Source organism: Boleophthalmus pectinirostris, unplaced genomic scaffold (genome assembly GCF_026225935.1).
Source record: "Boleophthalmus pectinirostris isolate CB_2022bp ecotype Guang Dong unplaced genomic scaffold, ASM2622593v1 HiC_scaffold_2, whole genome shotgun sequence".
Classification (NCBI taxonomy): domain Eukaryota; kingdom Metazoa; phylum Chordata; class Actinopteri; order Gobiiformes; family Gobiidae; genus Boleophthalmus; species Boleophthalmus pectinirostris.
Window position 1 is genome coordinate 23,263,241 of NW_026571152.1, and position 144,179 is coordinate 23,407,419.

The 144,179-nt window shown below is 38.0% G+C and overlaps 4 protein-coding genes and 1 long non-coding RNA gene across 10 annotated transcripts in view; 4 read left to right on the top strand and 1 right to left on the bottom strand.

The window, feature by feature from the left end:
- Positions 1–15,533: 15,533 nt before the first annotated feature.
- On the top strand, positions 15,534–17,111 carry LOC110169703 (T-cell surface antigen CD2-like). The gene has a single exon (XM_020935281.2). It carries the CDS (start codon positions 15,633–15,635, stop codon positions 16,707–16,709), a length of 1,077 nt encoding a protein of 358 aa, XP_020790940.2. The 5' UTR covers positions 15,534–15,632; the 3' UTR covers positions 16,710–17,111.
- Positions 17,112–29,305: 12,194 nt separating this feature from the next.
- Positions 29,306–107,192, bottom strand: LOC110169455 (A disintegrin and metalloproteinase with thrombospondin motifs 20). The gene is made up of 39 exons (XM_020934995.2): positions 106,766–107,192; positions 106,313–106,677; positions 101,259–101,427; positions 91,263–91,498; positions 88,583–88,666; positions 87,613–87,737; positions 87,496–87,536; positions 87,119–87,224; positions 83,666–83,812; positions 79,101–79,242; positions 78,743–78,847; positions 69,354–69,499; positions 69,099–69,280; positions 68,326–68,462; positions 67,537–67,654; positions 64,194–64,289; positions 62,514–62,680; positions 62,264–62,393; positions 61,164–61,290; positions 60,358–60,568; positions 59,631–59,795; positions 58,807–58,977; positions 57,544–57,663; positions 57,018–57,125; positions 55,119–55,283; positions 54,447–54,713; positions 53,396–53,557; positions 53,141–53,317; positions 41,520–41,687; positions 38,862–39,035; positions 37,950–38,120; positions 37,005–37,211; positions 36,221–36,350; positions 34,761–34,855; positions 34,583–34,677; positions 33,605–33,738; positions 31,457–31,548; positions 31,171–31,275; positions 29,306–30,686 (listed from the first exon to the last, which is right to left on the bottom strand). The coding sequence occupies exons 1-39, from the start codon at positions 106,854–106,856 to the stop codon at positions 30,597–30,599; spliced, it is 5,721 nt and encodes a 1,906-aa protein (XP_020790654.2). The 5' UTR covers positions 106,857–107,192; the 3' UTR covers positions 29,306–30,596.
- On the top strand, positions 43,693–50,570 carry LOC110169299 (uncharacterized). Of its 4 annotated transcripts, XR_002319047.2 has the most exons (5): positions 43,693–43,961; positions 44,730–44,775; positions 45,911–46,074; positions 46,422–46,463; positions 48,341–50,567. It is a non-coding gene; the product is annotated as an uncharacterized LOC110169299 (long non-coding RNA). The 4 variants fall into 4 exon arrangements; XR_002319046.2 differs by having other exon boundaries at positions 45,911–46,463; positions 48,341–50,570; XR_002319048.2 differs by lacking the exon at positions 46,422–46,463.
- Positions 107,193–113,818: 6,626 nt separating the features above from the next.
- On the top strand, positions 113,819–116,029 carry LOC110169456 (sialic acid-binding Ig-like lectin 14). 3 transcript variants are annotated; one of them, XM_055155626.1, is made up of 8 exons: positions 113,833–113,847; positions 113,978–114,055; positions 114,146–114,258; positions 114,347–114,430; positions 114,534–114,821; positions 115,328–115,612; positions 115,731–115,815; positions 115,911–116,029. In XM_055155626.1, exons 3-8 carry the CDS (start codon positions 114,228–114,230, stop codon positions 116,017–116,019), a joined length of 882 nt encoding a protein of 293 aa, XP_055011601.1. In that variant the 5' UTR covers positions 113,833–113,847; positions 113,978–114,055; positions 114,146–114,227; the 3' UTR covers positions 116,020–116,029. The 3 variants fall into 3 exon arrangements, with proteins under 3 accessions (XP_055011600.1, XP_055011601.1, XP_055011602.1); XM_055155627.1 differs by having other exon boundaries at positions 114,146–114,185; positions 114,257–114,430; XM_055155625.1 differs by having other exon boundaries at positions 113,819–113,847; positions 114,146–114,430.
- Positions 116,030–134,063: 18,034 nt separating this feature from the next.
- Positions 134,064–144,179, top strand: part of LOC110169598 (unconventional myosin-Va-like) — a 13,774-nt gene continuing 3,658 nt past the window's right edge. Inside the window, 33 exon segments of the mRNA XM_020935153.2 lie at positions 134,064–134,243; positions 134,567–134,677; positions 135,448–135,619; positions 136,222–136,252; positions 136,254–136,364; positions 136,445–136,601; positions 136,673–136,816; positions 137,188–137,269; positions 137,356–137,463; positions 137,537–137,643; positions 137,711–137,976; positions 138,354–138,435; positions 138,506–138,646; positions 138,763–138,888; positions 139,457–139,540; positions 139,707–139,814; positions 139,898–139,995; positions 140,074–140,160; positions 140,224–140,332; positions 140,404–140,615; positions 140,687–140,843; positions 140,992–141,231; positions 141,354–141,602; positions 141,677–141,770; positions 141,844–141,983; positions 142,059–142,172; positions 142,249–142,365; positions 142,444–142,500; positions 142,596–142,823; positions 143,443–143,510; positions 143,584–143,658; positions 143,735–143,933; positions 144,107–144,179. The exon segment at positions 144,107–144,179 is cut by the window's right edge and continues 21 nt beyond it. Coding sequence (XP_020790812.2) covers positions 134,217–134,243; positions 134,567–134,677; positions 135,448–135,619; positions 136,222–136,252; positions 136,254–136,364; positions 136,445–136,601; positions 136,673–136,816; positions 137,188–137,269; positions 137,356–137,463; positions 137,537–137,643; positions 137,711–137,976; positions 138,354–138,435; positions 138,506–138,646; positions 138,763–138,888; positions 139,457–139,540; positions 139,707–139,814; positions 139,898–139,995; positions 140,074–140,160; positions 140,224–140,332; positions 140,404–140,615; positions 140,687–140,843; positions 140,992–141,231; positions 141,354–141,602; positions 141,677–141,770; positions 141,844–141,983; positions 142,059–142,172; positions 142,249–142,365; positions 142,444–142,500; positions 142,596–142,823; positions 143,443–143,510; positions 143,584–143,658; positions 143,735–143,933; positions 144,107–144,179 — 4,174 coding nt within the window. The 5' untranslated portion in view covers positions 134,064–134,216.

Sequence of the window (144,179 nt, forward strand, 5' to 3'; positions counted from 1 at the left end):
GACAGGCAGCTCCTGCAGAGAAGCACTGGCCTACTGCCCTCTCTCTTTCTCCGAGGGTTAAAAATCTTAATCCTCGTATATTCTCTGAGGCATAAGGATTATCCAGGCAAAGTTAATGCATCCTTCAGGTTAGGGTCTGGAGACTGCTGTTTGCAAACACCTCACAGCCCTGTCCCCATTAGCTACGGCAAGTACAAAGGATCACAGCGGATACCTTTTAATTCTAAGCCTATTATGCAAAGAATAGCTTGTTCTTGTCCTTCTGCTCATGCATTTCTGTCACCACTTAACCTCTGGCTTTGGTCGCAAATGAGAGCGAGTTTGCATTCATTTGAGAAATTGTGGTTCACTTTATGTAAACAAGGACATAAATAATGAGATTTTGTGGCTGACATTGCAAAATAAGGGTTGATTGATCGTGGTGTATTTATATTAAGTTAGCTGGGGCTGTTGCTAATCCCCTGCAAAAGTCACATTCAGGCAGGGACATATTGTTAGGACAGATGAACAATAAATCACAAAAAATATAAGACAGTTTATAAACCAGTTTGTTGTTTACAGTTCAGACAAAGAAAGGTATCTCTGAACTCAGTGCAGTAATGGGGTAAAGATACAAATTAGGACACATTTAATAGTGGAAATAAAAGTAAGGAGGAGCTGTCATTAGGCTACGTCCACATAACAACGCTACTAGATTTCTTTTTTTTTTTCTTTTCTTTTTTTGAAAAAAAAAAACAACTCGCGTCCACACACGTGTCGGATCAATAAATATTCACGTCCAGACAACAATGGAGCACTGAGTGAAAATGATACATATGCCACACCTATATGTGGTGCTGTTAACAATGGTAATGATATTTAATAATGTATATCCCATCACAGTTATTTTAAACTTAATTTAGCCTAGTTTAGATGTATCCCAGAAATATAGCTGTTTTGTTTTGCAAAAGTTAAACATAAGTTTTCGTTTTTAGCCATAAGATTTGGATGAGAATTATTAGAACAACTTGGTCTCAAAATCCAATGGTTTAATTACCCGTGCGTAATCTTTGTTACTGTGTAACTTAATATGCGTGCGTAATCTGAGTGGTGTGCATTGTTAGCATTAGCGGTAGCAGGGTGTCTCAGTTGCTGGGCGACGGGAGCGGCTCCGTAAGGGACACCTGTCCCATTTTGGCAACGGTCTTGTGGTCCGCGGAGGCTAGTTCGGGGGCTGCAGCCATGTTAAACTTATCTATCTTCATGGAGACAAGCCAAGTTGCAGGTCACACCTGAGATATGAACATTAATAACAGACAAACTGGGAGCCATTTTCCCAAAGGTCACTCCCACTAGCTTTAGGAGCAGATCTGATTGCCAGCGTTTCACCCCAAGCTAAATCAATAGTGGAGACAAGTTTTACAAGTACAAAGTTTCTTTTCCATGCAAGCTAGACAAACTTAATGCCATAGTGTGGAACATTTCAGGCAAAGCAATAAACTCTTCACAGTGAATGACAAGCATATGATAAACCTTTCAGAAAAGATTACCTAGTACATCTTTGAATTTAAATGTCCTTTTCCCTCTAGGTGGTACTTTGCTGTCATCCCCATGTCTGGCGTATTTGCCTATGTGACCGACATCACACACAAGCGAAGCACAGCATACGGGCTGGTGAGTCAGACTTTTCAAATGTCATGATTTGTGAAATATCTAGGTTTGTGATTAATGTTTTATTAATCTGCTCAGGGTTAGCAGTTCATATGCAGAATAAGACTTAGTTTAGGATTTAGTTGTTTGTGGAGGAAATGATTGTTTTATTTAACTTAAAGAGGCCATCACTGCATACTGACTGTTGCTGTGTAGTTTAGGTGCACAGACGTTGTCCTGAGGGAAACACTTGTCGATCCAAAACTCCTCCCTGTCCTGCTAAAAATGTGTTTCTAAATGTGACTAATAATGTTTTAACTTATTATCACGATGTTAAATATTAGCTTAATGCTGGTCAGGAAGGGCTACAGTGTATGTGACTGATGTGCCAGGCTAAATAGTGTAAAACAAGGGTCTCAAACTCAATTGGAGCAGGGGCCAAAGTTATAAAATCAGCATTGGTTGAGGGCCGCATATTATATAACGTATTATATATGACCACTAAACTATAATGCAGCCTCACATAGAATACACTTGAATGCAATGTAGTCTGATACATTTTATAAGGGCCGCATGATATGAGAAAACTATATCATAGCAATACCGGTACTTACATTTTTTGACTTAATAAGTTAAGCAAAATTAAAACTTATACCAAGACCAAACTGGGTTAAAGGAGTACACAATAAGGAAATTGTCAATAAAATCTGCCATTTTTGCATCTACTTTCTAAACTCTCATTTCTTTTCATGTGGAGAACTTTGTATTGTATTTTTATTTTTGTCATTATTGATTATTTGCAATATCAATATGTTTAAGATATATGGTTGAGCCCTACTTCTCTCTCTCTCTCATTATATTTGATTCCAACAGGCAATAAATCAAAGTTTAGAGCTTTCTTTTATCATGTATTATATTATTTTTTGCACATTCACTTAACACATTTTGGCATAAAAAACATGCCACTGCAGTATGCCATGTAGCTGGCTTGTGAATTAAACAATGGGGAAAAAAAAAATCAATAAACATTCATAAGTACAAAAAAAAAGGCCAAAGCACACATTTAATAAAAAAAAAAAAATATATATATATATATATATATATATATATATATATATATATATATATATATATATATATATATATATATAAATGCTTGGAGGTACTTAGCGCTGTTGACGCCTGGGCCCCCTGCTCTGCTCCTCCACTACAGCCGCTTTTGGGCGGCTGAATCGCTGTGACCTTTTGACCTCCTCTCGTGCTGTGGAGGGTTCAGAAGACAGCTCCTGCACCTTCCTGGACAGTTTCTTAACATCTTTACAAGTTGTTTGATTGGACTCATGCACCACTGAGCTGGAATCATGCACCATTGAGCTTGGCCCATTGACTTGAATGGATGGCCATTTTTGGAAACCCTGGTTATGACTGGGTCGCAATGTCATTGTTTTCCAAAAGCTGCAGTTTGCTTGTCCACACGACAATGCAACGCCGGTGTTCTCAGATTTCTCCACTCTGGAACCCATTCTCAAAACCACAGTTTTTGCCCAACCAAAACGCCGGCTCCGTGTGGACGAAAGTCCAAAACAAATACAAACTTCACCGTTTCGACCAAAAAACACTGTCGTGAGGACAGGCCCTAAATAGTGTTGAATGAGCACTGCATTTCAAAAACAAAGTTAAGTTAGAACTGGTAAAAACAAAAACAACAACAAAAACAGTAGTGCTGTAACCTGCTTGTCTCCACCCCACTGAGATACATGTAGATAGGTTTAATCTATATACTGTGGAACATTACAGACAACACAATAATATTTCCATGGAGACAAGCAAGTGTGCTGGGAGAGCACTATGAACAGTTACTGGATGTTGTTCATACATTATGAATCTAGATGATGATTAATACAGAAAATGTTACCAAAATGCATGGTACTGTTCAAGTATTGGTACCCTCCAAAATGTTTAAGGGTACACAATTCCTTTTACATATAACAGGTATCGATAATAGACTGAGCAGAACACTGAGAAATGCCAAAGCTAAGAAAAATAAAAAACTCAGGAGCATTTTTCCACTGTACAATTGCTTTCACTTTCCAGAGCACGATAATTCACTCAATGTTTATTGGTTCAAGCAAGTGGATACGGGTATGTTGTGTAAGTGGAAGCAGGTGTCCAGTGGGTGTAAGTATTTGTCTACTGTATGTCTCTGTCTACGTGCCCTATGTCCATGTACCATAAACACTTCAATGTATACTTGGTTTATTCATTCTTTCAGCTGGTGCCTGTCGCTTCTATACATTGTGTTTACAGTAATGTCCGCTGGTTTATGGTTCGAAGACATGTGGACACTTGAGGGGAGGAGTGTGGCGACAGGCAGAGAAACTGTTGCATATTTGAGCCGTGCCTTGGCGCCTGTGTTCACACCATGGCTGTCAATCACACAAGTCTGCCACTGAAGCAGCATGGGACTCAGAGCTCTGGGCTGTATGTCCTGACCTTCATTTTCATTTCTGTAAAGTAAACTTAAATGCCAAGTCACTCACCTCCCAAAAACAGTATAAATATTTAAAGTGCATTTGTAGGTGTTGAAAATCTTGTATATTTTCCAAAATGTTTGTATTTAAACATTTTAACTAGGACTGGGCAATACGACAAAAATAAATAAACAACCATTTCTGTTTTTCAGTTCAATTTTAGCAAATAAAAATTGCTTTCAATATTCATTTTCCAAACATAAAAAGACCCAGATATCACTGACAATTAGAAATGACTGAATCTCGACCTTGAGTAATTTAATAAAAACTTGTCAAATTGGGGACTAAAACTCAAGAACTAGATCTCCAGTACTAAACTTGAACTAAATCAGCACTAGAAATGCACCAAACCAAGTCTACATCAGGACTAAACCGAGACCAAACAAAAATTGCCCATTAGCTAAATTGAGTGACCGCAACAGTCCCAGCGGCACACTATTTAGAATCCAGAGTAACCATTGCATTTTTTATTATTGTTTTCAGTGCTCCCAGTGGCCCCAGATCTGACCATGACCTGTTCATAGATCCAGGCTAAAGAATGAACAGTACAATTTTCAACAAAAAACTCAATCTCAATCTTATGACCACTGAAACAAAACCCACAAAATAACCAGACTGTCCTCATCACCAGCCATGTTTGTTCCCTATAGGATTCAATTCTTGCTAACAACTTTGATCATGATGACAGTGAACTCCTGCTGCCCACCAGGCCTTGAAAAGAAGCCAAGGAAACAATTATCTTCTACTACTTCTACCACATTCTAGAGGACAACCCCCAAGCCTTCAACTCTGACCAACCAGGACGCCCGATAACATCAAATCAGGATACACTCCCCCCAAGCTCGGGTTCAGTCATGCCAACTCACTGCTGCCCTGCCAGACTCCTCAGAGATCCAGCAGTCCCCTACACTCACAGAGAGGAGTGGCCCAACCGGAAGAGACCAGGGTGGCCCAAATGGAGCCTCAGGGTGGTTAGGTCCAAGGAGAGCAGAGTTAAATGTGATGCTATCTTCATGCAGCTTATTAAGGCTTTAGTTTTCAGCTCAAGGGAACGTCAATTCAAAGTGGTATTTTTTACAGTTGCATTAAGTGTGAGATTGATGACCACCCAGAATCTCTTACAAGTTTGTTTTTTTGTTGTTGTTTTTTTTGTTTTTTTACTAATGTGCATAGTCATAGTCAGATTTATTTGGTTGCTCAATGACTGAAAAGTTTTGATTTTGCTACTTGTCAAATTACAATCTCTTAAAGGTCCTGTATTACACAAAAATGGATTCTTGTGAGCTCAAAGTCATATTATAATGCAATTACCTCATCAAATCTCTGTTCCATCATCTCAAGTTAACCTACCTTTAACTTTTAGGTCAGTAGAGATTGGAAATTCCAGGGTTGAAATTATCCAAATGACTCTAGTGAAAGTGTATGGAGTTTAAAAACAAAGTGGAGCATTTCTTGTATTACCAAAGTAGGACAAAGTGTTTTCTGTATAAGAGAAGAGCCTAAATATGCAGAGTTTGTTATGTTATGAGTTAAACATGTGTGAATGAAACAAAACACAGCTCCAGGTATGTTTTTGATGAGCACAACATGGACCCTTTAAAGCTGGAATACCTGATTTTCAAACCTTGAAAGTAGAAAGTACATCTGATCCTTGGTCTCACAAACCCTTTGGCACATCAGTAGTATTCACATGCATGTTTTTTGGTCACTATCTTCTTAGCTTTAGAACAGCTCTTTCAGATGGAGAAGTGTCATATAGTGACTCACAAGGCTCTTTCTTAGATCTATAAAATGTTTTATGAAGACAGTAGGTGTGTGTTTTAGTGTATTACAGTACAGTTTATAAAAAAAAGACTTAAAACAGGAATATTTCGTAAGTCGTTAGGGTATGTCAAGCCATGTCTTATGTGAATTGACAAATAAATGTTCCCAGATTAAGTAGTAAATCATCAGAGGTAAAAATCTAATTCATATATCCAAATATTTATACATCTAAACAGATCTAAAATACCTTTGAATCAACATTTGTACGTGAACAAATTATCAGTTGCAATCATTCGTTAGGTTGCACAACAGGTTAATTGATTTGGCATTTCATTATTGGTAAAATGACCTACACCACCACGACTTGGCTGTCTCCTCTAAATTGCAGGGGGAAATCAAGAGAGAGTGACCTTTGACCCAACTGGTCCCCACGTCCTCCTGACCCCAGCGCTGAGGTAAACCGGGGTCACTCACAAATTTGTGTAAGGTTAGCGGGGGGTCATTGTGGCCAGGCCCTGTTTCCACCTCCGCTTCTCCTCTGATAACATTTGGCTTGTGTTAGCGCTAAGAGGGTCAGAGCACTGTCACACTAGCTTCAAGTCTTAATTCAACGCATAAGGACAGTGCAAATTGTTGAGAATAATGTTTCAATTATTCTAGAGGTAAAAAGTTGGGGTTACAAGTGCGACCAGATGTGCCCTCAGATTTCACTTGCTAATCACTGGGCTTACAGTGCAGTTTGATAAATATGCTGGTGTAAGAAACGCAACTGCTGACAAGTCTAAATGAAACGTCAACTCAGCAGCATCTGTCACTGAAAAGACCTTGATGACAAACTGCAGAATTTCTATTGGGACCTTATTTTCAAATTACTGCATGTTTTAATTTAGCTGTTAAGTGATTATGCGGTGTGGATATTAAAGGGCCCATATTACGCTACACCTGCAGTTATGTTTTGTTTCATGGACACATGTTTAATACACAAACCTGGCATATTTAGGCTGAATTCTTCTCTCAAACAATAATTTGGATGATTTCAGCCCAAAAATTGCCTATTTCTACTGAACAAAAGGTAAAAGACAACTTGAAAATTACCACTTTATGACATGGCTTTGGAGATGTAGACAGACTAATAACAAAGGGTAACTCAAACACTTGTGAATGAAACAAAATATAAGGTATGTTTTTGATGAGGTAAAAGCATAATAGCCTGACTTAAAGCCCACAAGAGTCTACTCTGATGGTAATATAGGTCCTTAGAGCGTTCATCAGCTGAAGGAAAAAGGTTTGGTGTTACAATATATCATATCCAGTGTACATGAGCTGTTGAGAAGACAGGGTAAATGGGAAGGGTAGAGCACTTTTAATACAAAGAAAATAATGAAAAATATATGCTTGCTATCGGTTACTCTTGGTTACTAAGTATTCGCCAAACATATATTAAACTTACCAAACACTGCCTCACAAACCTTAATTGGATTTCAGTACATTGTGAGTTGATATCTTGCACTGTCTAAGGAAAAACAGATATATTTCAGATAGCTCGGGGCTGATGTTCTAACCAAGGGCCATATTTTGCTAAGATTTTTCACACTGCTGACCCCAACAGCACGGAGCTATCCCTGGATTATTGGTGAACTCTGTGTTACCTATCCATGTGGGCTAAACTTGGCAGCCATGGTCAGCACTGATACAGGTCCTATGACAAACATGGTTCTACTTTATTTCATTATTATTATTGTAGATTAGGGCAGGATTTCACTCATTTTCTGTAATTTATTAGCTTTGCCTATAAATGGCAGCTAGAGTTTCCATCACAGTGTTCTCATGAGATGGCTAGAAGCACTTCCACTTCCACATGTTCAGAAAATTCAATATCCAATGTGAAATCTACAACCACATAATAGACTAATATATACAGTAAATTATGGCACTACTATAGATATGTTGATATTCAAGAGACATATTACGCCATTTTCTGATCTATGTTATAATGTTGTTTCCTCATCACAAACATACCTGGAGTTGTGTTTTGTTTCACTCAGACAAACCCTGGATTAGGGCTGGACGGTAATACGGTATTACGGTATCCCGCGTATCAAAAAGTAGCAACAGTATCAGTTTCATTACCGTCATTAAAAAAAATCTGCAACACATAAGAACCTAACACAATATTATAATCTATTGATACCTACATTTGTTTGGTCAGCACAAATGAATGTGTGGTTGTATTTTCAATTTAATGCTATCACAATTTAGAAGATGACGTTCGATTAGTTTTGTTCCGATGTCAAGACAAGATGGCAAGTTAGGCCGCAAGCGAGTTGGTAACCCCCCCCCCAAAAAAAAAAAAAATTGAAAAAAATGCTAGTACTTCTGCAATTTGGCAGCTTTTTGGCTTCAGGTGCACATTTGTTTACATTTTACAGAAAACAAAACTTAAAACCACATGGCTCATTTGCATAAACTATAAAGCGCTGATAAAAACTGCTCGTTCCTTATGCGGTGTTCGGTCAGCTTCTGTCAGACTAAAGGACATGACTCAGTGGATTATATGTGTTCTTTCTGCGACAGAGGATGTGAGGCTGAGGGTGAGTCTGTTCTGTGCTTCTATCGCGTTGGAGTGGTGCGGCTTCGTAGTTTACTAAAGTCGTACTAAAACATTTTGGTAATAAGGTAATACTGTATACCCCGGTAAAATCCCGAGAAGGTTTAACGGTATCAAAATTTGTATACCGCCCAAACCTACCCTGGATATTTAAGCTTCTCTCAAACTGAAAACACTCCGTTCCATTTTGTGATATTGTGTGGAAATACAGGAAGTGCTTCTCTGTGTTTTTAAACTCCATACACATTCAGTTAAATCATTTGAATAATTTCAGTCCTATAATTGCCAATCTCAACTGAACTAAAGCTGGCTGTTAACTTGAAAACTCCTGCTTCATGATGTCACAAGGTGAAATAGAGCATTTTGAGCTTTGGAGATGTAGACAAACTAATAACAAAGGGTTACTCAAATATGTCTGAGTGAAACAAAACACAACTCCAGGCATATTTTTGAGAAGGTAATAACATTATAACATGGCTTAAAGCTCACATGAGTTAATGTTGCATAATATAGGACTGTTAAACAAAGACTGTGAATCAGCCATGAAAAAACAAACAAACAAACACACAAGCACACAAAATAAGCTATCAAAAAATGCACTAAAATAATAATTGTTTAATTATATAGTGAAAATGGTATCTTCAAAAGGTACAGTATTTTTAAAGTTTTGAAGTTGAGCTTTGTGTTCTCCTTTCCTTGGTCTGTGCTTTGGACACTGTACAAAGAGAAAGTGAATATCATTAGATCAGAAGTGGTTCCAGCTACAGTGGCATGTTCAGGCTGCACAGAGACCTCACTCTTATCACAGACAACTCTGCATTCCTCTGTGGGCCCAGTGGAGCCACACGTTTAGCTCTCTATCTCTGAAGTTTACATCTGCACCCCCAATCTTGCTCATTTCTTTGTACAAAGCCTTTGAGCTCTGTTAAGATTGACATATGTTATTTGCCAGGCTGCCCAAACTCTTTTCTTAGTCCTGTTCTATCCTCTGATACTTTCTGACTTAAACTGAATTTGCAGGAGACTGACAACATTATCATCAGAGAAACGAATCAGCCTCAACCAGTGAAAAATAAACATGGCAGGGTGCACAAATTTTGGAGTAGAGCATGGAAAAGACTTTAAAAGTATTAAACAAAAGCTTTATAAGAACTGAAAACAGTGCTAAAAGAAAGAGCAAAGAATGAATGAAAGCTAATTACTGATTTGAATTTTTACTGCACTAGCACTATTTTAGGATAATAAAATTTCACTTCCTAAAATTCTGCAACAAAGACAAAATATGCTTTTTTTTTGTTTATTTTAAAGGTGAAAAAGTTTTTGTTTTTTGTAGCTTTGATTATTTCTGCTGCGTTCTCCCCATCAAATTAAACCAGTATAAACATGCCAACATTTGATTATCACAAGTAGATTAAAGCATAACTATGTTTGTTAAGACTGATCCCTATCTTTCTCTAGAAAGATAAACATCTGTGGTTACCTAATAAACTACATTGTATTAGATAAGAGATACCATGTGGAGTCTGATGTCTTATTTCTAACTTTTGATCACAATCTAGTTAGGCTTTTGAAGACGGTGATGAATGACAAATAACTTTAAAAATATGTTTTTGCACTCTCAGCCAACTGCACTGTTCTACTGGACCATATAGACTACTGTTTCCTGGGTATTTTTTCAGTCTTTATGCCACAGAAGTATTTGAGGAATGTCTGGCAGAGTTGAACCCATGTCCTGATTCTATGAGTCAGGAGCAGCAGCCTCACAGAGCAGCCTTCTTCAGCTTAATTCAATCCTCTTTGTTTCCCTGTGCCCTCGGTCCTGGTCTGATACACAACCAGTGCCTATCCAGGACGAGAGGGCACACTCAGCCAGGGGTCACTCTCCGTACAGCTACCACTTATGTCCACCTATGATCAAGTTCAAGGAATTGTTATAGTTTAAAATACAGCAGATTTAGCTTAGAGCAAGTTTTATTTAGTTACGGGGTAGTTAATGTAATTAAACAGTGTAATAGCTCTACTCACAGTAAAATATTATACAACTGTTTTCTTGTACCATAGTCCAATTACCCATGAATTTATTTAAATTGTATCCTAAAATAACAATGCATCAAACTTTAATCTAGATGAACCTTAATCTAAAAATAATTAAATAAGATACACTATGTAATTTTCTGTTGGAGGGACCACAGTTGGCTTGTGTTCATGGAGATATCTTTGCTTGGCCTTGAAAGTTCCACAGTATGGCATTAAACTTGTCCACATCCATGGAGAAAAGCAGATGATGCTTCCACGCAAAGTTACAGGTTAGATCTAGGGAGAACCAACCCCGCTCACTGAAAAAACACATGGTTTTCAGTATATTTTTGAACACAAACACACCCATCATTGTATAAATGCAAGATACATAAGGCTGATGCTGTACTTTGCAACATTCTGGACTATCTATCAAAAAAGTTACACAGTGCGCCTTTATCAAAGTGTTTACTTGGTTAAAGGTGCACTGTGTAACTTTCTCAGTTAAGCTTGGAATAATGTTTTCCACCTAATTACTATAATCATTGTCTGTATCTGCAAAGACTAAACAATCAAACCAAAACTACAGTCTCTAAAATCTCATGTATTTTCCACCTCACCTCTTCTTGTGTGTTGTCAAATTGCCTGAATAACTTGTTCTTTGCACTCAAACTGCTACCTCTCACCTCAGCTGTTATGTGCGGTGTCATGTGAGCTTCCTGTCTACTACATCTGCTCTTCTCAAGCCTTTATGAGACTACAGTGAGTGAATATCTCAGTGATGCATTGTCTAAACTTGAACTCCGGTGAGGGGAGGGGAAGTGGGGTGTGGGGTCATGGGGGTCGTTGGATGCAGACCCTCCCTATGTGCGCTTCAAAAGATCTACAGCATCAGTGGTCCGGCCCGAGGAGGCAGAGCAGCTGGGATGAAGCAAAACAAAGATGATATAAGGACAATGGTCAACAATGATAAACCACAGCCTGTACTACAGAGGCACTACAAATCTGTAATCAAGTATAAATAATACTGGAAAGAAATAGGGCTGCAAGATATGAGAAAAACATGATGATACCAAAATGTTAGATTAAAAAAAGTCTGGTTGTTTTCATTTTAACTGGCTTATAAGAAAGAAATTATGCTATATTCAATAACTGTAACTTAAAATCATTAATAATTTTCTTTTTACATTTACCTGTACTGTACATTTTTATCAGAAGGAGAAATTATTGTTGAGATATAGTTATCTTCTTGAAATAACCATGCCAATATTGCAGGATTTTTGTGATATATTGCACCACTGTAGAATGACTTAAGATTTTAAAAGTAAGTTTTTGTTATTTCAATAACTTAAGTTACTTACAACAAATGCTTTAAATGCATTCCTTTCAGAGTTTGCATGTGGAACCGGCAGGATTTTACACTAGTTAGATTTACTGTTATAGCTATGAGGCAGAGTGTAAAATTTAATACGCAAAAGTACATATTTTTTTACACATGCAAAAATAACTATGGGAAATGTTTCTCTATTCAGCCCTCTCTCCTGTATAGGTAGCTTCACAAAAACACTGAAAATTTATGGAGTTCTGTAATACAAACGGAAATATAAACGCTGATCTCTTGAACCCTGTCACAAGAAAAGATCTGGCTTTTGTCTCGGCAGCCATTTTGGGGAAGTCGTGGGAGCGAATTTCAAGGACTGCAATCTGTAAAAGAAGTCAAATGTTTCTGCCTAAGGAGACGAGGTGAAGCAGTGTGGAGCTGTACAGGAAATGTCCAACTTACAAAGTATGTATTAGAATATATGGCCCTGTGACTTATGGGGTTTTACTTTGCTTACATTTACTGCCTAAACAATATGATATTGTAACGTTTTGCTTATTTAAGAAAGGTAAAAAAAAAAAAAAAAATGCAAAAGTCTGCAAAAAGAAAATTACTATGTCACAAAGACATAAGGACTCAGATACTCCAAACCAAATTATGAAATGCCTGTGATTCTACATTCCACAGAAATAAGCTATTTAAGTCACTATTGAAACATTAATATACTATAAACAGACAGAAACATATTTTTTTCTTGACTATTCACAAGTTGGAGTTGGGCATATTTAAGAGTTTTAGATGTCAATTTTCCAGTTTCAAATTACATAATTACAAAAATCTAGATTGTTTGTGTATAATGACTCTCAAATTTATGAAGAGTGCGGTCATACTTTTTTTATTATTTTATTGTGTCCGGTTATGTATTTTAGCGTGTGAGTGTGAGTGTGTGTGTGTGTGTGTCTGTGTGTGCATGTTTGTGTGTATGTGAGTGTGTGTTTGGTTGTTTGACTATGTGGGGTTGGGGGTGCGGGGGTTGGGTTGGTGGGTGGGTGGTTGGGTGGTTGGAAATGCGGGACTGTTTTTAATCACTGTAAAGCACTTTGTGTTGCATTTTGTATGAAAAGTGCTTTATAAATAAAGTTTGATTTGATTTGATTTGATACTTAATGTTCTGGAGCCCTCTGCAATCTGAATGCAGGAATATATAAGTGTATATTTTATGAAATCTGAAGTTTGGAGCAGCAACATTGATAGAAAATGATGAAGGACAAGTTGATTCTGTTCAAATTCCCAGATAGAACTGGCAGGTCTAGTTTCCAAGTGTGTCTCAGAGTCTGTACTGTCTTTTTGGCCTGTGTGTGTAAATCTGGCTTCATAGTGTGTTTGTGTCATAAACAATGTGAACAAGCCTCTGAAGTGAAACTCAGTCATACCAAAACAAAGAAGTTGACTCAGTCATTATATATATTCAAATCTTATCTTTAAGTACAATGTGCTTTAAAATAAAATCACATTTAATTACAGACATCTAAGCCTTAGTTAATCCCCTCAGAGTCTTCTTTTGGTGAAGTGCATTACTGCCAAAAATCAGTAAGTGGCCCCACCACACCCCCTGATGTGACCCATGGCCAGTTAGCCACGGTCCAGTCTGCTTATGGTGGGAGGCCTCTCTGTTCCACCTCCATCTGTGTCCTTGAATTAAACATTAGATCAGCAGACGGACGCCCAGCCTGTTCTCCTAAAAAGATGAACAACTGAAGCCAATTAACCCCAATGTATGCAAGGCTGTTCTTTCCGAGCCTATTAAGAGTGGATCAAACTGTTCAATTAGACTTGGCATCAGGCAGAAACAAAGCTATTAGCATAAACTCCTGATTACAAATGTGCACTTTTGCCCTCAATAGTGATTTAGTGGTGTGAGATGGAGTAAGCTGTTTAGAGAACTGAAATGCTGCATAAGCCTCAGACACATGTCGCAATATGTCACTATTTAGTCATATACTTCTTTCCTGTTAACTGAAAACCCAACTGCTTCAAGATTAAGTTTCGGTTGTCATGATCCGGACATCACCAAATCAAATTTTGAAGCACAGTATTGTTACAGAAATATACTGCGATAAACAATAATACTGAAACTACTTTAGGTCACTGATACAATAATGATAATGCAAGATAATTCTTGAAAACAATTTTTAAATAGTCAGTATCATAAAGGTCAGAGCTGCAACAAATACATGAGTATTTGAATACAGAATGAAGCAATAATTAGCCACAGAAATTACTTATTGAAATCTCTACAGCTCAGATCTTAGTATTACAACAAAAGTACCTCAAATCTCCAGACTGTTGCAAAGAAACTGTACACACTGATACTGACGACTGTTCTAGTTTCCATATAGTGAACGATAAATCGATATAGTAATTATCGTGACAGACCTAATATAGAATTCAAATAAATAAATAAATATGTATATGCCACCAGGCCAAGTTACAGATCAGATCAGTAGCGGAAAGATGCTCACAGTATGCATGTTTTCAAGGTATTTATTTTTATTTTTAGTTTTAGTTTTAGGTTTTAGGTATTTATTAGCAATTAAAACACCTACACGGTGGACCTTTAAACATCATATTCACATATTCACAGTTTTTCTGACTTTATAATGTATATGTCATAACATATTTTTATATCTGGATTGGTATTGGATTTAAAATGAAGGCTAAAATCTGCACTGTTGTTGGCGTTTGCTTTCTGTTACAAATACTGCAGAGACCAAACCATAAAAGTAACTTCTTTGACATTCAACATCTGTAATATTAAACAGATTTAAATAACATTCCTGCGCTTCACTTTGTTCCTCCGCATGCATAACTGTTACAACAGCACTCACAGACACCCAGGGCTATTCTTGAAAACTATACACCAAGTGCAACCAGCAATTCATAGCACAGATGTTAATGCTTCTCTGAATAGTGCACATTTTACATTAATGTCTTACCTCTAGGCTTGAAATCTATGCAATGCTGGTAAATGGAGCAGATGTGTATTTTGTGGAGTTATGGGAAGTTTGTGATTCACAGCTAATCGTAAAGTAGAAAGTAAGGTTGTTTTAGTGTAGTGTAATTATGGGTACTGCAAAGGGCAATGCATTGAACAGAATGACGAGGACTAGGATTGCTTAAGTTTCATCATCTGCAATAAAAGACTTTGAAGTGTGGTTTCAATTTAAATCTGACTAATCCAAAAACATGCGAATGCTGCTGGGTGGTACTTCAACTCAACTTGTTACTGCAATTTTAGGTAAGAGAAAATTGTTGTCTATGGTTATTTGGGTGCTGGGTATCAGAAGCATTGGAGCATTTTTTTAAAACAAATTTTTCATAGCATTGTGCTTACTTAAATTAATTAAGTGTAAGGGAAAGGTTGTTAAGACTATCTTTGATGTAATACCCTAAAACATATTTTCTCCTTTTTGGTTTCAGTTTTATGTTAGCTTTCTGTATTCTGTAACAATTATTATATTTTTACACCATAAATTATAAAGCATTTTCATAAATCAACATGTCTCTGCAGATATTAGCATTGGACTGTTCATCAGGATTGTGTTAAAATGTTTCCCCATTTTAGCCTAATTTCACGTTTAAATAATTATTAACTGTTTTTGTGACAACATCATGTGAGTCTATATTCATAATGCTATTTTGCAAATCTTTATAGGCAGTGAGAAGTGAAACAGCGCTGTTGATCAATTGTATTTCCTTCCCTATGAATACCCACTTCCCCCAAAGCTTAGATTTCTTACTTAGACTACAAACAGTGAACTATGCAACAACAGCTTTTGTGACAGAACTTACCATGGCTCATTTTATCATCTTGGTTATTTTGCCTGCTTTTTTGGAAATCTCCACCGCAAGAAGAGATACCTGTGATCTACTTGCTGCCGTTGGAATACGCCTGACTATTTGTCCATTTGTCTATGAGAAGCTTACCAACACTGAAAAGCTGGTATGGATGCACAATCACACTGTTATTTACCAAAGGGACAAAGGGAAAGTGTCTGTAGGCAGACCAGAAGACATCACCTCCAGCGGATCTCTGGTGTTGACCAACCCAAAGCTCACAAGTGCAGGAGTCTACCAAGCTCAAGTCTACAACATGACTGGTGCTCTGATGAAATCATGGAGTAGTTTTCTATGTGTGATGGAAAAAGTACCCAAGCCTAAACTAACTTACAGCTGTGACAAGAAATCTGCTATGTTCAATTGTGACACAGTCAAAAGTCAAGATTTGCGCTATGCCTGGACAATGGATGGCAAGATCTTAATGGGAGAGACAAAATCGATGCTTACGATACCTTTGAGCAAACTTAAATCAAAGAACAGTTTTACTTGTAGTGTGTCCAACCAGGTCAGTAATGAGATAAGTGACAATGTGATTCCTATCTGTCCACCTTCATCACAGAATCTGCTGTGTTTTCCACATAAAACTGTCATAGCAGTGCTTGCAGGAGCAGCAGGTATTGTCATTGTTTTGATAATCGTTATCATTGCATTGTGTTGCAATCAGCGACGCAACAAAACGCCCAAACGCAGGGAGAAAGAGGAGCCCAGAATGCTGTCTTTAACCAGAAGAGAGGTAGAAGCGGATTATGAAACGATGCATGTGCCACAAAGTTCTCAACAACCAAGTCCAAATCCTTCTCCAAGAGCAGAGCACAGTGAACCCAAACATGAAGCTGAAGCTGGATGTGATTCTCTGCAGCCAGCTGCCCCAAAGCAGGGATATGACCCCTCACCTGTGCCTAAACCAAGGACCAAAAGACCCAAAACACCAGACATCTGAGCAATACATGGAAACTGGGTCAGCTCTATGTTCTCCGGGAAACATAAGTACTTTTTGATGATGGGCGTACCTATGTAGTGTATGTTTCAAATAGGTTATGGTTAGTGTTAGTTGTAAAAAGGTAGTGTGGCTGTGCAAACATAGCATTTTAGTAGCAAACAAAAAAATATATCCACTGTGATTTGGAAATATGATTTGACATGTTTGACACAGTTTGCCTTTTGTTATATATATGTGAATGTCGTTTAAGTTTAAGATGCAAATGTAATTTTATTTTCTAAAGAAAACTTTTTTGTGAAATGAGACCAATTTACAATCTAGCCTTAAAATTACTCTCTGTTCTAAAATATTTAGTAACAAAAGTTTGTTGCCTATCTTGAGTTGAGTGCCTTATATTTGTTCTATTAAAAAGATTTAACTGTAAAAATGGAACCTGTGATGTGAGTCTAAATGTGCAGTGTTTTTATCTTGTTGAAATATTTTCATGAAAATTATAAACAGCACCATATGGATGTCACATTCCAAGCCGGGATACATGTCAGCATTCCTATGTTAAAATGTGCACGCTTGCAAGAACTTTAAATGGGGAGAATGAATGGAGGACTAGATTAGCCAAGACAAATATCCATTATCTGTGATGGTGACTGGTAATCCACACATGAAAGTGTTTGCAGTTCAGACTAATACTGTGTGACAGTCACATAATGGGGTCCCCCTGAATGCCGTCGACTAAAACTTACAAACCAATGTCATCTTTTGTGTGCACTGCTCTTGTACACGACTCAGATCTGCTCTGGCCGATTTAAAGAGGAGCTGCTCTCAGCTGCAGCTGGGACAATGCTATTCTTGTCCTCTCTCCAAACGCAGGGTCTTGGCTGGCAACGCGCCACGTCACATCCTCAGAGCCTCACACACGCCTAGGATTTGAAGTGCACTGTACAACAGCACATACACACTTTAGGAAACACAGAAACATCGCCTGACTGCCCTGGAAGTGGAGAGGAAATAGTTGAGAAATCTGTTTAATAAGTGCCCTTTGGAGCCTTTAATAATGCAGGCTTTTGATGTTAAACAACGGACAATTACTTATGGAAACCACAGTTTTTCAGCTTATGTCGGACACGCAATACCAAATACAAGGAAATATAAATTACTTGTTCATCTGATTTGTTTAAACCGCAGACATGTTAATGGCTTGTTAAAGCTTTTATTCTTTCTAAGCCAAAAGAGCTGGTGGACTTTGGCGCCACTGAGAGAAATAATTTAAGTGTATTTTTTGTGTGTGTGGATAAATAAAAGGTCTTGGAAAAGCTTTTATCAAAGACACAGTGAATTCCAATTAAAAGTGATGCTTCCCCAGCTGACATATGGCAAAAGCGAAAATAAATAGTCAATGTATTAAGTTAAAATATGCATAGCATAGCATAAGGACTAGAACTTTAAGGAGTCAAAGTTAAAATGTAGAATGCTGCTTACTTACTAATGGACATTTCATATTCAGAGCAAGGTGCTAAATCCTAATCATGGAAACAAATATTTTCCAATACAAAATGTCTTAATACTAAAATAGAGACTATGCTTTTTGAAGTATATCATACCAAATAATTAAGTGTCAGCAAAAGTGCTGCCTCCCATTATAATATCCTGGCCCATCAGCTGAAGGATCTCAGTTCTTATCTCATTCTGGCTCACTGACAAACAGGGATGAGTCTAAACAAACATTCTTGCTGAATCAGCTGTAGACACAAAGAGCAGATAAACTTCGGTCAACAAACCCAAAACCCTGCAGAGGGCCTATCATTTGACTACACACTCACCTGTATAATGATACTTCTTGAGTGTGCCAAATTCCCCATGCATGCCCTTACACCTGTTATAAATCAGATGGGTGAATTCCACTTCACGCTGTAATAACCATCTTGTGTGCACCACTTCAAACATGCCTGTAATATTTGTGTGTATGACTGACTGCCAACACAAAATTACATCCTGGTTTATGATTTTACACAATGCAGGCTTTGGCTTTCAAATGCAGGGAAAATAATAATAATAAGTCCTTTTGAAGAAGGGCCAGAGGAGATAATGGGTAATGTTTGAAGCTTTTGTTTGGACCTATTTCTGTTTATGAGCTTTTATGTCAGTTTTCAGGGAGAAGTGCGACTGAGATTAGTTTTGCTTTGACTTTCGGCAGGCTCTATCTGACCAAGTATTAAAGCTACAGTAGGTAAATTTTCTGTTCAAGAGCACCTGTTACTACTATGGAGACAAGGAACAGGCCAAGTCTCCTTACCCACCTCTTGTATAAGGTCAAGATATATTTGGTATTACTATATTTCCATATTTTATTTTTATTTGTATAATTATGTCTTATGCCAGTCTCTTGCTATTTTTGCTACTTAATTTGAATTCATTACTACCATTTATATTTTTGCTCTTTGTTATTTTAATATATTGTGATGCTTGAGCTACTGTGTGCAAATAGTTTCCCGTGTGGCTCAATAAAGTTAGTCGAAGTCTAAATTACATGTCAGATCTGTAGATAGATGAATCTACTCACAGTTAGAATGGATGCTTTTGTATGTATTATTGAGCAATTAAAACATTTGTAGTTGAATAAATGCAAAATACCATACTGTGGAACATTCCAAGCAACGCAATAACATCTCTGTGGAGACAAGCAGTTAGCGGTTAACTATTTGGACAGGATATGTAAGTGTAAAAGCAAGTGAAGAGTGGGGAGAGACAAACTACAGCAAACTACCTAAACTGAGAATCAAACTTATGTGTTGTGTGATTTTTTTCATCTGTTCTAGTTATCTTTTTTTATTCTCCATGTGGGCCCCTTACAAAGTCCTTTATCACTAAAATAGATTTAAAAGTGTAACAAAGTTATTACAGTAATGACAGTGTGTTTGATTGACTTTAACTGGGACAGTTTAAATACAATTACATAACAGGGATGAGTATTATAAGTTGGCTTCAAGTGTATTTTTAGCTTTGTGTGCCGTCAGAAGAGTTTAAAAATATAACAGCCAAATCAATGATAAAAAAGGAAAAAGGACACCGTTACAAAAATAGATATCAGAAGTTGTAGCATGTGAGGTATAAAGAATAACCCGTGGTAAAAGACGTAATAAATGTATCTGATGTAATGTATTTGCATATGTGAAACATGTTTAATTAGATCTAGGATTGTGCAATTAATGAATTAAGGTCCAATTGTTTCAAATCATCAAAGAAATGCTTTTTGGAGAGCTTTTTAATAGAGAGGTCTACAGCCAAACACCAGTCAGCAAAAGCATGCTGTTTGGACCAGAGTTCAGACTTTGGGGAACTCTGATGTATACTTTCTGTATAAACTGTATTGTTTATGTTCATGAAATTTAGATTGAAAGCCATATTTACTTTAATTATATATGCTATCTCAACCTGTGATATGAAAATAAAATACATTTACTTGATTTACTCAGTGATGACAATATAAAACAAAACAGAAAAGAAATGATTGCCAAAAGTGCACTTGTGATACTGTGGCTTTCTAATTGGGATCTGTGTCTGTCAAGTTTTCAGGGCTGATTTATCAAAGTCATGCATGCTCCTTATGTCGACTGGCGCACAATCTGGTCACAGTGGTCCTGCTGAGATCACCATATGGAGTGCTAAAAATGAAACACAAAATCCATGGTGTCAATCTTGATCCTCCTGTTGGGCACTTTATACCTGATGCCCCATTCAAAAACATGTTCTTGCTTCAATGAGAACAATGGGGCAATAAAATAACTGCATAAATTATTGGTTGTTTTGGAACATCCACTTGTAAAACATGGAAACGAATTCTTTCAGTCAGAAGCAATACAGATGGATTTTCCTAAAGACACTTGATATAGAGAGCAAACAATACACATAAATGAATACATTTCAAAGTTTATCACTCTAATACAATAATTTACTCCGTAGCTACATAAGTAGTTAAACAAAATTTTCAACATACTTGATACTCACGATGGATTCCACTGTCACAATGATAATCCTCTTTTTAGAAAGTAGGATGCAACTTTCAACACAAAATAATTGCACTTTTTAAAATATAACTACAAGGTTATATACTCATTCTAATACAGATCAAGGCCATTTAAAATTATTCATGAAAAGTCAGATTTCTACTATAGATACCTGCCCGTATGCTTTTAGTGTCATTTAGTGATATCTTTATTTATTTATTTTTTGACAATTTGACCCTTATTAAGCCATTTGTCAACTTTGAAACACGGTATATCTTGTGTTTTAAATCTGGACAGAAGCAAGATCAGTTATATTCTTACAAGAATCTTACAAAATCTAATCTTTCTAAAATTTTCACAAACTGTATTAGCTCAAAAGATGCACCCTGTCATGTTTTCTTTCTTTCTACCTCATCCATCTCTCCCTATTTACTTCTCCCCCTCTCTCCCTGTGCTGAATAAGACCTAATAAAGAACATTGTTGGAGTATAATAAATCTCTCCACTACAGCAGCCTGTCCAGTCAGTGCATTCTTCCAGGAGATAGCATCAGTGTAATGTCTCATTGGTACAAGCTGTTATTAGCCCTGAGAAAAGGCTGCGATTCAGAGTGACGGATGAGACTTAACCCTGTCACATAGAGCCTGTGGACCAGAGCATAATGAGACACCCATCACCTCTGCATGTTCCATCAGCACTGTCCACCACCATCTGATTTATACTCTGCCACTGACTGCGTTCTGCTGTCTTGCAATGATGATGCAATGAGATTGATACGTTACAGTACAGGGTCCATGAAGCACCCTTAAGGCCAGATAAAGTACCATTTAATGAACAAGTCAAATTGAGTAACGTAAAAGTTACAAGAATACACCAATCCAATACTGGTATTAGATATTGCCACAGATAATGGAACAAATATCGGTTCAGCCAATATCCTGGTTGAACAATGTAATCAATGTAATTAGATTATGTACTTGTCATAGTCGGTCCAGAAAATCTCATAATGTTTGAATTTGTATTTACACAAAGTTGTTCTGTTGTTACTTATAGCGATAAATAAATCATTTAGATCAGTTCTGTCTTATTTTATTTTTGTTGAAAGGAATTTTCAGTCTGCACTAGCTCATATTGGGTGTCAGCACATATTTAAAGCTATAATACAAGTCAGTATTAGTGCTAAAAAAGCTCAAATCGGTGTAAAGGTGCACTATTTTGCTTTCCTAGAAGCAGGTATGCCACCTGCTTGCCGCCATGAAGATTTTACAGCTTTGTCAAGAATGTTCCACAGTATGGCATTAAACTTAAGTTTTTCTGAGAAGACCAACAGGTGGTGTCACCAGGCAAAATTACAGTTCAAATCTGTGGAAAAACAAGCCTGCTCATAGTTAGAGTGCATTTTCATTGTGTTTTTAAGCAATAGAAACACAAATACTAAACTGATACTAAGGCAGAACTCTTAGATTGGGGATTTATTTTTAACAATATGATTCTCTGCAAAGTTTATATTTTAAACGTGTCCAGAAAAATTCACAAAAGACTAAAATATGAACTGGCAAACTAATACAAGAAGCACACTTGAGAATAATTCTAAACTACAAGGTTAACAATTTTTATGCAAAGTAAGACAGGGAATTCTCTTGATTGAGAAGCAAATGATGGTACTTCGAAAACTGCAACCTTAGCGATTTGCTAATTGCATTCATTCAAACTGCGATTTATCTCACAGCCCTAAGTGATACATAATGATACATAATGCCATACTGTGCAACATTACAGGCAAAGAACGGAGCGGGGGTCACCTCTCCTCATATCTGAATTTAACTTGGCTTGGCTGCAGCACCTAATTATCTCCATGGACACAGGAAAGTTTAATGCCATACTGTGGAACATTCCTAGCTAACCCAACCTTAACTGTGTGTAGAGCTATCATCATTGCCATTTATAACTGAAGTTTACTTAAAATGACCATGCCACACTGCCCCAGTTTGAATTCTTAAGAAACAATGTGGCGTGGAAATAAACATGACATCATTGTTAAAACTCCTCATGACCGGTCCATCAGCTTTTCCACTGTGCAGAGTCAGCCTGTCACCCCATCTCCTCACACACGCTCTTATTGGGCCCTGTGTTGTCTGCACTATCACAGCACTCCCCTGAAACTGCTTTAATACAGCTGGTGTAAAACAGTGGAGAACAAAGGCCGCTTTCTGTAGAGAGCTTTAAAATCCCCTGTGACGTGGGCTACAGTGTGTAAAACATCTCCTACAAGCTCATATGATTGGAGTGCTAAGCTGTTAAAAATAATTAGCTTTTACCCCCCTCTCACCTGATGCTGCGTGGACTGAAGTCAGCCCATATGCCCTGGCCCAAAGCGGTCTGGCGTTTTTGATATGTGGCATGGTGCAACATTTTCCAAGCCACTTAACTGTCCCCATTTAACTATTTTCCACAACAAAAACGCAGGTCCTATAATCGGCAGCATTTGTTTAATAGCTAGCGGCGAGTTTTAATGGCTGCTTGCTCTATTTGCAATGATAATTATAATCGGTTATTTCGGCGCTGAAATAATGACTTCAAAATATGCAGTAGATTCATATAAGGGGAATTATATCTGATAAAGACAGGTTAAGTGAACATATCCAGACTGAGAATTATGATGCCTGCAAGCCTAACAAAGGTCTAACAAGGTCTAACAGTGTTTCTCAAACTTTTCACACTATGTACCATTTAAGATATAATTTGGCTTCCTGAGTACCCTCAAATTGAAACACTGACTTTATCAGGCCAATATTAGGGCTAAACGTGGTCTAATGTCTGATAAGGCAGTTGTGATGATTAACCCAAAACAGGACAAACAAGAATAGAGTTCTTCTTTCTTTAAATAAAACAAATACTCAAACTGTAAAAGACCCTTCGTACCACCATTGGTACACATACTATAGCGACAAAGCTAAATTGATAGAGCATGGCATTTGCTCCTAAATAAGATCTTCTAGTATGAGCCCGGTGCCCAGGTCTGAAAATGCAGTAGTTTATTTGGTATTGTATTAATAATTATTAGCCTTTTAGCCTAATTAGACTTAAACTTTACTGATCCATAAGGGAAATTATTTGAACACAGTAGCTCACACATCACAATACATTATAATAACAAAGAACAACAATATAAATGGTAATAATAATTTCAAGTAGCAAAAATAGCAAGAGACTTGTGTCAAAATAAGGCATAATTCTATGAATATGTATATACAAGTTAAAATAAAATACAGAGATATAGTAATACAAAGATATCACATTGTAATTTTTCAAGGCTTTCTTCAGTTTTCTTGTTAGTTTTGTTTCAGATCAAACAATAAGCCTAGACTGAACAAAGCTCTTGAATACTAGTAGATACTGTTTTGGCACATTGCACTGCTGTAAACCCACAGGGGCCTCACTTCTGCCCTCTTCCACTTGCATCGCGCCTGTCTCTAACAAGCCTCACATTTGCAGCTGTTAATGTGAACGCTCCACATTTGAAACACAATAGCAGAAAAATGACCTAATTCAGTCGGAGCCAGTAAAAGTCAAAACTGAGATTACTTCCTTCAAAGTGCTGGCAGAGTGGTTGACAGTGAAGCGTGTAATGTCCCACAGTTGCCAAAAGTGCAGGGTCCGGCTGGCTATTGGAGATATGGGTGTAATGGTGTGAGGTTGGCTTGGATTTACAGCCAAATACGTTCCGACAAAAGATGAAACTGATACCTTTTGGAGCCAGAACTTTGTATAGCTTTGAATGTAATGCAGTTACGTGTGAAATATTTAGGACTTTAAGGACTTAACTTTTTACGGCAACAATGTCCTTTTGAACGGACAGCTGAAGGACAAGCAGTGTAGTGTGTGACCTAAAGCAAAACAATAATATAGGATGACTGATGTAATTGACCACAATCACCACAAGTCAAAACTAAAAATTTACTTCTGTAACAAATAGAAAGACGAGATTAGAGCTTTGGAACAGTAAAGCTCAGAAACATCTATAAGTGACCGTTACTTATAAAATTCTACTTAGTTTAGTTTATTTGGTGCCGTAAATAGTATACATACCAATAATAATGCATAACAATGCATGATAATGCAATCATTCATCCAGTCAATCAATAAGTAAAACTAGTTCCATTCAGTATCAGTAACCACATCATCCATACACTATTTCCATCACTACACTTCATGTTGCTGCATTCATTCAAGGAAATCAAGGCCTATCAATACAGATTACACTACACTATCAGCTATTCTGCTCACACATTTTCAACATTGTCAATGTGTGTAATAATATATTTTATAAAGCTGATTTTGTTTTATAACATTGCCTACTTAGGAGATCAAATAGATCGAAATAGTGCACTATCATATCAGACTGTCAAAACTGGTTAGTTGCATACTCCACCACCATACTTTTGTTCAGTAGGAATGGGCAATCCATTTTTGTACTAGTCTAGCACAAACAAGTTCACTCATAAGCAAGTTTACTGGTTAACAGTTGCAACCAAGAGAAAAAGAGACAACATGTATTGTCACAGCAATGAGTCATGTATGTGATTAACTATATAGTTTCATGCTAATTGTATTACCATGCCATAATGAACCAGTCAGTGTGGTAAAAACTTGGGCCTTGGATTTATGATGATTTATTGTCATCTAGTGGTCACTAAGGAGAATGCAGTCAAAAGACTGAGAATATATCAAAAAAAGCTCAGCAGTTTTGTCATTTCCACAAAATGATCATGAAAATACAGACAATGTTCTGGATAAGACTATAATATATATTAGAATATTTTCATTAGGAGAGGGAAGAGAAAAGGTGTGATAAGTTTGGCTCATAATGGCTTTTACTAACAAGGCCACCAGGCTGAAGTAGAGAAACACGAGAAAATAACCAGGCACCAGCAACACTAAACCCCACCCCTGCATTCACCATGCTCTTGAAATTTCAAAACTATGTGTTGCATGTATCTATGTAGCTATTATTTATTTACCATTTTACATGAGTTCCAGATTCATCCAGAGCATTTTATTTATTTATTTTTTTAATAATTTTTTGGGTGGGGGGCGCCTTGACCAATAAATATATATGATAAATATATGTATTATACGTATATAGGCTATGTGGGGACTGTTCTCCAATCAGGGGTAGAGAGAGACTGAAAGGGGGACAGAAACCCTTACGACTTAAAAATTGTGGCCAAACCTTCTTGTCAGATCTTAGAAGTTAAGCAGGGCTGGGCCTGGTTAGTACTTGAATGGGAGACCGCTGGGAAAATCAGGTGCTACAGTGGAGTGTCAGAGGCAAAAACTGTCCTCAAGATGTGAGTAAAATCTCTGAAGTCGTCCAGGTAGAGTCCATTGCAAAAGGAGAAATTGAATTTGTCAATTCGACAAAAGTTTATTTTGGTTGAAATAAAATACATAATAAAATGAAAATAAAATAAAATCACCCACATTGCCTAGTATGAACGTGGTGTGTGTTAGTGTGTGTGTGTGTGTGTGTGTGCTGGTGGGGGTTGGAGGGGCCAATGGTGTAGATATGCAGCCTTGCTTCAGTCAGTCTGCCCCAGGGCAGCTGTGGCTACAGTAGTAGAATACCACCACCAGGTATGGAGTAAATTAATAATGCATCAAATTCTAAACCGACTCTGAGCGTCTGGAAAAGCACTATATAAAACAATTTCATTATTATTATTAAAAATTAGATGCAACTGAATTATATTAATCACATAAGAAAGTTATTTTACTTTCTTAAAATAATACACTGCATTTTAAAATAGACTATGGGCCTAATCAATATTTCTGACATTGAAAAATAATTCTATGAATTATAAATTACATATTAGTCCTAACGATTTCCAACTTTAAACAAGTTTTTAGCTTTTGATCTTGTTGGTTATGACATAAAAGTATATTACACATATAATACAAAGAAGAGATAAAAATAAAGTAAGCAGTAAGGGTAGTATGTAGACTATTAGTGTAACAGCCTACCTGTCTTCAAATCCAAAATCCAAAAATCACTTCTCCCCTCTATATCGCCATCTTCTGGATGGAGCTGGAAATGCAGAACATGTGCATTAAATTGATTAGCTTAGCATAAAAATAGGCAATGAGGAATCTAACAATGCAGGCTTGATTCTCTAAGATTAAACATCTGCATAGTGAAAGAAAAACTCACACTGTAAGTTTACGCGTTTACATTCAGGTTAGCAAAATTTTCTCAATCTTTCTCAAATCGCACCTTCTGTTTCAATTTACTTCATAATTTGAGGAAGCAGTACGATGTACTTTATTATTTTTTTAATTGCACCAGGACATAGATCTTACCAGTGAAGTGTTGTTTGTAATCTTCTATCCTGTTGAAAATCCTTACTGTACTTCAGCCCAGTCCAGACGCCTCCACTTAGATGTAATTTCAGTTTTGAGGCTCTAGAGGCCAGTGTTTGTTCACATGATGAGGGGAGACTTTCTGTTTGGTTATATTTTATGTATTTCATTATGATAATCATCAGAAAGGGGGAATGATATTGAAGGATAAGCATCAGACCACGCCCAATAGACTCCAACGTTTAAACTACCTAGTAATCATATTTTTTCAATACAATGCAGTTCAATATCAATGACACATACTGCAAAAATAACTAGTGAAAATAAATAGTGGTAATTGAGTCAGTTGAGTCAAATGACTGCTGTTTAGTCCAGTGAGTATTGTTGTGTCCTTTGGCAAGACACAATCACAATGGCTCTCTCAATTAGAATGGCATTTGGAGCACTGTCCCCTGTCCCAACAGATTTATCCAAAGCCAAAGATTTGTTCCAGTTTAATACAAGAAATGTCACGAATTTTCCTATTTTTGACCAATTTTAAACCTGCTAGCAGTAAAGGTGGCAATATATTGTGATTTGTTTAGCTAAAATACAGAAAACCTTGCTTGAAAATTACCATAAGGCAAAAAAAATTTACTGACTCTGGTCACTATAATTAATAGAAAGGAAAATCTTAACTTTCTTTTGCTTTTTCATGCCTCTTTCCAGCTTTTTCAGATTTGACAAGAAGTGAATAGCCCATGATGCATTGTCTGAAGTGTTTTCAGATGATGATTGCTGGAGTGCCTGGGTTTACTCAGAGCAGACTCTCTTCATGGTAAACATCCATCACCAGTGTCTTTTATGAGTCTCCTCCTCTGCAGGTTTGTGCTTTTCTCTTATTACTCTTGTGTGCTTTTGCTGAATTGTCTGCACTTTTTGGCATTGCTCTGTGTCTGTGTCCTGGAAAACTGTTCACTGGGCCAGTGGTTGTCATGCTTTGAGTCTCACAGCAAAACTTACATTAGATTTTACAAACTCAGGCATGCTTTTGGCCACCAATCAAACCAGCTCTTTACGCACCAAAATATCTGTTTTCACTTAACATAAAACGCAGTGAACCCCGCAGACGTGACTTGAACACATATGCTGTTTTATTTTGACTGTACCTGTGTGCTCTAATTACTTATAATGCTTGGAGAATGGTACTTTCCAATACTATGAGAAACCTTTTGGCCGCTTACATCATTCTTTTGATTTGACATAGTGCTTTGATGACTCATGGGGCAGTTGACAGCTGTTTCCAGACCTCTGAGATACGGTGAGAAATAGATTTAAGGTATTTGCTCTGTTTATGTGTCTTTTAAGTGGAACTGAGCTCCAGAGACGCATGTTGTGGAAATGCAACCTGCCCCAGCTAAGTGAATCCACATGGTCTAGGGTTTGGAAAGAACCAGCACCCAGCCTGCTCTGACCTTTCACCTTTTTATTATCCAATTGGCCTCGCTGTATGTGCGGGAAAACTCTGCATTAGTGATAACAGACTGCTGGAATAAACATGAGCCATTCTTAAGAAAGATGAATCACAAACAGACATTCATGTTTTACTCAAATCATAAGAAGTCTCAGATTTCACTGCATTGGGTTTGTATTTCAATATAAAAACAGCAGCTGGCTGTATTAGCTACTGCATAATATATAAGACAAGAAGAACTCAAGACAATGTACTTCAAATTTGCTTTGTACAGTAGTAAGTATTGGAATTCATCGTAGTGTTTTTATTCTGAATTTGCACATCAGTTTTGCAACATTATACGATAAAGAATAAGACACTTGTTTGTATTATTTATTATCCTTAAAGCGTTAGTACAGTAACATGAAATACAGTAAGGGTGATTAGTGTAATAGCACCAGATTTCATTCATACCTTTCCACAGGATACATATACCATTTATAAAGACATCTTTGGAAAAAGCATGGCAAACAAACACTAAAAACTGCCATTCATTTTAGCACTCTTTACATTTCAAGTATCAATATTAAAAAATACACATATATGTATCATAAGTTATAATCCTTAACTGTTATCTGAAACAAAACAGGATTACATTTTCTACAAAAAAAAAAAAAAAAATGGCACATAGTGCATCAAGTATTACATTTCTGATACAGATATCATAGCACATTGGCCAACTCAGGATAGCCAAAATATTTCTAGCTGCTCATTGACTTTCATTGACACTCAGCCAATCACAGATCAACAACAAGCTGCATTGTCTCATAAGTAAAAGTTCAATTAAAAAATCTGCATCTAACTTTGGTTAAAGCTTTATATTTACAAACAGTATATTAGGACATACAGGCAACAAGCAGCTATCTTACGAAACTGCTAAGCTTTTTTTTAGTTTTTGTTATTTTTAACAGAAACATGCTACATTAAAGATAACACTAAGTGAAACCCTGTCCATTAGAAGCAAGCAGCTTCCAAAATCCAGTGTTTTAAATAGAGGTAATTCCAGTTATTTGTAACCACCAGTTAATTGCAGTAGTACCATGAGGCGGATAAAAACAGGTCTCTTTGCAGTAGTCTTGGTAGTAATCTATATACACAATGACAACATGGTCCAACATAAATATATTAGAATTGGTATTATTATCAGGTGCATATGAGAGGTAGGGTTTGTAGGAACCTATGATAGGCCCAGTGGGGTGACAGTAAAGCCACACCTGATACTGTGGGACGGTAACAAGTAGAAGAAGATCTAACTGAATACAAGCTTAGATTTCCTAGTGTAGTGTGCAATGTACAGTGTAGCCACATCAAAACTCCACCCACTAAGAGTCATACAGGCACACACTCTCAGCCCCAGGCCTGAATAAATGCTATGGGTCTTAGTCGTACATAAAAAAAGCCCCCTAAGTAAAAACAGACTAGAGTGATGTTAAACCACAAAGGCCTTGTGGGCATTTTGCAGTTGTTTAACTAATGCACCCTTTAACCTTTGACATAGGACTGGTTAGAGGGATATCAGTAGCTACACGTAAAGCCATCCTCTGCAGAGTAACTCAATAGCAGAAGTAACAGAACAGTCAACATTTTGGCCTTGTTACTTTGACCATTTTAAACACTTAGTTGCCACAAATTTGCACTATGACATTTAATTTTTTTCATCCAGTGTACATTACTCTTCAAGTCCCCAGCCTGGATTATTGGAGAGAGTTATGGAGGGGTTAGGTAACAGTGACAGTTACAACGGAAAAGTCAAAAGTTTGCTCCTTTCTGTCCCTTTGTTTCTAAAAATGGCAACTTCAATTCAGTGTTTAAAAAAGACTTGACAGTCCAAAAAAGCCAGTTATGGTGTCCTCAGCAGTTTGAACAGGGGCCCTGCTGCACTTCTCAGACATCTTGAGAGTGTTTTAGCTGCCATACAGGAACTGGTTTAGGATATTATTTAGTAGATGGGATGTTTCTCCATGAACACGTTACAACCACAGAGTCCAAAGAAATCACTGTGGCCAAGAGAGGTCTGTTTTGGGGCATTAGCCCTTCACTGGACTTGAAGGAGTAAGCCATTGTGCGCCTGGGGAATGCACTTCCCACAGAATCCACCACAGCGACCGTAGATTCTTGTCCCATCCTACAGACAGAGACACACGCAGAGAGAGAGTGGGCAAAGGGAAAGCTGTTACACCAAGAACATGGACTAGTAAATGTCAACAACCATTTGTCTTTGGTGAACTGATGTGGCTATCCCCAAAGATATTATTCTGGCATAATTAAATGTGTTTAAAACTATGTTTTTTATTTCATGAATCTGTTTATCTGATATTTATAGCTGTATTTTTATCCAACTTTTTAAAGGGCACATATTATGCATTGTACTGTTAATGGCCTTTAAACATGCTCTTGAGTACCTTTGTTTTGGCATTTCATGTTTAAGAAGTGAAACTACTGCCTATGCATAGAAAATGCCCATTAAGTTGTTACCTCATCTTGGTGTTAGGGCACCATAAACAGGATTAAAAGATCTATATGTGTCCTTCAAGATTGTCAACAAATGCAAGCCACTTTAGTATCAGACCCAACCTTTTGTATTAACAAAGAGTGTGTTAGCGTCTTACCTCAGATCGGTGAACCTTGACAGAAACATAGTTCCCCATTGATGTCCACTTTGTAGCCTCAGACACTTTGAGTCCAGTGCCAATCAGATTAATGCTGAACTGGCCCTGTCCACATGCATAAGGGTTATTCATAAATAGAAATGATAACTAAAAGTCTTTCAGCCATCTATAGTCTGCTGAATGGGTGAAGTGTATTTTAAAGGTACTCCATAGTATTAATCTATAACATACGTAGATCGTCATTTACATTATAACAATATAATTTGAATGGTATTTTGTCACCAACCTGTGGACATTTGGCTGCACTGTAACAATCCCCTGCAGTGGCAAAAGGCACAGGTCGACCAAGAGGAGTCTGGGAAAACTGCAGATCTGTGACTGGTAAACAAGAAGAGGATACAAATCCACTGTCAGTAAAGTGTGCTCCAGGAGAAGTAAATAAAGAGCACAGACAGCTGCTGTAGTGTAAACATGAGACAGAGCGCTCCGAGGGGGATCTGCAGACAGTTAGTCAGACAAAATGGAAGGATGACCTACATATTATTGGGAAAATGTTTTACTAAAAGGCACACTATGTAACTTTTCAGACTGAAAAAGCCCGACACCTTCTTGTCTCTACACAGATGCCATGGCTTAGTTTGAAATGTTCCGCAGTATGGCATTAAACTTAACAATCTCTGTTGACACTTTTTTACTGCACATTCTACAGTATTAGCTGTAATCTTAAACCAGAAGCTACAATAGCTTGCCCTGAGTCTTTATTTCTTCCAGCTTTTGTCATTCAAAAGAGCTTTAAAGGTGCGCTGTGTAGCTCGTCTGTCTGGTAGAGGGTGCGTCCACTGCTTCTCTCCATGGAAATGTTGCCTGAAATGTTCCACAGTATGGCATTATACTTACTAACTAATCAGGCCAGGCCTTGCTTAGCTTCTGAGATCTGACAGGATCAGGCTTTGACAAGCTGGTATGGCCACAAAGTAAATAAAAATCCATGTTATTGAGTAAATGCAAGACGGATATGTTTAATGCTGGGACATTCCAGACTAAGCAACAACATCTCCATGGAGACAAGCAGATGGCGGACCCTCCACCAGAAAAGTTACACAGTCCACCTTCAAATACACGTAACCATTGATGTGCTTACAGATACATTTCCCCTTTTGGCCACTAGAAGGTGTGATGATTTACAGAAGTAGTCACTGTCATCAAAATGTTGTTTGTGTAATAATAGATAAACTTAGAGTGAACAGTCATGTTCTGGGTTTACACCTTCAGGAATAACAATGACAAAATGACTTTATGACCTTTATTTTATTTTTCTTGTAAAATATAAATTTAAAACCACAAATTTATTATCTGAATCCAGAGATGCACATAGACTTATTCAGCTCATCTTGAACTTATTTTCTCTACTTTAGCTCTCTTATAGTTGCCTGAAAGCCAAATGAGAACCATGCAGAGGGTGGGAACAGGGACCAGAGAGGATGAGTGTGTATGGGCTAATCCTGACTTCCCCTTTATCCGAACACACACAATCCACACAGCTTAATCAAAGGCAGATTGGACACACAGGAAGGTGGAGCATGTGGTAATGAGTGCAGTCTGAAGGAGTCTATGTACATTTGAATCAACATAACACATCTCTTGTCCTATGGTCGGCATAATTTTTATGTAGTGGACTTTCTTTTTTATTCTCAAACTCACATACTGGACCAAAAAAGTCTTTGATAGTTTCACAGATTTAATCATAATGTATAAAGTTGCTTTTAGTAGAGTAATTTGACAGCAACAATATAGGCAAGACTGTCTTAACTGTGTGGATGTTATTGTTTTTTTCCTGGAATATTCTATAGTATGGCATTTAATTGAACTATTTCCATGGAGACAAGCAGGCCACATCACTAGGCCAAGTTACAGGTCAAATCTGTGGAGAAGTGGGTCTGCTCACAGTCAGAAAGCATGTCTTTGCAGTAGTTTTTAGAAATAAAAACACCTGTAAATGAATAAATACCAGATATATTTGTTTAAAGCCATACTGTGGAATTTCCCAGGCAAAGCAATGATTTCACCATGAGACCAGCAGAAGGAGGACCGTCCACCAAAAAGTTATACACTGTACCTTTAAATGTGTTATAAATAAAGTTGGAGTGGATTAGTATGCAAGTTTAACCCTGTTTGCTACTGACTACTATTTGAGTTGTATTACTTGGCGGCAAAAATAAACAATAAAAAATACAGCAACATTTTTACTTCTCCGCCCACTACAGTATGATGAAAGCCCATAACTTGTAATTGCAAGTGAAGAAAGATAAGAAATAATAGACTGTTTGGAATAGCTTTATGCACATAAGGCCCAGGCGTCTGAAAGCTAAAACAATAGTTCTGTGTGGTCTTTGTACAGTAGACATTGTAATGCAATCACAGAGTAATGACTCACTTATTATCCGCAGGGAGCTCAGATCCAGGCGCACTTTGTTGAACAGTGTGTAGCCTGCTGCTGAGTAGTCATTTCTGCATTCACAGTCCTGTCTGCGGCTACCATTGTACGGACACTCAAACGGGTTTAGCAATCTGGATTTGAATGGAAATAAGCATGAGATAAATGTTTAGATAAATTAAATATTTCCCAAAGTCTAACACAATTTAGTATTTTCTTTTCTCAAGTAAATGTGTTTATATTAAATGTGTTTATAAACCTGAATTAACAGATACCAAAGCAGTTCTATAGGGCTGAAACAATTCTTTGGAGTAACCGTGACTAATCAACTTTTAAAATAGTAATAGTAATAGTTGACTATTTTAATATTACATCATAATGTCTGGATTTTACAGACCCAGATGCTGGAGCCAAAAGGTGCTTGAGAACAAAGGCAATAACTACGTTACATCAGAATGGCATAAAATAGTTAAAAGAAATTTGATTTTCATCAAAAATTTAGTTTGTAAATATCCTAAATCTATATACACAATAGTACATAATGTTGTACCATTATCAAGTTAAAAATATATTTTTAGAATTCTCAGTTTAGACAGTTTATTTATCTCAGTTATAAATAAACTGTCTCTGTCTAGAAGACTAAAATACTTAGAACATACATGACATACACTAATATTAAAACTACAGTTTACCTAACTGTCTCATGCTAATTCTTAAATATCAGTGTGGTCAACAACTCTAAATGACAAGTTAGACAATGTCCAACAACAATGCCCTTAAGATGCTTGAAAGCGAACAGAAACTCAAAATAGTCTGGACATATAAGTAGACATGTCATATGAAGACAAGGAACAGACACAGGCCTCTCAATTCCTTAAAATTTACCACAGTACTTTATGGCAGAGATATATTAAGTAATCCCATTTATGCCCAGAGTCATGCTCCAGTGAACATTTATCACCTGTGGATCGCACACACCTGTGTCCGTACACCTCAGAGTAGTTATCTGTTTGACCGCTGCGCAGGGTCACGTACTCCTTGGGGAAGTCAGTCTGCATCTCAGCACAGTAAATCTGCACAAAAACATAAGAGACCTGATTGAGAAGCTGTTGGGAGCTGTGGTTGGAGTTATAATGTATGCAGGACATAGACACACCTGTAGGATCCGGGCTTTGACTCTGAGGTAGTATTCACCATCCATCCTCGCACCCTGACGCATCTGGACCTCTCTGCATGAACTGAACAGCTGGCCTGGGACAACATGTGAATTTATTTATTTCAACTTCAATTCTACACATTTTAACAATTCAGTTACTTAATAGATAACCTTACTGGACATTACAGATAAAACTACAGATAAAATCGTTGCCATCAATAAAAGGTATTGTGCTTTGATGAAAATAAAGTTATCCACAATCGGGGGCAGTGCTTTCATTTGAATAATTGTAACATATTTGTCAAAAAGCTGCTTGAATTATATTTGTTTAGTGTGTATTTAAAGGTGCACTATGCAACGTTTTTGGTCTGCCACCAACTTTGCCTATATGGAAATGTAACTGCTTTGTATAGAATGTTCCAGAGTATAGCATTAAATGTCCTATATTACACAAAATAGATTCTTGTGAGATTTAAGCCATGTTATAATGCTGTTACCTTAAAAACATACCCAGAGTTGTGTTTTGTTTCATTCACACATTTTACCTTGTGATATCATGAAGTGATAGTTTTCAAGTTAACAGCTACCTAAGAAATGGACAACTCCAAGGTTGAAATCATCCAAATCATTCTAGTGGAGCACTTCTAGTATTACCACATGACATTACAACGTGGAACAGAGAATTTTCTGTTAAAGAGAATAACTCAGCCTAAATATGCAGGGTTTATGCATTAAACATGTGAATGAAACAAAACATAACTCCAGGTATATTACTGATGAGGAAACATCATCATAACGAATCAGTAAATAGCGTAATATGGGCCCTTTAAACTTAGCAGTCTCCATTGAAGTAGAGGTGGAGAGGTGGGCATGCACCCAGCTAAAATGTTGTTCCTTTTCAAGATTTTTATTTTTTTTTCAGAATTTGGTTATCATGATGAAATGAAAAAAGGAGTAGAAACTAGGACTTTTTTCTCTAATGGTAGCTTGTGTAATTACGTGATTAGCTTCTCACTTAAATTGCGACAGAAGGCTGTTTAACTGATCACAAACATAGACTGTCACCGGGTCATATCATTTTAATGCTCTCGTGCCTGACTTGGCAGAAACCAGGTCTGAAACTAGCCACCAAGTGTGTCAGCTCTTAGACATGAGCTATGGAGCCAATGTGCAAAGTTTGGCTAGCTGACAACTTTTTTCTTGATCAAAACCCTACGGTATTACAACATACTATCGATGACAGTATTTATTATTCCAGTGAAATTTCTTCAAGAAGTTTAAACTTAAAGTTCTGCCTAATGTGTTAAAACAAAGCAAAAAGCTGGGTTAGCATAAACACAATCAGATAAGTTCTTGGCTGCCACACACAGCACAGTCAATTTAATACCATTACTCTATACAAATTCCTTCTTGGCAGTATGGGTGTTAGAATGAGGAGAGAGAGGGAGACCTGGACCTACATTCTTGCTCTTTACATGCAGCCTGGGAGTCTGGTTTGTCTGCTGGACTGCACTGCTTGGACGGATGACCTTTGGAAGTTTGACACTCCACTCTGCGCTCCATCACTCCAGCCCCACAAGTCTGAGAGCACTGAGAACAATATACAGTTTAGATTTGGACAGTTATTAAAATCATGTCTATTATAGGCCTGTTATGATAATTATTTCATCAACTTCAATACATGATAGATAAAACAATATATTTTGGGGCTCAATATTTATAGTGTGTAGTTTTCCTTTCAGTAGTTAGGAGACTTTAGTTATTTTTGTTGTAATACGATAAGATTTGAGTTGAATTGAACTGAGTTGGGATTATCCTGCTTTAGAGTAATTAAGTCAGTGGCACAAAGTAGTTTCAGTGTTATCATTTATCGTGATAGTTCTCTTTATCAGTATATCGTGCTTCAAATTTTGTTATTGTGACAAGGCTAGTCTATTAAATGAGCTTTCTTTCAATTTAAACTATACAAGAAATATGTAAAACTGATTTTTTTTTTAAATAGAACAAAGAAAAAAGACATGAAGCACAGGGAGAGTTAAAGAATCAAATACAGGACCATACAAGATTCCTCTAACATGCGTGACTCAATGAAAAAACAACTCTGAGTAAGTCTACTTACAATTATTATAAAATAATTCACTTTGAAGAACTCAAAAATATAACCAATAGTAAAACTGATAAAAAGAAATATTATGATTTATTGGGTTAAAAATCTATTTGAATTTGATGAATTTATTTTGTCACCTTGCTCCAAGGGCCAATTTTCCAGTAGGCTGTGTGTGGACAGTCCCTGAGGAGACATGAGTGGGTGCTAGGGGGGCGGGGCTCGGAGCAGAGGGTGCCACTGCTGTCGGACAAACGGGACGGATATGAGAGATGGGACGGGGAGGTGGGCACCACAGAGCAGGACACAAAACGCTGCTGATAGCCCTCACCACAACTAGTAGAGCACTGCACAAAAATAAGCAAACAAGGCATGGCAAGTTTATTTGTATTGCACAATTCATACACAAAGTAACTCAAAGGGCTTTACAGAATATGGAAGACATTAAAATCACAACACAAACTTATCAAAACATAAATAATCATAAAATTAACATTAAATGAGAAGAGCACAGAATAAAAACCTTTCAGGCATATACACAGCTAAATAAAACTGTTTTGAGCCTGTTGCCTGGCCATTTTCAAGTACTTTTGAAAATGGCCAGGCAACAGTTCTGAAACCTGTATGTATGATTCAGAGTAAATTTTTTTCAAAGAATCGCAAGGGAGCACATAACTGTGTAGGGGGTAGATGAAAATTAAAATGTTTTGAGCACTCCGTGATTGCATGAATCATGTAACTTTTCTGATACACCATCTGCTTGTCTCCATGTTATTGCTTTGAATAGAATATTCTAAAGTATTAAACATATCTATATCCATGGTGTGAAGCAGGTCATACCAACAGGGTAACCAAAATCTAGGGAGAGACAACCCACAGTAAGAATGCATGTTTTATTTGTAAAAATGAAAGATCCATGAGTTAAATGCTTAGCTGGGTGGTGGACCTTCAGCTAGAAAGGTTGCATAGTGCACTTTTAAAGCTATTCATTTTTATTTTTTTTTATCTCCACTCCTGTTGGCTGGATGTAAAAGTTCAATTTGGATATAATTTCATTCAATATACAGTATTACAGTAGCTCTTACCTGTGACCACTCGCCAGTAGACCACACATATTTGCAAGGTGTTCTTGTGCATAGCTCTTGTGTTTCTGGCTGTGATGCTCGTTCACAGTAATCATCACTGACTTCTGCGCTCCCTGGACCCATGCAGCGCACTTTCCTGCTCCTGACCCCATCGCCACAGGTGGCATTGCACTATAAAATAAAATATAAATTGCATTAGTTGACTCAAGAAGACTACATACTTAAAACTTGAAATATTATGCCCTGATGCCAGATGTCCTCATGATGTCTTTTCCTGTTTTGTTGGATGTTGTGGATTCTACTACATAAAAATGACCACAATAGATTTCACACAACTGACACATGTGGCTTACTTGCATTGGGTAAGTTAATAAGATTTATCTTGGGCCTTGTAAAAGTTTATTGCTGCAATTTACAACAATGGTAACCCTAGGATTAGTTCATATGATTCTGTTCACTTACATGTGCACTTTTATAGGAACGGAAGAGATTAAAGAGTGGTGAGGGAAAGAGAAAAAAAAGTGTCTAGATCTCAAGGCAACAAGGAGAGGAATCTGAGACTGCAAACATCACTGGTGGAAGAAGAAATGCTGTTTTGTTCCTACACTGTACCCCTCTCTTTTGATAGCAAAGAAGTGGGCATATCAAAATGTGTATAATGAAAAGTGGTACTGTGGAAGTCACTGATGCTTTAAACTTTAATTTGATTTAAAGAGCTGATGCTTATCTCATAGCTAAGACCAGTTTACCTGCATGTTATCACTTTAATGGTATACACCGAGAAGACTGGAGGAGATCTCAGCCAATAAAAGACTTAATAGGATGCTGGAACATCTGCAACTCTGTATCTTGCTGGGAAATGGGAGCTGAGGATAAAGAGGGAGGAGGGCAGATGGAAAAAGAAAGTCTTACTTGTTCCCATTCGGCAGCGACCCAAATATAAGGAGTGCATTCTGGGGCCTGGCATGGCTGAACGGCTGCAGGGCGAGAGTGGGCATCGCACAGGTCCGCAGTGACATGCCCTGTGCCTTTGAGCCTGCAGTAAACACTTCTCCTCTGGGTCCCCACGCCACACGTCACAGAGCACTGGGAGAAATATGGTCACTTACTTGCAAGAAATATATAAACGTATATGATGAAAACATGAAAACATGTAGGGTTAAACGAATGCTATCTGGCTTCATTATTATAAAGTCTTATCCCCCATATATACAAATCACATCACTGTTCTAAAGCTGTGTACAGGACACAGCCCCAAAAAATCCATGCAATGCTAGTATGTACCAAAGGTGAGAGCTAGGAACTAAACACATAATTTATGTGTATTCTCAACAGACAAGTAATGTCTCATGTGAAAGCACAGAACCTCCAGAACTTCCTGAACTACAGAGGCTGCACTAGCACTTATTCAGGATTGGCTGCAGGTGCTGAGGTTTAGGTAGTGACCACTCAGATTAGAGCATCTTTTTCGGTGTAAACTGCCTGGATTTCACCACTGAAACTGGCAACCCACATGAAAAACTGATGTGAGGCTAATTCTGCTGTCTAACCAAACCAAAACACCAAATTTGCAGATATGTCCAGTGTTAAATGAATCAGCATCACAAGTGTTATCAGTAAAAGCTAGTCGATTTGAACATGTTTACCTTGTATCTGGTATCAAAGACAAGAATTAAAAATACAATATTTAATAGAACTACTGTCCCTTTGAAATGCTTATTTCTGGAGCCTTCAACTATGGATACACAGAGTACTTATTTTTAGAGCTTGAATATATATCCAAACATAAAATACAGTGCAGTCTGTTTTTTTTATGATGTGTGCTCCTTCAATGTGAGCCAGGATTCTTGGAGCCAGCAACCACTTCAGCCAGCGTTCTGTTTCTTCCTCTCTCCAGTGCAGTTAAAGGTAGCAGATGTACTGTGTTTGTTTGGTCTGCAGTGCCAGAGATAATGAAGCTTTGAACAACATGCACAGTAAATCAAAAGGCCGTTTGTCGCGTCCCTCTTATGCAGTGTACGGTCGGGTCACGCAGGGGTCTATCTGAAGCATCTCTTTGAAGTTTCTCTGAGAGGCATACCTGCATACTGAGGAAGCACTCCACTCGTCTACAAAGGGCTGTGCCAGGCCTCAGCAATTTCACACAGTCAGAAAATACAGCGCCTATCCAATATCCCCTCCTAATATCCAGATGGACCTGAGGTGAGATTTCTTACTGCAATCATATCTTTGAGAGGTATGAGAGTGGAGGGGTGAAAGGTCAAGTGTTTTAGTTTGGAAAGAGAACAAAAAGGCACCACAGGCAATTTGACCCCCCTAAACCAAAAAAAGTATGCTTTGTAAGTGGCGAATATATAAAATCACTGTAAAACTTTCAATAGTAGTGCTATGCAGGAATGTGCAGGAATGAAAAGACGTGAATAACATAAAGAAAATAAAGAACAAGTAAACTATAAGGCTTGTTTTATGCATTAACTTCATTTGAAAACAGAAATCATCAGATTCTGAAAAAAAACACAAAAAAAACAAGTGTCCGGTGACAAAGGATATATATTAGTATCAAAATGTTAAGTTTTCACTGACTAACGGTTTCAAATGGCTTTAGAGAGTGTGTCTGAATTATTGTCAGTGGTCCATTTTGACAATACCGAGCTGCCCCAACTAGTGCCATAGTTGCTCTTATCATCCACATGATAAAAGCCTTGTATTGGCTATAAGTGTGCACCCTGCAGTCAGGTGACTTGGAGGGCCCGGCTATCATCACAGTGTGTGCTGAAGTTTGGGAGCTGTCACATGCACGGGTATTAAGATATAAAACATGACTTTATGCTCTAGTTGAAGATTTCATGGTTGCTGGTGGTATGGAGGGAAAGATGATTGCTTCCAGACTCAAAGAGAGGAGGGAGGAAGACACCCTCACAGAAGGGAGCAGCAGGGGTCTGGGGATGGGGGTAGCAGTGGTCTGGTCTCTATGGACCTTTGGGAAGGACTTTTATGATGGAGGTTATTTTAACAAATGGTGAATCAAGAAATGTAGCAGAAAAAAACTATATTTTGGTTGTTTTGGTTGGATTTTAGAAATAGTAATAATGAAAACTAATAAATAACTAATAATAAATAATGAAAAATTGTTTCGAAGAACGAAACTAAAATGTATCTTAGGCAAACATTTTGACTCTCTTTTCATTCAATGGAAAATGTCCTCATAACTTAACAGTGTTAACCAGTGTTTTTCTGTCTTGTTGTTTTTATCAATTTTATGAAAAACAAATGTTTAAGTTTGTTTTTCCATTCCTACTAACTCTGTATTTTCTTAATATTGTCACACGTGTTTTAAATCTTCACCCAACTGTCAAACTTCTACATAAACACTTTCCTAAATCGAGCCTGTGGTGTTTCGCTCACAGTGGAGGAAATGACATATCGCTAAAATAAACCGCAACATGATTGGACAGGTGCTCTTGTGTGTACATGTCCTACATCTGCATCCTCTGGGACATCCCGTTTGCAATGTTTGTGCCTGTGTTTGGGCAGCTCTAGTTCTGGTTACTGTTCTCAAAATGTACATACCTCTGTCCACTTGTTGGCCTTCCATATGGGGCATCTCCGTACCCGACAGGACTTCTGTGTGCGGGGCCGTTGAAGGTGCGTGCACTGGTCATCCTCCATCTTGGTTTGGTTTTGATAGACACAGGCCACTTCCCGTTGCTTGGTGCCACGTCCACAACTCACTGAACACTGAAAAGTAAAACAAAGTTATGTAATAAGATGTAAAACTTAAAGCTCAAATAAGATTTGAATGTACATGTTTTGAATGTCAAGTGTGGAGACTGTATGATGTGCTTTTTTACATAAAAAAAAAAAAATGTTTAAATTAAGTACCTCTAAATTTATAAATGCCCAGAAGTTCAGAGAGGTATTTGCAAACCAGCACTTCCTGATTATTGGACAATAATTAGATGCAGACATATTTTGACTTCAAAAGCTGCTTATACAATATATGTGGACTGGGGTAAAAAAAATCTGGTTAACTGTCTTTAATTTTGGTTTAAATCTGTGCTGCACATTGACACACCAATAAAATCTGCATTGGCAGCCTTGATTGCAACGTTCACTTCAGCATATTTTTCTATCATCTAAGAAGTTAGGCTGCTCTAGACAGAAATTTGTCTGTCAGGAAACACAAAAATATTACCCACAACCTCCTTTGGCAATTGTGTTCCCACTGCATTTTGTAAAAAAAAAATTCACATACAGTACATTTCACCCAAATGTTTTTCCAATGCAGAAATCTAATCTTTTAATCTGCAAACTTGCAATAACATTGTGTGCACTGTTGTCTTAGTCACTGATTATGGACAAAAAATGAAGCTTGACAAATGTATTTCATAGAACCAAGAATGGAAGATGAAAATCCTTATAAATGCGATACAACATTCATATGAAAACCTTCAAAATGGCTGGAGATTAAAATATTCCAAACATTTCCATGTCAGATAGTAAGTAGGGCGCATGCTATTTCTGTGACTGGGAACCCCAATACAGAATGAGTGCTGAATACAGTACACAAGACGAATTTTGGCATATTTTCCAGTCCAAATAATAAACATAATATTTCATTGTTCATTAATTAGGATAGCTGTGTGTTGTGTAACAGTGACACATTATGTTTGTTGCTAGTACGTGCTAACAGCTGAGGTCATATAATAATGTTTGGATTATAAAACCTGTTGTCTGTACAGCCAATACTGTGAACTATTTATCAGATGTGGAAGAAGTATATGCCTCTGGGTATCACTGTGTATATATATATATATATATATATAATATATATATATATATATATATATATATATATATATATATATATATATATATATATATATATATATATATAAATTACATATATGTAATGCCATTTAGTATTATTACTCATTAGCAATGTTCAAAATTACACTATTAAAGGAATATTTGTGAGTAACAATTATTTCAGAAAAGTAAATAGGACCAAATTATATTTATGATGTGGGGTTCATTCGTGGGGTTTGTATCTAGGACTACTAACATGGTCTTAACTGCTACTACTACTGCTACTGGGATTTTTGCATTCTTTTTACATAGCAAGAATTAGTTTTAGATCATTTTAAAACTATGCAAGAAATGTCAAATTTGGTCCTGTTTATTGGATATTTTAGTATCAATAATTGTTCAAATTAATGTCTACTATCGATGCTAGTTTCAGTACAGATTACCGTCTAATTTTGAATACTTTTGACAATCCTAACTGCGATATCTTCACAGCACATTGTATAGTCAAATATATTCTGTAATCCATTGACAACACTGGACTGTGTATGTTTCAACTTGGGACAAAAAAAACAATCTCTTTTTGTTTTCTTTCCTGCTGGAGTTATCTTTGCAGAATCCATTAAAGGCACTTCCAGAGCCTGTTAAATGTTGTTCGAGCACAAGTTGACACAGCACACACACGCTCCATGCTCTTTGTAATTACCCAGGTATTTTAAACATAGGGCCCGCTCAGCTGACGACAAACATCAAAGCATCCCCTGAGTGCAGGCAGATTCACATACCCGCAGCTCACAGCCAAAGAAATGATAACTAAAGCATTGGACCAGCACAGACACACACTTGTACAGAGAGAGGGGGGTTAGAGGGGCTGGCCCCTCCTCTCTGCTGTAAAAGTAGAAGAGAGAAGGGAGAAAAAAAACAGACAGGAAAAAAGGAAATCGCAGCCATACGTGCCTCGCACCGGAGCTGAACTATATCTATGAGAAAAAGGCTATACATTGAAGTGCTCCTCCTACAAGCCTGGTGAAGATCATCTGTCAGCTATTAGTTAATCAAGACTGGGCAGGAGAGCGGAGGACTGGCAACGCGTGGGACAGGGTGCACGGGACAGGTCTGGCTTTGAGCAAGACGAGAGGGCACAAGCGCAGGATCCTAGCTGCTTCGTCACAGCCCAAAGCACTTTAATCAACACCAAGCACTCAGGTAAGACTTCTCACTTACTTCTGACAGCTAAGATGCATTTCTGTACAGCTAATTTAGTTTTGTACTACTTATACATACATTATTGTCTTAACTTTAAATGTTTACTGAAAAACATTAAACAAGATTGATGTATTTATTCATAAAACTCAAAATTTTAAAGTCTAAAGCAATTTGGTTGCATTGTTTGTATCATAATCAAACAGAATCACAAGGATGTGTATTTCTGTGTCATTCATAAACCCAGATAAATAGACAAGTGAACTGCATCAGGAAGGCTATCCAGAGTTATAAATAAATAAGATTAATTTGGTAAACGAGAACGAGGGAGATGCTATGTTAATTTGCTGTGACAACCTCAAGTTTGTTTTTGAAAAGGAAGTATCTGATAGATCAGAAAAGCTTAAAATATTTACACTATAATTCCTTGTATTAAATTACTTTGTAATTGAGATACATTTGACCTCCCATGTAGGCCTCGCAATTAATTTCACATGATTAGGAGGCTTAAAGGTCTTAAAATCCTAGATATTCCATGGATTACCATGAAATGGCATGACATAAATTCTTTCCGCTTGGCACAAAGTTGAACTACAGCCAAACATTTTGCCAATCATTTTCCATAAAGAAGGCATGTGGGATGTAATAATTGGATAAACTAACTCAGTACTACATGGTCCCAGAGAGATTTTATGAATGAAAGGTTGATACATGTAAGGACATAATCCCTCTGATATCATATACTCTTTTGAGATTCATATCTTTCGGCAGGACTGACAGGCGGCAACCTCAGCATGACCCCTCCCTCCACTAACAGGTAAGCTAACACCACACATGGAAAGCGTTAGGCATTCAAGACCTGAGTTTGAGTATCTGCCTTTCAACCAACATTGCAATCAGAGCAAGTGGTTATTATAATGTACCTTCACATAGGCAGCAGTCTCCAAAACAGGTTTACATGGAATTCATTGAGAGCTGCATGAAAACAATTAAGCGCTATAATTGTGCTTGTAAAATGTTTGGCTGGACATAAAAGCCGGGGTTACCCTTAAAACCAGACTTAATGGTGAAGCTATAAAAACAAAGCAAAACTAAAATAACATTACATTAACAAGGTGGTTGTTTTCATTAGTGGAGGACGAACTGCATTTGGCCCACGACCAAGGGCGTAGCAGAAGGCAGCGGAGACTGGGGAACTGGCCCCCCCTATTTGTCGTATTATCATATTAGTTTCAGCTAAGTTTTTGATGATATCCTCAACTTCCCTTGGTCCCCTCACTAAGTGACTCTCCATTCAGAATGCTATCACAACACAATCAGCATTCATTCCGCTAATGAAACTACCACACATTGCATCAAGTTGTTCTGGATCCTGCTCTTGTATATTTATGACAAACAGCCGTGCAGGAGCTTGTGCAGACTTGTGGGCTGAGCCTTGTACAAGAAGCATGGGCTTGTACTGCTAACCATAAGGATTTGACTAGTGCCATGATTATTCACATTATAGCTGTAAAAAGCTGGGAGATGTGATCCCACTCAAGATATAAATACAATTTACTGCTTGATAAAGATTCATCCAGAACTACGTTTGATTAATTGCTTATAATTGTTTTAAGGATAATAACTGTCATTGAATATTATGGTTAATTCAGTAGAAATGCATATGCCAGTGAGAGGCTCTTTCTTAATCAATAGTGTCCACTGTTGTGCTGTTAGTGCCTACAACCAAAACACAACAGGTCATTGAACTACACCTAATGTAAAGGATTAGTCTGTACTAGGGTTAAATTCCAGCGATGGCAAAGCAAGTGCAGGGTAATACGAGGCATATGGTGACTCTTCAAAGGCACAGAGCACTGACCTGGAGCAAGAAGAAGTTCACAAACTTCTACACAGAGCCTACACAGACAGGAGGCTAGGAATAAAACATGTGCTTTTCTGTATTTTGTCAGAGGCTGAATTGTCACTCCCTCATTGGTTGGTGCTGGAACAGAGGTAAGCAGCACGTTTATCAGGATCACAGTGTTCTAATATTTCCTCAAACAGGACATGAGTCAGTGTGGCAGAGACTGAACATCCAGGTTTTCAGAAGCACAAGTCAAAACACCATGAGCGGGTAAGAACAACATCAAGGGGCAAAAGTTTGATGGTCTAGAAAAGTCATTACTTGCATATTCACCTTGTTAAAATTGAATGGAGCTGTACCCTATATTATTTGTATTAGAATGTACTGTTATTCCTGCCCCTTTAGTCCTTTCTCTCACTCAAATGCTGAACCATGACAGAGAAACAGAATTCGGGGATAGTCCATGCTTTATACAACTGTCAATTTTAGCTAATTATGTCCTCTCTTCCACAAACAGGAGCTTTTACAACATTGTAGTGTAATATTGTATACTTTATTTAATACACTGGTTTTACACTTGATGCCCTTGCTGACAACCCATTTCTCTGTTTAAGCAGGCTTAGGACTGGCCCAAAGATTTCAAAGGCTTGTAGTCCCATGTGAGTGGTTTGCATGTTCATAATCTATAAAACCTGAATCTGATTAAGAGATAAACATCTTGAAGTAGTCTAACCAGATTAAAACCATTACCTCTGACATATACAAGGTCACAATTGAAACCAGCACACTGCATTTTAATGTGATCCAATGTTGTTACTTTTCAGGGAGAAGAGTTCCCCCTCTAGAAATATAGTTTATAACAGACCTCACAAAACCTGTAGCATGCTTGAATAATTTGTAAAAAAAAAACAGATCATGCTAAGATGCCAACGTTTGACTTTGCCATTACCACAGAGTTAAATAAACACACTGTTGAGTAGACATATACAATTTCTTTAGCTGTGTTTCTCTTTTAAGTCAGCACCACTTTGAAAGGATACACCAAGTAACCATACGTCAACGAATGACAAAACAGCTCCAAAATATGTGCACCAAACTCCAAGCATGGCTCATAGCAACTTATACAATAAAAAAAGTTAACAACAGCGAAAGTTAAGGAGGTTTTTTACAACTTAAATGTACAAAAAAAAAAACAACGGCCAAATCAGTTTGATGCTCAATGCTACACAGCTGTGGTTGAAATTAGACATCACTGGGGAGTATGGGAAAGCTCAGAAGAATACAAGATCTTGACCCTGCGCTTGCCTCAAAGGAAAACTAAACATTAAATAGAGACATAAAAGTGTGCTGACATTTGGCCAAAAGAGAAAATGGTGTGTGTTCAGAATCCCAAAGGAAAATGTCAAAACTTTAGGACTGTAGGGCTCCACAGACCAGTAGTGGGACAAGGAAAACAATAGTAATTCAATAGCCAATTTATGGTGGATGCATAGGCCACAAATTTTTTCACCAAGTTCTACAATGTTTGAAATTTGCTTTTTTCACATTTATCCACTAGTACTGACTTAGGATCAGGGCTGCAATCAAGGGATTCCTGTATTAGTTTATCAGTTCATATTTCAGTTAATGTTACTGCTCCTGGAGTTGGAATCCTATTTTTTAAACAAAATCCAAATCTAATAGCAACTGTAAATCTTGTCAGAAAAAATATTGTCCCTGATTTGAAATAAGGCCAGTAAATAAAAAAGATGCTACTAGGCCTATCACGATAATCACTATATCGACTTATCGTTCAATGCATGAAAGCTAGAACAAAATATTTGGGGTTCAATATTTATTGCATGCATATTTTTGGGGTTTCTAACAATTTGTAAAATTTGAGCTTTCTGCTATTTATTAGCTGTAGCTCATGCTTTCTAATGATATTGTATAAAAAATGTTTATTGTAATTGTCCTGCATTATTTTTTAATATGTCAGTGGCAAAAAGTAGTTTTAATATTATCATTTATCATGATATTGTTCTGTAGTAATATATCTTCAAAATTTGTCATCGTGACAGCCATAGGTGCTACTATAGCTACAATAAATACAGAAAAAATTGGTACAAAGAGATTTTCAGATAATCAAACTGGAAGCAACAGGTAAATGCACCAGAATGTTAGCCCTCTCCAGGCAGGCGTTGCAGATTTGCAACAGCTAAATTCCAATTACCTACTTACTCCACATCCATATTATATGAGCTTTTTCTACTCAGGAGCCTTTTCTCCCATCCATGCTGATAAACGTGGGTGATGCAGACTGTGCAAGAATGGCCGCACGCAAACGGCCTGCCAGAAGTGCAAAATACTTTTTTTTTTTTTTACAAAGGATAAAAAAGTCAGAATTGTATATTACTACCCCATATTATAATTTTCCCCAAATATCAGATTTTTCCTGATACTAAAAATTAATTTGAGCCTGAGAGGGTTAAAGGCTTAAGTGATTTTTCCAACATTTATCACTGTCACTCATAATAACAAAAACTCTTTTCCTCAGGCTCTCCGGCTCCATTTCACTCCATCACTTCGATAACAATGACAAGTCCAAATAGCAGTGGGCCCCAGTGAGTCTGTGTAGGTCACATTATGAATCTCCATTTAAGCCTAAGACGCGACTCCACAGGCACTCAGTAAAACTGCACTGACAGAGCTGAGGCAAAGCAGACGCCAGCGCCAATGTCAGAGAATACAGCTGTGTTCAGTATCAGCGCATGGACCTGGGCTAGACCAAGCTAAACGTTTCCAGGCTTTCACGCCCTGTCTTCTCTCATTTAGTCCTGCAGCATCTCTTTGCAGCCCCATCTCCAGCTAAACAACAATCAGGATATAGCAGGCTGTTTAAAAGGGCCCATATTACTTTGTATTCTGATCTATGTTATAATGTTGTTTCTTCATCGCAAGCATACCTAGAGTTGTGTTTTGTTTCATTTAACACACAAACCCTGTATCTTTAGGCAGAGTTGTTCTCCCTCACTGAAAACACTCTGATTCCTGAAGTTCTCCACTATGTTTTTAAACTCCATCCACTTTCACTAGAATCATTTGGATAATTTCAGCTCTGGAATTGCAAATCTCTACCAAGATAAAGGTTAAAGGGAGCTGCTAACTTGAAAACTATTGCTTCATTACATCACAAAGTGAAACAGAGCATTTTGAGCTTTGAAGATGTAGACAGACTAATAATAAAGAAACATGGCTGAACATAACTCCAGGTATGTTTTGAAGGAGGTAAAAACATTATAACATGGCTTTAAGCTCAAAAGAGTCAGCATAATACAGGACCTTTAACTTATCCCAGTTAAACGTTATGAGTTTAAGATAGTTGGGGTTATGAAGGTACACATAATTGACAACACTGTGGAAAAGAGCAAGAAAGGTTAAAAAAAAAGAAAAGAAAGATAAGATAGATAAAAAGAAAGATAAATTTCATTTGCTAGTTTAATATTTATTTATTTATTTCTGTTATAGTCATGGAGAATTATAACCATTTCCAATTACAACTCTGTTTTAAAAGGCCGGCAATGTTCCCTGGGTAAAAAGTGCCCTTTATCCTCCCAGTGCCATTCCCTAGGCACTATGTAACACTTCTGGTGGAGGGTCCGTCACCAGCTTGTCATATTTGGTTGGAATCTTCCATAGTATAGTATTAAATAAATTAAATATTTAGCATTTATCAAATTCCAGGTTGCATTGCTCAAAATACCACATGAATAGGGCACCTTTAAGACTGAGGATTGATTTTCATTTGGAATTGAAAGCTCTTGACATTTCTGGTCCAATATTAATACACCCATTGTTGCCTGGCAGGGGTGGCAGGGTTTCAATAATCACATCACATCTTACAACATGTGCTTGTCTTCTCCCTGATCGTTAATTGTTTGCCTTAAGCTGGACTTTTTACCCAGCAAATCATCAACTTTGCTTTCTATTAAAGGCTCAAATGAAACACTATCTTCAGCCTCAGATTTAAACCAAAGTCATGGCCAGATTCATGTTTGGGGGAACCACAGTGACATATGGGCAGCATCAAGAAACACATGTGCCAGGCCAAACCACCGCAAGTGACCCCGGGGTGACAGGGCTGCCCCAGGCCCAAGTCAAGTATGTCAAAGTGGGGCATGTGGGTTTCATTTAGAGCCTGATTGGTCCACAGACGCATTACTGCACCCCCCATCCTGTCACCCCCTACCCGCCGCATGGGAAACCCACTCCCAACAGGAAATGGTATGTTTTACTTAGCTACAAACAAGCATAAATTCTTATAATGGAGCCCTAATTTATCACACACAGTCCTGTTGTTGATATTTAAAATGTGTTTTTGAGGAAGTTACCATTAGTTAATGATATTTGTATTCCTAATGATATGTTTTGTTATCATGTCTGTGCTCTTTATGGTGTAGTATATGTCAAATAAATGTGGGCTTTGTCTTGTGTCATTTCTTTTCAATGTTGCCAAAATAATAAAAAATAAATAAAAAAATAAAATAAAATCTGAATCTTTTGCTAGGATAAACACATTTTTTCAAAGTAATCAAACAATGGGAGGAATCAATTTTTTCTTTTTGTCAAACACATTTTTACAATATACATAATGGATAATACAGTATGATTAGGTGGTTGAAGTGGTTTGGGAAAAGATACAATTGGATGAGTCCATTGCATAAGGTAAGGTCTGTCAAACTATGAGACAATGTTATGTAACTAAGATTAAGAGATTTCTTAAGCCTAATAATTGTTTGTGTATTGTATCACTTTAAATTAAGTGACAGATAAACCTGTCAGAAATAAAATCAATTTTATGGAAAATAAGAGTAATACAATCATTTGTTGACTGCACAATCAGCTGTAATGGGAGTTTGCTGTAGTAAGAGTTTGAAGATGAAAGGTAACTAAATAACATTGGCATTATGTTTATAAGTTTGTTATGTTTATCAGTTTTACAATATAATTCTTGCTAGTCTAAATTAACACTAATTACTTGTGTGGTAAAAATGTGTGACTCTCATGCCAAACACATTACAGAGAGCTCCATTATCACAATGGTAAACAGATGTGCCAAACTGGGCTAAAGTTTATTTGGAGCATACTTTAGAAATGTTATTTTATGCCTTATTGGACCCAGCTATGTGCAGATATAGAGAGCACATATAAGTATATAAGGATACAGGTATGTTGATTTAATAATGGACACATGTCAAGTTCTGTTTAGAGTTCTAGTAGTGAACTAATGCAAACCTCTGGGATGGAACATTTTTACTAATATAGTCATATTTTATCTATTGTACCCCATGTCTACTGCTGTCACTGATTACATCAAATTAAATAAGGAGCATTGCAAAAACAACACAAATGTCACATTAATGTTTCTTTAATAATATTTACAACAACAAGGCTAAATCAACACGTGGGATTTTTTGTTTTTGTTCTAGAAATAAATAGCAAAATAAAACAATAAAATAACATGAAAAGATAAGGCAATATTGAGATCTTGGCAGTTGTGCAAAATGGGACTGTTGTTTGTTTTTAAGGATGGACTGTCCTGTCAGAGACATCAAGACACCTGTGATTTTTCTAGTGGTCCTAAAATATACTTTAATGCAAAATTCAAGTTAATGTTCACATTCTAATCACTAAATAGTGTGTAGTATTGTATTGTGTGAGGACACAGCTAAGCTAAGCATGTGTCTACTAATATGGAAGTTATGTTGCTCTTATGAACCCGGTAAGAGTCAAGAAGTCAAAGCATCATGAAACAGAGCATGTGAAAACTGTCCCGTTACATAACCATGTAAGTAAGAAAGTGCCGTGTATTTGGAAGAGTTACTTTTCAAATCCACTTAAATGATGAAAAGGAAGTGACTGGCACTAGAGCCATAGTGGTTACTCATAATGGGCAAAAAGACCATTACTTTTGGTTTCATAATTATGACTGACCATGTTAAAGCTGCAACAAGGAAACAAGTTGTAAACAAATAAATAATAGTTATGTCTTGAATAAATCCTTCAAAAATACACAAACTGGCCAAAGGAATGACAGTGGAGGAGGTATCTGTGTGCTTTGATTATGGCCATGAGCTGATGGAGGCAGGTAGAACACAAATGTGTGAAAGAGCCTTATTTAGAAGATAATTGCCTCCACCACCAAGACTCCACCATACTGTATATTATAAAATACAGTATGATATAGCTATGTTTGCTTAGGCTCAACACTGTAACTAGAATAATGATAAAATAGCACCTGAAAGCGTTGTTTCACAGATATGAGGTTGGTGACGCTTGTGCATTATGGTGCATTATGGTTACAGGCTATGGCTTTACCCACAGATTAGTATAATATGTAACACAAGGTCTAATATCTCACTTAGAGTGAAGAGTAATATTTTCAAGAATGAATGATGGATACTAATTTAAGGGTATACTATGTAATGCATTCTTATAGTCAGCGGGGCCATCTTTCCACAGATCTGTCCTGTAACTTGGCCTGGTGTTGTCACGTGCCTATGCAGACAGATAAGTTAAATGCTATTCTGCTGAACATTCTAGGGAAAATAATAACATCTTCACAGAGACGTGCGTATAGTGGATCCGCTACCAGAGTTACACAGTGCACCATTAAACTGTCTGAAAATGCTTCTATTTTAAAATGAATATTACACTTTTCAAATTTAGCAAATGATACAAATATTTTCCTCTGTACAAATTGTTTTTATAAAGATAAACGAGAAGTCTGACTGAGAGAGCACCAACAAAAAATTATTAAATACCATATAAGAACTACCTACTTCAAAAATAAACTCATAACTGTACAAAGATACAAACATGATCAATAAAGTCATAATATTAACTCTTATACACAAATGTACAATTGTGTACTTCTGATACAAGTGGATGACAGCAATAACATCAAAACATTTACTTCAATAAACACATGAAATAAATATTTCCAAAGTTTGCCTCATGAGATATGTCACAGTGGTGGACATTAATGTCCAAAATGTAGAGCCTGATGATTAATACAGGCTGCAGCCCAAATGAGAAATGTGTTTGTAATCACCCTACATATCTGTGAAGCAGCATTATGATTTTAGTTTTTTTTAGATTAGCACCTTTCTTGGGAGTCTACATGACCAAAGCCTGCTAGTGGTGTTTTACAGTAAACCCAGTGTTCAGCTCATTTAGCTACACTTTTTGGGCAGTATTAACACTAGCAGACAAGAGGTCTGAGCTCATTTAGACCCTGTGCCAACAATTGCATCTCACAAAGTAACAGTATAAAAGTAAGGTAGTACTATCGTACCGGCTTCCATGGTCTGCGGTGCCAAGAGGCAGAGCCTGGACAGGGCTGCAGGTTGCATTGCTCCATGTCTGGGGGCTTGTCCAGGACATCACAGTTGTATTCATTCAGCCTTTGACCATTGGGCCTTTGGCACACCACCAGACGTGTTTTTCTCCCTCCTCCACAGGTTTGAGTGCACTGATGGTTGAAAATCAATGACATGTTACTCAGTGTTATTATGCTAAGGGGTATTTCTTTAGCCAAAGTCAGTCTTACCTCTCCCCAGCTTCCATAGTTCCAGAGTGGGCAGGGTCCAGAGTCACAGCTTTTGGACTCTGCAGGTTTAACCCTTTCATCACAGTAGCTGTTGCTTCGCCCATCTGCATCCTGACACACGACCACTCGCCTCTGAAAGCCTCCTTCACATGTACTTGAGCACTGGAGACACAAAGAAAAACATATTGGCATTATAAACGCTATTTTTGTTTTTAATAACAATGAGACCTTTTTGCCTAACTGAAGTAAAATGTCTTGTAGTACATACAAACACATTTGCCTCACCTCCAAACCAAAACAGTAAAATCACCTAACAGAATTGTAGCTCTGTAAATTATAGTTTTATGCCTCATACCAAGGCACAGTTTGGTTGTGCTGCTAAACATTATCTTGGTGAAATGGAAAACATCAGGCGTGAAGGACAGTCTCAGACTGAGCAGAACAGCCTTGAACAGAGCAGTAGGTACGCTCTGCATCCAATTAACATGACACATCTCCAGTGTCAGCAGGGGTGAGCACACTCAGTGCCCCGGTGTGAGGGAGGCAGACTGAGCTTTAACAGCACCGCCTTTGGTCAGCTTCATTACATGAGATTTACCAGCGCCTCTGCTGCACGGATCACATCAGAACAATGGACCTCTTATGAACTTCAGAGGAAGACTCCTAAGGCCTATCCGGTAGACATATCAGTGACTCTAAAGGAAAGACCTGCTACTATCCTTCACTGACTTAACACATAAAGCATACATACAATATTACTTAATCCGTTGGTCTACAATAGAATTGCGCAAGTATGTGCTAGCTAACACAAACAGCTAATATATTGTATACATTCTTCAGTCTTTGTACACAGTGGAGTCTTTCCCTTGGCGCTGTTCCTAAAATCCATTACCATGTATGGCCCCATAACATATGCAAAGTGCAAATGTTCACAAGCACATGTTAACACAGAGAGATAATGAAGGCCATCATAAAAACACAGTGTCCTACATATGAAAAGGAACAAAACTACATTCATTACAACACACTACAGACATTGGCAATGACTTACTGCTCCCCACGGCCCTGTCCTCCATTGGTTGTCTGCTGAGGGCACGTTCCAGCTGTTGTGACCAGGATGGCGTCCCGGGTCGTGGGGGTATCCATAAGGCTGGTCAATGCGTTGGCGCTGGTACACAGAGGGGCAAGGAGCAGCAGTGCAGTCTTGTTCTGAGGGGGGCTTCTCATCTGGGTCACAGAAAGACTGATCCACTTGACGATGGTAGTTTGAGCACACCACCTGCCTGTTACTTCGACCACCTCCACAGGTCACTGAACACTACAAAGATAAGACAAGGTTGAGTTTTAGGTCAGGAGAAATCAGAGCAAATCATAGTGAATATGGCGGAGCTTCTCAGTATTCAGCGTTTACCAAACAAAAACCTCCGGGCTTGGAGCCGATGCATTCCTCCCTGAGCGATGAGCCCTTATGTCCTCAGAGACATTCCACATTTTTAACTATAATTAAAATAATTTTATATGTACATCCATATCAATTATTTGGGGGTCCTTAGACAACCTCACTTCCCACAGACTGCAGGCTAATCAGTGCAAGTCCAGTTTTAACTGTCCGACATCCCAGCTGTGCCAAATAGCCATTAAGTTCCAGGAAAAGTGCTCTCCTTGCATAAAAAGATAAAAAACATCTGTACTGATTGGACACAGTGTTGTGGTTGTTACTCACAGTGGACCACTCCCCAGCGCGCCACTGGCCACAGGGGCTGAAGCACGAGGAGCTCTCTGGGGGGCGGGGCAGATGAGCACAGTGCGATTCGTCGGCCACACCTCCCTGGGCATCCCGGCAACTGACGTAACGGGCACGCTTCCCTTTGCCACAGGACACCGAGCACTGCAGACAGTAAAGGCACATCGAAGATTAGCTTCTTGACAATGTGTTAAAGATTTTGCAATAATGCTGCAACCGCTTTAATTTAAGTGGAACTAAATATTAAATACATTTTTCACACTATTAAGCTGTGTATATATTTATTAGTCGCAGTATCTGTTGTTCCTAGTCATTTTTTGGCTATTTTAGTTCAAACTAGTTAAATTTTCAGCTTTCTGGCCAAAAACTGAGTGAGCCAAAGTTATAGTGCTGACTCCAGTTGCCACTACTGCAGTGGTGACGTCACGGGCCTGTGCCCTGATCACAGCCAAGTACTTCTGAATACAAACCCCTGTTAGACCAACCCCAGTGTTCTTCTGTGGTTTATGCCTAAAGACTTAAATGACGCTTAATCACCATTTTATTTTTTATGACATTTTACACATTTCTCCCAGTGATTTTTCTGGTCAGTTTTAGCATTTCAACTGATCTACGCTATTTTGTTGTGTCAAATATAGCAGTTGACCACTTAAACTACCATAATCATTGCTTTTATTCCACAATGGTTTTGTAACAAAATGGAAAACAAACTATTATACCTGTACTAAAAGATCTTTGAGTCCTGGTATCCTTATCCTGGTCTCTTGCCAGAGGTCTAAGCATTCTGGAGAATTCTAGTTTTGATCTTTCATCTCCTGGTAAACATGTAAGCTTTTGTATAGACAATATAAGTACATAAAATTACAAAATTTAGCCTTCATGCATAACATTTTAAAATGTAGTCCCAGAACACTAGTTGTTTAACTGTTATAGTATTGAGTGATTGGATCTGGATGTAATTTCATCTAAGCATAGCTCATCATAGCTTAATGTTACCTTACCTGTTTATAACTTTAGCTTGTGTCTGTATTTGTTTTTACAATTGTTATTATCTTTTAAACACAAACTTGTTCACCCACAGTGATTGCTTTCTGTGTTTTGTCTTTCCCAGTGTTGTCCTCGTATGACTTCCTGATCAACTTTCACCTATAGGTGCACTTCCTTCATTTCAAAGAAGACATCAAACATTTGTAACTGGATGAATACCTAATGCAATCAAATGGCTCCAGACAAAATGGGAGTGCTAATATCCTGGTGGTATCAATTACAGTCTAAATACCCTGATTTCACACAAACTGGATGGCAGTAGTGTACATGTGTGTTTTTGGACCACACTGGCGCTGGCCTCTTTGACATGTGAGCTCACACTGACTTTTGGATTGACAGACAGGGATTCAATCTTAGAAACCGTAGACTTGTGTTTAGATGAAATCTGGTTTTCATTTGCAGCCAGTAACAATGCAAAAGTATCAAGGAGACAGAGGGGCCTCAGAGCAGAAGACAGCAGACTCAGTGTATGTGGGTATAACTGTTCTAATGCAGTAGGGGGTAGAAGAGACAATGCCAGCCAGGATCAAGGCTCAGTATAAAATGTCCTCTCAGGAAGGAATGCTAGGATATAAACAATATAAATGTTGTATGCTGGCTTATACTGGTGAACACAGGAAACAGTGATTGCTGGATCATAGTGATATATGAAATGCAGACATGAAGAAATACTTGTCATTTTAAGACAAAGGATTGCCTCGAAACCAAAATGCAATTATTCTCCAAAGCAACTCATGTCAATAAACAATAGTATGAATTGTCTAGTACACACTGTATGTATCTTAAACTAAACCTAAAGCCCCGGATTGGTGAATTCATAATTTATCTTACAGCAGTCCAAGAGCCGTATCTCCACTGGGTCAGGAGCTGGACTGAGTTCTCTGGACGTGGGGTGCTCTGAAGAGGGGAGGCCCATGGACATGCTGGCATCTCACAATCCTACGTACAGTGATAACGTCATTATCGTACATTTTGAGTTTTCCCATAACCTGAATGTGACATATAGATATGATAAATAATCACCTCTAAAATATATGTACACTACATTAAGGTAACCCTAATCCACACATCTGTGATAGATTCCATAAACCAGGTTCAGTAGTTCACAGGGGCTTTAGTACCCATGTCTATCATAGAACTCTTAAAAAGATACATCTAACAGTTGAATGTGAGCCTGTATTGTAAACGTATCTAAATTTACAGAACTATTGCCTAACAGGAAAAGAGGATATCATCTTGGGTCCAGTAGAAAATTTATGGATGTGATAAATGAATGCATTTTTAGGGTTTAAACATTTTGACCTCTTTCACTACTTCCTTAATCATTCAACATATAAACTTGAGATTGTTTTTGTACCTGACTGTCTCTGGGTCTGGATGCAGCATTGCACTCCCGGTCATCCACTGTGTCCCCATAGTTTCCTGAAACACACCGGACTGCTCTCATCTGGTAGCCATGGCCACAAGTCACTGCACACTGGAGAAAAGAAAAAAGAAAAAAATTATACTACATAATATACTATTATTTGAGAAAGAAATTGAAACTAGTCAAACAGAAACATTTTTACTTTGCCCACTGGGATTGGATTTGCAAAAAGCAGGATTCTGTTCACTGTGCACATTGTTAACAGTATTAGCAGGAGCATTAACATGAGAGAAGACTGAAACACAAACTGCTAAACTAATCAAAGCATCTCATGAATTTCAGAACATATTTGACAATTTTTCTATTAAAACCAAGATATTTTGTTTTTTGCAGAGGACATTCATCTTAATAACTGTAGCTTTTGCTATTTGATAACTGTGCAACAGAAACTGTGATTTAGATTTGATTGCGATATATTGTTCATCCATAATTCAAAGCGTCTGCAGGTTATAATTTCATGAGAGTTAACAGATTTGTCTTATTTGTCCAACCTGGTGGAAGCACAAGTTTACTAAAGTTAGACTTATGTTAGCTGAACTTGCACACACACAATCCAGCATTGCTAATTGCATGTCCTAAAACAGAACCCTTTGTCCAGTTTCTTTCTAATATTAAAATCAACTGCATTTGAGAGCAGAGGAAGTGTCACCAGAAACGTTTATTTGAGTTGCAGTTTATAATTACACAAGCATTAACAAGCTAATATCTGCACCAGCTTTGCAAATAAAACTGTGTCTCAATGCAAACAGACATGGGAGGCCATTAAGTCTGTAACTATAAACTATGAATGAAAGGACACCCATTCATATCTGTTTTAGTCATTGAGATGCAGCTAGGCTAACAGTGTCAAATCAGCACACTTGGAAACTATAGGAAGCTATGTGTTTGAGCTGTGGGGTCAAGTTTAGTCTGACAGGATATGAGGCTAAAGTGTAAGCACCGAGGAGGAAATCGCAGCTGTAGCTAGAGCACACTCCTGCCTTACGAGCTTCTATATTGAGTTACAAATACACAAAACCGTGAAATATACACTATCTCTCCCAACACACACACACATGCACACTCAGTAAGCTATACAGACATGAGCCACACGTGAAACTCATTTCCTCTGTCAAACTCTGCATCAAGTCGCCTTAACCCAAACCTTGGTGTGTCAGAGGAATAATATTGTAAGGTGTAATTTGTGGGACTCACCGCTCCCCAGACTCCGACCTGCCAAGATGCACAGTCCGGCAGCTCGCAGCTCCCCACAGATGGTGGTTTGCTGGACTGGTCACAGAGGTGCTCACTTAGCTTTTCTCCTCCACTTGACATCATGCAGGAGACTTGTCTGTGTCTCATCCCTTTGCCGCAAGTCACTAAACACTAAAACCAGAAATGGACATGAAGCTTTTTATAAGGAGCTAACAAGAATTAAATGAATCAAACTAACTCAATTGCAATTCAGAAGCCAGACTGCCTGTACTAATCTCAGTCAGCATGCAATATTAGTAAGAAAACACCTCAAAAATACAAGTATTTAAATGTACGCTGTGCAACTCTTCTGGTGGATGAGATGCTATTGCTTTTCCTTTAGTGTTCCACAGTATGGCATTAAACATCAATCTAGACTTTTTTTTACATAATGAGTGGTTTTATAGGCCAAAGATACCTTAAAAAGGTATCTGACCTGTGACTGTGACATATGACCACCTCGTTGTCTCCAAGGAGATAGATATGTTTAAAGCCATTCTGTGGAACATTCGAGACAAAGCAGCAACATTTCCAGAGAGATGGGTGGTGAGGTTTAGGTATATACTGTAACAATAACTATCTAATGACAACAGAGGGGCAGTAACAATTGAGAAACAAGGACAGAAAGAGAAGAGTTTACGTTGCCATATTCTCAAAATTTATTATTAACTGTTTCTTGACAGCTTAAAGGCCTTCATAGCTTTTTGCATGCCAAATCGTACAGACTTGTAGAAGATTGTGAAAATTGTTGTTGTGAAGTTATTTTTTACTAATGTGTTTCTTACCTCACTCCATTCGCTGACAGTCCATTTAGGGCAAGGCTGATCATTACAGATTTCAGTGACCACTCTTTGGTACTCACTGCAGTCTCTGTCCACAAGCCGGCGACCCAAGTTGTTCATACAATACGACTCTCTGCTCCTGGTACCACGTCCACATGTTTTTGAGCACTACATAAGAAATCAAATGTAAGGTCCAGAACAGATGTTATAAACTGAATTTCATTTAAAGGGCCCATATTACGCTATTTTCCATTATAATGTTGTTTCCTCATCACAAGCATACCTGGAGTTGTGTTTTCTTTCATTGACACGTTTAACATACAAACCCTGCATATGCTGATTTCTTCTCTCAGACAGAAAACACTCTGTTCCACCTTGTGATGTCATCTGATAATACAGGGTAATAACACAGTGCTCCACTATGTTTTAAAACTCCAGACACCCTCATTTCATTTCACACCTGATATTACCAATCTCTAGTGAACTAAAAGTAAAATGTAGCTGTTAACTTGGAAACTACCACTAAATAACATCACAAGGTGGAACAGACCATTTTGAGCTTTGGAGATGTAGACAGATTAATAAAAAAAAGGGTTACTCAAACATATGTGAATCAAACAAAACACAATTCTAGGTCTACTTTTGATGTAACCTTCTAAGATGGCTTAAAGCTCACAAAAGTCAGTTTTGTGTACTATGGGACCTTTAAGTAATGACCAAATGATAATACCTGTGACCATGCACTGTACTGCCAGCTCTTGAGCAGACAGTCCCCGTGGCAGGGCTCTCTGGTTTGAGGTTTGGACATTTCTGTGCAGGCACTGGCTTCTGCTCTTTGAGTCTGCCTCTTTGTCTGACTGTACTTCATACAATGGACATCCAGCGTGCGGTAGCCTGGGCCACATTTAGCTGAGCATTCACTTTTGCCAGCTACATGCCACCTGGGATAAAACAGTTAAAGTGTGTAGAATTATGCTTAGGCCAGGTTATGTCAGAATTTAAATCTGACCAGAGCATAGCTAAAATTTATCAAATATACTTGAACTAGAGTGTGACACATGTATCCTAAGACAAAATACACAAAAATTATATGAAAATAGGATGGCCAATATGATTACCAAAAATTAATTTTAAACAAAAATATCTTCCTCCAAAGTCTGAACTCTGCTACCACAAGCTTACTGACAGGGGATAGGCTGTAGACATTGCAATAAAAAGGCCTAATCATATCACTGACATGAAAATAATTGACATGATTTTTTGCATTGGATTAATGTTTGTGTGATTTAAATGAAACGTATTGACATGTTTTAAAGTAACTATCAGTGTTAAAGTATTGTCTGAAACAGTGGGCAGATAACACAAGATTATTCTTCTTTCAGCTCATTTTCATTAATTTATTTTATATGTTTAACTTTATAACACTGTTGATGTCTTTTTATATTTTATGAATGAATATAAATAAATAAATACAAGTAATAAATAGTAAGGGGAAAAAAAAGGGAAAGTAATAAAAGTTAATGTATTCATTCCCACCTGACTTCACAGTCAGTGTTGCAGGGCTCTGTAACAGCCAATGGTCGTGGTAAGTGCTCACATCGTTGGTCTGATACCTCGAGATGATCACTCTTGCGCACACATACGGCCTTTCGTCTCCTCTCACCTGTAGGAAAAAAAAAACACAAGGAAAAATGAGACCCAGTTTAAGCGGCATTACTCCAGCTAGTCTATCATCAGCCAGCATTTGGTGGTCTATTTACCGGCTCACACTCTGCACTCTGACCCCTGGGGCTTGACCAGCTGCTGAGTGGGTGACTGACTAAGTTCTAGTAAAGAAATCGGAGGGGCTTAACTGGGTTACAGGGCCAATGGGAAGGTGTTAGACGATGTGATGTAGGCAGGGTCATATCAGGGTCAGTGTGAGGGAGCAGGAGACATCGTAAGATAATGAATGAATGGATAAAAGTAATACATATAGTGTTCAGAATTTCAAACTACTCAATACCAAGTTTGATACCTAAATGATAATAAAAAATATATTTTCTGACAATAAGCTAATTTTAACATAATAGAATTTTATTTTTGTTATGTGGTCTTTTTCAAGTTCTCTTAAAGTTCAAAATCATTCTGAACAGTCAAATTTGGTCAGTTTATGTGATTTAAAAATATTAGTATCTATTATGATAATAGTTTTAGTATTGATTAGTATTTAATTTTCAATACTTTTGATAACTGCATATTTGTATTTTTTATATTCATCAGTAGTGTACCATTGGGATTACAAACCTCTTTTTAAAACAAATCTAGGTCACGGAAGAAGTACACAGCAACAACAAGCATCTCAACATTCAGATAATAAAGACCACATTCTTTAATTAATTTGCTATAGTAAAACTGAGCTCTTATCCATGAGAATTTATTGAAATACTAGACATTTTACATGTTTTATCTCACACATTAAATCCTTCACACTCAGTTACACCCGAATAGTTATTTTCATGAATCATTAAATTGTTTTTACTTGAATTCTTTGAAAATCATCCCACCTTTGCCTTGTTAATGTATATGTAGTCGCTTTTACACCCCATTGTGCAGCTTTACTACTTTCCTAACATCCATGAGACGCCGGTCCATACCTTGACAAATGCGGTTGCACTCGAGCCAAGAGCCTGAAGGATCCCACAGAAACTGTTCCCTGTGTTGCTCAATGGGAATATTGAAGGAGTAGCGCACATCTGGGTTGTAAAGGTTTCCCACACACAGAACCTAGGAAAGGGAAAGCAAGGTCAGATAAGTTAAAAGGACTTACCTATTTTGTCTGTGTGTACCTGTTTTGTCTGGGTTGTCAAATAAGGTAAAACATGGATTTGGGTGAATGGTCACTACCTGTAAGATGAGCTCCTCTTCTATTCGGTCTGTGCAGTTGATTCGTTCTACTTTGGTGTCTGATCCACTGTATTCAATAACTGTTCCCTTGAAGGTGATTTCCCTTTTGAACATGGCCACTACAAAGTTTCCATTCAGAAGAAAGTTGGACTTGCCATCAGATAAAGCTGCAACCACAAATACACAAACAACATGTCAACAGCAAACTTCTGCATACGTGAACACTGTTTAAGATGCTCCAGCACTATTATATAAACAAGGTGGAATACATCATTATTGCATAAACATGATCAGAGTTGCCAGTATTGTGGCTGTGCAATTGTTAGAGGGCATATGCTAAATTGGTGTAATTTGGGCTTAGCCTGTGTGACTGACATTGAACTGTAAGATATTCACTAGTGCAAAACAAACAAGTACATAAACATCCACACATGGTCCACTGCATGAAGGGAATAATGAGCACATTTTCAATGCCTCAAAACATATGCTTCTAAGAAAAATGCACTTAATTGTATTCTTTTGAGCATACCAAAACAATGTATGTGATTAGTTCTCTAGTCACAGTGCTGTTTACATTAAGGTCTGCTGCTATGCCTCTGCACTATCCTTTGGCCTACTGAGTGTCCCAGAAGATTCTTGACAGTAGACTGACAGTGTATTTCAATAGTAAAGGACCAAGTGTTTAGTAATTGTGATTTATATGAGTTATTAATGATGTTGAGGATGTCAGTAAAGCTTTATTTGTATGCTTGCCAATAAAAATGTTGGGAGTCCATGAATAAAACATGTGATGTAAAGGGGTTGAAATTTCACAGCTGGATTATCGTTTATGCCAATGCTGTCAGTTGCTTGACACAATGTTATACTTGAAATAAAAACAAAACTTTAGTCCATGCTTGTGACTAACATTACTCATGAACTTGACAGACAAGTAAAATAATATATTCAGCACATATTTCACAGAAGTGTATGTTTATAAAAGAAAGGCTAATTCTCAACATTTTGACACACAGACAGAGTGCACCTGCCACAACCCAATATATTTAACAAAGCATCCAAAATTCAAACCAGGCTTTTGACATAGTCACATTCAATCACATTATGGCCAGACTTTCTCAGAGCAGGGTGGGAACAAGACCACATGTGTTTTTTAGCTAAGAACACCTTGATAGCTAACACGAGCCAGTTTAAAGCCTGTGTAGACAGCTTCTCTCCTGTTCTAAGACACCCAACATCTTATATGTGGTACCCCTGTCTCACCCTGGACCCCTATATCCACTTTCATGCTGCCTGGGCTCCACATGGGTCTAATTAGCACCTATTGCTGCCTCATTTATCTTTCCTAGAAGTTGACACTCCATTTGCTTTCCCAACCAAACTTCTTTGCCATAACCATATGCACCAACGCCCCTCGTGGTTTCCTTCCACAAATTTCCTTTTCTTTATAAAAAATCAGCTCAATTCTTTTACCCTCCAAGTCTAGGTCACCAACCCTGGGTGGTTTAGAATCTTATGAGGGGATAATGGCATTGACCTGAAATGAGAAGTGAAGGCTAGTGATATATACTATGCCTTATGAGCCGTTTCTGCTTAAAGCTAAGGATGGCTTTGCTTGAACAAACATGTAATTTGATACTCGCTGCTTCAAACCACATCCTTGAAATGACAAAGTGAACTCACCGAGGTAGTTGTCATCTTCTGGTTTTCCGGAGTAGCTGACTTGTTTGATATCAATGTTGGTGGCACCGGCCGGGATCCGCACAACTGTGTTATAGCCTAAGAAAACAATTAAATATATGTTAAATAGTGTAAAAACTATGAATAATCTGAGTAAGTGTGCAGAAATATTTAATGGATTCTCTGGGAAAACATTGTCAAGAGAAATTCAGGAAAGTAAATTTTTTTTGAAATAACAACATTTAGGGCTAAGACCTGGAATCAAAGCTTAAATTTAGTAGCAACCAAACTCTCAGAATAGTAAAATAAGTTCTTAAGATGTAGTATCTTGGATCTAAATATTATAATTGCACATGAATCCTTATACCCTATATTATGATATACATTTCAACAGTTTCTTATTAAAAAGATAGAAATGAAAAAAATTTTTTCAAAATGGTGACTATAAGTAAAAACATTTTCATTTGATGAACCTAACAAAAAAAAGAAGAAAATCTGACACTAGGGATTCACAAACTACAAAAAGCTTCAGTGTTCTCAAATATTCCACTGAGAACCGTGTTTTAGGAGCGACCGTCAAATGATATGTAATTATTCCCTGGACTTACCTTTGGCCTGTAATTACTACACTGGCTCTGTTGTACCATGATAAACGAACACAAAGAAAACAAGTAAGCTTATAGATTAAGACTGACAGGGAGAGCAATGGTGAGTGGTAAAAGAACACAGCAAAGCCAAAAGGTGAGACCAAAATTATCTTGGGACTTGGGACACTATAATTATTTTGTGCTGAATTTAGCTTTTCACTGTGGACTAAGGGAAGGGCTGGCATGATAAGATTAGCAGCTCAGCACCTTGAGCCACTCGGGGGCAGCACTTGGTTTGCTACTGCATAGTTTGGTAATGTCAGTTATCAAATAATAAGCTGCATGTTATAACCCATGTATTTAATATAACACATGCACAATACATCTATTTGTAATATATGTCTTGTTCAACTATGGTTTGTAGTATTTCATTCTGTTGTATAGCTTCATTTTGTGGTCATTCAAAATTCATAGCGACCTTGTTTTTTTGCTAAGCCTACATAGGTATTTCAGTTGTATACTGTATACGGTAGCATTTTGCATTTTTTATTATACATATATATGTTTTAGCGTGAAATAAAACTGAAAAGCCACAATGAACCAAACATAATCCATCAAACACAAGACATTTGAAACTAAATCTCCGGTATCACTTTATAATAACTACACCTTAATTAGCCTTAATAAAGTATGAACAAAGACTTAATTCATACTGATCAAATAGTTTATCATTCCCGCTTAGTAACTACTTAAGGAGTCAGGAGTTGGGGTCATGGTATTTGTTAAGTAGTTACTAAGCCTAAATCATTATTAATAAACAGTTGTTTGTTATGAATTAAATCTTTGTTCTTGCTTTGCTAAGGCTAATTAAAGTTAAGTTATTATGAAGTGTTACCAAACCTCCATCTTTGAAGAAATATGCTGTCCACAAGCTGCCAGAGCTCTGTGAGATCCCTGCAGCTTAGCCCCTGACCACATCACAATCCTCCTCCACCACACAATGACCCGGGAATGAACAGTAAACACACCACTAAAGGGAAAACACAAGGCAAAAGCTGTGCTTGAGGAACGCCAGAGTTCACCTCAAACTGCTGTGGATGAGAGAGCAACCAATCCCTAAGCCCTGTGTGGTAGTGGCTGATTTATAGCCTAATTTAGTAAGTAGTTTTTTAGATCTATGCTGGAGAATTATGGTTCTCAATCCTTTCAAAACATTATCATCTAGACTAGCTAACATGATCTAATATGAATATGAAGTCTTAACTAACTCAACAAGAGCCGTACCACCTTGCTGGAGTGATTAGGATGGTTGGAGAGACACACAGCCTCACTTAAGTCAGTCTACCCCAGGGCAGTTGTGACTACACGAGCCATTCATTTGTACCACAATTTGAGAAACACTGAATTGTAACTTATTCTTCACAGGTTTAGAAATTGATTGCTTCTCCAGCAGCTATTAGTAAAGACTTGCAGGCAGTTGTGTAGGCTTGTTAAATGCATTATCTATAATGACGCCTCTCCCTTTGAACTTTTTTCATTGTATCTGGAAAAGCTAAAATGGGCAAATAGCTCGTGGGACAAATCACAGAAGCACAGGGACATCCTCCAAGTCATCTTTATTAGGATTACACCATTTCTATTCAAGATGTGGGTGCTTGCTTTAATAGAGTCTTGCAGTCCTTGCTGGTAAACACATGCGAAAGAAAACAGATGGATGGGGACGGTATGCTAAACCCAGTGCCAAAGCAGCAACCACACCCGGGGCTTTTATGCTAATGCTTCTGAATTTGGCTGGTCTGAAAGGGTCAGACGCAATCAGGATTTGGCATTCGCTGACAACATCCATTATGGAGTAGAGCTGAAGGAGGTGATGTCAGTTTTCTAGTGATATTGAAAGAACGGTTAGAAAACCTTCCTTAAAAATCTCATTTGCAACATTCCTCTTAGTGCAGAAGAAATAGAATTTATTCCTGCAAATCAATCTCAAAGTGTTTAAACATTACCAGACATGACATCAACTCCTAATATGAACGGCATGTGAGCAAGGCCATGCGAAGTCTCTGGTGTTTACCGGGTGTCATGTATATCAAAAGATTATGACAATGTTGTAATTTAGTAAGTTTTATGAGAACACAGATGATATGATGGTTTCTGCACAATTTCTTCACTTTATCTGTAGTTTTTCTTCACACTATTTTGAGAGGGGATGTTCTGCAAAATGAACTTTTTGGAGGTGTCTACCATGTCATAACGTCCCCTCATCAAAAACATGCCTGAAGTGTTTTTTAAATGTTTGAGCAATCTTATGTCTTTCCCAGTCTTTACGTTGTTTTCAGTGAATACAGCATTTTCAAATGATAAAAGGTAACATGGTGATCTAAATTATTATTTAGATTACTCCCTCTTTAATGTGCATTTTTGTGAGCAGTCCAGCAGAGGTATGCCTTATAAAAGAGATATAGATAATTTTAACTTTGGTGTGGTTAGGTACAACCTATTTACATTTATAAAATTTTTTGTAGTTATTCATTTGGAAACTTAGTTTGTTGTTCCTACGATACAAACATTACTTAAACAAACTAAACTTGCATAAATTTCTCCTTATCTGTGAAGTTTTTTGACAAATACATGTATTACTTTGATGGCTATATTACACTTCCATTGGGGCGATACTATTTACATAGTTCCTTCCTTAAGATTAAGACTTGGCAGCTCTCCCTCCCTCTGTAGTACAGTAAGTGATATGTGAGATGACGTACCGTACTGAGCGTCGTTGAAAGTCCCAGCCATAGTTTTACATGAGGAGTTGTCTCCTCCGCACACCCCACACTTATCATTTCGGGCTTTGGAGTTAAGCACATGATCACAGCCTGCTTGCTAGAGATGAAACACAGTGGAAATAGGGGGTTTAGAAAGGTGTACACTCTTAGAAGTTGTACAAAACAGATCTGGCAAATTTTGACAAATCATGGGCTGAGAATCTAATTGGCTTTTTTTTTTTTTTTTTTGAATGAACACACAAGCTATAATGCAGCATGTCAGTGCAAATCAAATTGAGGTGCACTTGAAGGTGCATTTTGTAACTTTTGTGGTGGAGGGTCTGTCACCTGCTTGTTTCAGTGGATATGTCATTACTCTGCTAATAATGTACCATGCTACAATATTAAATAGCTCTACCTTACATTTATTAAATTTTATAGTTTTAAAGCTCAAAAATTCCTAGAAAAACAGCCATTCTTACTTTGAGTGGGGGTGCCTCTCCACAGACCTGAACTGTAACTTGGTCTGGTTTGGTCTCCATGAAGATAGAAAATTGTAATACCCTACTGAGAAACATTCCAAGCAATAACATCTCCATGGAGAAAATTATTTAATGGATCCTCCACCAGAAAAGTTACACAATACACCTTTAAATGCCATTTTATTCTCACATAAATTTATATTAAAAAGTAATGGTTTGAATATTGTTGGTTTTGGTATGTTACAATGGAAATACTGACTTTTTAAAAAGAATGTTATTTGAGAGTGATTTCTGTGTTAATATTTACCCTGCAGAGGCCTTGGACACAGATATCATATGTATCTGGTCCACAAGGGGTTCCATCGATGACGCGGTCTTTCAGTTGGTAGTACGCCATTGTCCCAGCAACACGGCAAAACAGCTTACACCGATCCTTCATTAAAACTTTGTAGAAGAAAACACATGAAAAACACATGAAAAGTTTGTAAAAACAGCTGGTTATAGAATGAATGCACAAAATTGAAGAAATTAAGAAATTGGATTAAACATATTTCACAAAGGTGGAAAAGCCTAACTTTGCCAAATGCAATCTTGTGTTTGGAAAAACTGCATAGTACTTGCTGCAGGGGTTGGCCTGTTTGCTTGTCTAGTATCAAATAAATGAATGCAGCAGTTGGAGTTGCACACATTGGAGTCTGGGCAAATCATCACAGAAACGACTGAGATATTGCAGTGAGTGGAGAAATTGCCAAGCAGCTCCAAGTGTTGTGATTAATGTTCATGAATCCAAAGCATGTTTAATAAAAATGAGAGAAATATGTGAGGAAAAATGTGGTATTAATTTAGTCTATTCATACAGCGTATCACTGTAGATTGCATTCAAAATTTCAAAATGACAAAGGGCTCCAAATTTTGCCTTTAGTTTACCTGTTCAGCTCTAAACAAATAAAGGTGTTTTAAACCATCTCACATCCTATAAGTGTCTTTATGAACATCCACATCACTTCCAAAGATGAATCACCGTAGCCTTAATATTTATGCTCTGACTCCTCACTATGAGAATGCTCTTGAGATACTTACTGCCACTGTACTTGGGCACCCAGCGTACAGTAGGAGGTAGGCCATTGATATTGAAGTGCTTGCCATCAAATTGAGAACACTGTTCTTCACGGAAGTCTTTGCGTCCTCGTGGACATGGCTCAGTGTTGCAGGAGCGAAATTTCATTCTGCGTCCAACACAGAATTTGCCCCCATTTCTAGGCCTAAAAACAATTTACAAGATGACGTTGGCTTCATATTTGCTACTATGAAATAATCTTTACATCTGGTTCTTACTCAGGCTTGTTGCATTCTCTCATGGTACTTCGTGTCCCTCCTCCACAGGACCTTGAGCAGACACTGTACGGCCCCCAGGGACCCCACTCCCCATGGACAGGCTGCAGGTCCAGCTCCTTGTTGATGCACATGCCATGGCGGCAGTACTGTGGCCACACAAACACATTCATTAGTGCAGGATGGCACAGTGCCATAGAAGACACAGAGTTTAGTGGTGCAGTGATGGTGCAACAACAGCTGGGAGCAGTGTTCCACTTTGCCTTCCTAATCCTCTGTTTACATCTCAGGATATATTTTAAGAAAGACATCCTAATTCAGCTATTGTTTGTCTTTGGGGAAAGAGTCCAACTCCTCCAGCTGTCCAAAGAGAAACAAGATAGTTAGGGAGGGACACTGATACAGACACAAATAGATGTGTTAAAAAGCAAAAAGGGATGTCCGTGAAAGCATGCACTTACAGAACCATTACCTGTGCCAGTAGTAGCATAGCACAAATTTTTTCCAACTGTTACAAGTTAGAATTACAACATCAATGCCGGTATAAAGAACTTCATTCAGGAATAATGTATGCTTCAGTTATGTAGAAAACCTCACATCAAAATACACTTTGTCAACCACTGTGTCACCACTAACTAACATTTGCCAAGAATTGCCAACAACTATTTCATAACTGAAACAGCCCTGGATCATTTCCTCTACAGAGAAACCAAATCTTACAAAGGGAGATATGGGGGTCTGTTCATTGAAAGAAAGCAGGACAAGCTGGCGTCTGTCTGGGAAGGCAGCACTTGCACAAGGAGCAATAGCACTCTGATAAGGAAACTCTAGAGCTGTGATAACAATATTTCCGACTGGCTTCATCATATTGTCATCAAACATACAAATTGTTCTGTGTATTTTAAAGGGCCTAGATTACAGAAAAGTTACTCTTGTGAGCTTTTAATCAAGTTATAATGTTGTTATCTCATCAAAAACATTGTGTTTTGTTTCATTCACACGTTTCAGTAAACCTTTATTATTAGTCTGTCTACATCTCCAAAGCTCAAAATGCTCTGTTCCACCTTGTGATGTCATAGTTGGTAGTTTTCAAGTTAACAACTACCTTTTACCTTTCATTCAGCAGAGATTGGCAATTCCAGGGCTGAAATGACCCAAATGCTTCTAAATAAAGTGCATAGAGTTTTAAAACAATGTAGAGCACCTCCTGTATTACCACTTGACATCACAAGGTAGACCAGATTGCTTTCTGTTTGAGAAAAGAAAATAGCCTAAATATGCAGGGTTTGTGTGTTGTTTTTGAAGGGAAACAACATTATAACAACATTGTAACATAGATCAGAAAATAGCATAATAGGGGCCCTTTAAATAATACAAATGTGCAACAGGAGAAAGAGAGACAGATTTGTAGACTATGCTATTTTACATGTCAGCTCTATAAAATTTAAATCAGATATAGTTATAGTTGTGTAGTTAACAATACTCCAACTGATAAATGTATTATTAAAGAAGACTACAAGTGAAGTTTTATGTTGACTGATGAATGATCGGCTGATAGTTGACTCTGGAGCAACAAATGGCCAGTAAGGTCGGCCCATATTTGAGCCAATATGTATGACCAATTTTCCCCAAATTATGTAATTTAAATTTACTAAAAACTCAAAGTCCTTTTTTCACAAACCTTTAAGAGAGTTGTGTAGTCATGTTTTGTGCAATTATCTTTTCACATTAAAGTATTAAAATAGAGCTTCGTGTGGAGTTTTTAGGCAGCAGATTGACCAAAATAAAATACAGGCCCAGTATATCAGCCAATTGATATATGAGTCTATTTCTACTATGTACGAGCAAGAACATTGAAGTATTTTGTGATCTCCTATAGATATTTGAACTGGAGCCTAGAAGTATTACATTTCAAATTACATTTCATTCCAAATGTAATTGACAAACTAGTACAAATCTATGTGAAGAACACATCCAAAAGTGCAGAGTCATACTAACAACAAACACATGTACGCAGACCCCTTTGGCATGGCTGGCTCTACTGCCCTGGCCTAGTTTACACACTGGTCTAATGATAAAGTGTATAATGTGCTCACAATGACAGACAGGTGTTAACAGCCGTGGGGCACAGACTAAACAAGCCACAAACATTTAGATAATGCACTCACACTTCAAGTAATAGCCTGGCAGCCTTTGCACAAGGATCCATAGCAATGCCAAATGTGCCTAATATGGAGTGGGACCATTTTTAAGCACAGTGATTTCAGCAAGTGAAATATTTACAAAATGTGTTACATACAGTTAAACTGAGTATTAATTTTTTAGTCTGACATCCAGAGAAACCAATGGGAGATAGGCTCTAATGATATGTTTGGGCTGATTATGTAGGGCCAATTTTGATTATTTTCTCTAAATTCTGTAATTTAAATTACAACCTCGCCCTTAAGCCTAGAGAGCAGTGTAGTCACGTATTATTTCCTCATACTTTAGTGTTCAAAAAGCTTTGTATGTATTCTTTAGGCAGCAAGTTGGCCAAAGCAATATATCAGACTGTGCCAGAGATTATCCCCAATAGCCGATGTGCAGAAAACAGCAAATATCAGCCCAATATATCGACCAACCGATATATCACTGTATCTCTATGTATCTCTATGTGCTTTACATTGATTAAATTACAGATGATTTTATAGTTCAAAAAAGGACTAGAAAAACTGTGAACAGGGTTGCCTCTCCACAAATCTAACTTGTACCTTAGTCTGGTTTGGTCCCCATAAAGAAGGTATTAATGCCATACTGTGAAAAATTCCAGACAAAGCAATAACATCTCCAGAGAGAAAAGCATTTGATGGAACCTCCACCTGAAAAGTTACACAATGTACCTTTAAATATCCTTACAACTGTCCCCTCCCGCAGTATCTGGCACTGGACCTGAGCATCTCCTCTATACCTCTTTTTTCTATACCTCTCTGCCTTCAGCCCATCCCCCTTATCCTCTTATGAGAAAGTTTAAGGACTAAGCGAGGAGGACCACCGCAGTGAGACCAGGCGTCAGGACCCGAGGAACTGTCAAACACAAGGCGAAGTGTCTGTCAGGGCACACCAAAAGCCTGTGTAAGCCTCTGAGGCATTCCACTCCCCCCACTGGCACCCTGTGTTTACAACCATTTTGTTTGGCCTGAAAAGGTGATGTGGGTGAAAAGAAGAAAGAAGGACTTGGAGCAGGGGGAGTGGGTGTGTCAGGGGAAAAAACATCTGTGTGAGATGATGCATGTATGTATGTGTGTGTGTGCGCGTGTGCGTGCGGGGGTGAGTATATATATCTTCATAACAATATGGGGACTGTGCACACACACGATAGGGACCTGCCTCACTTTCGGGACAAAAATCAGGTCCCCATAATGGAAGTTATTTATTATTATTAGATCAACAACATGGTTTAAAGTTAAGATATGGGTTAAAATAGGTTAAAGCTATGGTTAGAGATAGACTGAGACACATTTGGCAAATACAGGCAAAGCTTATCGACTGTCAGCTTCTCAGTTCTAAACAATAAGTATCAGCATTGGCCATTAAAAAACATTCTCTCTAGTTAAGATTTAGGTTAAGGTTAGACAAGTAGTAACTATAGTTAAAGTTAGAGTTAGGACCACTACTGAAGAAATGAATGTGAGTCAACAGAGTGTCCTCAAGAGGCATGGAAACCTAATGTGTGTGGGCATGTGCGTGTTTGTGAGCGTGCATGTCAAGCGTGGCCTAAAGTGTGCAAAAGTGTGAGAATGATTAGGCTCTGGAGGCATCTGGGGGCCACTCTGAATTCCAATTAGTCGCTCCTTTCCGAAGTACACAAACACAAGGCGAGGTGAAAGCCAGTGTTGGCAATGCTAACATAGGAAGAGCTGGTAAGGACAGCAGAACGGGCCTCCATCCCGAGAGGTTTTGAAAATTTGCACTCAATTGGGGCTGTGGTGAGACATTTGAAGGTCTTGTGAGAGAAACCTGTCCAGCTGTGACTAGCATGTGTTTCAAATTAGGTATTTCACAAAGGCACTCACCCTCGAGTACAGAGGTGCAGATCTGCTTACATATATATCGCATTTAAGGATTTTTACACATAGCTACATGTTGTGATACACATTCAGAGGTAATACGCTTAAGTACAGGAAGTGTCACAAAAGATAAGCCTATTTGTGTCACTCCAAAGCTCAGACAAAAGGTAGAAAAAGTTGTATGCAGTCTTGGCCCCTATGGCAAATGTAAAGGCCAGTTTGTGAAAATAAGCAAGTGGATTGTAAACTAACTATGTATAAATGAAAGATACTGGTACTGATAAGAAGCTTAAAATGTTGAGGTGAAGGTCAAAATGTAGAGGGGGCTGTGAGCTACAACAATGTCTGCCATAAATCAGTTTTAAACTTTACAAATAAAGCTGATTTATGCATGTGTTGTGGTATTTCGCTACAAACTAAGTTGTGTGGGCTACTGACTACAAGAGAAGCAAAGATGACATGTAACCTTAAGAACTGCACACAAGTTAATAATGAATTATTAGTTATAATGTTGTATGAAGGCAAGCTTTTACATTTCAGTGTGTATTTGGTGTTTGTACAGTCATATTTTTATGAGTTTTATCAATGCTTGATGTTTTATGACTTTTTTCTGCACACAACTTTCTCTGCTGTTGCTTAATGGAGTAATATGTTTTACAACAGGTAAAACAAACACACAAGCAGCACCTTTGTTGTGAGCTTAAAGTATAGTCTGCAGTACTACTACTGTATTATGATAACTTTTGCTAGGTAGCATCAGCTGAAAACTATTCCACTGGACAACTTAGAAGATAGTGCCCTGTAATTGCCAGGAAACTGTAACAGAGAGCACCTAATCTCTGAACCCAAGCCATACATCACTGCATGAATGAGAAGGTACAGGTTTAAAAGGCCACCACTCTTTCATTTTAACACAGTCATTTCCAATAGACATCACCTTTAATATTGGACTCCGTTTTTTCTCATGGTTCTGGGTTCAAAGTTCACTTTGGCCTTGACCTCCTGAGGACACCCTGATGCAAGACCCCTGTCCAAACCACAATCCCAGATCATGACTTTAATCTGCAAAACCAGAAATATCTGCTTTTTGCCAGTCAATGTAAGAGACCACACATGGCACTATACAAAGGTCTTATCTGCACCTACTTTATATAATAATGATAATCTAGAGAGCAGCAATAAAACTAATTTTATGAAGAAGTCTTAAGGCAGACCCATGAAATGGAAATAGGCAAAATGACAGTTGTTATTACAGAATGATTTACACTGACTTTTGACAAGGCATGCATTCTTCCATGTTCTTTTTTCTCTTTAGTTTACATAATGGGGGAAGAGAGTTGACAGAAGCACGGGTGTGAAAAGAGTGCAAAGGAGGCAACATGATGCAACCATGACCCCAGCCAACCTCCCCTCTCTCCTGTACATGCTCACTGCTTGGCTAGTTTTTTCCTACACCTTCTGTGTACTCAACACTTTTCTAGGACGTATGAAGGCTGTCATTACAATGAATTAGTAGCTTTGGCTGTGGAAGCTGTTCCATTCAAACTATTTGAACACGCTGGTTTTTCACACACACACACACACAAAAAAACCTGCTGTTTACTATGAAAAAAACCTCTGAAAGATATGAATTGCAATTTATTTGAGATTAGAGCATTTTGTTAGTGCTTTAGTAATGTTTTCATTGTATTAGAAGGAAAAAGTGCATGTCTTGGAATACCACATACCAACTTATTTATTTAGCAGATTCTATCAAAACACAAGATCAGCAAAGAGCATTGCAAATACTGGATATTATTGTATATTTTTTATGGATATTGTAATTTTTTAAATGAATATTTAAATAACAACAATGTAACCCATAGGCCATTTAGACAAGGTCAATATTTGAGCATCCCTAGCCTAGCACTACAGACATTAGGACAGGTCTGTCCATTGCCAGGAATCCCCCGCCAACACCAGTTTGTCCACACACTTGACTCCTCCCTGGCTTCATTTTTCATGACCTCACTGTCTCACTCTAATTGGCCGAAACCAGAGCAAGTCTTCTTTCTGTTCTTCCAAGGAATGTTCTGGAAAATCAAAAACAACTTCCCCTTTATTCAATTACACAAAACCACTCAATTAGGCTCCCATTAGGAGGGAAATATCTGGGAGTGCTTTAGTTGGTTTTACGCCTATTATGTGAATGATGAGCGTGACAGACTTCAGTAATTACTTTCCTTAAAAATGCAGGGGTGGAAAAAACTTAATCATCAATCAATTAAAGGTGCCCTTTTCTGGTAGGGGGTCCTCTACCCTCTTGTGTCCATAAAAAATGTATTGCTTTGCCTGACATTTCTACTGTTTTATATTTATTGTTATATTTTAACAGGTGGGTTTTTATTGCTCAGTTCCTTGAAAAACATATTCTTACAATGAGAGGGGTGCCACATCACCTGGTTACTGATGGTGGAAGATTACTCACTACCAAACTCTGTAACATTTCCTGCACAGCTTTGCGAAAACATTGCCATAGTGATAAGCAGGTGGTCTATCCTCACTAGAAAAGTTATATTAACCCACATGTGAAGAACTATTTCACATAAACTTTGAATTTGGGCTGTAGACAAAATGTTATTGTCTGTGATATATAGTATTTTACACACTGAACAGGCTTGACATGGCTCTTTGCACTTCTTGCAAATACAAATACTTATACAAGCATATGGAAACAAAACCCAACACCAAAGTCATTCACATTCATGCCCCACACACACAAAGGGACACGCAGACGGGACCTTTTGAAGCGGAACCATCAGAAAGGGGGGACCTCGGGAAGATGGGGAAGAGGGGGGGAGGGAGGGTGGTGGCGGTATTTATAGGCAACAAGTGATGGGATGCCCTGGTTAGTGCACGGACCACTGAGCCAGATGACAGACACGCCGCCAAGAGGTCATGTGACTGCATTACTCACCCTGGCGCCCAGTGAGAGGCCAATCATCGCAGGGAGGGAGAGGGCTGGGGCGACTTGAACCCTGAAGGATTATTTCCTTCTTTCAATTAACTGTACATATACTATTTGATTCAATCTTCATTTAAAGGCATTAGACAGTGACCTCAATTTGATTCATGCAGACATTACTTGATATAACAGAACAGGCTTGTAAATAATACTAGCCAATCTGTATTCTCTTTGTTTTACTATGGAACTCAAAGCATGTGTTTAGTGAGTTGTGTATGTAAATATGTAAATATTCAGTGTGCACAGTTCTGTTTTGCTTTGCCTGTAAGTCACTGTTCAGGAGTACACCTCCTAAGGCCCATAGTTACTATTATTATCCATCCTTTATCCCAGAATAATCATGAGACAATAAATATGTTATGTTGCTTGGCAAAAAGGTAGAAGACATACTGTAGGTGGACTGGTGCCTTCACATGAGGCATATGGGGCTGTAGAGTTTATCTGAGGATGTTAGAAGAAAGAACACAATAAACACAAACATCCTAAATTGAAAGGACCACATAAAAGACATCTCTTGTGTGGGCAGGTGACTGTTGGTAGTCCCTCTCTCTTTCAAGTTCAAACAGTGCACATGAAACAGGGCTCTGCCGCCTCAAACAAAGCTGCTGGTGTCGACTGAAACTTATCCGATACCTTACTTTGTTACTTCAGTGAAATAGCTATGAAGCTACGATCTATATAGCAAGTATGTCTTCCAGATCTCAAACCACTGTTTATGATCCCAGCAAAGACCACACATACAGAGCAATCTACCAAGTCATGCTCCACCTCAGCTTATTAAAGCCACTTAAAGTAATTAAACTTACAGCATCTCCTCTCCATTTCTTTACTATGCAGGCTCCATGTTACACTTGGATTAAGCATCTAAGCATCCAGTATCATCTCTCACAACAGCCTAATGGCAAGAGGGCAGATAGAGCAGTGGTTCCCATAATGTGGCATGATGTCCTATGTTATGAATGAATACTGTATTGAAGCAATAACCTGGCTCACTCCTGGCTGGACTTCATTATCGATAGATCAATAGATCGATAGATCGATAGATGTGCAAAATAGGCTCCAAAAGAGACAAGACACACTACAGATCCATGGGAGTAAAGAAAGAAGAGTTAAATTTTAGTATGAATACCAATAAGCAGCCTGTGGTCAGAACCTCACCCCCAGCACACCTCTTAATAGTACACCCTCCTCTTGCAGAATCACAGAGAGAGCTCTTTTGTGTATGCACTAGTCGCATAGCTGGAACCATGGCTGTGTTACGGCCAGTCCACTGACCCACACACCCGCCTTTTAAAGAGGTTTGGGGTCACAAGTTCAAAATAAGGGGACTCGACTGTGAACTCTTTCAAAGCCCCAAAGCCTGCACCTTTCCATTCTCAAGACACTATTTGTTTCTCTTCTATCCTATTTCTCCTCCTGCCCCCTCCGCCTTTGCTCTCCATGCATCCTGAGCGACCTACCCGCTGTCTTAGCCCCTAATTAGCATAGCATCCCAGAGCGAGGAGAACATGAAAGCTAATGGGGGTTGGGGCCCCGTAACAACACCAAGGGTAAGGCCTCAAGTTTCTAACCAGGGCCATCACCTGACCACATTTACATGGGTTTCTACAAGCACAACATAGCCCCGTAGTGTAATACATGATAAATTATTCCAGCTTTTTCTCACTGAATGGAATCTAACCAGAAAGGAACCAGCATCAATATTCAATTCATTTCATGGGAGGTTTTGGTGTGTGCCAGCTATGTTTGTAGGTACTGTGGAAAGGCAGGCATAATACATTGCAGTCAGATCTAGTTTGCTGCGTTTAGTCATATATCAAGCAAACTTAATAAAAACTTTTAATGGTGTTACATATAGCAAAGAATAATGAAACTGAGCTAAACAAGAACAAGAACCATCAAAATCATGATTAAAACAGATCTGCAGAAACTTCAGTCAAAACTAGTCCCAAACCTGCTATCACCAAAGTTAAAATCAGAACAAAAGTCCGAAACAAGTCCAACAAGCCCCAAGACTCCTTCCACATCAGGTAATGGACCTGCCTTACATTTCTAAATTATGATGGGACCATATGGAACTTGTCACTGGTGAATTTCAAACAATAATTTTCATAAGCAGGTTCAGGTCTCACATGGGTGGTCTTAACAACACCTCCCCAATTCAACATGTCAGCACCACTGCACCTCATAAAAATGCTTTGCCAAAGTTAGATTTAGATCCAGTGTGAGATGCCGAGGCAGCATGCTTTAATATATTTCACCTTTCAACCTATCCTCAAAGTAACCATGAAATACAGGCATTAGAATACATAGAAACTTCATATATCTGATTGTAAACTCACCATCCCATTTCCACATGCGGTCCCATCTGCCCAGGGCATGTGCTGTGTGCGGCATCCTTTATGGTCCCCCTCTGCACTCGTACACCACAATCTTTTGCACTGTTTCTGAAATGAGAAGTCAGCAAACTGTCACAACACACTTTAATCACCTGCCAAACACATGTGAATCTTTAAATAGGCACCAAGCAGATATTTCCTGTTGTGTCGCTTTTTTCTTTTACTCTGACTGACATGTTTAATACTACCTCACTGCTTTCCAGAAACGAGCCTGATTCAGTTTCAGTATTCTACAGTAAGGTTTTAATTTGCATGTAGACACTGACTCCTTTTAAGGGGGTTTAGTTACAGGTCAACTTACCATATATGGGCATATTTGGGATCCAGGTCCGAACATCAGCTCACACTGTCTATTGGCGTTGTAGATTTGACCAGGAAGTAGAGTGGGCAAGTCATAAATCCTTCCCACAGGCTCATCTAGTAGGCATTCTCCATAGCCAGTGCTACAAAAAGGGAAGATATCAAATTATTTGTGGCATTCTTGAGTGGTTTGGATACATGTTAAAGATGCACTGTGCAACTTTTTGGTTGGTTAAACTGCTCTACCTAACATTTATTCAATTACAGGTGGTTTTATAAATCAAAAATACATAGAAAACAAGCATTGTGACAGTAAGCCTCTCCACAGAGCTGACCTGTAACTTGGTCTGATTTGTTCTCCAAGGAGATTGAGGTTTTATTTAATGCCATTAATGACATTCCAGGCAAACCAATTTTTGACAGACTCTTCACCAAAAAAGTTACTCAATCCACCTTTAAATAAGATATAAGTGCCTTGCGTAGGACACAACATAACTAAGAACTGACGGAGATGGAATTGAACGATATACTACCTCTCTATATCTTCTGAACTACTGCCAAAAAATGCAAACTGGCAACATCAAAACTCTAAGAAATCTCGTGTCTACTGTCTGAGAAACAACAAAAGCACAGGTGGAGATCACATAGACACAAAATAAGTCAAGCAGTCCTATTCAAAGAGTCTCATCACTACATTGTAAGTCTGTACCATTGACAACCGTTACTCCATGTTAATCCACTCACACACCTGCTCCATACAGCTACAAGCTGATGTCACAGGGCAATAATTACACACAGAATGAACCAGTGTTTCCCTTTCATTTCACCAGTGATGTAAACCTGCTGGATAACAGGTGAGGCTCTATAAAAACTACAGTTGGAGCACATCGCAACATCTTTCATCAGTTGGTCATCTGAGTAATTATGCTTTCAAAAGTACTGGAAATGTTACTGAAAAGAAGACAGGTAGACAAGAGGAAGAGTAGGTCAGGGTCCTTTCAATATTCAGTGTTTGGCAGACATTTTAAAGGTGCATTGTGCAACTTCTCTGGCGCAGGGTCTGTCAGACGCTATTCTCCATGGAGATGTTATTGCTTTGGCTGGAATGTTTCACCATATGGCATTAACCCTTTCTATCTTCATGAAGACCAAAACAAACCACATTACAGGTCAGATCTGTGAAGTGGCAACTCCGCTCATAGTTAGAATGCTGTTAAAATTTTCCACAGTGTTTTTGAGCTATAAAACCAGACGTAATTTAATAAATGTAAGGTAGAGTTGTTTAATGTCATACTGTGGAACATTCCAAGTATATCCATAGAAACAAGCAGGTGGCAGCTCTCCAACCAAAAAAGTTACATAGTGTACTTTTAAGAAGTTTATCCAAATTATTCTCTTGTGTATTTTTCTAAGCGTTAACCGTACTTTCCACGTACAACAAGGTGGTCTTTGAAAGTTACTCATATATCATAGAGTCGTGGTTTTGCTAAAGCTTGAATGACATAGACCATCAGAGTACAATGTTTAATCAAATAGTAAAAGGTCCAGTGCAGTGTGGGCAGATAAATCTTGGACATCATGGAGCTATTACTGGAAAATGAGAGCAAAAAGTCATGACAGAAATGATTGAACCTGAAAAAGCAAAAGGCTTGAATGAATTTGTTGTGCATGATTGTATTTAGAATTTAACTGGTGTTGTATGTCTCAAATGGACAAAAGCCAAAAAAAGGAAAAATAATGACATGTTAAATTTGACGTGCTCCAAATAACTTTTTTCAGAGAGGTTTGAGGAGATAAAACAAAAAAAAAGAAAACTATAAAAACTTAAGTGATACTTTTGTGAATGGGTGTCACTGTAAGGGTCCGATTTGTTTAAGAGTGGTCCAGATTGAATTAGCTTTTGAGTGAGAATGGACAGTAAATACACTGACACACTTGAGCAGGGAGCTAGCCAGAGGAGGAACAAGTGGTACTTTGAATCAATGCATGTCATTGTTGGGTTAAGACAGACATCAAAAGCACTTTAACTATATTTTCAAGGGTCTTTCCCCCACTACAGCCTCATTACTCTTTCCCACAACTATTTTTTACGTAATTGTTAAAGAACTAATGTTTTGCAGCGATTCAATTTAATTCATTTTTGTACAGCCCTAAATCACAACAGCATGGTCGCCTCACGAGATTCAAAAAATTGTTGATTTAAAGATGCTCTATGCAACTTTTCTGGGGGTGGGTGACCCACAAATGCAAACATTTGCCTGAAATATTCCACAGCTTTATAAGTCTTGGATATACTCAGTTACATGTGTGTTTATTGCTTAAAAATGCCTTAAAAACATTCCAGCTGTGCATGGGCCCGCCTTTCCACAGATCTGACCCGCAAGTTGACCTGGTGCCTCATCTTCTTGTTTCCACTGAAATATTAATATTTACTGTAGAACATTCTGGATAAAGCAATAACATCTCCTCTGACACAAGCAGGTGACAGACAATTTAACCAAATAATGAAACTATCATCTGTCAGTAAAAAACAACCCACGCTCACAGGATACAAGGAACTGTATTAACTGTTAACTGTCCTTGGGCATCTTCAGCTCTTAGAACCTCCTAAAAACTCAGAGAAACCTTGAAGACAACCATAGTGAAGGAGAGATCCACTCCCATGGACAATCTCCACTCTCAAACCACATTTACAATGTTTACTGGTTAAACAAAGAAAGATTTGGTGCTTCAGATTATTCTGATGTGAATTTTCCAATCTGATCTACAATAAGGTCAATGGTGGCTGGAAACTATGTAAGCAGAGACACGAGAGCCATTGAAAAACCACGCACCCAAAGATGACCAACAACGCTGTCTTTGTGAACGCCTCAACATTTAACAGTGAAAAGGACGTGAGGAACTAGGGGTCAAATTCAAGCAGGATGTAATTATTAGTGAGGTCCTCAATGGAAACCCCCAAGATAAGATCAGGTCCTGGGTGTAAGGGATGAGTTCAGATAGTAGCAATGCACAATGTTTTTCGACAAGAAGCAAGATCGAAAAGAAATATTACACGTTCCTTACATAAGGTCAACTGAGGCAGATTCAAACAGGAAATTCTCTTTCAACAACAAATGTGCACAGTTTACTTTGTGTTGAGCTGTCTACAAAGTGTGCAAAGGATAGTGAATTATGTTTATATAGACAAATCAAAACAAGTCATTTTAAATAATAGTTAATTAGCCACAAATCACAGATACCACTACAAAACACCTGTACAATTCAGCTTAGAATAAACACTGAGTTGTTGCGCAATAGATCTAATGAATAGGACCACTTATATTCTTCTTCTTATAATATGCATCACCGATTGCCTGGTCACTGCATCTTAAATTTTTTTGAAAATTCTGACAACTGCAAGCAATAAATACTCTGCACGCAGTTTTGGACATGATCTGGTACCGATGAAATGTTTCAATGTTTTAATTTAACTCTACGATCTCTGCATGTCATATTCTTGCATCAGACCAGATTTAAGATTTTAAAGGGGCATTATGGAACTTTTCTGATAGTCTGCCATGTGCTGGTCTCTATGGAGATCTTATGGCTTTATCTGGAATGTTCCACAGTACAGCATTACACAAATTTATCTTTCATTATTTAAGTACAGGACATTTTACTGCTCAAAAATATCTTGTAAACCTGCATTCTTACTGACAGCAGGGTTATCTCTCCACAGATATGACATGTAACCTGGCCTGGTGGTGCCTCTTTATTGTATCCATAAAGATAGATAAGTTTAATGCCATACTGTAGAACATTCCAGACAAATCAACAGCATTTACATGAACACGAGTAGCCTCACTGACGTACTATCAACCAGAAAAGTTGGTCACTCCCCCCTTCACATTTTGAAAGTGCATATATTTAAATGAATACCTACTCTAAGATCTCTGTAATGTACTTGTGGCTACACTTGGACCAAGACCATGGACTCTCAATGTCTAGCAAACAGATACCACTCAACAATTAGTCTTACTCTCTCAAATAGAATGGTTGCTTCTTGCTTGCTTGTTGTTAATAGGACATCAAGCGTCTAGATTTGAATGAGTCCTCTGTCAATTTTGGATACATGTTAGGTTCAAGGGACATTTCCTAGTTAGCCAGAGTGTTGGAGTTGTGTGGTTTTACTTTTAAAATTATTCTATCAGCACAGACATTCACATCGACAGTCTGGCGTTGTAATAGATTTGCCTCAGGTGCTTTGTGAAGTGGGTAAGACTGTTTTTCGTGGCAGGCTAACTATGGCCATTGGCATATTTAAAAAGTGTCTCCACATGTCTCCAACATTCTGGCTAACTAGGAAATGAGGTCCTACGTCCAAAATTCCAGACTGTCCCATTAAATAAGAAGTGTTCGTCACTGTAGATAGCAGAGATAGAGATGAGAGCTAAAGGATCTTGCTTATGGACACAACATCACTATGAACTGAGGGAGCTGGAATTTAACTATACCAATAACGAGCTGTTAAAGTTTTACAATTCATCTGCCAACTGTATACAGTATATTTAAATGAATACCTACTCTAAGAACTCTGTGATGTACTTGCGGCTACATTTAGACCAAGACCATGGACTTGTGTCGTAGTTCAGTGTGGGAGCCATGACATGGTACTGGTGTTTGAGGCCTGATTCGCGACACTTTGGGTTGTCATCGTGTGGCATGTTGAACCTGGAAGAAAGAGAAAAGAAAGAATAAAGGTTAAGGGTGTGGGGCGGGGCATAAAGGAACACACACAAAGTGATTATCAGCTGCTTAGTGGCTCAGCCCAAAGCAAGAAGGATAAGTGTCAAAAGATTTACATTCGGCCATTTTTACCCCACATCTTAACGGGCGCCACACACCAACACTGCTATGGATACATGTGTGAAAAAGAACACATTCATGAAGGCTTAAAAAAACTTGCTTTGAACTATATTTTATTTTGCTTTATCTATGTTATGGTTGTCAAAAAAAATCAATACACTGAGATTAATAGATATTAAAACTAATATTGAAATTTAGGGTGCTTTCTGTTGTGGACTTTGTTTGGCCTTGTTATAGTTAGGCCTGCACAAAATATACTGTGAAAATATCTATAATGCAATACTGGCTGATACAATAACCAATATCGCAAGACAATAAATATATTGGAACAATATAAAGTTTAGTGTACCTTTTTCAGAAAATAATGGACAAAAATGCAAATTTTCCTTATTAAGTCCTACATTAGACTTGGGTTGGTCTTGGTTTTGTCAAGTTTTTAATTTGACTCTGTTTGGTAATAAATTAAGTTTTTACTTAAGTATTTTTTTTTATTTCACTGAGCATTTTGTGCCATAAAGTATATAAAAATATAAAAATAATATAGTTATTCTAAAACATAGTTATAAAATATTATCTTTTTTCTCATATTGTGCAGGTTTACTTTTTTCAGGTTTATTCCTACTTTAGTCACAATTTTGCAAGTGTGGAAGCATCTAAAATACTAATTTCAAGTACAGTATTGACACTGAAGAAAATCACATAAATAGGACAAAATCTGACCTTTCCTGAACAGTTTTTGAATGATCTTCATCTGTATTCAAGACTTCATGGCAATATGAATGAAACTTATTTTGAGATATGCATTGTATATGTACAAAAAATGTTTTCTATTAAAATATATATAACAAGTATCGAGCCATTTCCTTATAATCAAAATCAAGTTTGAAATTTGACTAACCTCTCAACAGTAATCAGTATAAATAGTAACAGTAATTAGTATAAATAGTAACAGTAATTAGTGCAAATAGTAACGCACGACTATGAGAAAAGGCTTGGTTGATCTAAAAACATCTTTCCACAGTTGTACACGTGTTATGATATAAATATATCCACGAGCCAGCTTATCTTTCAAAATACATCCTATTAATACACCTGTTGAAAGCTTTATTAGCCCAAAAAGTGAAACTAAATTGTGTAACTAATGAATCATTTGATGACACGATAAAACAAGTTTTTAGCACAAAGAAAACAGCTGCTTCAAATTAAACCCACAACTTAACATCTGCCTTTTAATGTACTGATGGATTTAGTGAGCAGTTGGCAGTCTAATAATGTATGTTGTCTTGTTTAGGTCCATAATGGTATAGTCCAGAGTTTAATAAGCCCTCACCACATACACATGTACACTAAGTACTTAGAGAAAAGCACATTCACAGAGAAAGCCACACTGCTATGTCAGGCCTGGGATGTTTACTACAGGATGTGGGCAGAGCGGCACTGTTGCTGAGGGTCAATTCATACATGTGCACAACAAGACCTGGCACGGCTGGCATGAGGCCCACTCAGCAGGGGCCAACAGACTGACAGCAAACACCCCCTGAATAATGAAGCCCACAGCACAAAATGAGCTCCACATAGTAATCGGGCTATTGGGCAGTGGTGGAAAGAGTACTAGAGATATGTATTTAAAACTGCAGTTAAAATTTACGAGTTATTTAAGCACAGTGTTACGTTTAGTGAAATTCCCCCCAGTATTTTTACAATGAAGACAAATTGAGTTCTTCCTACATCACTGTTTACTGTATACAATAATGATTTGATTTTGTGGATTGAAATGCACTCAGGGCAAATAGGGACATTTGGCTGGAGAATTTCCAAAGCAGAAGAAACCAAGTCCTTTTAGTGGCATTAAGATGAAAACCAAACATGTAAATCAAACATCAAAGAGCCCAAAGGAAACTACCAACTCATTTAAAATCTTGGCACAAAACTATCACCATTATTGTCTGCTCTCAAATACAACACGCAAGTCAGGATGTCAACACATCATGAATAAACTGTCTTTCCTATAACCTCAGAGGGACCATTCTTCTACTTGTCATGACTGACTCCATATAAACTAATCCATAAAGAAATATTTACTTGAATATCATCTTGTATATTGTATACAATTAAATGATCTTTAAAGCTCCACATGATTATCAAAGACAGATTGTCACGAGTCCACATTGTCCTAGCACATATATGTGATCTCTGTCCATTGGCACATCTATTGCCTTATAATCCCCTTAATCTCTTTTATTAAATCACATGTCTTCACCTCCTAATCTCCAGCATCTTCAACTTTTAGTCTGATGTCTCACTCCTGAAAGTCTGAATATATTGTTAAACAATCAAGAGGAAAACTGTCTGGCCAGCAGATTTAAACCATGTTTGCATAGACAAGACAAGACAAAAAATAAACATGTCAGACTTTCCATTGGAATACTGTGCGATGTGCTTAGATGTAGTTATAACAATTTAACAAGGTCAAACTAATTTCACAGTCAAATATACAGCCAGACCCAGATCCTATTGCATGTGTGTGTGCTTATGTGTTTATACATTAACATAAACACTCTGTATACAATTAACAGAAAGTATGTTATTATATATGAGCTTTTAATATATACGCAGTTATCAATTTATCCAAATCCATCAATGTCAAGTAAATACCTACCCCATGTGTGTGCCCTGTGAACGATGCAGGCACACAGGGTTAACTGTTGGACTGAGCTGTACAGAGAGGTATTAAAGTAAGGCCAGTTATTAAAAGTCAATTCTTTCCCATTATGCACCTGTGTTGGGCTGAAGAGCAAACTACATAAGACCCCTTTTGTTGCTGGCTGTGACAGCCATGACTGTACTTTATGTTAGCACTTCACAATATAAGAAAAATGTTATTTTGAATGACTATGTACACAGTACAATGAAATAATTTCTAATACATTTTAATTAAGTATTGTAACTCAGTTCCTCATCCAAAACATTAAGCAGATGTATTTAATTATAAGTCATATCTCTGAGAGAAGATTAAACCAGGTCCAAAACACCAGAATATTGTGAGTAAATACATATTTAATAACATTTTTGTTTGACTGTTGTTTAAATATGGATATTGTTAGCTAATATTACTATGCCAATGATGTCAAACTGTTGTATGTGTGCATAGTTTAAATCAAAGTAACGTACACATGTCCCAGCTCGTGGGCAATGGTGAAGGAGGCGCTGATGCCGTTCTCTTCGCTGATAGAGCAGCTTCGATATGGGTCGCACATGGTCCCCAGCTCGGCCAGCCCTGCACCGTCACGTACACACACAGGCACAAACATATGCAGCCAAATAACAATGTGTTAAAGGAGATTAAACCATCAAAACTTCAGTTCCATAAGACAGATTAGCACCATGCAGCTGCCCTCCTCCCCTTTCTACCACTCTGCTCTGTCACTATAATATTATTAGCTGACAGCTTGCGATAAACTCATTAGGGCTCAGTTTATAAGCTGTGCTAAACAGAGTGGAAATGTAATCGTAAGAGACTTGGTGAGAAATTAAAAGTAAAAGTTTACCTAAAGTGTCACATTTATCTTTTGCACGGCAGATATCTTCTCTGCAAAAAGTCAAAAAGAATAAAAATAATTTCCATGTCATACACACAACATTCAAGTGAACGCAGGTAGTTGTACCTGGTAATGAGGAGGGCCGTGTCATGGTGTAAAGGGTGGCTGTCATCCTGCACGTTTTGACTGTGTTGCCAAACACAGAAGTTATGGAGAGTCGTAGCAGCGTTAAAGCTCACAGTGGGACCTTCCTAAAGTAGAAACAAACAAGGAAAATTAGTTTAATGCTGCCACATCTTTGTTAGTCGGCCCCAGGGCAACTGACAAAGCTTGTCACAACCAGTATAGCTTTTTTTTAGAGTTTTTGGCTAATATTACATCATCGTCTTTCAATATATTACATACATAATGAGTAATATATTGGGATTAAACCCCCAACCCAGTCACCCTTTATTATTTAACTACACAACTTTCACTAATGCAGATTAAAGGTGCATGGTGTAACTTTTCTGTTGGAGGATCTATCAAATGCTTTTCTCTATGGAGATGTTATAGCTTTGTCTGGAATGTTTCACAGTATAGGATTAAACCTTTATCTTCATGGAGACCAAAGCATACGAAGTTACAGATCAGATATGTGGAGAGGCAACACCGCTCACAGTCAGAAGGCCTGTCTTCTAGGTATTTTTGAGCTATAGAACTGTCTGTAATTTAATAAATGTAAGGTAAAGCTATTTAATGTCATACTGTGTAACATTCCAGGCAGAGCAATGGCAAATCCATAGAAACAAGCAGGTGAAGGATCCCCAACCAGAAGGTTACACAGTGCATTTTTAATCTTTCAGCATCACTGTAATTAATTGTACATAAAACAATCAGTAGTTTGTGTTGTCTTCAGTCTGAAATGATGTATTGTTCCAAATCAGGGCCTTTCTATCCTCCTGGGCCTCATATCATTTGCAGGTGGCGTGCTGTGTTACTATAGTTTCATTTGTGTTTTTCTTAATGAAGGCTCCCATGAGAGTTGAGGCAGACACAAGGCGGGCAGTGTCCTCTCAGAGTGGAGCACACCTGGACACAGCAGCCTGGGACTCACCTGCTCATTGTGGACCACGATCAGTCTGACAATCATGATGTTAATAAGGTTTCCTACGCTTGGGTCTCGGTACACTGCTGCTACCTGCAACACAGACAGAAAGCAAAGAGAAAAATGCAAATCTCCACTATAACATACACACTGTATTAGGAAATTCTATTAATTGTGACGCATGTAACAGACAATAATATATTCATAATTTGAGAGATGAAAAAAATGATTTTATTAAAAATATTTGAAAAGATTTCACTCACTGAAAAATGTATCTGATTTTCACATTTCTGCCATAATTTGAATTATAAACAAGATGCTACGTCTAGAGATACACAGATTTTTGCACTTTTTAGCATATCAGCCTTAAATATTAATCAGAGGCAGATTTTTTGTTTGGCCCATCCAGCTGCCTAAATATGCATGAAAAATATATGCATAAAGTGCCAAAAAATTCACTACACTGCTCTCTATACAGTGTGTGGTAAAACTTTATGTAGATTTTAAGTTAATATGGGGAAAATGACCAAAATCGGCCCTACATGTCATCCCAAAAATATTGGCACAGGAAATCGGCCATCAGTTTCACTGGATTCAGTTGGTATCAGCATCAGCCATGAAAAAAATCACATTGGTCGATCTCAAGCTACATCCAAACAGTAGTTTCCCCAGGGGAAAATTCTTGCCCAAGGACACAACAGTATAATATTTATACATAATGTCTATAATGTATGTATAAATTATCTTGTAATAGAAAATAAATTTTGTCTGATCTTGCACTTAAACAGACATATTTTTCTAATCCTTTCCCTTTCAGTAAAAACAACTCTTCAGTTCGGAGTAATTTTCATCCAAAAGGCTTTATAACAAATTACATATCCCCCAAAGACTTCCATAATGAAAATAAACTTGATGGGACAAACCCACATCTCCACAGTGAGGACATCCAAACACTGTGTTTCTAGTGTTTTTCTCGAGCTCCACTGTCATACACGGTCAGCGGTCTCCTGAGGCCATGCGCGCCCTCCTGACAGGAACTCATTAGCCCACCATAAACATTTAGCTTGTGTTAGCCTGAGGGGAGCAAATAAATGCAGATGTATTCACTGCAGGCAAGACAGTGGTCAGTAGTGAACGTGGCACATATTGTACCTTATCTAGCTAAAGCTTAACAGCACTGGCAATCATTACTCATAGAGATTAATAAGTGATGGTCTTAGCGCATCCCAGAGTTTTCAGACGTTTTGTTCTATCATATGTAGTCCAGACAAATGTCAATAATGAGGGCCATTAAAGGTTCTATGTTACACTAAATTGACTCTTGTGAGCTTTAAACTTATAATGCTGCTACCTCCTCAGAAACATAACTGGAGTTGTGTTTTGTTTCATTCACATATGTTTGAATAACCCTTTATTATGAGTCTGCCTCACCTCCAAAACCCATAATGCTCTTTTCTACCTTGTGATGTCATGAAGCAATAATTTTCAAGTTAACAGCTACCTTTTACACTTAGTTCAGTAGAAATTGACAATTCCAGATCTGAAATCAACCAAATGATTCTAGTGAAGGTGTAAGGAGTTTAAAAACACAGTGGAGCACTTTCTGTATTACCATATGACATCACAAGGTGGAACAGAGTGTTGTCTCTTTGTGAAAAGAACACAGTCTAAATATGCAAGGTTTGTGTGTTAAACATGTGTGAATGAAACAACGCAACTCAGGGTATGTTTTTGATGAAGAAACAAAATTATAACAAAGATCATAAAATAGTGTAATATGGGCCCTTTAAAAGACATGATTCAGTCCCAAACCACTTTACAACATCCCTTTGGTTGGTGACCCAGCAGAGCACTGAATTGGGGTCATTTAAGGGTTTATTACCAAAAAGGTCACACACAGGAATGCTACACACCAGTATAAACTGGTTGCATTCAAATATATACTAGTACATCAAAGTGGTAGTGTTTTGTTACTGCACCAAGTCTGGAATAAAATAAAGTGAATAAAGTTTAAACAAGAGCCTATAAAATTTTATGAAATATTTACAGTTTTTTTGTTTTGTTTTGTTTTTTATAGCAAATCATAAAAAATAAAGACTTTGAAGATGCTAGTGTTAGATATTTTAAAGATGCATCATGTAATTTTTTCAGTATGGGCGCCACCACCATGGAGTTGTTATTGCTTTGCCTGAAGTATTCCACAGTACGGTATAAAACATACAGTATGCATTACATTCAATTAAGCGTTTTTTTATTGTCCAAGTGGGGGTCGCCCCTCTACAGATATGACCTGTAACTTTGCTTGGTGCTGTCTCTATGGAAATAGATCGGTATAATATCATATTGTGAAACATTTCAGGCAAAAGAGGTCTTCTACCAGAAAAGTTACACAGTGCACCTATAAGTATTAACCTATTGCATTACGTTGAATATGTTAAAATGTCCATTTGAGTAGAACTAATACTTACAAAAGGGAAAAAAAACTTGTATTGTTTTGCATATACTAAACTAGGCTTTAAGATGGATGCCCTCCTTAATCTCCATTTGTCTTGGTTTGAATTTAGAAAAATCAGACTAGCTTGTTGCTAAAAGAAATTAAAAATAACAGCTACAAAAGACTAATAAAAGAGGGCACATTTTCTATTCACACATTGTTAGAAATGAATTGTAAAAACATTATTTTACTTACTACTGACATGATTGTGAGGATGTAGTGCTCCAGATTGTGACCGTGATGCCGCACCATTTTAGCATCAGCCGTCACCATCAGCTCCACATATCGAGGGTAGGACAGGAACCTCTTTCGTCTGCTTCTGACTTTGGGATGCTCTGTAGTGTGGTTGTTGGTGTTGATTTCGGAAGCACTGATCATGTCTTGAAAGTAGTCCTGGTCCACTGCCATGTTACCTGGCTTTCTTGTGTCTCCTATTGGAAGAAAAGCAAAAATAACTGTTTAAAGAGCACATATTATGCTATTTTCTGATCTATAATGTTGTTCCCTTACTGCAAACATACCTCGAGTTGTGTTTTGTTTCATTCTCACATGTTTAACACACAAATCCTGCATATTTGGGCTGACTTCCCTCAAACACAAAACACTAATTTCCACCTTGTGATGTCAAGTGGTAATGTGTGTTTTTAAACTCCATACACCTTCAGGAACACCTTCACTTTCAGCCATTGCCAATCTGTACTCTCTACTCTCTTTACTACAGCTTCATGACACTACAAGGTGGAACAGAGCATTTTAGGCTCTGACGATGTAGTTAGCCTAATAATGCAAAATTACTTCAACATGTATGAATGAAATAAAACACGACTCCAGGTATGTTTTTGATGAATGAGGTAACAGCATTATAACATGGCTTAAACCAGTCCATTTTGCTTAATATACAACCTTTAAAATCAGGCATTAATATAGCTGTTCATATGCAGTAGTTCTATGGCATATGTACAGTTAATAGTGGCCTGGAGCTTAGGGAAATTCCTATGACATAACAAAATACATTGGACGTGTATGGAAAAGTGTGTCATGCCATAGTCCTGGAAAACAGTTGTACCAAGAGACACAGGGTCAGTCCTTTAGCGGTGAGATTTATGAGTTTTTAGGTCAAACTGTGCTCCATACATACAGTGTATCTTACTGTTAATGCAGGGGCCACATTTAAAAATTGAAAACCAAGTTATAATTACAAATCACAAACAAGTCAGTAAGAATGAAAGTTTCTTTGATATGGATTGTACATTCTGATTCTTGGCTTGGAACTGAAAAATGACCCATCTTGCAGTTGTGGAGAAAAAATATAGCAAATTTGCACTCAAGTAAAAGTACAGTTACATGGCTAAGATGTACTCAAGTACTATCTCCAAAACTGTACCAAAGTAAGAACAATTACAGCCCTTGAAAGGCTGATTGAGGACTTTCATCGTTCTCATTAACTCCTATGATTTTAAATATAATGAACTGAAGCGGAAGAAAATAAAGGGAAAGATCCCCGCAAACGCCGCTCCCTGCAAATGCCACGCCCCTCAGAACGTTGCGCCCCTCAGAACGCCATGCCCCTCAGAATGCCATGCCCCTCAGAACACCACGCCCCTCAGAACACTGCGTACTAACTCTAATAACCCTAAGCTTAAATCTAACGCTAGTCATAATCCTAACCATAGCCCCAACACTAACCCTAACGATAACTCTTAACCTAACTCATCAATTTTTAAAAAATTTTGCATGTGTTTACTGAAAAAAAAAAAAAAATTCAAAATGGCGAACTTCCCGTTTGTAAAGGGGCGTGGTCACAATATACATTTTTGTACCTATTGCCATTATGCATTTGGCTATCTAATTTGGTTTAAGTAAGTAAAGGTTCGTTTAAGGACGTCCCATTGGCAAGGACACAATTTTTGCTTGTTACCATGGCAACATAATGTAAATGGGGTGTGGGCATCATTGAGAGTTTTAATCGAGACCATGTCACAAATGTGGATACCAAATTTTGTATATCTATGACAAATAAAACAATTTTTCCATACAAATTTTCTAGGGGGCGCTATTGCACCCACTTTTCTTACATCAGTCCGTTCAGGGTGTGAACCTACGATTAAAATTTTAGTAAAATCGGCCAACGTTTGTGGCCATTAGGAGCATTGCTTTGAGATACTAATAGGCCCTTCGCCAGCCTCTGGCGCTCGGGCCTAATAAGAAAGAAGAAAGAATAATATTCTGATACGAGAACGCTTTTTTTTGGCCGACAAACTATACATTTTCGGAAATCTCTGGCAGATTGCTACATCATGGCGAGGGTCCCTGGTCACTATGGGCGAGTCACGTCGCGTCATTTCATTTTCCAGCCACTAGAAGTATCGCTTTGTGATACTAATAGGCCCTTCGCCAGCCTCTGGCGCTCGGGCCTAAAAATGACCTCACAAAAGTACAATTACTCCCAAAAAATCTACTAATTTACAGTAATATATGTACTTGTGGAGTCACATGTTGTTCTTAACTGCACTAAATACCTTCAGATTATTGTGGTTGTAATGAAAAATGCACAACAATTCCAACCAGGAAATAAAATTTCTTAAGGATAGACATTTTAAACTAAAAAAAAAAAACTACATTGAACCCATTACACTATGCAAAGAGAGAAAGTCCAGTGTTGAACAAATAGACAGGGTTATTCTAAGTGCCCTGAGCTGTGTAAACTGAAGCGCTGCTCTCAGCTGAAGTGCACGTGTGGATCTGGCTACAGTGGGAGATTCCTGCACCATGACAGAGTGCCGATAAAACAGGGAGACAGAGACCGGCGCACCAACATGTGTAAAGAACAAGTATCACTGGGGGAGAGAAACGCAGATAAATGCTTGCAAAAGGTTCAGGTCAAGGCTAAGATAATTACTCATAGAATATCTGTCATCAGGGACGCCCCACAAGACTGACAGCTCCAAAACTGGTCATATAGATGGAAAATATGTCAGCTGTACACATCTGCAATATAGGAACCTGATAACTGCAAAGTGGAGATGGGTGATATATCAAAAATGGATTATATCGCTATTGTTGTTTGCAAGATGTCAAAAAAATATATATAATATCAAGTACAGTATATCGCCTATAAATAAAAATATTACACATGTTAGAAATGTCTAGTGTACTCTTCCATACTTAGACTTAGGCAAACTTTATTGATCCACACAGGAAATTATTTGGATACAAGGGTATTAAATGACATTTCTGCCTTTTTGAGGTTTTGAGGATCTTTTGAGGTCCATTCACATTTTGTGCTATACTTGAACCACAATCAAAACATACAAGCATGTTAGCATTCCTGATGCATTGGAAAATATCATCTAAATTGTTATTGAGATATTTTGTCAATATCGCCTATCCCTATAAAGAAAAGAAGAAAAAAATGTACGCATTCTCATTTGCTAAGCACAAAAAGCCAAAGTGCACTGTGGACAGTAGTATTTAATTCACAGTGTTTATAACCCAGGCATACTTTGAAGTCAGTGATGCCAGACGACCTCCTCTGCATAGGATAACCCTGAAGTGTTGTCTTTACTGTCTGTGTTCTCTTCACATACGGCACACTGATTGTTTAGTTCAGGGAGATACAGTAATCTGAGAATATTGAAAGGTTGATTCCAGGAGGCAGGCGGGGTGAGCCATGACACCCTGGCACAGTGGCACACAGCGTTTGCCACCGTGATCGCCTGCACCGTGCCAGCGCTGGTGTCCAAATCAGAGCTTAAGCCGCCTGTTTGGGCTGCTGGACCAGAGCACGTCTTTGTATTTTGTAGGAAAAATGTGTTGCAGGCCAACAGCTGACACTAAACCCCTTAAACAGACTCATCACTGCAGACGGCCGGACATCAAAGAGGCCAGTGGAGCGCAGACAAGTACCTCCATCCACAGAAATGGTGTGATTCTCTGAGACATGAAACGGAGAAGAGGAGCTGAAACTGAAAATATGAACTGTGATGTTACCCGGTTGAATAAGTTACTTTATTATGATGCACAGCTGTTTCTAAGATAATTTCAAGATGTAATGACAATGTTGGTGTCCTTGAGTCTGAAACTTGTACCACACAAATTTAAGTAATTTTATACTGCATCATTTTAAACAGTCCCACAAATAGACTAGTGCTAGGCAGTTAGGTTAGATAGTTTCACTGATACACCCCTTTCATTTATTAAGGCATAGGAAGGGCAGACATAGAAGTAACATGATATGACTACATCCACATCTGGCAGGTACATACCTTGACCTGTAGTTACATAAACATGTTATTTGGCATGTCTTTAATCAGACGTACACATGTGTTGACCCTATAAAACCAAGCTATTTGTTTGACGGAGCCGATTAAAAATGCCTATATAAAAAGCACAGTTAAATCAAATCCAGGCTCTTGTAAAGTAAAGCATTATCACACAACATGTCAGCCATCTAGGCAGCGTGTAGTCTGCGTATGCACATGGGATCATAACAGCTCACTATAGAAACCTGTTTCATTTTGGACCTGCGTGAGTTGTTTTCTGTACATCCCTTCAAAATGATCTCATAGGGATTTTAAGACACATCAAAGAGCTGCTCTTTGACTCTCCTTTGGGTCTCTGTCAAAAGTATCAATGTCGGGGGCTCAATAATAGGGAACACACAATTCATTGTTGAACTAATTAACATTCTTTTACAATGGCCCGCTGAGATCTGCAGAGCCCTGTTCCCCGGGTGCCAATTAAACAGACAGTAGACCCTACATGTGAGCCCAGGTACTGCCGCGCGCCACTCATGTAAGCAGCAGGCACTTTGGCTTTAACTGATGCAAACCTAAACATTCATAACACTGCAGACAGAAGCATAATTAAGTGTAATTCTGTGGCGAGACAGGGAGAAATGAAGCTAATTGTTGCTGGTGAAGGAGGCTTTTTAAAATGATGTGGCTTAGCTTCTGACCTTACCGAGATTATGATGAAAGACAGCTCATCGGTCATGTAAAATATGTTTGGAGATTCACCAGTCCTTCAGACAGGGAAGTACAAACAATATTGCAATTTTTTGGTCAATTTTTACTAAAAGGGACGCAATCATATATTATAGCATACTTTTTATAGTGTATTATTTAGCACACTGGCTATTGGCCTTAAATCTCCAACATATGCCAATTTTTTTTTTTTTGTCAATTTTCTGCCTTAAAAATACACACAAGTCTTTATATTAAATTTAATTACAAAGAGATAGCTGCACAAAACAGGACTACAGTTATCTTAAAGCTTTGTGGTAAAAACAGGGCTTAGGGTGGAATTTGTAGTAAATTTAAACAATATAATTTAGTGAAAATTATCAAAACTGACCATATGTTTCGGCATTCAAAAATATAGGCAGAGCTTATTGGCCATCGGTTGATCAGTAATGCAAACAATTGGTGACAGAATCAGCCATGAAAAAACCCATATTGGTCAATCTCTAGTTCATAACCTCTTTTATTAGCACTGCACACGTTTATTGTTGTATTGAAAGGACAAACTGCAGACCTACCAAAAACACACTACTACAAGTAATTTCTCTAACAGTGGTTTATGATTTCAAATCAGCATTCAGTTCACAGTGCACACATTGAACTCATTTAGAAGAATTAACTAATAGAGGAATCTAAAGTACATGGTTAACAGGTTACTAGGGTGGCAAATACTTCAATTGCTCCATTGGACCCACAGTGAGTAAACTGCCTCGACGGTTGACAGGGGCAGAAGTAGCCCCAGCTGGAGTATGTCAAAGGAAGTCATGAGACAACACACAATATAGTCAGTTTAATGGGGGTGAGGCCATAGGGCTCCCAGACACCTCACACACATGGCAGCTATTTGGGTGATGTGGTACCAATGGAAGGGCTGCTTCATTACTGGACAGTGAAGAAGCAATACTAACTAAAGTTAAGTTAAGTTAAGATAAGCAACAATGGTACAATCCTATTTAAAGCCATAAAGATGAAAATTATGAACAATTCCTATTAGATGACGATAATTAGATATTAGGTTACAAGTTACAGTTCACTGATCACACTTGCATAATCTCTTAGCCAAGATGGCATTAACATACTAGCTGCAATAGAGACCAGGTGTCCACTCTTTACCCAGATTTGCATGTTGATTCAAAGTTTTATGTCATTAAATATATCTCCTCAGATCATTTCAAATATGTGTTTTTTTTTGTGGAGTGAGAGTGCATCCATCCATACAAAAACCCTAATAGCTGAATTATTTGTAGTTAGACAAAATGTGATGATGTGTAAACAACTTCTTAGCAAAGAAAAACAAACTCACTGCTGACCAGCAATGTGAGATTTGGTTTGTCCAGAGGGCGTAGGCTGTTGTTATCCTTGTGGAGCCATGAGACAATCCGAAACCACCTCTAATGCTAAAAGGTGAAAGGTCGCTCATCACACCCGGGCCAGCCACCTTTTCTGACCCCTGTCAAGAGGAGTGGAATTCAATGGGCTTGATCAAGACATGTGTTTGGCACATAGAAAATACAAGGCCCATCTCTTGAAGAAACTCAAGGTCATCTCCAGCCAATGCAGTAAGTGACTCCAAACAAAGAGGGAAGTGAAGTCACAAGCAACAAGTGCTCTCATTCACATACATGAAAGAGCAAAGGGAGAGCGGGCACCCATTCAAGTCGGCTAGTTCAAACCACAGGCAGGGGGAGGGCATTTTTCCATATAAATGAACCCATTGACCAAAAAACCTGATGGTAGCATTTCAACTTCCATGTATACGCAGTGGGCACCAAGGGGGGAATCCTATACAATGATTATGATGAAGGTCAGGGGGCACTGTAGCCATGTGTGCCATGTATTAGACTATCAAAGACTGTCACTTTGCTCTCAGCTAGACGTCAGCGTATGAAAGAAACAATGCCTTTAGCCACTAATGTTTGTTGTCACGCTTGTCATAATCATGTCAAACCTTGTTTCAAACCAAAATGGACACAGTGAGACTTCACAGGCAGTCTTTGGGAAACAGATACAGTACAATTTCCCTCATTGCATCTTAAACTTGTCTTCACAGAGATTTATTGTAAAGAAAAGAGAAGAAAACCATGGGAAGAATCAGCCCCTATCCAGCTACCCTCATCCAAACTCAATTCTGCAAGACTTGGAGAGAGACAGAGACCCAGTGAGAGGCGTGTTGTGATTTCAATGCAGTAAGTGTTTTTAAAAGGCATATCCCAGTAGGGTACAACAAGGTGCAGTGTTTTTGAAACATTAATCACCCACTCAGCCTTAATCTGCGCTATAGAGGTTTTCCAAACAAGAAAGAAAAGCCACCCAGGTTTAGTGACAGGGCAGAAGCCATATTTTGCTTTTAGCTTTAAATTTAGAGTATCTGCTTACACTGAAAGAATATGAATTAAAATGAATAACCTACTGAAACTGAATAACCTGCATGTTTGCATGTTCTCCCCATGTCTGCAGAGGTTACTGTAGTGATATTTCTGCACTTTTGTGAACAATTTTGTGCAATACTTGAACATTTACAAGCACATTTTAGCCCATTCCAGATGCAATGTTAACATACCATATGATATCATTGTCAATATCACCCAGCTCTAAGTGACACTACGCTTAAATAAGTATTAAAAATGAAAACAAAAAAAAATAGGGGAAAATGTTATGTTTATTCACCCTTCACCAGCACTACAAAGACCCTTACGTGCACTTAAGTTTCCAACAGGTACACCACACATGAATGCAAACTCAAGTGTCTCTGTGTGTCACCAATGTCAAGTGCACATGTGACAACAAGACTTCATGTGGTGAAATGTACTGAGGTATAATCACAACGTACCCTGTTTTCAGCACGTCTTGAGAAGTTTTAAAGACACTGTTCAAACTTTGGAAACTCTAACAGCCTCTGCACACAGAAGTCCCTGTTTTTTCTTGCCCCATAGGGAAATATGAGCCTCACAGTCATATCAAAAGGAACAGATTATCTCAGCAGAGGCGCTCATATCTCCAGCTGATACACATTGCTTGTTTTTTCCTTGTTCAAATGGAGCTTGATTCATCTTTGTAGTTTGTTTTCCCCTGTATGTTGTGACTTTAAAATGTCCATAAAAAATTAGTGATTCATTGTCTTCTAGGGTAAGTATTGGCAGCTGACTGGTCACTGTTCCACTGTACTGGAATAGTTGATGGAAAAGGTTCATAAAGCAACAAAAGTGTAGTCTTTGATACTTAAAGAAAACCAAATTACAGCACACTTAAAAAATATATGATTTGGCGTGGGCCCTTAAAATCACAATCGATCAGCAATGAATAAACCACAAATATATGCAGTAATCTACACACTTTCTGTTAACTTAATTCAAAGATGACTCAAGGGAACACTTTACAATAACTACACCTAATTAGCTTTAGTAAAAAAATAGTACATTAAAAATGACTCAGGCTTAGTAACTACTTAATTAAAACCCTATAACTAACCCTAACCTAACTAAGTCTAAATTAATAAACCATTCATAAACTTTTTTATTATTATTACAAATTAAGCCATTCTTCATGCATTATTAAGGCTACTTGGTTATTATAAAGTGTAATAACAACTGATAAGTGTATTAAGTTGAATTTATGGTACAAAAGAATGCAACAAGCAATACTAGTATGTTTGACACTATGGTTTAAAATCTCCACCAAACAGCTGCAGATTGCTAAATTTAAGAGCAGGAGCAGAAGGAACAAGTGTTTTGCAGACAGGATGACACGCACAGAGACCAGTGTTTATATCTAACCTGCTAGTAGCTGCGTGCACCGCTCTCTTTCCCATAAAAAGGCAGAAGACCTGTTAGTCTAGGCTCCGTGTGGCCTTCAAAGACACCATTTATCGGTGGATCTGGAGAGGAGCCTATCTGATAAGTGCAGGCAGCCGCAGCTCAGGACACCTCCAGGTCCTTAGGCAGGCCCTCAGCGTCTTTGAATCCTCTTGTGTTTACCTGCTGCCCTTTGATCAAACTAAAGCAATCTTGTCTCTATGTATAACTGGGGCAAAGGATTCTGCTTCACCAGCACTGTGAAAACATTTAGCGATTAATGTAAATATTTAGGATTTGGCTTGAAATACTAATGCTAATGATTCAGAGGAAGTATTCATTCACAGTGTAAGAATTTTATTTTTATTTTTTAGTGCATTTTGTAACTTTTCTGGTGGAGGGCCCTCAAATGCTTTTCTTCATAAATATGTTATTGCTTTGACCAGACCAAGTTACAGAACAGACCCCACTCACAGTCAGAATGCCTGTTTTTCTAGGGCTTTTTGAGCTATGAAACCACCTGCAACTCAATAAATGTAAGGTAAAGCTGTTTAATGTCATACTGTAGAACATTCCAGGCAGAGCAATGGCATTTCCATAGAAACACACAGGTGACAGAGCAACCACAAATGAACCAGAGTTTTTCTTAAAAAGTGTGCACTTCTACTCTAACATCAATTTCTCTTTTAACTTAGTCAATGTATGCATCTATCTATCATAACAGTGAACTCAGGATGATCTCCAATAACCCCCATGCTGATTGATAAGAGGCAATCCACTTTTAGCTGTCATTGTCCACATACGTAGTTAGCAAGTGGGTAAAAGAAAAAAACATATTCAGGCGGTATTTAGCAGCCCCATCAGACCGGTCCCAGTCCTTTAAAAAATGACCCCGCACAATGGCCTGAGCATGCAACAATGGCAAAGTTCAGACAACAAGCAAATCAAGCAGTTCGAACATAAAAGATTTATAGCGTTGCCTACAAAAGCCCACCCACTGCGTTCTTTGCAAAGACAACTCTTGGACCCTCAATTGCTCTGAACTCCCATCGGTCAACCCTGCTTTTTTCTCAAGGGCCTCTCCACCAACCATAAAAATCTAATGAAACACTCCTTTTTTTCAACAGCAAACTGCAAAATAATTATTTCTCCCCTCAAGCATTTCTTGGAGAAAGTTTAGCCTAATTACACTGCACTTTTCTATAACACCACTTCATCAAATCTTTAGGGAGGACTTCAAGCCAAAGATCGTGACTAACTATGGTTTATGTTTTACTGCCTTGCAGACAGAGCAGGTCATGAAGAGGTAAGTGTTTGTGGTAGAAGTCAGACAGACAAAATGCTTACAAACAAAGTGTGGTTAGGCCATAGTCTGTTACCTGAGGCTCCACAGGGCTCTGTCTTGGGGTCAGACTCGTAGTGATTTTTCGTTTGTTCTCGTCTGTAGACAAGATGAGGTTTGTTGTGTTCTTCATCAGGCTCTTCCCCTTCAGGATGCATAAGGGGCTCCATGAAGTACTCGCCACGTTGTGTAGTAAAAGTTCCAATCTAAAAGTAGAGAAAAAAAAAAACAAATAGTCACTGACAGTGTTTATGTGCACACTCTGTTCTTTGCATAGTTTGGTAATTTGTCTGCTGTCATTCAGTGCAACCCTCAGGCTTCACGTGGGGTTAAAGGCTCCACCTGACAGGTAAAGTGTGGAAAGAGCACGCTGAATCAGAAAGGTCAGAGAATATCAGTTACAGATTATTGTCACAGTATGGCAGCATAGCCAACAACCCATCCAAGGGAATGACACAACATGCAGAAGATAGGGCTGTGTAAATAAACACATTTTAAGCAAGACTGATTCTCTTATTTCAATGATCAGCTTAGTTCTTTTTAATGAAATGGTCCACAGTCAATCAGTAAAAGCGTGGTTTGGAAGACATTTGTTGTGTATTAAATGGCTTTCTTTATGTTTAAAAAAAATATGATTGAGTCTTAAATAAATCAAAAGAAAATCAATTTGAAAACTGATAAATACATTTAAAATGTGACTATTTTTGCCTTCATCTCTTTAAATGGAAGATAGTAAAAGACTATTTGCCCTGTAGCTTGACTTAAGTGACATCATCATCAAGTGTCAGTAACAGAAGAATGCTAATATTGATTTGGCAGTTCAGTCAATTCCAAAGCTCCTTAGCTCAATCAGCCATGAGGCACAGGCTGTTTGTATGGTGATTCTGCACATACTTAAACAGGATATTGGACCCTGGAATGTTTAGGGCAGCATTATTCCATGAGTGTCCTCGCATGTGATAGATGTTTGACAGTGGAAATCGGATATGGAAAACAGGCTTGTGTACATTTCCTCTCCATCTTTCGAAGAGTGAAGGATTACAGTCAGCTGGCATGTATATACAAAAGTTCTCTAAAAGCTCTGAGTGCTACATGTGTTCACATCACAAGTGTACGAACAAGCAAAGAAAACAACATAAGTACAAACAACATAAGTACAAGCAAAGTGAAACTGGCTATGTTTCCCAAGTCTCAAATTGCTTTTCAACTTTCAATTCATGTGATTTTGCTGATTAGATACATTTCAGAAACAAAACATAATCAACTAACTATGCAGTCAGTTCAGGAGAGGTGGATAAACACCCTCTAAAAAAGGTTTCAGTTCCTTCAAAGGTGACGTTTTGAGGTTTGGTTTAAATAAAATTAATTGCTATAGCAACATTTTTTAAACCCATGGATAACAATTTAGAGATGTAACTCTTAACAAGGTCTAGGCATAGCTCAAGGCATAGTAAGAAATTAATATAACTAGGAATGCATGATCCAGGTTTTTCAGTTTTGATACCAATTCCGATACTAAAGGTTAAAGTATCTGCTGACCTGATATTAACTAAATTTCCTTTAAAACAAAATAAAATAAGACAAAACTGATTATCTCTTAAGTAACTACAGAACACTTTTATAAATACAAATGCGAACATTATAAGGCTTTCTGGGCCAACTACAAACTGGAAATGGCCTCATTACATCAATTTATATGTCCAACCAGGATATTGGCAGAAGCGATATTTGGATGTTAATATCTAGTCAAATCAAATTAGTGCACCCCTAAATATAATTGATCATAAAGAAGATGATACACACCAAAAAGCTGTTGTTTGTTTATTATGTAATTCATCTTCTTCCACTGATTTTTGTTTAACAGTTGCACAGTGACCAGTTTGTTTCAGAGCTGTTAAATGTGGACTCCCTAAAAAGTTGACCCGATTTTCCCCTTGTTACTTCCCATAGAACTGAAGATGTGGCCGGGTTGACTCATCCTCCGCTTCTTTTATGTGGCACGTTGGGCTTGTTCAGCAACTAACATTTCCCACGGGTTCCTCTGGTTTTTCACTAAACTTCTCTGGCAGCATCTCTCTGCCACAGCTCACTCTGAAAAGGCCAAACGCTTCTCAACCCCACTACCACCAACAACCCCCAATATCCCTCCTGGGGACAGCTTTGAGCCCCTCTGGACCCAACGCAAACCTGTTTTCTCCTAGAATGACCCCTTTGTTTTTGGCTAAATTATTCTTTAATGACCTCATCACAACAAAATGTGCTAGCCAAAGTGATCATACAAGGCCTATAGCTTATTTCCATAGGCTAATTGTTCCTGAGTGATGGTGCAGATAACCAGCCTACAATTAAGTTTATGCCTAAATCAGGAAGTCAATCATCAAAGCTGGACCAAGGGGTAATTAAACATTTATGAGTCAGTTACCTTCCCTCACTAATTCCTCAATATTTATCTACTGTAAAGATGCACTGAATGACTTTTTGCTGGAGGGTTTGCGACTTGCTTGTCTCCATGGATATGTAATTGCTTTGCCATGAATGTTTCATAGTATGGCATTAAACTTATTTATCACAATGAACACTGATGACACCACCAAGTCAGTCACAGTAAGAATCTGTTTTAAAGGTATTGTTTAGCATTCATCCAAAACACTGAATGAATGCAAGACAGGTATGTTTAAAGAAGACATATTGTGCTCGTGTTTGCTTTTAAGTTATAATTTATGACAACTATGGGTTACTAATAAAAAGAAACATGTCCGCTGACCTCCACAAACTGCAATGCCCAATGAAAACTGGCATCGGAGTAAACATCATCACAACAAAGAGCTGTGAAGTTGTCGCCTCTGATGGATAGCTGCAGATCATGTGAGCGAGTAGAGGAAAGTCGATTTTACATAATAGTTCTAGTTTAATGCTGTCCTGTGGAACGTTCCAGGCAATGGAAATTTAAAGATGAGTCATTTATCTATTCTATTATGATTCCTCATTATACTAGTTTCTATGGGTGTATCTTGCCGCAACAGAAAGGGATATTAAATGCTGACTAAGGTACTTAATAGATCAGTCACCACACAGTCATAGAAGGTTGTGCAGTATACTATCTTTGTACTGAACAAGTCTAAAAGAGAGATTATGACTGGCATGAACATGGTCACTCTAGAGACTGCACACACTGCCCGGGCCAAAATTCCCTACCAAAACTTCCAGGCCAGAATTTGACTGGCGCGACTGAGGTCAACCCCCTGCCTCTGGACCAGTAACCTTACATGACCCGTGAAGTCATCTCTTTCAGGTCTTATCAGATTCTCCCAAACAGCAGTCAGTAAACTAAAGATCAAGGCACAAGTCTATCTCCATGTCAAAAGGGCTGGAAAGCCATTATTACCCATTAAACACTGTTGGTGCAAGCCCTCAGACACCCACAAGTGTCCCATACAAAAAGTTCAAAAAGTTGATTACATTTTGAAGACTATATGCTTTCTAACTATAACAAGAGTTACTTCAGGAAGGGCATCTGATATAAAAGTCTTCCCAAATTAATATTTAAAATGAGAAGCAGAGGATTTGCAGTGGTGACCATGGCTATATCTTTAACTTTCTGTTTATATTTTATTTTATTGTGCAGCAGGCCAACAAATGAACCAGCACCACAACAATAGAGAGCTCCTTCAACTTCAACATTATTCAGCACTCAATAGAATGACCTCAATGGAGTGTGCCTCCCTGCCAGGTGATTAATCAGACTGCAAATATTACATCATTAAGTGCTTTTTCCACAAATGAGTTCATGATGGCTACTACTGACTGGGCAAGGTATAACAGTTGGAATAAAATGTTCTATTTGGTCACATAACAAACTGGCAAAGCTGCATTAAAGGTCCTAGATTACCCAAAATTGACTCTTATGAGCTTCATAAATGTTGTTACCAAAATGATAAAGACAAAATATTAGAAAGTTATTAACAAAATGAATGTTTTTTTTATATTAAGGGGTTGTTGGTTTTACTCTTTAACTCTTGACTTTGAACTTCAAATGAACTGTTTGAAATTAATTGTATGTATGGTGAGTGTGCTGGTGTTATGTACTTTCGTGTGATTGTTGCTGTACTTTTCCCTGTCCTGTAGATGATTTGACATCAACCTGCTGAGGGACTGAAGATGGAAATTAGCCAGGCTGGCTGTAATCTTGACATATTCACATTTAAATGTTCATGAATATGTGATGTCCCTTTACAAATAAATAAATATATAACAAATACATAAATACCTCATAAAAACTTAAATACCACATCAAAACACACTCAGAGTTGTGGTTTGTTTCATTTACACATGTTTGAGTAATCCTGGTTTATTAGTCTGTCTACATTTCCAAAGCTCAAAATGCTCATTGCTCATTCATCACCTTGTGATGTCATGTAGTGGTAGGTCTCTGGTTAACAGCTACCTTTTACTGTTAGTAAAGTAGAGATAGGAAATTCTAGGTCTGAAATTATCCAAATGATTCTAGTAAAAGTATATGGAGTTTAAAAACACAGTGGAGCACAAGGTATTTTCTGTTTGAGAGGAGAACTCAGCCTAAATATGAAGGATTTCTGTGTTAAACATGTGAATGAAGCAAAACACAACCCCAGGTTTGTTTCTGATAAAGAAATAACATTATACCATAGATCAGATAATATAATAGGGCCCTTCAAATGAGATTTACTCTACAGGCTACCCGGTGAGCAAAAAAAAAAATGTGTATCTCAACTTTTAACAAACAGATTACTGTAACATAGTTTATAGCATCTACCTACAAGTGTCTGTCACGCAAGGTTACACAGCATCTTACTGACACTGTCCTCCCAACACCCTTGTTGCAACTTCCCCACACATACGCGCGCACACGGCACACGGACACACACACACACACACACACACACACACACACGCACACACACACACACACACACACACACACACACACACACACACACACACACACACACACACACACACACACATTACTACACGCATGGATGGGACCAGCTGAAATGGAAAGAAAGCGGCAGAATATTGTGAGCCTTGCATGATTAGAGAAGAAGCACTCACCAGGCCAGTGCATAGGCTGAAGACGGCAGGGTACTGGCTCGTGGCGTTGACGTGTCCGCGGAAAAAACAGTGCCGCATATCGCTGGGGTCAGTGCTATGGTCCGAGTCCGTGGCGTTGCTCTCTTCCAAACCCAGGTGCGTTACGGTGTACGAGGGCGCAATGAAGTCCGAAAAGGCGCTCAGGTTTAAATGAAAGCGCTCCCCGAAAGCATCAATCCGGTAGTGAACCCGACCGCCGGACAGGTCATCGTGCAAACTTCTTCGCCTCCGTCTATAGTGCAGTGAGTGGGGGAATGACTCTCCGAAGTCGTTTACGCGCACCGGGTTGACAATCTCATACACTGACAGCTGTTTGATGAAGCTTTCTGGAAGAGGTTAGAGCGAAAGTAGCGGAGTTATAAGGCATGCATTATAATTATAACTCAAAGAAACCATGAAAGAAGGAAAATCTACCTTGTTTTGGATGCAATCGCTGTTGCACGGTGCCCATGACAAGCGCTGACAGATGACACATTAGTCCAACCAGCCATATAGCCAACTGCATGATTTCCTCCGCGAAGAAATCCCGGCTGAGCTCTCTCTCCAAGGCAGTAACCCTCTCGCGTCTCCCCGTCTCCTAGGCTCCTTCCCCCGGCTTGTCAGCAACAGGTCGTGGGATCCGCGGAGGCTCTGTGCGGCGAAACTCTCGCAAAGTGCACTGGCCTCATTGCATTTCTAAACATGCATCCACTACCCCTCTATAAACGCGAGCTATTTATGATAGAACCATTGCCCCCTCCTTTGCAATAAATCGCTGCTTAATGTAAACCACAGTCTACGCTCAAAGGAGGGATCAGTGCCAAGTGCGCTTTCTCTTAGCCATCCCTTGAACACCCCCGTTGCACCCTAAGCACTCACCAACTGCGAAGCAACGCCCCTACAGGCTCCGGAGCCAATGGTGAGTGGCGGCTCGACCACCACACATGGGACAGTCTCAGTGCTGCAGAGGTGGACCGCAGCTTGAGAAGTTCAGACCAGTGAAAGAGTAAAATGACCATTGAGACAGCAGATATTATAGGATTTGTTCTTAATAAGTAATTGAAGGTAAAATCATAACAGCATGTGCTGACACCAAGTCTGAACAAATAAGATACTATCAGGAAGGGACCCAGTACAAAGAACAAGATATATTTTAAAATGAACAATACATATTTTTACACATGTTTCATGTGTTCACTGTGCAACAAAGGCATAAAGTTAAGAATGATTTGATTTCATTCCACACACTCACTCTTGATATAATGAAGAGTGTTTTAGAGAGTGTATTATGGCTTATTCTTCACTGTCGTCTTCTGGAAGAAGTCAGCTTCCTTTGGCTGCGATCTGGTCAGCTTCTCGTTAATCATTCAGCCTTTTAAAGTGCAGCACAAATGTGATGGACATGTGAAAAGAGTCTTGTTCCTCACATCTTTTGAGGACAAATGTCACAGCATTGTGAGGGATTAGACTCGGTGGGCTCACCGGAAACACTTTTGGATCCTGTAAACTTCTTTTCTACATAAAACATCAAGGCTTTGATTCTTCCTGTATTCAGACTCTTCCATTGGAACTCAATGCTTTGGGGACTTGTTTTAGCTGTGGTCAGTGGTGAACCAAACCGGTCATATCATTGTTTTCTGTTTTATTGCAAAATATACAGTGACAATTGTCACAGTAGCTGCACTTCAGATCTTTGAAACAGAATAAATCAAACTGTAAACCCTGATATACAATGAAACCACAAAAAAAACCTAAATTGACAACTAGGACTTAACAATCAGTACAGACTACATCAAGGTCCAGACATGAAGTCATGTCTAAATGAAATCTCCAGACTGTAGCTCCCCTGATGCGTTATTCATTCTGGGAGCCTCCAATGAAGCTTTTCATCTCTCTCATCACTGTCACTGCTATTACACCTCACGCCAAGTCAAATGACTTAAGAATGAACATACACATTATTTTGAGTCTTAATATACAAAACAATGAGATATACAATACTGACCATGAATTAAATTACTGTTATAAGACTAGGTGAGATCATCCACTGGAGGGAATACAGGTGCAGGTGCCAGTAAACGTAATTTAACAAGGCCGTTAGTGGCTTTTCCATCACTAGACTTATTTTTATATTTAACAATGACGATCACTAAATGGCCCAAATGAAACTCTCATAAAACATATTTCTACCACATCAAGCTTAAAAGGTGCACTATGGAACTTTTCTGGTGGTGAGTTTGCTGCCTTCTTGCCACAACGTTATTTGTCAATCGTATATGTTCCACAGTATGGCATTAAACCTACTAATCCCACCGAGACACTGCATATTAAAAATATATCTTGGTGTCAGTTAATATTATTTCAGAGCAATAAAACAGTCACTTGAATAAATGCAAGACAGATATGTTTTCAAGAGATACAATAACATTTCCATTTTCCAAGTACAATTTTGGGCCACTCTAGACACCCATGAATGAAATGCGTTAACCCTGTCTGATCTCCACACAATCAAAGTAACTTTGCATGTTTACATAATACTACATGCGACCACATCAAAAGTGTTGAGAAACATGACTACACAAATAGCGGCGGTTGTGTGGGACATGTCTGAAAGTATCCAGGATTCAGAGTAAATCGTTCCCAGTGTAAGGCAGCAGTGGGACCTCTCCACATTGACACTCAGGTGATATACGAGCCAGGCTTAACTCCCCTGAACACCAGAGCAGCTTCCCTCTCTGGTTCATGGGATCTCAACTCCCCAGCCATAACAGTCATCTCTACTGCAACATATACATCGGGTTTTTCCCTAGCAGCCACTCAAAGCACTGCTGTAAAAAGTGACAGTAAAACAAGGAAACAGGGGGTTAAATAAAATAAAAAGAGATCAAATGTTTTTTGGAGAGAAAATTAGTTCTATTCCATGAATCTAGTGTAACACATGACACAAAACTAGAAAGGAGTTTCTGTGACTTAGCAGAAAGCACCATAAAATTTATGAGTGGTTAAACTTATTGCAGACTGATGGATTAAATATAAGACCGTCTTACAGTCTTTACTTTATTACCAAACTCATAAAAACTCCTAATATTATTGTACTGGCCAAACCGGCTTGTAAAGTCTAACCTCGCCAGATCTCAGAAGCTAAGCAAGGCCAGGCTTGGTTAGTACATGGATGGGAAAAACAAAGCAATACTCTTACAGTGCTGATCACTATTATTTTTAAAGCTTTGTAGCACTATAGGCTCTAGCACTTTATAAGATCCTCATTTTCAAATCAGAGGATACACAAACTTTAATTTGCTTATTGTCACAGCAGAGCCACTGTTTATAGTGATGATCACAGAGCACAATATATTCCATTATTGACACAGATCTAACTAAACATGGTGATTTCCTGAAGTCATGTGAAAATAAATGAAAAGTCAGTGGGGTGTGCCTAGCAGGTTACTATGTCACTGAAGGAGTTACCATAACACACTACCCCCTCCTCCACTTTTCCACTCCTGCTCCGTTCTGCTTGGCCCTGTCCTTCTCAGGTGCTCCTCATGCTGCAGTGATCAAGGAGCTTGGCCACCTGAAACTGTGTAGACAGATTAAGACTCCCATCCATAAAGAAGACACATCCTCTTCCACCCCCCATTGCCACAACAGAGCTTCATAAGGCTCCAAACACTAAGCAGTATTTAAACATAGTGTTATAAGCCAGCCTATTTTCCTCCTTCTTTTGTCCCTCACAGCACTGCGGACAGACCTGTGAGAAGTCAAAACAGCAGTCGCTCATCACTCCCCTGAGTGCCTTCTTACGGATGACCTGGCAGAGGGACAAAAAGGCTGTTAGCGATATTGTGGTTCATCCCTAATGCCGCAGTGGAGTTGAGTGCTGAATTATAATCACACAATAAAGTACAAATCAGATAGAAATAAAATACACTAAATACAATATTACATTTTATTCCAAAATAAATAAAGTACAACCCTTAATTATTATGGTATTAAAATATTGTTGTAATGTAACTCATGTGAAGGTACAGTCATTGTTTTAAAGGATTTATAAAATAAATATTAGTTATATCCAATTTCAACCTACCAAAACTTGCACCAAGAGACCTGCTTCATTTTTTTAAACAAAAGATGAGTCAATATTGTTTTGTCCTGCTCAGCATTTAAGTCAGAAGCACATCCCAGTGAAATGTTCAAGTTCAGACACATAGCGAAATTACATGCTGTCTTAATCATGTTGTGTCCTCAATAGCTTTTATAGCATTTTAGTCATCCCATTGCACTGTATGGCTAGAGCAGTAAAACAGTTTGTGCATTTGTACCATTTAAAATACCTTACAAGCACAGAGGTGTTAAATAGAGAGCCTGCTGCTTTTTCTGGCTACAATTCATGCCATATGTGTTAGCTCTACCAGTAAGCAACCAGCCTGAACCTTTGTTGTTGCTTTAGGTCCACTGAACTGCCAATGCTGTGTAAACTCCCTGGGAAAATAAGTAGAAACAAGATTAAATTGGGCCTGTTTTTCACAAAAAACTAACAATTTTTAAGCAGGGTTTTTACAACTAGTTCTAATACAATGGAATAACATGATGGTCATTAATATTTAAACTATGACCACACCAGCAATAATCCAAGTCCAGGGAATCCATATCTGAGCCATCTATCAGGTCTAAACAAGGAGTGTACAAGAACCTTGGGAGAATAAATACAGAGGACCAGAAGAAACCACCAATAGCATCCCAGCTTGTCTTATGTCATTAAAATACTAATTTAAGACCTGACATGACTGTATAAATGTTGGCTGGGATCATGTTTAATATTGTCAAATGAACTCAGACAAAAATTATATTAAGTTAACTATAAATGACTTCAGCATGATCACATAAATGGCAACTGTGTTCAAATTTGACTCCAGGGAGAGCCCCACAGTGCTGTCTGTCCCACTGACTGTGAAACTGATTGAATTTCATTCAGGATGACCTCTCCCTCCACACCTCTGTCTGCAGCTTTGAAAATAGGATTCTGGTTTATTTTAATGCTTCTGTTATTTATTAAGAGAATGTCATGGTGTAATCTGGAATTCAGTGAGTTCCTATGTGTTTACAAGTGCAAAAAAATGTCTGGACATTTCATTTAATGGTGCATATGTAACTTAGCGGTTGGAGGTCTGTTACATTCTTGTTTATATGGAAATTTCATTTCATTTGTTCTGCTTAGAATAGTCTGCAGTATCACATTAAACCGATCTACCTTACATTAATTCAATTACAGGTTTTATAGCTCAAAAGTACCTAGAAAAACAGGCATTCTGACTGTGAGCAGATCTGAAAATGTAACTTAGCCTGGTTTAGTCTCCATGCTAATGGAAAGGTTCAATGCCATACTGTGAAACAAAGCAATCACATCTCCATGGACAAAAGCAGGTGGCAGGCACTCCATCAGAAAAGCTCTTTAAAATCAACAGATCTACAGGCAGTCCTCCTGTCAATAAACGCAAAGCTATGCTTATTTGGAACATGTTTCACAATAAGACAAAATTAAATTAAATATTGAAATTGTGAACAGTCTATATTAGTGACTTTTTTTGTCATATAGTAAGTAAAAATAAATGCCATTTCTAACCGGTGCTGTTGATTTTCGATGAATTTGGGATTTGGTATCACTTCCTGTGTTGCAGTAATGTATTAAATGTTCTTTCAGTTATCCAAATAAGAAATAGTAACTTTGCACAACTACTAAGAAGACATGCAGGTCCATTTTTACACAGCCTGTCTTGGCTTGGTACCACATTGATCCTGGTTTAGTCCTGATGGTCATGTTCTATTCAACTCTTTGTTTATTCTTAATGCAGACTTAGTTTTGATGTAGACTTGATTTGGATGTTTCCTGGTTTAGTTATGGTGTTGTTGAAGTTTAGTTCTTGGTTTAGTCCTAATTTTCATGTGTTGTGCTAGTGCAAATGTCATCACATCAGTTTAAATTGACAGCAGTACATTGCGGAGGACTTGGGTGGAATATGCACACAGGATACACTGACAGAGCTGCACTGGATTCCACAGTACCATGAATCTGCCACCGAACACCCGCTCTGATAACCTAAGGCCATTTAGCTCATCAACACCAGCGCTGAAGATGGGGAGCATTTCACTGTGTGCTTCCTCATGTCACACTGTGGACTAATCCTGTCCGGCGATAAGTGGAGCAGCCCATTCCACAGGCAGCTGTCTGAAGGAGGGCAAATATGAGCAGCTAACCATCTTAGTTTTCTCAAAAGGATGTCGTACAATGATGGGGTGATTACAGTCAGCACTTTATATTTGTACTTTTTATACAATGGTGAATCAGGGGGTTTAAGTTAGCTGTTCACCCTAATATGAACACTAAAATTCATGATGCTAAGTAGGGACACACCAATCCAGCTTTTTCAGTTCTGATACTGATTCTGATACTATGTGTTTAAGTATCTACCCATACTCAATATCAACCAATACAAGTGCAGAGAATGAAAACAGCATTTATTTCCAAAAACAAAACAAGACAAAGCTGATTCAAGTGTGTTCTGTAGATGTTATTTATCCCTTAAGTCACTACAGAACAGCTTTGTGTTAATAAAAGTTCAAACATTATGAGACTTTCTGGGCTTACCACATAGACTGTATATACGAATGGACATAGCTAAGCCGTTAGCCGCGTTCCAAATAGGAAGTTCACATGCGGGATTTTCCGGCTCCTTCTAACCCTGGCTCCCATTGACTTACATTAGAATATTGTTGCCCCTCTCTCTGTAACTGATGTCTTATTACATCAGTTTATATGTCTAACCATGATATCTGCTGAACCGATATTTATTACATTGTAAATCCTGGTCAGTAATATGATCTCAGTGATAAACTGGCAGCAGACACACATGTTCCACTAATAAAATCACTTGTGACTTTAGGGTCTATAGATAGTAAAATCAGTTCGCACTGTCTTCACGTAAACAGCTGCACACAAGCAAAAATAACCAACTGCAATAAGCTTTAAACCTCATCGGTCATTTTTTGATTCTTTCTTTAAACATTTGGCAGTACTATATTTCTATATTTTATTAGTACTTGAACAAATACATTTGTATAATTATGCCATATTTGTCACTATTTCTTGCCATTTTTGTTGCTCCTTTTGAACGTAAGTGCTTTATGTTACATGTTTTTGTATGAAAAGTGCTCTATAAGTAAAGTTTGATTGATTGATTGATATGACCATTTATATTTTTGCTCTTCGTTATTATATTTATTGTGATGTGTGAGCTCTGTGGCCAAATAATTTCCCTTGTATCCACAAGGGAAATTATTTGGTTTGTCTAAGTCTAAGTTGTATATTTTCATAATACATTTTTAATCTGAATTTTAATGGCTGGAATAAAGCCAAACTAGGGTTGTGTGTGAGGAAGTGTCGACCACTTCCTCACACACAACACAGAAAAATATCCTGTTTGGGTTTGTCAAATCTAGATCTCAGCAGCTTCTGAGAGGTGAGCACAAACTTATAATCTTAATATGTAGTTGTTTAATATTGTTAATGATTTTTAAAAAATATGGTAAAATACAAATAGACAGGGTAAGGCTCAACAATTTCATAATTGTTCACCTTTTACATTTCAGATTGAAAAAAAATGAGTTTAATTCATCAAGTAATTCTATATTTATTTGTGAGGACCACTCTCTGTCAAAATTACACAGGTATGTATGATGCAGACTAAAGCCTAAAAATTAAAGCAATTAAATCATTTTAAATTGATAAAAGACTCTGTTGTATATGTTATTTTACAGTTACTGTTTCCTTCAACAAAACAAAGCACATTACAAAGATGTACGGAGAGTGCTTTAAAATACCTTATGAATATACCCCACCATGGAAAAATGTAACGTTTCTTTATACAGAGGTCTGGTTTTATGGAAATACGGAATTGAGAAATGGCCCTTTAACGTTTCCAAGACACAATGGTTTGACATTGCAATCGCTGCCACCAGGAGAGTATGTTTTTGGCTTGAGACTTGAGTGGGGACACAATAAAACATACACATATCCAAAAACTGTTCAAGTTTCTGTGTCTGGTAAGTACAAAGAATGAAGTACATTTCACTTAGACTGCTACTGTTATACTGTTATTAATACAGTATACATCCAACACATTCCAAGTAATGCATTTTATTTCAGCTTCAACAAAAAGCCCCGAGGTGACAATGCATAATCTTATCAAAGGACAGCCAACTATTCTGCGATGTACTGCTCCTATGCTGTGCAACAGAGAATCTCCCGAAATCTCATGGACAGGGCCAAAGATGACTCCCATCCCACGACGGCACAACATTATGCGGTACAGCCCGAAGACTAGCACAGTTCAGATCACCCCCAGAGCAGAGGACCATAACACCAACGTCACATGTCGACTGCATTACAGATATAACGTTCTAACTGAAAAAACTGTCATCTTGAAAGTACAATGTAAGTGCCACGAAACAATATTATTATTTTCTCCTTAATACGGCTGGGTATCATTAAGAAGTTGCCGATATGATACATACCTCGATACATAGGCCACGATACATTACATATCTCGATACAGTGCACTTTCGATTCAATACAATATATTTCAAATCGATTCAATACAGTTCAATAAAAAAATAAAGGCTAAATCCTGGCTGTGATACTAAAAGTCTTTGTTAAACCACTTCTTGTGCAAAGTAAAAATGAAACACAAACATTTTAATCATCAAAACAGTGAATATGTCAAATGTGTCGCATAAATGAGTTTCCTTCCTTCAAACAAACAACAAAACTGCAGAGCTGTAACAAAATAATTTAATAAACTATACTAAAAAATATTCTTGGTGATATATTGATACAGCAGCCCCCAATATCGATACTGTATCATCACATTAAACGATACGATATATTGATATTTTGACTTTTTTGCCCACCCCTACAAATTAACTACATTTTTCTTTCAGATCCACCTAAAATATTAAGTTCTTCTAAGTGTGTTCACAAAGAAAATACAATTGTTTGCAAGTGTATAAGTCAAGGAAATCCCCTGCCATCTATACACTGGTTTAGCCCCAATGAATTCAGCGTCACAAAGTATAATGACAGCCAAACTGCAGAAGGAATCATGCACATTCAAGAATCTTACAACTTTACCATAAGATGTGTCAGCAGCAACTACCTGGGAAGTGAAACAAAGAATTTCACTGCTCAAAGAAGCATCTCCAACCCTACTTGCGAAACAAAAAATGGTAAGTTAGTATATTTAATGTTTTTTTTATTGCACATTAACATAAATTATGTCATAATAAATCAAAGTTTTGAAGACTAATGATGAAGAGAATAGTATACAAAAGATTTATATTGTAGCTGTAAGTGTACCCTGGAGCATCACTGGTGTTTCCCTTTGCCTGTGCCTCGTCATGCTCATAATAGTCATTTTCCAGTACAAACAGTAAGTACGCTATATCTGACTCTTTACAAAGTTAGTAAGTTAGTAATTGCAAATGTTTATGACTTCTAGAGTACTGAACTGTCTTTAAATTACAGGGCTCAAAAAAGAAAATGCAATGAAGAAGTGAACATGTATGCTAATCTGAGGAGGACCGCTGTGGAGCAGGAGTACAGTAATATTTCTCCACACCACAATTTAGAATAACTTAAATGGCAAATGTTTTTTTTTTTTTCATTTACATGTTGCATAGTTTTAAAATATGCTCTATAAATCTTGATTTATGTACAACAACAAATAACTAGTGGATTGCTTTATTTACATTTTGTACACTGTCAAAATGTAAGGCTTTATTATTTATTATGTTTTTTCTAATATGTGTATATGTATATTCACATGTATTGTGTTGTCTGTACATCTGTTTGTTCTGTTTTTATGAAGCACTTTGGTCATCTGAAGTTGTTTTAAATGTGCTATATAAATAAACTTCAATAAGAAATTTTGTGTTACTGGAGACTTAAAATAAAGTTTCTACTTGATAAATGTCTTGGTCTTAGTCTCTGCAGTATAATGTATTACACCAGACTGAGGCCAAACATCTGTTTTGACATATGTTTTGACTGAGATATAAATGAAGAGCCAGTTTATACCTAAATCCTCACTTCTGTTTTTCGTTTTCATCTGATTTTAACCTAAAGCTAAAATAAAACCATACAAACTGTAAAACACACTACAATCAGATGAAGCTCTGTGGTGAATTTCCTGTAGTATCTTTTCAATGTGTGAATGTGTGCCTTGATAAAGACCTTGTTCTTCCACTTGAACTGGACCCAGAAAAGTCAAAGGCACAGATAGCCTATATTTACAGATAGCTGAGTGTCTAAAATTAGTCTTCTCCAAATTCTTCCCGTTAAACACTGCATACTAGTGGTCACTTTGTTCAATATCTACTTAACTTTAGCATAGGTTGTTGGTATTGGGAAGTAACTGAATACATGTCCCAAGAGTACATATTCTGAATACAAATTTTGAGTAACTGTATTCTGGTAGTTACTTTTTCAGAATACAGCTGCTTTTCTCAAATCAAAGGAATACATGGTTGTACTTGATCACACAATTTAAGCTTCAAATGGCACAGCAGTGGTGAGTGAAATAGAAACCACAGCTTTTGTGGTGAGTGCATTTCTCTTTTTTCAGTGAATACTAGGAAATGCAAAACAGTGAAACAACCATGAAACAGTTTTTAATCCTGTGTTGTGTTTTTACTAGGGATGTAATGATAACCAAATCTCAAGGTACGATATTATCACCACGTGCATCTCATTGTATGATATTTACTGTGATATTTTGAGGAGGCTAATATAATTGTAGATGGGACTCATTTTTGCTTTTAAAATAAAAAATAAAGATTTTGGTGTGAATTATTTCCATCATAATCCCAAGAATTTAAGTAAAAAACATATATTTTCATGTTGTTTACACTGAAATGAATCATGAGATATGTAGTTTCTGATGTTCATAAGCTGTTGCTACTATAAAACCATGCATTTAAGCAAAAGAAGTTGTAATTTGACATATTGTGACAGTCCACGATATTACTGGGAGACTTTTGACGATATGATATCGCAATATTTCGGTTATTATTACATCACTAGTTTTTATACAATAATTTAAATGCAACTTGGTGTAGAAGTATTATTAAGTATTCTAATTACAGTACGCTGACTGGACCATATATAAGAATATAGTACAAAATACATTTTAATGCAGGTATTCAGTATTCTGTCACTAAATACATTTTCCTATCATTAACTATATGCAAGTTATTTCTCAATGATGTAAAACATATATATATTACTACAGCTACACATATGGCCATAAAATATCCACACAAAACTCTACCTCTCTATTATTTTCAAAATAATGTTAGATTGTGCTCTTCTGTTCATGCAGCTAACAAGAAACACAGTGTCTAGTTTGTACTTTATCAAATTATGCCCTGTAATCTATGAATAGACATGTGGTCACTATGCTGTCTCACACTGACTGATATAACATACATAGTACAGCAAAGTCCTATCTGATACAGGCAAAGTGACTGGCTTAGTTGATGATACGAGTTTTACCATGGCATTAGATCTTAATAGGAACCAAATGTTCTCTATACTGGACTGTCCGAACTCATTTAAACACGCTGTTATGAAAAATTCCAAATATGAAAACATTTTATAGTAATGACAAAGTCTTCTTCCCACATTACAACAATCACGTGCACTGTCCCTGAGCCATCATTCAGAAGAAACAGCTTTTTGTTATATTTCTCACTAAACCAAGCACAAAGAGATAAACTTGACGGCCTGTTTCGAATAGAGGCTGTGTAAATCCTGTGGCATGAGTGCATGAAGTGGAGACAGACCTGAGGGACGAGGATTAGCTGTAGTCCAGGTGGTCCTCATTTAGAGCTACCCCCAACAGAAACCAGTGACCTCAGCATACACCAGTTCAGATCTGCAGTGTGCGCTTTACAAAAATGCCCCGTGATATTTCATATTTTAAGTTAATATGTCTGATGAAGTGATTTTTGCATACAATGATCAACCTTGTAATGATTACTATAGATTTATTTATACTATCCTAAACAAATATAATGCCAAACACCTTCATACTAGGCAAGGTGGGTGAAGTGACAAGAGTGAAGAGTGAGTGCTGAGTTTCTAACTTTTGATTTGGTGGAAAAAAATTACACAGTAAAAACTAATACTGAGTCTTGTAAAAAGTAGGGCTGTCAAAAGTATCAGATACGAATCAATACCAATGCTAGTACTGAAACAAGATGGTCATTTGATCTCCTAAATAGTTTAAGAACATCCTTGATCTTTATCAGACCTAATTTTAAAACTACTGAAAAACAAACCTTTTTCTTAGTATCGAAATCAAGTTGAAATATTTACTCTGCAACAGCATTAATTTCAAGTGATAATTCAAACTACCTACATAATATGAAAGAAGTCTTTTTCACTTTCTTTCTGTGGTCACTTTACCTTTATACCAGATGCCTCACAAGAAGTCATTTTCCCAGGCCTGGGACAGTGACGTAACAGTAATCAAAGTCAAACTATACCTCTTGATGAATACAATAGCCAATAGAGATAATTATTTTATAATTATTCTTGTGTGTCAATTTAGTACCTTTAATAGAAATCTTTCAATAGAAACCCTACGACCTGAATAAAAAAGACCAAATATTGTCTCATACATTTGCTTAAGGATTTCACATAATAACTAGCATGCTCTAAAAGAAAGTTATTCAATGGACAAGCTTGTGCTAATGAAACGCTGTCTGGAAATGAACAATAATAACTAAACTTGTATTATAGAATCAGGTTTAGGCAAATACTCTCCATACATTTTGTGTAGGCTGATAAAGATGAGCACTCCAGGTATTGTGCTAGGCGGAGATAAAGTTGTGTAAACAGTACTAAATGGCAGTGAAGCTGTAGCTCTGAGATCTGAGAGAAACTGATCAAAGCGTCTTTTGCATGCAGCCACTGTCAGCCCCACGCAACTATCCTCCTTGTGTGTATGTGTGTATCCCATAGTGAGATGACAGACAGTGATGCGTCGGTTGTGGTTCCCTATAGACTTAATTTCCATAGTCTATGTTTGCACAACACCAGCAAGGCAAAGCGCCCCCACCTGCCTGCTTCACACAACACCTCACCTCAACCCCCCCCTGTTGTCCGGGGACGCAGTGTGCAAACTTCCAAACATTGAATGCTAAAGAAAGGCTGACATCTGGAAGGAACCTGCTAATGCCTTCTTTTGAATGAACAAATGACTTGGCCTCAGCGGCCTGGACGAGTGGAGTTTGAGTGATGGATAAATCTCCAGGTAGAGCTTTGCGGGTTAAAGACACGGTTATCTTTGACACCTCTTGAGCAAACAAAGCTTGGAAAAGAAGGAAAAGAAGGCTAGCAGGGTGAAAAGCTTTGGGGGGGTTGGGTTCATGACAGCTTCCCCGCTTGGCCTTTGAAAATCCCTTTAGCAAAAAAAAGGAGTGGGTCAAAGTAAACGTCTTTCCAGGAAGTCCCAACTCCGGAGCGTTTCTGCACATTATTGTTGGAGGTGACATTGTATGAAGCGCTTTTCGATACGCTGCTTCTATACTGTTCTTTTCGGAGGTAGAAAGACCACCCATTAGTTGGTATGAATGAAAATGCCCATTCAATCTCTTTTTCAGTCCTGTCTTGTAGCTCACTGCAGGCTAATCTTTGGTGCAAGCTTTCCAAAAATCAAAATCTGGAAAAGTTTAGAATTTTTTTACGCCAGCAGTAAAAGAGTAGAGCTCACTGGACTGACAGCTGAGACTCGGGAGGCCCAGCCTGCTCAGGGTAAGCTTTAGCAGTGTTAGCGGTGGGGTGGCCATGGGGTATTGTGCATGGAGCTGACACTGACACTGACAATGATGAGAGGACAATGAGACTGCAGACTGCGGCTTGGGGGGGCCACAGTGACAAACTTCAGGGACTTATGAATGACACAGGGAAAGAAACTAGATGTAATATGCTTTATAGGTACTATTTCAGGGGGCAGTTAGCATTAAAGGTACACTATGTAACTTTTCTGGTAGAGAGTTTACCACTTGCTTGGCTCCATGTAATGTTCCACTAAATATACACAGTATGGCATTAAACTGACTAACTGTAGAGAGGTGGCTCTGCTCCCAGTAAAAAAATCATGTTGATTAGGAACAAAACCCCTTCTAAAAGAATAATTGCAAGCTACAAGAGATTTTTGCTATACAATATACTGGAGCATTTCAGACAACAATAACAACTTTAACCATTAAGTCAAGCATGTGGTGGATAACCCACAAACATAATGCACCTAACCACCCTAAGCTAATTAAAAATGAACTAGCTTACTAAGTTTTACAAGGTTTACTTACAGATTGTGAAGGTCTTGATTGTCATGAGACTTGAGACATTTTGGATTTTCTGAATACAGCAAATAACCAGCAAAACATACATTGAATGTAAATGAACTCACTACATCTCAGTGGAGAGATAAAATCCAAAGGGGGCTCTTGGTCATTTAGTTTCAGTACTCTACCCCATGGTTAGTCTTGATTAACCATCACCAATTCTCAATTTAGTTGGAACTTTTTGTTTTGTTTAAGCCAAGATGACCTCTCAAGGTCTTCCCACATGTTATTAAGTGATTAAATGCATTTTTCTCAAATCTCATAATGTTGGTTTTGAAGTTGACCTTGCTGTATTCTCTGACACACATTAAAGAACAAATAAACTTTTATTTAAAGCTGCCCTCTTAAGGTCAATCATAAAAGTATGGCTATTCATCTTATAGAATACATTTACCTGATCCAAACAGTTTGCCTTGGGACACATGGTATTCTTATTGTCATGACTTTGCATCATGGAACCGTCTGGATGTATTTAAACTAACAGGATATAAACAGAGATCAGGGCTTATTTTCAGGAAGTCTTAATTTATGAGAATCTTAATGAGGTAGGATTGTAACAGCCACTTTTATGGGAAATTAGGTTAATGTGGGCATCCCTGGGAAGTGGGAGTGGGAACTACACTTCTTAAAAGAACAATAGTCCGTTTAATTTCTAACTTTCTAGTTGAAACATTTTATTACATTTTTTGTGACAGCAGGCTCTTCCAAAGCTTTTATTTAATTCTCAAGTGAACCCAGTACACCAACGCAGTTCAAAAGCCTTTGGTTATATTTGCAATGCATGGTATTTGTTGACTTTATTGTCCCCATACAGACATTTGTAAGCTGCATTTGACCCATCCTTCAACCAGGGCCTCTATATAACCTGGATCAGACTGCACCCAGAACCTATCCCCAGGTTGTGAGTAAGTATAGAATTAAAGCATCACGGAAACAGTGTTTAAAATAGAAAGTTTGCTGCGCTTCAAAACTGACACATCCCCGTGAAGGCTTGGTCCTGATTGGTGAACATAGCTTCATATTTTGTCCATTGACTTTCTCCTTTTCAGTCTCCCTTTAATCCAGAGTCTGCGTCCTCAGTGGTTCTCCACAGAGGGGCCATTATTCCAGGCCTTATTACTGCGCCCCTCGCGGCTTATCTCCTTCCTGGTGACAGTCTTTTCAAGCCTCTCTCTAATGACCTGGGGAAGCTCACATGCTACACTTCCCAGGGCTGCGGGGCCCGCTGATGTCAGAGGGTGGCCCCACGCAGGGACTCCTGGTTCTGCCAAAGGAGGAGGCCGAGCAGTGACAGGCGCAGCGTTCACTTTAGTTTAAAGAGTGCCTCTGACATGATGGGGCATAAGATTGGTGGTCATATAATACGCAGTCAAAATGAACCACACCGGTAATAATTTACACGTCAGAGGCAAAGAGTTATTAATGAAAGGAAATCACAGCAGTCATTATTCACATTTTCAAAATCTTCTGTGATTTGTCAGTAATTTATGCTTTGCTTTCAGCAGTTTATGGCTTGATTAAACATATGCTGCTCATTCATCTTAGTCAGAGGCATAAGGCGATTGAATTGCATTCATGGGAGCAAAATGTTTTTTCCTTCTTTCCTTTTTGTCCCAGCAAATCAGCAGAATGCGTCCCAGAATGGGACCTCTGCTTCTATTCACCCAGGGCAGATTGCTTTCAGTTCTCTAAAATGAGTCCAAAACATTGCATTACAATGTACAACAAATCTCCAGACTGGAGACTTTTCAGAGGAGCGGTCCCCAGCTGTTTCCAGCCAGCTACCTTATTCACATACATCTTTAAGCCACACAAGTCAAGCAGAATCACTGAAGAGGAATAAGCCTGGTTTTCTGCTAATTGTTAATCACAGCATGCTTGATTTATAATAATAAAACCTAATACTGGTTCCCTATGCCGTATTTCTTTCAAAACATTCACAATACGCAGGGTTGTCTGTGCTACGTTTATCTACATGCAGTACTTTGATCCCAGAAATGTCATAGGTGCCCACTGTTTTGCACAGTGGGCACCTATGACATGCATGAAGAGACTGGCACTTGACTCTATACTAAAATCTATTATTTCAAGAGTGACTTCAGTTCAGTTTTATTTACCATTACACAGTTTACGTATGTAATGTACCTTTGTCTTTTCTGTCCCACACTAACAAGATTTAAATGTCCATGATTTGCTGTTATTTCGACAAGTTAAGCTTCCCCTTCGTGTCAACAGACGAGAGGGATTTACAGATATTTTTCAGGCCAGAGTCACTGATGCCCTTTAACCTTTTGTTTTAGACACTGTTGTCATTAGTCACACAGACACAGTTTTAATTACTCTCTGTGGATAAGACTTGGGTAAGTTACACCAGACCATACATTAATGGTGTTTACAGGGGGAAGTGACTGCATGTTCAAATGTAATTAACTAGGTTTTTGTTAGGTACAGACACTTACAAAACATTGCATGAAGGGGATTATTTAAGTTTAAGTAAAACACAGTGCAAGTGGACTCAGGAAAGATCAGGCAGTGCCACTGGCTCTATTTTTGGTTCACTTTTAAATATTTTGTATAAAGATCCTCTATTTCAAGATATATGTTCAGAGAACATTCATAACCAACTTCATTATCTATCAACGTAAGAACATTTCTGACACCTTTGTGTGGTCTTAATCTCTACAGTCTACATTTTATCCCCTGTGTATCCCAGAGACAGATCTAAGTCCGTGGTTATGAGTTTGACAAGTCGCCTGAGCTAAAAAAGTCCTCCAGACTGTGGCATCAAAGGGTGAAGAGGGTAAAGGGGGCTCTGATGATAATGGAAAGTGTTTTGACATCCAGCTTTGAGTAATTATTGGATTTAGATAAGGGGGGAATTCCATCCAATGTGAGGTAAAACAAACAAAACAGAAGATTGCAAATTATTCCACCAACAGCAGCAGCAGCAGCCCCAATGTAGCCCCAGGCAACTCTGCACATTACATCATTCTTGTAATCACACTTCCAACAATGGAAAATGCATGTTGGTACAGTGCTGCAAGGCCTGCAGGCTGAACACAGGGTCAGCTTAAGGGCACCATGTTTCTGGAGTATTTAAGGCTTAGACATACAATAATAGTGATACATCCTTGAGGCCAACTGTCTTATCAAAACATTTTAAGACATATATTGACACTTTATTACCTGAGCACCCAAATTAGTAGGTATGATGTAATAATTGCTTGTTGACATATGGACAGTAGAGATGGAAAAAGAGTGACAGTGGTGATGGTAGTTTTGCTGAGGAACTATCTGTAGCTTTTTTAGCTGCAATTCTCACGTTCCTAGTAAGCATGAGATATATTTTTCAGTGTAAAAACTGCAAGCACTAACAGATCCCTTTTGTTGCTTCTTAAAAATAGGGTATGGGTTCAATCACAACTGAACCTGCATTGCCAGAGCCTTCCATGGCCTTAACCTGCAAATAAGACAAATGCATTTTTCTCTCATTCTCAGTATGGGCCCACTAGATTTCGGTGTTAGAACAGGCAAGCCATGTTAGAGACTCATGTGGTGGATAAAAGAAGGTCACTCTCCTTCCCTAAGTATGGGTCAGGGCATGTTACAGAGAAAGTAACTATGAGAGCTTATGATTTATGAAGCATTATTTGCGGTTAATATTGTAGATATCTTTCACTGTGCACTCTTCAAACCTTTTGGGAAGGTTGATCACAATAAATCACTTTTTTGACTATGCCGTCTTTATTACTCAGAAACAGAACCCTGTCACAGAGGCTCATTCTGCTTTCAAACTGGATGATCATCTTGAGAACCAAAAATGGAGATAATTTTGTCATCTTGTATTTTGTATATTTTTTGCAGTGCTGGATATGAACATGTCTATCTCTTATCTGGGGACAGAGATAAGATCAGGTCATGTTTGTGAAATTTGAAATTAAAATAAATCTTCATATCCTACCTATTAACTATGCACTATACATACATGTCTGGGACTGGCCAGACCAAACATACTTTGACAATAACTTTGACAACATTCAGGTTCTCTCTGGCCTTTGCCCTAATCATGTACAAGGCATTAAAGGTAATGGCTGCTCTGTTATCCTTAGTTCTCACATACCACACAGCCCTCAGAAGCCAGCCACTCCAGTCTGGCTTTAGCCCCCTCAATGCATCCCTGGCTAGCATCTCCCTCTGCATCACTTTACGTTGACATTTGTCTCACACACCCAATTTGTCTTCATAATCTACTTTTGGTGATTTTAACATTACCAATACCTACTGTTTGCTTGGAAATATCCTGCCATTCTCCAATTCTCAAACATAAAGTTATCTAGTCTGATCTGGTCTCCTGTTCCTTTACCTTTTGTAGTTGTAAAGGCCACAGAGGAGAAGTAGGTGACGGGTGGCCTTAAGTGAGCAAACAGTCTTATCCAACACTGTGGAAAGCTAGCGGCAAGTGTTTGTGATAGGATCTGAACTCCATCAATGACACACAGGCGTAGACTCAGGGGGGACATGTGGAGCCAGTCAGGTGACTTTTTTAGGAAATGCATAGATAAGAGAGGGTAGTTTTTTATGAATGGGAGCAAGAACTTTAGTAGTAGATTATAATTTACTCTGATAAAGGACTGGTACTAAATGTACAGTAAGTAGCCCATTTGCTGTTAAAAAAAAAAAAAAAAAAAGGTACTACAATCGCAACTAAACCTACCTTAACTTGTTTGTTTGTTTGTTTTTTGTTGCAATATTTGTATATGTACAGGCCATGCATCATGTGAAAGCGTACTGAGGACAAAAACAACTAATTACAACATGGCCACCATGTCTAATGTTAATTATTTATACACGAGCAAGGCAATTGTTATAGGTAAATGTGATATTTGATATGCTACATGCTACTTCACAGCTCATGTTTATGTAACTTTAAATCTAAATCTTACAAATTGTTCCTGTAAAGAATAAGATTCCTTGAGAGTAAATTTAAAATTAGTGAGTTAGAATAAAATCCAGAGTCCAAACAAATACTGAGTCAGCTCAATATTTAATAATGTTCTTCCACTGTTTCCTCTACCCTTCCTTAATTTCTACCTGTCACAGACATGTATGTGTTCAAAGAATCCTGATCCATAAATTGCTGTCAGCCTTGTGACCTGATAAGAATAAGCTGTTGTAAATGAAGGAACATAGATCTGATTGAAATTTACAGTAGATAACATAAATGCTCACCAGTGAGTTCATGGTGATCACAGACAGACACTATATACGCTAATTACATACAAACAACTAGTACAGCATTATATTACCAAAGGGAGCCGGTGAGGTCAGTTTACTGTGGGTCAATTGCTTCTAAAGACAGCAATAATGATAATCCCAGGCCTTTAATTTGAGTTTCCCAACACTGCCAAGGCCTTGGACGTACACTTGTCTTCAGCAAGTGCCACTGCCTCCAGCGTTTGATCTACTCTGCAATTACACTGAGTTGCAATCATCAGCACATCCTCAGCACAGTGACTCAAGTTAAAGGGATTCAGACTTTGACAGCCTGTTCAGCCGTGCTATTGCTACAGCTATTTCAACAGACTGTTTCTTCTTTTGCCTCTGATTTTCACAAAGCACTGTTGTTTAACACTAGGCTTCTTACAAAAATAACTATATTGATTTATTTTAGCCTGTAAAAATCAGCAATATTTTTGGACCCTTTATTTATAGAGCCTGGTTTTAACTGGGCTAGTGGGACGACAACAAAGACAACATTCGAGCTACAGAGCATAGGAATATCTATTACTACATAGTATTAGTATTATAGCTACTTCTTCTAAATACTGCACATTAGGTTTATTGTACTTATTTTTTGCATCTTGAGTTATTCAAAAATTTTGAAGTGTGGGTTAAGTGCAGTTTTTACAGTTTCAGTGTCTTAAATTATCTTGAGCACTGATTTTTTTTTTTTCATTGAAATATTGATTTTCAAAGATTGTTTTACTGATTAATTAGTAGTCATTGTCATTGTAATTCATCAGATTTCACAGTATCATGTCTTTAGTAACAGCAAGCAGTACAAATGCACTGAAAAACACTATGGAACAAACATAACTATTCCCTGTAAAGTGCACTATACAACTATGGGATCACTCCACTTCACTTGTCTTCATTAGAGATCTGACATTAGCTCAACAGGAAAACTATTACTTCCTTGCAATAATCCAATGTATTGTTGTAGTACAATTATGGAAAAAAAAACATGGATTCCCTTCCCATTCACATATACAATGGAGTACGAAACCACAAAAGTTAATAGACTAAGACTTCAGTGGATATGCCCAAGCCTCCATGTCATCCACATCCGCTATTATGTTCCTCTTTAACAGTCTGCCAACCATGGGAAACGACCAACTTTTCACCTGATGAAAAAAATCTGCTTGAGCTTGGTTTTTTATTCATGCCAGTATTAAAGTGGCATATGCAAGTTTGGGTTATTATTGCCTTTGTTAAATGATTAAGAGGTTTATTCAGTAAAAACGCTATCAACAAGCCATAACGTGTATGACAACATTTTCATGCATATTGCTAATATTCTTTAAACAAGTTGTTTTTTCTCATTTTAAACAAGTCATTCATTTTAAATTTCCGTATGTTTATTCTATTTTACAACAAATCTTAACCAAGATTACCAAGATTATTACTTTAGGTTATTTTGACGTCTTAGTGTTTTTACAGCTCAGCAGTAAAATCCAAAATTTACAGTTGAAGCTCTTAAAACTACTCTTTTCTTCTTTAGCTACTTGTTTCCCCCAGTCTCATTCATCAACATGTCTCAACAGATTTTGACAACACACCAAAGAACAAATCTGACGTGGTATTGTTTTATATTTTAAAGAAACACCCACCTGTGTCTGTCTTTTGTCATCTCCGGGTTGAGCGTCTTCTCATGGCCCCAAAGCTAAAATCTATGGTGGACTTTGAAGTTCCATTGTGACAGACTGAAGTCACTGTGCAGAGCTGCCTTGGGTTATTTATCCATCTAAAGACCGGTATTACTTGACAACAATAGAAGGGGAAAACCTAAAGAAAGAAAGATCAGGGAAAAAGGGAAAACAAATTAGGATCTTGCAAATGATTAGAAACGCTCTTTGTATGAGGAGACGGAGGCAGATTATCTTGCATGCCACCTGTGGTTCAAACTCTCAATACAGTAAACTCTGAGTTTATTCATGAGTAACAATGAGAAAAAAATGACAAACTAGATGTCACAGATTCATAGAATAATGGAATTTAAAAATAGGTTGCATTCACTTCTTTCATTTCAGTTTTTTGGACATTATTTCTGGGTCATGTGTAAATGCTAAACAGTTGCAGTTCTTTCCGTGGCATGTGAAGCTGTGGATTAGTGCAGAAGAGCGTTGGATTACTGGAGTCCTGCTGGGATGTCAAAAGGCCATGCTTGCAGCCTTCACCCTCACCCCAAACATCTGAGCCAGTTCTAACCCTCCTCACTCTGTAGACGATCACAAGTCTTGGAGTGTGCACAGTTAGTACTGACCCTCTGCAGTACTTGGTAGGAGCCATGATATGTTACTGGGCCACACAATAAAAACACTGACTGGTCTGGTCTGGTTCATTGCAAAGACAGGGGAGCAGGACTATAGTCATAATAATGGGAACCTTTGAACAGTAAGTTTAAAGTTTCAGTTTTGTCTACAGCTGTTTTCCACTTTTTCTTGTTGTTTGTAATGCGTCTGTTAACACAAGCAAAATAAGTTTTCATGGTAATCCTGAAATGCATCCTTACAGTCAAAATGATCTATATGACATCAAGTATGAGATTAATAAATAAATATCAATATGTATGAACCGTATCAATACGTAAGAACCGTATCCACAGACAAAGAAGTTTAAACAAACTAAGAGAAAACCCTTCAAGTGGTAGATCCAACCTGATGAATGATATATGAAATATGATTATTAAAATGGCTATACTAACTTGAAAGCAGGTTTACCTGAGGAGGCTGAACCTCTGCCAATGTCATGGACTTTCACCCTGCATTAAAATGAAAGTTGTAGAGATTTAGGGTTTCTATACTTACGACTTTGTGTATATGTGTCTTACTCAGTTAACTTCATGCAGTGAATGCTTTTGCTTTGCAAGCTCCATGGCCCCCTGCCAAACATCCCAGAATAAACCCAGCTAACAAGTCCGTCTTCAGGCAGGGGAGATGCCAGTGCTTTTCCTTCTCATGCTGCTGCACCCGGCTGGACAGATCATTTGGGATTCAAGCCAACTTTTTTCCTTTGGGAGGAAATATGAGAGGGCAACCTCCTGCAATCAGCCAGTGTCAGTGAGCACTCAAGTGCAACACGACGGCGACAGGCCACTCCAGAGGCATCAGATCAGTTCTACAGAGAAACCCCCCGATGAGCTCTGATTCAAAGTGAAAAAAATAAGCACTAGAAAGATAAACAGTTGCAGCAAATATGGCAATGATCTGTAACAGACCAGAGAAGAGAAATGAGGGAACAATTAGAAGATGAAATTATACACTTTTAAAACCTGGTGGCTTATATTGAGTGTCATTGTGTACAACAGAAGTGGAAAAAAAGTTACAAATTATTTATTGACTGATGACGTATTCACTGAATGTTGGCACCACAAAGTAATAAAGTACTTTTTGTCTAGATAATATTCATTGTGTTTGGCTTTGCAGTGTATTCCCAAGGCATTGTGTTTGCTGCCCTCTATGTGAACATAAGGTTACTACACCCCTCTTGTTTAATCTCTAGTTACCCAGTGGATCTGTAATAAATTAGAGACACAAAAAATATAAAACTATAATGAAATGCTACAGGGTTCCTGCAGGGTTCCCATTAAGATTAACATAATTTGTGTCTTTTTTCCACAGTTCTTAAACAATCACCTTAAATCCATGTATGGAGGAGTTAAGAGTGAGAAGAAATACACTGGAGCACTTAGCCCTTGACTGAGTGCCCATACCCCCCACTGCTCTGCTCTGTCCACACAAGAGGGTCCTCCCATTCATTTCGCCCATTTGAATTCCAACATGGAGACCTCTGATGAGTGCCTGAACTGAGCCACATGACACGACTGCTAATTAATCACATTGACTATACAGGGGAGACACTTACCCTTTTTAGTGTTACTTCTGCTATTTATCTCATAGAGATGTGTCAAGGAAACGCAGAGAGGTAGGTATTGTGTCCATAAGCAATTTGAAGGCACTCTGTAACTTTTCTGGTGAAAGGTTCACCATCTGTTTGCCTATAAGGTTCCAAAGTATTCCATTAAACTTATATGTAAGAAGACAAGAAGGTGGTCACCAGGCATATACAATTCAGATCTGTAGTGACTCAATCTCACTCAAAGTAAGAATACATGTTTTTCAAGCTATTTCTGATCAATAATACACCTGTAATTCAAGAAATGTTCGATAGAAAAGTTACACTGTGAGACTTTGCAGACAAAGCATTACATCACAAGCAGAGGACAGACCGTCTACCAGAAATTACACTTACACAGTTCACTTTAACATTTTTCAATAACTGTTTCAATATATGATCCAATTTCTCTTGATTTATTATGACCAAATAATAAAACAACCACTTTCAGCTGTTTTGCCTTTTAATCTCTTAATATAACACGAATAATACATGGTTAGGTTACCCTGACCCTCCAGGCCTGTGTTTAGAACTATACCAGGCAGCAGCACCATGTTTATCCTGGACTTTTTAGCCAAAGAACTCTTCGCCTCGTCCACCTGCAGAGCTCCCACTTGATGATTTAAGCCTCTCTGGCACCTCTCCCATCTCGACCTGTGTTCCTGAATAGCAGGATACCTTCCCTCTGCTCGCTTTAAAACTCTCTCCAGTGTTTTGCTTCTTTCTAACAACTCCCCAATTCCTCCAACAGCACTGTGAAAACAGAATAAATCAAAATCTTGTTCATGTGCTATTTCCAATGCTGTCTCCCATGCAGGATTTGTGCATGACTTTATAGAACCCTAAATTTTAAATCTCTATTCTGGAGACAATTATGCACTTCAAAGGCTCTTCTGCTCACAGGTGCAGAGGCTGTTCCTTGCGAACACAATCACAAACAATGACGCCAGCACAGACTTAAGGAGGCATCTTGTGGTTTCTAGTCCTCATCAAACATGGAGCCCCTTTGATGGTCCCTTAGGCACCAGGCCATATCTTTGCACAACAAATATTACACCTATCTACTCAGCACCTCAGGGAAGGGCCCAGATGTAGCAGGCCCCACACACAAGCCTATGCAAACCACATGTGTTACAGTCTATACATTAGACTAGACACACATTATTTCACTAACTTTACTTACTTTTCCCACTCTGTTGCTAATGTTACCTCTGAAAAAACACAATATCAGCACCACATTAAACTCATATTTAGGATTTCACAGGAGATTAGTTTACAAGTCTCAGTTGTTGGTTATACTTTGCACTAATGATTTAAAAGGCCCATAAAGTGTGAACTAAGCCTTATTTGCTGGCTATAATTAGCTGTTCACAGTGATGTGCTACTAAATCCTAAATTAACATGTGTGCCTAAATTGAGGAATATTAACCATGTAGATGACATAGCCCAGAAAAGAAAAATAAGTGTAATAATATAATAATATATACAGTAAGTAGAAGTACAAGTATATATATGAATATGTTGTAGAAAATAAAGTCCTAAGTATTGATCTCAGCATTGAACGTTTTAGGGGAAACCAATAGACCATAAATTTTAAGAGAACACATGTTTCTGTGATTCATATTACTGCATAGTGATTGTTGTACTAAACAATACACAAAGTAATACATTTCAAATTTATGGTGCTCTGTTCTTCTTGTTTTATAGTGTGTTATGGTGGTTTATGAAAATAGTAAGCTGAAACATGTGTCTTTTGCTCCTTGGATAGGCATATCTTGATCACTGCTCGTGTTGTTTGGTGTGTTCATAGCTTTTGACATGTGAACAAAGTTGACAGCAATTTCGTGTGGCATACAAACAATGATTTAAGTTGAGTGAGTCACATAAATGTCTGCATGCAATGGTTTAAAACAAAATACCTAACAGTCAAACTTCTCTAACCATTTTGCAGCTACATTTTCCTCTAATGGGGTTTTTATATTCTGTGGTTGCACATGTTTTGAATTACATTAAATGAAGACTCGCCACGTGCAAACAAACATTAAAAAACGGAGAGAATAGCTTGTTCTGAGTGTTCTGAAAAAGCACGACTTTTAATGGGGCGTATATAGAAACTGCAGTATGATTACTTAGAGTCTAGATATTTCCCTTAGATCGTTTAAAAATATAGCTAATTCCTTTCAAGACAATGCAACAGTTGAACTTAGCAAACTTATATTGCAGCCACCAGTGGCCTTGTCCCTAACATAAAGAAAAGAAGGAAATTGAATTAAATGCGTAGCTTACACGCTGTGTCGTTTGCTTGCTCCCAAAGGCAAGAAAACGCAATTTACCTGCAGAACGGCGTCCAATATTTAAGTATTCAGGTGCCAAAACCTCCAATTATGAAATAATTAGTTTTCTCGTAGTGTATTCTAAATTATTATTCTAATTCCAACCAAGAATTGAGTCAGAAGCATGTGCTCACTGCCACTGTAGTATAACACTGCCCTCTAGAGGTTAGAAAAAGTCCACGCAAGTTCAACAAATGATGGATAGTTTTTGCACATGGCCAGTAGGTGGAGTGGTAAATCATTGACTGTTACCTATACCTTCAAGGCTAGACAAAAAAATAAGAGAAATTTAGCGCCGAAGTAGGAGTGGGCGATATATCGATATTTTAAATATATCGAGATATTTTTTAAACTCGATATGAATTGGGACATATCGTATATATCGATATAATGCTTATATTCAATTTTGATTTCGCCGCTTCACTTGTTTGTCTTCTCTCTCGTCGCCTCCGCGCGCCCCCGCCTCCCTGATTTTGTTCGCTCTTGTCTCCTTCACTCCTCACTACCACCGCGAACACCGAAAGTTGGTGCCAGTGAAAAACTTCAAGACTATCAGCAGCACATCCTCACATTCCACCGAATCTCGTCCTTTAGCCCGAAAGAAGCTAAACCGCATGAGCGGCACATGGTGTGCGCTGTTTATGCAAATTAGCCATGCACTTAAGTTTCGTTTCTGTAAAATGTAAACACGTGCGCAAACAGGCTGATGTGGCTCTAGAGTCGTTATGCTTCATATATTGTAAAGTTTAGTAATGTAAAGTTTATTTATGCAGAAGATTTTAATAAATAATCTGCTGCAGTGTCACTTGTACAATAGTGTTTGGAAACGTTGGGTTTGATCTGCAGTGGATTGTGGGAAACCTCAGAGCTCCTTACTGCTGGATAGGAACATGGGTCTGTTAAAATAATGAACCTCCTGAGCTTCTTCTGCTAAAGGAGCTCATGGTTCTGGTTTGGATAACAGAGTTAATGCAAAGATGAGCTTGTGTTGAGTTGTTTTATTTATGAATGAAAATAAGGAAATATGTATTATTTCTTTTATTTTACAGTTAAATTATTATTTATGTAATTAGGGTTTTTGTAATCTTAAATGTTCCTATATGAACTGCCAACCTCTTACACTTCAATAAAAAAAGACCTTGTGGAATTTGGCATATTTGTTTTTGCAGTTTTCAATTTTAGGGGGTTATTTTTTCTTAAACATATATCGAGATATATATCGTATATCGAAATATAGCAAAATATATCGAGATATATTTTTTGATCCATATCGCCCAGCCCTACTCCGAAGCCAAATTTTTCACATTATCCTAAAGAACTGAAGAAGCTGCTTGAGAAATGAATGCACTAGATAGATTTAAAATAGATTTTTTTCTTTTGCTGTGGATCCTACCTGGACGACTGAGGGATTACACAGACTTAACCTGAAGTCAGTTTACATTTTTTTTCAGTTGTAAATATCGTATGCTTAAGCGGACAACTAAACAGAAAAACTAATGTGGTTAGACTTCATTGGCAACGTGTTTCTTCTTGCTTGTGTTTTTACAGTTGGCATCACCAGTTTCACTTGGACTGAGGTCTCACAACAAGAAGGGACAATGTTACTTTTCTCAAATATATTTAGACCATACCCTGATAGAAAGCTTTGGTTGTCAATGATATAGTCTATAAGGGATCTTATGTTTATCAATCCTGCATTACTGAAAATGTTGTTTTTTTAAAGTCACAACGCTGAAATTTTCAGTTTGGATCTGGCAACCCCGTTTGAAACGGCTGCGTCCTGTTGCGCTCTGAGTGGATAGATCTTCAGTAAACTTGTGAAGTCATCTCATGGTCATCTGAGGAAGTCATCATAGTGTTAATTCATTACATTACAGGGGAGTTTTAATGGTTTATAGGGAGAAACGACTGTCATGGCAGTATCTGAACTTTACTCTAAGGTAGGTGCAATTATTGCTCAACTTTGCGGTTTTCTATGCAATTGTCGGTGTATTACTAATGTACTGTTATTGTGGTATTTAAATGTAGCTGGTCTGATAAGTCAAGAGAATTATATGTTTATATATGGATCTACAAGCATTTTTTCTTATATTATTACTTGTGCCAACTCAAATACCCATGTCCATCAATAATACACGCATATGACTGGTGACAGTGAAGCGTTACGTATCACTCTCCATATTTTTGCCATTTTTCTTTTATACTTTTATTGTTGATGCTTAGTAGCTCTGCTTTTGACATATGCCCGCTCTTTGTCCAACAGTTTGCCCGAGTCTGGCTGCCTGATGCCGCAGAAGTGTGGAAACCTGCGGAGGTTGTGAGGGACTACACCCCTGGCGACAAAACCCTCTCCCTGCAGCTAGAAGATGGCACAGTGAGACATGCACACAGTCACAGTCAGAAGCAGTGAAATTAATGTGTTATGCGCATACTTCATTTGCAATGGTGTTCACAACAGCACTGTCATGTTATGCTCAACCATAGAAACCTCCCTGTTTTGATTCATGCACAGTGCATTAACCTACTTTTTACAGATTTTATTCTATTACCAACAGTTGTGCACTTAAAGAGAGTTTGGTTAGTAAGTTAATATTTTCTGCAAACGGGGATGAGGCATTTTTACTCTGGATTGTTGCTGCATGTAAGACTACTGTCGAGTTTGGGCATGTAGTTGAGGTATGGAGTCTCCAGGAAAGTAAAAGTGTTTTACATAAGATATTACATAAGTTTTTTTTCTAATCATATTCATTAACATTTGTTTGCTTTAAGGTATTCCTGTCATGGCTAGTATCAGTCACTTAGGGCCACTGCATCTATGTGTGCTTGGCTTTCTGTAGGTAAATTAGCAGATTATTACATTTTAATTAGACTCTTATAACATTCCCACATAGCATAAAGCATTAAAGGTTATTCTAATAAGGTGGATCATAGGTGACTGTAAATCTCAATTGATTTAATATGATCACATTCAGTTCAGTCCACATATGACCACTTTCAGTTGTTCCATCTTTTAACCTTTTAATATAGCATGAATAAATGGTTAGGTGGCCCTCCCTCTTAAAACTGTTCCACATAACACTAAGCACTGAAGGTTATTAGAATAAGGAGTATCATTGGTAACTGTAAATCTCTTGTATTTTTTAGTTGTTGGAACACAAACTTGAATCTCAGACCAAAGACTTGCCACCACTCAGAAACCCTGACATCCTGGTGGGAGAGAATGACCTGACATGTCTGAGCTACCTTCATGAGCCTGCAGTCCTCCACAATCTGAAAGTGCGCTTTATCGACTCCAAGTTGATCTACACTTACTGCGGTAACCAGCCTCATCTGTGACTCTCATTATCACAGTCGCTGTAGACTTTGGAGCATTGCTCAGTGTTCGCGTTGACATAATCTAAATGATGTTGATAGCCAGTGTCTTTTGCATTTAAAGGGATATCCACTACTACGTGTGTTTTATATGGGAGTTCCCCTCTCAGGGCATCCCACTTAAATCAATCACAAATAACTTGACATTAAAGGGGCACTATGTATCTATTCTACTACAAGGTCCGCCACGAGCTTGGATCCATGAATATATTTTTGCTTTGCTTTGAATGCTCCACACTTTGACATTAAACGTACCTATCTTGGATTATTCATTTGCAAGTGTTTTTATTGCTCAAAAAACATGCATTTATTCTGTAACTTCCTGGAATCTCCTTGGAAATATATGTTTAATGCGAGACTGTGGAACATCTTCACTGAGACATGCAATGCAGAATTCTCCACCAGAAAAGTTACATAATTCACCTTTAATTCTTATTAATTTGAAAAAGCATACTGAATAATTACACAGTCTACTTTATAACAAACTTATGCTATAAATCATTTAAACCTGTCCTGATTTCTTGTTCCCTTTATTGTGTTGTTCAGGTATTGTTCTGGTTGCTATCAATCCGTACGAGCCTACCCATCTATGAAGCTGATATCATTAATGCCTATAGTGGGCAGAACATGGGGGACATGGACCCTCACATTTTTGCTGTAGCAGAAGAAGCATACAAGCAAATGGCCAGGTATCGTCTTATCACATTACAACAATGTATACAGTCTCAGTCAAGTTGCACTGAGTTTATTTCATGCTTGGATTTCTTAGAGATGAAAGAAATCAGTCTATCATTGTGAGTGGTGAGTCCGGAGCTGGAAAAACTGTCTCTGCTAAATATGCCATGCGCTACTTCGCTACAGTCAGCTCTTCATCTGGAGAAGCCACTGTTGAAGAGAGAGTCCTAGCATCCAACCCCATCATGGAGGTATAATTCATCACATAAAATGAAAAATCAGACATAAAATATTAATTTAGTTTTTGTTCCTTGTAATCCAGGCTTTTGGAAATGCCAAGACAACAAGGAATGACAACAGCAGCCGTTTTGGAAAGTATATTGAGATTGGATTTGACAAAAAACACTGCATAACAGGAGCTAACATGAGGACTTATTTATTGGAAAAGTCTAGAGTTGTGTTTCAGGTAAACAATAATTTACTAATTTGTATATGTTTTAAAGGTCTTATATTGCACAAAAATGACTCTTGTGAGTTAGAATGTTGTTATCTTATCAAAAACATACCTGGAGTTGTGTTTTGTTTCATTCACACGTTTGAGTAATTCTTTATTATTATTCTGTCTGCACCTCCAAAGCTCAAAACCTTTTGCCTTTAATTCAGTAGAGACTGGCAATAACAGGACTGAAATTACCCAAATGATTCTAGTGAAGGTGTATGGAATTTAAAAACTCACAGATGAGGAAACAAGATTATTACATTATAAACCTAATGTGGATCCTTTAAATGTAATAATACTTTTTTTTTTTTTTTTTTTTTAACCTCGACTGTATGTAGGCGCAAGATGAAAGAAACTACCATATATTCTATCAGCTATGTGCCTCATCACATTTACCAGAATTCAAAAAATTCAAATTAGGTAAGATTGCCTTTTTGTTTATTTTGGTTTCTGTGGTTACTAAATTATTATAATAGTCAGTAGTAAAATGTAATTTTTGGTTTTAGGTGATGCAGATGAATTTCACTACACCAACCAAGGTCAAAATCCAGTCATCGAGGGAGTGGATGATGCCAAGGAGATGGTAAACACTAGGAAAGCTTTCTTGTTGCTGGGTGAGTTAAAATGTTTTTGTTTCTATTCAATAATGGATGATTCAGTTTAGCAATTTCTGTTATTATGTTTAAGGAATTGACGTAGCACACCAAATGGCCATTTACCAAATCCTAGCGGCACTTCTTCATCTCAGTAATGTTGAAATAAAAGAAGAGTCCTCAGACAGAAGTTCTATTGTGGTAAATATTGTCTAGTATTTGTTGAATTATGGTACTTTATTTTTCTAAGATCTGTCCTTTTCCACAGCCAAATAATTCCCATCTAACAGTCTTTTGTGAGTTGCTGGGGGTGTCCTGTGAAGAGATGACCCATTGGTTGTGCCACAGAAAACTCCAAACAACAACTGAAACCTACGTCAAATCTCTCTCTAAATTAAATGCAACCAACGGCCGAGATGCTCTTGCCAAACATATCTACGCAGGACTCTTTAGTTGGATCGTGGACAATGTTAACAACATGTTGAAATCTACTGGGAAACAACACTCATTCATTGGAGTATTGGATATTTATGGGTATTTATTATATTTAAATACACATTCACAGCAGTCAGGCACATTATGACCACCTGCCTATGAGGTAGTGAAAACATCTGATGTTATTTTTACCTGCACTAGACGCAGCCTCATACAACCAAAGTGTACAATGAAACCTTTCTATCAAAATTAGCATGGTCTTCTTCTACAAATTAAGCAACAGTAACTATAATGTTTCATTTGGCAACTGGCAAGTTAGGTCTTGTTCATATTCAACAAATCTGTAAACACAGGAAGGGAAAATGTTCTTAGTGCCTATTATCTGCATTATCACGTCACCAGCTGAACTGGTCCAAATTTCATAGTACTGTTGAATGGATAATAGTTTAAATTGTGTTGTTGTTTTTTTTCTCCAGGTTTGAAACATTTGACATTAACAGCTTTGAACAGTTTTGCATCAATTATGCAAATGAGAAGCTCCAGCAACAGTTTAATCTGGTATAAATCTAATCTTGCTCAACAATATGCTTTTATCTGTGCAATTACATTCATCTTTGGATTTCTTTAGCATGTCTTCAAGTTGGAGCAGGAGGAGTACATGAGAGAGGAAATCCCATGGACACTCATTGACTTCTATGACAATCAGCCTTGCATAAACCTGATAGAAGCTAAACTGGGGATCCTGGACCTACTGGATGAAGAGTGCAGAGTAAAGAAAAAAACTTTCTATTCGTTGGTCTGCTTTCCACCGAAGGAGAGCTAAGTTTAGACGTTACGCATCAGGGCATGACTAACTGATGTGTCAGCGTTTTTCCCTCTTTGTAGATGCCAAAAGGCTCTGATGACTCTTGGGCCCAGAAAATGTACAACACTTTCCAGAAGCAAAACCCACACTTTGAGAAACCTCGATTGTCCAACAGGGCATTCATCATTTACCACTTTGCAGACAAGGTACTAAAACACAATTGAATGTCCCAAGTATAAACTCTACATTGAAGTTGAAGTCAGGAAGTTTCTGTGCCTGTATGTGTGGTGGGTGTTTCCCCCTTTTCTCTCCTGAACAGAACAAGCTGTGGAAAATGAATAAATAGGTGCTTGACTCATACATTCCAGCCAAAGGCACAAGGAGAGTGGCACTGTAAAAGTCAAAAACTAGCACATGCCAAATCTTGTTATTTTCAATTGACTAGGTAGTTTTTACATATTATACAGTGAAATATTTTGCCTCACTAAAAAATACTCAAAATACTGATAGTTAAAGATTATAGTAAAGATATTCTTCAAAGTGCTAATTTGCATGCGAATATGAAAGCACCTATAATATTACAGCTTGTACTGCTAATTTGACCACGAGGCCTCAATTTCATTACAAATCTAATACAAACTATTTATTGTTCACACTAGATATTACATCATAGTATTAACAAAAGGTTTAAATAAATACTAAAAGTGACATGCTTTTCTTTTATTTGTAAAATGCTTATGGCATGTCTGCTCACATTTCCTTTTATTTTCTGAGGTGGAGTACCAGTGTTATGGTTTTCTGGAGAAAAACAAGGACACAGTAAATGAGGAGCAGATAAACGTCTTGAAAAAGAGTCAGGTAAAAAAAAACAAAAAAACAAACAAACTATGATTTATGTTGTAACTTCCTGTGCCAGCCATACACAGGCTACAATTGTTCAGCTTCAGCTATTGAAGAGGAAACAAGAGCAGTGCCATCTGCTGGATATTTTAAACATTGCTATATTGTTTTTTATTGGTTGTAGTTTGCGATGTTGCTGAAACTGTTTGAAAATGATGAGAAAACAACAGTCTCAGCTAAGAAGCAATCTAAACCTGGTCAGAGAGAGACTAAGAAAACAGTTGGATTGCAGGTAAAACATGTTGTGTATTATAAATTATCATTATAAATAATAATTATCATTGCAAAAATTAAAATGCATTTGCCCTTTTGCAGTTTCGCCAGTCTCTGCATTTATTGATGGACACATTAAATGCTACTACTCCTCATTATGTGCGGTGCATTAAGCCAAATGACCATAAAGCTCCATTTACGTAAGAACAACTGTGTTTATCATATACCTATATAAATCCAGAATCTGGTGTAATAACTGTAACTTCATGTTTGTGTAGACTGGACCCCTTCAGAGCAGTTCAGCAGCTCCGAGCCTGTGGCATCCTGGAAACAGTCCGGATCTCGGCTGCAGGATTTCCATCAAGGTACAATAACCTATAAACAACCAACATAGTGCATCTTGCTCATCATGTATTCGTATATTGTAGATGGACTTATCAAGAATTCTTTGTTCGGTACCGGGTCCTGTTGAAGCAGAAAGATATCCTTCCTGATTGGAAACAGACTTGCAAAAATCTTCTAGAGAAATGCATTCAGGTATGTTGAACTGAAATATTTAAAAAAAATTAATTAAAAAAGACATAATCTATAGTTTTATTATTTGACAGGATACAAATAAATATCAGTTTGGCAAGAATAAGATCTTCTTCAGAGCTGGCCAGGTTGCTTTCCTGGAGAAACTTCGCTTTGATAAACTCCGTCTGGCCTGTGTACGCATCCAGAAGACGATTCGCTGCTGGATCGCCCGCAAGAAATACCTGAGGATGAGAGAGGCTGCCATCCTCATTCAAAAACATGTGCGGGGCTACCAAGCGCGCTGGTCAGTGGAGTAGAAAAACAGAAATCATGGTGTATTTTGTAGAAAATGTAACTCACATATCTCTATGACAGTTATGTCATGTTCCTTCGACAAACTCGGGCTGCTGTGCTTATTCAGCGGAATGTGCGAATGTGGCTCCAGAGGAGGCGATACCTGCAGATCCGCTCTGCTGCCATCGTCATCCAGAGCTTCCTGAGAGCATATATGGCCCGAATGAACTACTACAAGGTAACGTGTATTTGGTATTTCTGTGATCACTTTGGTTAATCAGTTATGGTTGTATATTTCAAATGGGTTTAAGGATCTTAATTTAAATGTTTTTAAAATCAAGCTCTCCTGTTGGTTCAATGTCATAAACTGCCTTCTTTTTCCACAGCTGATCTCTGAGCGGACAGCTGTCATCATACAGAGGTGGGTAAAGGGCTGGTTGGTGAGGAAACAGTTTAAACGTACCATAGCAGCAGTTGTCCTGCTACAGAGCTGTGTGCGGCGCATGAAGGCCAAGAGAGAGCTAAAAGCATTGAAAGCAGAGGCTCGCTCTGTGGAGCACTTTAAGAAACTGAATGTTGGCATGGAGAACAAAATAATGCAACTTCAGCACAAGATCAATGAGCAGGTGAGGTTTTCAAGAACCTTCTTTATGATGTATTTACATGCGTTTCTACATTTTTGTGAAAATGATTGGGTCATTGGGAGTCGTCATATCACATGCACAGCATGTGTGTGTCTGCCCTGCAGCATAAGGAGAACAGAGAGCTCACTGAGAGGCTGCATGCCGTGGAGAGGACCCAGGCTTTGGAAAGAGAAAAACAAAACAAGGAATTTGAAAACCTGCGTAGGTCAGAGGAGGAGGCCCGAGCTAAAGCTGAAGCTGTCCCGTCTCTGTTGGAGCAACTGTCCTTCCTTCACGAGGAGCTGGAAAACACACGGAGAGAGAAGGGGCTGATAGAAGATGAGGCAAAACTGTATGTGGACGCAACTCAAAAGGTCAGTCTCTCCTGACTTTTTCAGTTTATAGTAGGTTTTCTGTGAGATAAATACCTTTTTGTTTCCTCTTGTAGGTGGTTGATGATTTGAATATGAAAAATGAGAAATTAACAAAAGAGAACGCTGACATGCAGAAACTGATTTTAGAACAAGCCCAAAAGTTAGCAGGTAAAGCTAACAATATACATTATTATTATTCTCATTACCATATTGCGTGATAAATTATGCTGTCTCTTTTTAGATATCGATGCAAATTTTGGAGACAAAAAACAGTTAGAGATGGACTTGAGTGAGGAACGCTCCCGTTACCAGAATCTCCTGTCTGAACACTTGGAGCTGGAGGAGCGACACAGAGATTTGAAAGAGGAGATGAATGGCTTGGTTTGCTATTTTGTACTTAACAGCTAAACAAATGTAAATATATTCTTTTGTGGCATCATGTTTATATCTTTTCAGAGTGTGCCAAAATTGAGCCACAAAAGAAATGACTCCAACTATAGCAGTCATTCGTCAGAGTTTAGTCAAAGTTTGGGTTCCACTGATGCAGAGGACAACTCCAGCCAAACAGAGGTAGGATCTTTCACGCGGATATCTTTGTATTCTGCTACCACTTTTTCTATAATAACCTTTTTGTTCATTTTGTTAGAGTGAGTCAACAGTAGACCTGCCACTTTTGCTCAAGCTGCAAAGAAGAGTAAAAGAGCTGGAGCTTGAGAAACAATCTCTTTCCCATCAACTTGAAAACAGAGAAGAAACAGTACAAGTAAGTCACCACATAATATTTTTTACCACATTTGTACAAAAAACAACAACTCAATCATGTGATCTTTATGTTTTAAAGCTGGTGGAAGAGCAAAGAACTGCAGGCAGAGCAGAACTAGATTTGGAGGCCTTAAAGGTACATAGTGATAGTGCAGTTGCCAGCATGTGAATTATAGTATCTGAAATCGGTATTGTTTATTTAACTTTTATTTTTCTGTATTTACTAAACAGAGGCAGGAACTTGAGTATGAAAACAAGAAGCTGAAACAGGATTTGAATGAGCTGCGTAAATCCCTGACGGGTGAAAACCTTGATTTGGTGCCTCCTGCTCCTGGATCTAAACCATACAGTGTTCTTTTGGATCAGCTCACGTCATCCACAGAGGAGCTGGAGATGAGGAAAGAAGAAGTGATGCTTCTGCGATCACATATGGTTCGCCAAGAGGCTCTCAAACACAAGGTACTAATGACATTTTTGTATTATTACAGTCAATTGGTATAGGTAAGTATAAGTATAAGTATACGCCTTTGTGGAATACATCCTAGGGCCCAGACAATATAATATATTCACAAAGCTACAAACAATCATTGGCTTTACTAAACAAAAAATAAATAAAACATTTTACAAAGTGGCTGCAGACCATAGACCATAAAAAAATATCTACAGTCTATGGGGCAGACTCTAATCTCTAACGTTTCTACCATTGTTTAACCCACTGGACTGTCCTGATTTGAAAATGTTTGTGTTATTGGCAGTAGCTCAGTTGGTAGAGCATTTGCCCACTGATCTGAACGTTGGTGGTTTGATTCCAGCTCTTGACATAAAACATCGCAGGTTGAGTGGTCAGAGCCACTGACCCACAGGTTGGCTGGTGTGATTCCAGCTCCCACAGATGAATGCTGTCATTGTGTCCTTGGGCAAGACACTTAACCCACCTTGCCAACAGTGTCTGCGTACACTGGTGTGTGAATGTGTGTGTGAATGAGTGAGTGGTTCCTTGTTGTAAAGCGCTTTGAGTGCCTTGAAGGTGGAAAAGTGCTGTAGAAAAAATTGACCATTTTACCATTTATTTTTAAAGGATTCTGAGCTAGGTGATAGTGTTAAATTAAATTTGACTGAGATGCCTTCACATCAAGGTACTGGCAGGTAAGACTTTCTTCTTGTCTTCATTTCCAATGACTCATATAGTACTTGTCTAACTGATTATTATGGGACACAGGTCTAAAAATGTCCATACATTAAATGAAGATGGAGAACTATGGTTGGCCTATGAAGGTTTGAAGGAAACTAACAGGTAAAGCACACAGCACCATTGTTGAAGATTAAAACCATGGACACTATAATCCACATGTGATTTCTTGTTATTTCAGGCTGCTTGAGTGCCAAATGCGTGAGCAGGAACGCACACACAGTGAAGAGTGTAAACGCCTCAGAGAGGAGCTGAGCAGACTGAAGGATGACAGAGCAGAGCAACAGAAGTTTTTGGCCCTAAGCCTTCAACTTCCTGAGGCTGCACGGATTGATGCAGGTCTCAAGCATGAGATTACACAGCTAACTAATGAAAACCTTGTAAGTTGCTGTTATATCATTTTAATTCAGAATAAAATATTATTTACTGTTAGAAAGAAATTATTGATCACTGAATGAACAGTTTATTTGTGTGAAGAGATTCTTTATTCTTAAGCAATTCATTATTTGTGGATCTTCAGTTTTAAAGACTGCTCATTTGTACGTAAATATAGGAACTGATGGAGGAGCAAGAAAGACAGGACAAAATAATCAGGAAGTTAAGGAAGCAACTTAAATTCTTTATGA

Coding starts and splice junctions, on each gene's coding strand:
- LOC110169455 (XM_020934995.2), bottom strand. CDS start 106,856: ATGCAGTTGGCTATATGGCTGGTTGGACTAATGTGTCATCTGTCAGCG. Junction 57,126..57,543: donor CCAGACCCAGAGACAGTCAG/GTACAAAAACAA, acceptor CACTGTACGTAG/GATTGTGAGATGCCAGCATG. Junction 41,688..53,140: donor ACCGCAGACCATGGAAGCCG/GTACGATAGTAC, acceptor TTTACTTTTCAG/TGTTCAGTGAGTTGTGGACG.
- LOC110169703 (XM_020935281.2), top strand. CDS start 15,633: ATGAATACCCACTTCCCCCAAAGCTTAGATTTCTTACTTAGACTACAA.
- LOC110169456 (XM_055155625.1), top strand. CDS start 113,989: ATGAGTTTAATTCATCAAGTAATTCTATATTTATTTGTGAGGACCACT. Junction 114,822..115,327: donor TGTCATCTTGAAAGTACAAT/GTAAGTGCCACG, acceptor TTTTTCTTTCAG/ATCCACCTAAAATATTAAGT. Junction 115,816..115,910: donor GTCATTTTCCAGTACAAACA/GTAAGTACGCTA, acceptor TTTAAATTACAG/GGCTCAAAAAAGAAAATGCA.